The sequence below is a fragment of the Sarcophilus harrisii genome, chromosome 1, assembly GCF_902635505.1.
Source record: "Sarcophilus harrisii chromosome 1, mSarHar1.11, whole genome shotgun sequence".
Classification (NCBI taxonomy): domain Eukaryota; kingdom Metazoa; phylum Chordata; class Mammalia; order Dasyuromorphia; family Dasyuridae; genus Sarcophilus; species Sarcophilus harrisii.
Window position 1 is genome coordinate 525,878,646 of NC_045426.1, and position 144,179 is coordinate 526,022,824.

Below are 144,179 nucleotides of genomic sequence, written 5' to 3' on the forward strand. Positions count from 1 at the left end.
TCAATCTTCTCATTACTTCTTCGAATTGTAATTAACTGGAGCCATTTTGGAAATCTTCATTAGTGCCTTAGCACAGGTAAGTCAGGATTTAAGGTATAGATTGTATCACTCTTTCTATTTCATTTATTTCAGAGAAAACAGGCATCGATTCAGAAAACAGTAGGAAAAATGCATTAATTACACTGCAAAACTAAAGAGAAAATATTGGAGAGCACTTCTTTTTTCTCTTTTCTAGCTTAGAAGTTTGCTCCTTTAATTTATTTCTGCTTTTTAAATTTTAGTTCCAATTTTACTCATGACATCTGTAAGTTTTTTTGACTCTTCATTGTGTGGAACAAGGAGGAGTCAAAACAAGTACAATTGGAAAACTTAGAGGGCCTTAAGACTTTCTGTTGTTACTTATTCAGATATTCACAGAATGACACAGAACAACCTCTTGCATATTATATGTTCAGCACTATAAGAAACACACCATACATTTAACAGACCTATAACTGCACAAAAAGAAGTTGATTGGCATATTGATTAGAACTGGATTTATGAATCAGTAGCTACCACTGATTACCCCCACTGTGACTTTGGGTAACTCTAGCTAAATCTCAGTTTTCTCACCTATAAAATGAAGGTTGATTTCTAAATCTATGGTCTGTTGAAAAATATGGGCTATTGAAAGCCACTGGTTTGTATTTTCCTAAATTTAAAAAAATTGCATGTACATATAAACTCCTACATATAAAAATTTTTGTCTTTTTTTTAATCTTTTAAAAAAATCAACAATAGCTAACATTTATATAGTATCGACCATGTACCAGGCACTAGGCTGTCTTTTACAATTACTGACATTTCATTTGATCCTCACAAGAACCCTGGGAGGTGGATGCTATTATAAGCTTCATTTTACAGTTGAGGAAACTGAGGTAAACAGATTAAATAACTTTGCCCAGGGTCACACAGCTAATAAGTTTCTGAGGCTGGATTTGAACTTTAGTCTTCCTGACTCCAGGTCTAGCATTCTATCCACTGGATTACCTCCAGTATATAGTATGTCTTTGCTGAAAGCCTGGCCCCAAAGAAGACTAATGAAAGACCTTATTTTCCAGAAGTTAGAGATCTACTAGTGTGGAGCATCAAATATGTTTTCAGATTGTTTGGAGTTTTTTTTTGTTTTTCCTTTAAAAAATATTCTTTGTTATGTGGGATGGCCATTGGGAAAGGGAAGGATATAGAGGGAAATTTAAATGATATAAAAACAAGATCAATAAAATGTTTATTTTTTTTAAATAGTTCTTGTTGAATTGAACTAAACCCTCAAGGCATGTTTAAACAGTTCAATTAGATCAATGAAAGCACAACATATTGTATATAGTAACAGCAGTATTGTTTTAAGAACAACTTTGAATAACTAAGTCATTTTGACTATTACAATTATCCAAACTAAGTACAAAGGACATACAAAGAAGACACTATCTGCATCCAGAGGAAGAACTGATAAATAAGAGTATGTATTGAATGATTTTACATATATGATATATATGTATATAATTGCATACACACATGTATATGTTATATACACTCACATATATTTGTGAATAATGGTAGTCATCTCTAGGGTAAGTAGGAAAAAAGAAATTTACATGATAACTTTATTATATATTTAAAAGAAATAGCAAATTGTAGATAATAGATCTGCAATTTTATGGTCAATCATCTGTTTTAAAAATTTACACTATTATGGAAATGCTTGTTTTATTCCATAAATTAAAAACAAATAAAAACATAGTAAAAATCAAGACACATTACTCACTCAATAAAATGTGACACTCCATATACTTTAAAATTCCAAACCCAACTTCCCAAATTAGATTAGACTAGGAAGGGAGTAAGAAAGAAAATAAGAGACAGAGAGAGCAATCACTTTATTTGCTTAATGAAAACTCATCTCCATAAACTAGATGCTAGACATCCCACAGTAGGGGAGAGGACTGGGGTGGAAGGAACAATGAGCAGCTAGGTTATGATGGTCACTTGTACCATATAACTAACAAGTGCTGCATCTAAATGTGTACCATTTACACTTCAGCTGCCACTGTTCTGTGTACCATAGTTATCATAAATAGATCCTTATCCCTAAACCCCTTTCTTTGATGTCCCATACCTTCTCATTGTGAGCTGTTCAAAGCCCTTTTCTCCTGCTAGTACAGATTAGGAAACTCCCCTGTCCAGTATGACATGCTCTCAAATCTGAATAAATGGTCTTTTGTACTCTCATATACCTGAGTCCTTCAAAATTGCTTGTGAAGAATGTGCTACACAATCCTTTTGAAAATCACTTGGAGGACCTGTATACTTTGCTTCACAGCTTCCTGGAAGATATGATCCAGAATGTACTGTCTTACCAGTCACAGATCTATTCCATAGATCTTCAAGGGACTCTGGTCCTTTATGATGCTAACGTGTGTAATTTTTTTTTAAATAACTTTTTATTGACAGAACCCATGCCAGGGTAATTTTTTACAACATTATCCCTTACACTCACTTCTGTTCCAATTTTTCCCCTCCCTCCTTCCACCCCCTCCCCCAGATGGCAAGCAGTCCTATACATGTTAAATAGGTTACAGTATATCCTAGATACAATATATGTGTGCAGAACTGAACAGTCCTCTTGTTGCTCAGGGAGAATTGGATTTAGAAGGTATAAATAACCCAGGAAGAAAAACAAAAATGCAAACAATTTACATTCATTTCCCAGTGTTCTTTCTTTGGGTGTAGCTGCTTCTGTCCATCCTTGATCAATTGAAACTGAGTTAGATCTTCTCTTTGCTGAAGAAATCCACTTCCATCAGAATACATCCTCATACAGAATCGTTGTTGAGATATATAATGATCTCCTGGTTCTGCTCATTTCACTTAGCCTCAGTTCACGTAAATCTCGCCAATCCTCTCTGTATTCATCCTGCTGGTCATTTCTTACAGAACAATAATATTCTATAACATTCATATACCACAATTTACTCAACCATTCTCCAATTGATGGGCATCCATTCATTTTCCAGCTTCTAGCCACTACAAACAGGGCTGCCATAAACATTTTGGCATAATGTGTGTAATTTTGTTCAGTCCTTTCAGTCACGGTCTAATTCTTCATGACATCATTTGGGATTTTCTTGGCAAAGATCCTGAAGTGTTTTGCCATTTCCTTCTCCAGTTCATTTTACAGTTGAAGAAACTGAGATAAATAAAGACAATTTTTTTTATTCCCTAAATAAAAAATAAAATAAAAACATAATAAAATCAAGGCACATTACTCATTTTTATCATAAAATGTGACATTCCATTAAAATACCATATAGCTAGTAAGTATCTGAGATCAGATTTGAATTCAGGAAAAAGAGTTTTCTTGATTCCAGGTGCAGCATTTTATTCATGGCACCACCTAGCTGCCCCATGTTACAAATATTGAGGTTCCATATAAATGTCAGCTATTATTATGATAGATTAAGAATTAGAGGGGACCTCAAAGGACATGTAGTCCAGTCCCTTCAGCTGCAAAGATGAAAAACTGAGGACTAGCATTTAATGATTTGCAAAAGTTCACACAGCTAATATCAAAGATGAAATCTGAACCCAAGTCAACACTGTACCCATTATGCCAGGATCTTATGTCATTTCCCCTCTAATCATTTTCCACTGTTCTCAGAATAAAGTTTAAATTCCTCTGTCTGGCATTCAAGATCTTCTCAAAAACACATTTCTAACCTTATCTCTCATTCCTCCTTTAAGTTAAAACTGATTTGATCAGCCTGATCTACTGACCATTCTTTCATTTCTTTCTTCTGGCCATGAGCTCTGAGCTCATTGTTCATTTCACTGCTCTTGTCTGGAATTCCAGACCCAACTCAAGTCTAGCTTTCTGTAGTCATCTCACAGTTTATAATATTTCTTATCTATTCCACTCCATTTAATTAGGTCTTAATCATGTATTTCTTTTTAATATTATTGTCTTTTACATGCTATTATGTATAATTGTGCTTGTGTTTTTCCCTAATTAATACTATAAACTCTGAGGGAATTGAAGGGATTAGGAAAGCAAGTAGAATTGAGTGAATCACACAGACATCATATTGTGACAACTCTGAAGCTAGCTTAGTTTCTTTTCAATTGTGGGTCTAGTGCAACTTCTATCATGTGAAAGAAAAATTTTAATCAATTGTGTGAATTAGGAGTGAGAAAAAAACACTTTATTGCATTGTTTGAACCTAGTTCTTCATGGCTGGAAAACTGGATCACCTTTCCCTACTACTTAGAGATCCTTGCCTAAGGACCTATGTTTTGCTGCTCAGAAATCTAGTCAGACACAAATACATACACAAGTACAACTAAGTCCTTAGCCTAAAAGCTTAAATAGAAAGAAATAGAATTAGAAATCACTTCTCTTCCATTTTAAAGTATTATCAAGATATTAATGGAGATTGGATACAAAGTACAAGTCAATAGGAGGTACAGATGATACATTGTATAGTACGTAAAAAATCCTCCTGTGATATATACCCAGGCTATAGGGAATCCAGGGAAGTTGTAATCAGAAAAGAACAGGTAAAGCTGTTTCATTGGGCCACCATTTCATTGGGCCACCAGTGTAAAATTAGTATTTGGTGACCATATTTAAGAACTTCTGTTGAAATCTTCCTCTAATGTTTTAGAAACAATGGAGAAGTATCCTGGAGAGACATCCTATCTCACATTACTTCCCTAAACACAAGTTCTAAATGAAAAGACTTTTTATATGAAGTTCATGACTGACTATCTTCTGTAGATCAACCTAAATTCAGAGTCTGATCACTAGGCTTCTCACAAGAGTACTCTAGCTGGATCTTAAAGGAAGAGAGAGATTACAGTAGATAGATAGGGGAAAGGGTTGTCCATCCCTGGCACAGGAGCACCCAAAAAAGTATACTATGGATAAATTTAAACTTCATTATTAGTACTTAAATATTAGATCCCTTTCCAGTGACCAACAAATGGACATTATCTTATCAACATATGTGTGGCTGTCTCTGGATATATCCCTTATACATGGATATTTAGTTGGAGCTTGTCAAATGAGAGAGCATTTGGGTTATTTGTCTCAATTTTTACTTTTGTAAAGAAATTATTTTCTTTAGGAGTCGTCAGCTCTATTGTTGTAGAAGTGTATAGAAATTTAAGTCGGTGTAGGCTATGGTCAATCAACAATATGTTCTTAAAACTGCCCTATTGAAAGTCAGGGGCTCTCTCTGGGTACTCATATAATTTTTTTTTCATTTCAAGCCTGTACCAATAGTTGATTGGTACAAACATTTATTAAGTGCTTGCTATGTGTCAGGCGAAGTGCTGGACATGCAGATATAAATAAAAAGAAAGACAATTTTTGCCCTCAAGAAGCTTACAATCTAATGGGGAAAGACTACACATAAAAGGAAGGTGAAAATCAGAGAGGCAGGCCATAATAGAAAAGTCTTAAGAAGTTGAAAAGTAGTATTACTAGTGGGAAATGGGGAGAAGGCTATGATGAATCCCTTACCAGAAAACATTTTCTTTAATTGTTACTTGCTTTTGAAACTTTATTTAGCTACTGATTTTAATCTGCTTATAATCTGGAATTATTTCTCATAGGTAAAAAATAATTTAGTAGTCAGAACTATTTCTCACAAATGAGGAATAATTCGCCTCAAATGTATTCCAAGTTATGTAATTTTTTCTAATTAAAATTATAATTTTTTTTAAGTTGCCATTTAGCCAAAGCAAATGATAGCAAATAGATAGTTTAAGTGTTCCATCAGTATCCTCATGGTGTCAAGAGAAAATAATGAAGGATCCAGTAAGTTGGGAGATGGGTCCTCTGTGTGTAATTTTCAGACATAAATGGACAGGAGTTGCACAGAATTGTGCTCTGTATCATTAAGTGAGGAGAGGAAAATGGATACCTACATCTATGAAATCAAATCATATATCCATTTGAGTATGGGGAGAGTAACTACCTCACATGATTATTGAGAAGATCAGTTGTGATAAGATAGATAATGCATTTTGTAATCTTGGAGAAGTACATTATAAATGTCACCCCAAGATTATATCTGGAGATGGCCACCCCAGGGAATGTGCTCCCAAGTTTCTCTGACACCTTCCGGGTCTCAGCACTGAAATCACAAAGCATCCCCCTTATTGCCCACTTAGCAGGAAAGGTCCTCCTGACTCACTGGATCTCTCCAGATCTCTCCTGTATTCCTGTCTGCAGATCTTGTCAGTACTATGTAAGCCTCTCCCTGCAGTGGTATGAGAGGAAGTTGGTGATCTATCTCCATACATCGTATGGTGGTGACTAGGAGGACCTGGCAATTAAAATGGAAGGATAGAGTTCTGAATCTAGAATCAGTGAGTCAAACATTTCTTTTGTGCCTACTATGTGCTAAATGCTGAGGAAGCAAAAAGGCAAAAGATAGTCCTTTTTCTTGAGGAACTTATCGTTTAAAAAAAAAAAAAGCAGAATCAAGTGATTCTTGTTCAGTTGTTTCCATCACTTTCAACTCTTTGTGATCGCATCTGAAGTTCTCTTGGCAAAGAAACTGGAATGATTTGCTATTTCTCTAGCTCAGTGATGAGGAACTGAGGCAAATAGAGTGAAGTGACCTGCCCAGGATCACACAGTTTTTTGTTTTTTGTTTTTTTTTTTATTGAAGTATTTTATTTTCAAAACATAGAAGGATAATTTTTCAACATTGACCCTTGAAAAACCTTGTGCTCCAATTTGCAACCTTTTCCCCCCCATCCCTTTCCTAGATGACATACAATTCAGCAAAACATGATAAAAAATATATGTTAAATCCAATATAGGCATTCATATTTATACAATTATCTTACTGCACACACAAAAAAAAATCAGGTCAAAAAGTTTAAAAAAAAAAAAAAAAGGAGAGAAATGAAATAAAATTCAAGCAAACCACAACCAAAAGAGTGAAAATGCTATGTTGTGAAGATCACATAGCTTATAAGTGCTTGAGGCCATATTTGAACTGAAGAAGGCTTGACCTCAGTGCCATCATTCTATCCACTGTACCATCTAACTATCCTGAAAATCAAGACTACCTGAGTTCAAATCCAGCCTAAAACACTTTACTACCTGAATACTTAATCAATGCCTGCCTCAATTTTCTCAACTGTAAAATGGGAATAATAACAGCACCTACCTCAGTATTTTTTCAAGGATCAAATGAGATATTTGTGAAACATTTAGCATAGTACCTGGTACATAGTAAGCATTTTAATCGATACTTGTTGCCTTCCTTTCTGTACCCTAATGTACATGGCTGGCCTGGTGAACCTGAGTCTGGATTTCAGAAGTTTAGCCATCTCTTCAGTTTCTGTTTCTTCCCAGAGCATTAGTAACCAGATATCAGTCCCAAGATGGACATGTTCAGACTTGGAGATTTTTAAATTCAAGAAAGGTCTTTAGTACAAGTGGACCATTTCCTTATCTACCATAGCATTTGTTGGAGGAGGAGATGGCCATAGACACAGAATGAGCCCAAGTTCAGGCCTGGTTGGCCATAAGATATAGATATGGAAGGAATTGTTTAAAAAGTGTAGAGTGGGTATTGAAATATAAAATATTTAGTGATCTGCTTCCTGCCTTGGTATTATAAATATCAGCCTACTGGAAGAACATAATAGCAGTCATGTTATTGTTGTTTCTTTTAGTTTTATTAATGCATATTTGTATGTCTTGTGTTCTTAGCATTTCCTCCATATGGGGGAAATAAATATGTCTGATCTATGCTATACTTTGAATACCTCTTGAGGGTAGACCCTAGGTGCTAGAATTGAACAAAACTTAAGCTTTAGATAGTTTTCACCAAGGATCCTAAGTGAGAATGTAAAGAACCAAAGAAAAGAGACTAAAGAGCCTGCTCCCTCTTTTTGGATGTCAGACTCTCCAAAATTAGTACCAAATCCAAACATGCTCAAGTCCAGAGTAGAAGAGCCCTTTAGGGGAGAGGGAAAAGAATGCAGGCCCCAGTCAGCCTCTTGGACCCAGAAAAGATTCTTATTATTAAATATAAATTTTTTTCTCCTTCTGGATTTGGTTCAATATTTTAAGTAAAAATAAAGTATAGAGAGGGACAGAGGATAGAGGAAGGAGGGTGGGAAGGAAGGAAGAAACATTAAAACCTGACCATATATGGGATTTATTGAGGGGAGGAAACGTCCTCCCTTCTCAATATAGGACAGAAGCCAAAAGTCCATCTAGTAGCTGGTACAGCTCAAAGTTGGTACCAGTGGAAGCAGGGGAGGTTATAATCACATGAATATTGGTAGCAGTGATGTGATGATGCTGTCAGATTAGAAATGCCTTCAAGAAGTCAACATCTGCTCTCCTGGAGCAGAGAGAGATCATAATAAACTACTGAAAGACATAGAATTTCGATTTCCAAAGATTTGTTGAATAAGAAGCTTCATCAACCCTAAACCATAGATATATATACAGAAAGGAACTTCCAGCCACATAGATACACAGACACTCTCCACTATTATTATCCATGCTTTTGTGGATTCTTTATATATAGTCCACATATAATTACCATGAAGTAATATGGAAGGGAAGTACTCCACCAAAGTAATTGAAGGGGCTGCTCCTGTCTCTAAGGGTGAAATATTTTCTTGTATTCTCTCTGGGCCTTCTTTTCAACTTGGTCCACTTGTGCCTGGTACGTCTAAACCTGGCTAAGTTCCATGCATACTTCTTCCTTAAACAGTCCAGTTCATGGTAATGCTTGGGTCTCACTGGCACAAGCCAGTGTGTGCCTACTACAGTCTCTTAGCTGTTTTGGTTTTTTTGTGAACACTTTTATCTATTCCTGCTAATTTGGACATTTCCACACATTTTTCAGATTTACAACCACAAACATAACATTTTCACACAAACTGCACTGAAATTCCACTTTTCCTTCATGAGTCAATAACATAAAATCAGACTTTAATTTTCTTTTACAATTGCTCAAATAATTCATAAACATAAAATCAATTTTAGTTTGCTCTTATAATGCTGTCAGCTGTCATAGTTATTGAGCAAATCCGTTTCCAATGCAGAATATCCTCCATAATGATCATCTTCATTCTTTCAGATAGAACTGTGTGGTATGTGAGAGAATGCCCTTTTTTCATAGGGCTCAGAAATGTTACACACTAAGCTTTCTAGCTGAACAGACTTTATTTCTGAGTGCCATTTATACCAAGTCAGCCCAACATTTGGAAAATGTTTATCATCTCTCAAAAATTTCTTTTAAATTCTTTTCCATTTTAGGGAGCAATGCCAAGGAGGTAGACACTAGGGACAGGAATGGAGATTGGGAGTTGCTCCATCCTCCAGTTATTTATCTTATTTTCTGTCCTAATGTTTCATTGAAAGTGCAAGATCAATAGAGGGGCACTCTTTAAATTCCTTCCATATTGCTGATGTTTAGCCAGAGTATCTAGAAAATTGAGTGAATTTAAAGAAAATAAACCAAAGCTAGCATCCAGGAAGTGTTATCAGAAACCTATTACCATACCTCATTCTCAATAGGGGAGATAGCATACAATCATGTTCAAAGAAGCCGTATATAGCATAAATTGGAAATAACCAATGGCAGAAAGTTACTAGAATTAAAAGGAATTTCAAGAGGCTTCCTATAGAAGGGAGGTTTTTAGATACCAAGAGACCCAGAAGGCAGAAATCATTCCAGACATACAGAACAGTCAATGAGCAGGTTTAGAATTAGGATATGGTTTGTCTTCTTCAAAAAACACCAATTTGTTTCCAGTTGTCACTGGATTGCCAGGTATATAGGTAGGAAAGTGTAAGGTGTAAGAAGACTGGAAAGGTGAGAGGAGTGACAAGTTTTAATAATAATAGCTTTTTATTTTCAAAATACATGCAAAGATAGCTTTCAACATTCATCCCTGCAAAACCTTGTGTTGTAATTCCCCCCCCCCCTTCCCTTATTTCCTTCTCCAGACAGCAATCAATCCAATATATGTTAAATGTGCAATTCTTCTATATATAATTCTACATTTATCATGCTGCACAAGAAAAATCAGATCAAAGAGAGAAAAAATGAGAAAAAAAAAAACCCACAAGCAAACAACAAAAAAGGTGAAACTACGATGGCTCTCTCCATCACAAGTCTATTAGAATTGGCCAGAATCACCCCATTGGGGAAAATAAGGGTAGCAGGTTTTAAAGGGCTTTCAATATCAATCAAAAGATTTCATGTTTGCTTCTGGAGGTGTTAGGGGACCACTGAAGTTTATGTGTATGGGATGGAGAGGTAATATGGTCAGGTCTGTGCTTTAGGAAGATCACTTTGATAGTTTGTGAAAGCTGAACTGACAAGGCAGGCAGACTAAAGGGCTTTTGCAGTGGCCCAGACATCAGGTAATGAGGGTCTGCCCAAGGTTGGGGTGGTGTTGGATGAGAAAAAGGGGCATATTGAGAGTTGTTAGGAAAAGTTATACCTACTGGCCTGGCAATTGATTGAATGGGAGAAGAAAAGGAGGTGAGAGAGGGTGAGGAGTCAAGGACGGCACCTAGATTTGGAACTTGCCTAACTGAGAGGATGATAAAGATATGTTAGGAAGAGAAGATTTAGGGGGAAGATTTCACTTTTGACATTATCCCTAAGAACTTAAAAGCACTCTTATTAGATTGAATGTGTGAACTCAACTCTCTAAGTACCAATAAGTGAATGTTCAAAAAGATTCTTTCCCCTTTTTTTAATAGCCTGGTCAGTGTGACCTGAGAAGGTTCCTGAATCCAGTGCCATCTGATGACCTTCAGATCACTATCTCATCCCATTGTTGTTAGCATAGGACACATTGTTGTTCTTTTCTCAACTACAGGACTGACTGAATTTCTCTGAAGCATCTTTGTTTTCATAATAAGAATAGCTCCATCATGTGATTCTCATCTTCCTCTTGAGAGGGGGCATGAACCTTCGGGGTGCTTGCACAGCTATTAAATGGGACTAATTCAATGCTTCCTGCTTTCATTCTTGCTCCTTTTCCCTTTGCAGTTCAAGGTCACTGTTTCAGGGCTCAGACCAGCTTCCAAATGGATCCCAAACTAAAAAGAATGGTGAGTAGAAGGCATCTCCATTCTAACTGCTGATTAAGACCAGTGATTATTTGACACAAACTAGGGAAAAGAATAAATCTGCAGAGCTGACAAGATTGCAGTGGTGACATTTATCATATTTAAGGAAAACTGAAATTTTAGCTTCTTGTAGAAGAATACAGTAGTTCCCAGCAGCACAAATGAGTTTTGTCTGTGTATTAAATCAGTTTCTGAAATACCTCTCTGTAAAAATACCTTATTAACAGTTTTGCTTCCTATGTGTGCTTGAAAGGAATAAAATGGATTTTCTTCTAAAACTTTACAAAATTAAATCTTTTTAGAAGTGCAGAATTTCACCTAAGTAATCCAACTAGGTTGGAGTTTTTCCCTCTCATTTTCTTCTTATTGTAAAGGTTGAGGCTGGGATTAGTTTGTATAAGTGCTATGCTGTTAAATAGGATGTGGTTTGGATTCCTGCTCATCAAAGTTTTATTGGTTTTTATTAGTTATTTATTCTCAAGTGGCCATTGCTCAAATCAAGACAGGCTTCTCACTATGGTATGTACAAGATAGCTACTATGTGCTCAGCACTCCAGAACAGGGGCGAAAAATAACTAATCTGATGTTTTACCACTGTGAAGTAGATATATCACAATGGAAAGAAGTTATATACTACAGAGGAAGATGAGTGATATTGAAATACAAAGATAAGTGTCTAATTTAACTACTTCAAGCTCCCTTTCCCCAACTCTCTTCTTGATGTGTTCCTGGAGAATCTCAGGCGAATCAGGGAACCCCTTAGGAAATAATCTAAATTTAGAGGAAACAGCCATTCGTCCATATTTCTGATGAAAAATTAGAAGTAAAGAGTGGAGAACATAGGCATACTAAGACCTATAAATGGATACAGACCATAAACCATGTCAGAGAAGGCCTGATATAATAGTATCTGAACCTCAGTTAGCAGGATCAAGAAAGAACCACAGTGAACAATATTCTAAGGGGAGAGAGAGTGGAGAAACATCTAGTCTTGTGATCTAGTTCTTTATCTGGTGATAAACCTTAAAGGTCACTTGATCCTTTGCTAGTGCAGGTTGGGTGAGCAGACTGAGCATTGCTCAGGATGTGTCCTGATCAGAAGTTAGAGGTAAAAACTCATGAAATACCAAGTCCTTTGTTGGGTTAGGTCGGAAAAGTGAAGCTTGTGAATGAATACTTTGCTGAAGATGAGATTACAGTTATCTTTATTTTTTTTCTTTCTTTAAAATACCAGAGATACTATATTTCTCACTAGGCCACAAGAACTGAAAAAGTAGAACATGTGTCATTTGAGTTTCCAATTCAGAATTTAAGGCAGACTTATTTCTTTCTGCCCCACCTTTATTACTATCTTCTCAGCACAATCTAATATTTTTTTTTAACTGTCTTCGTCTCTTTAAAATAAAGCTGGAAATAGAGGGACCCGCATTTAAATACTTTGTTTTTATCCACCTGGTTTTCTTTTTGCAAAAAGCACATTATGTCTATCTCATGGCTTAAATGGAGTTTCTTCTGGAAAAGTTCAGAAATGGATGTCACAGTTTTGTTTCTTACTGAAATGCAGCAAGGAAGAAAAATGTTTCTAAAGCCTAGGTGACTAAAAGGGAAACATAGAGCATTAATCACTTGCAGATAGAAAATGAAAAGAAGGCAGATAAATGGTGCATTACATATAGCATTAGACCTGGAGTCAAGAATATCTGAGTTCAAATTCAGTCTCAGGCACTTACTAGCTATAGCGATGTATTCTGAGTAAGTCACTAAATGTCTATCTGCCCCAATTTCCTCATTTGTAAAATGGGGATAAAAATAACCCCTACCTCCCAGGATTGTTCTGAGAATAAAATGAGGTGATATTGGTTAAGTTCTTTCCAATCTTAAAACATTTTATAAATACTAGTTATTATGAGTATTTTTATTATTAAAAATAAAATTCAGACAAGATCTCTTTATATATATATTTTTTTACTTGTTTAATGCACATTTGTGATTCTTCCCTCTGATTTCCAATGCTTCTCTCATTCCACAGACCGCTCTGACAAGGTAGCAATTCCCAGGGAATATTTGCCTAACCCACTCACTTACTTGCTCCTTCAAATCCTCTTCTTTCTCCCACACTTCCCATCACAAAACCCAGAAATTACTCATGATTAATAAAAAATAAAAAAATAAAAATAAAAATAAAGGTTGGATTAAACTTACAAGATGCGAAGAGAAGATGAAAGAGAAGATAAGAAGATGATATTTTATTTTTGAACCAGACCTGTGATATCACTGATATAGGGAACTACCAGTTGGGAAACTTTTTTTTTTTTAAATCAATGCTGGCATTTGCTCAGCAATTTATAGTATTCTTGAACTTCCTGAGACAGTGAGAGATCAAAAGGTTAAGATCAAATCAAGTGGCAAAGCTTCAACTCAGGTTATCCTGATTCCTTGGACGGGTTTTTAGCTAGTAGTTTTATAGGCTAACACTCTTTAAGAGATATCAGAAGTAAATTCTTCTTGGAATGTAGATATTGTAATGTTGTACACATTAAAGTGATAGAAAATAGTCTTAAAATCATCAGTTGTCATTAAGAACACTTCAAGAACTCCTGCTCTAGATCAAAGGTTACTCAAAATAAATTTAAAAAAAAAATCACCTGTTATTCAGCTCTGCTATCTTATCTCTTTTGCCAAATCATTTTCATTGCCTTTTCTTAAGCCAAGGAAAACAATGAAATAGCATGATAAACTGAATCCAAGATTTGCTCAACACCTTTAATATGGTATATGGATCAAGGATCAAATTTCTGCCAGCTATTGTAACGTAACTTCTCAACTCTCATTCAGTCATTTCAGTTGTGTCTGATTTTTCAAACCCTATTTGGGATTTTTGGAGCAAAGATACTGGAGTACTTTTACATTTCTTTTTCCAGCTCATTTTACAGATGAGGAAACTGAGGTAAGGAGGGTTAAGTGACTTGCCCATGGTCATACAACTAAGTGTCTGAGGCCAAATTCCAACTCATGAAGGTGAGTCTTCCTGATTCCAGACTGGCACTTTACATACATACCTATCTTGCTGCCCTAGTTTCTAGTTCTAGTCTAGTTAAGAAAATATGAGGTCCTGATCTCCATCTCCATCTTAAATCCATTCTAGTTTTTCCATCACTAAATAGTTTATATAGCTAGCCTATATGAGACTATATATTTTCCCTTAGAAAATACACCTATGATAGAGGTAAGTTCCCAACAGGTAAACCCTGGTGCTGATACTATGCTCTTGTTGTTTCAAATGACTAATTTTATCATAAATCTGTCAGTTGAGAAGATAGCATGGTTTTTTCCCTATTCATTTATGCTTAAAAAAAATCAAAGCAAAAAATGTGTGAACACTCTCCCAGCCTACCCTGCTTTTTCTAGTAACCCATAAAGATTAAAAATCATCGCTTTACAGTAATGAACTGAACCAGCTACACCCAGGGAAAGAACTCTGGGAGATGACTATGAACCACTACATAGAATTCCCAATACCTCTATTTTTGTCCACCTGCAATTTTTATTTCCTTCACAAGCTAATTGTACACTAATTCAAAGTTTGACTTTTTTTATACAGCAAAATAACTGTGTGGAGATGTATACATATACTGTATATAACTTTTACTTTTAACATATTTAGCACGTATTGGTCAACCTGCCATCTGGAGGAAGATGTGGGGGGGAAGGAGGGGAAAAGTTGGAACAAAAGGATTTGCAACTGTCAATGCTGAAAAATTACCTAGGCATATATTTGTAAATAAAAAGTTATAATTACAAAAATAAAATAAAAAATAAAAATCATCGCTTTACATGTAGCTCATTCTATCTTTGTGTTCTAGTAGGTATTTAAAAACAACAATAATAACAACAACAACAACCTTTACAGTATTTCTTCTTCTCTAGGCTTTAACTGTGAGCCATTTTGATTAACATGGACTTTCTCATTTTGTGGTCAGTGCTTCATTTTGATTATCTCTCCATCCAGTCCTTTGCACAAAGGAGAAAATAGATTCTGCCCCAAAGATTTAGAAAACTCCAAAAGAGATATATATGCATATAGACCAGTCACATAAAATCCCCATGATACTATTTTTCCAATAAGAAAGAAATCATTTATCAGCTCAAAAGAGGGCTTTTCCCTTTCTATCATGTTGATTAATTATCTGCATCTGTGTATTGTTGGCACCTTTATAATCAGTTGTAGCTGGCTCCCAACTCTTCTAGCCTTCTTCAAAGAAATCATAGCCTTTCTCTGGGAAATATATTTTAAAATGTATTTATTTCTCCATATACTTGCATACAAATGTTGATGTTGATGTATTCATTTAAACATATATATATATATATATATATATATATATATATATATATACATGTGTATGTATGTATAAATACACAATTATCTCTTCATGTGTGTGTATGTATAAATACATAGTTATCTCTTCCACATCATGAGGGTTAATCATAATAAAAATTTTTGGCCTTCCCTTTCATACTAGAGAAGTCTGGTTTTTTTGTTTGTTTGTTTGTTTTTAATGGGATGTTTACAATGCCTTATAGTAAAATTTGGATTAAGTATTTAGTCATAGATTATATTTCAATAAATGGTCAATAATTACCTTTGAGGGAAAAAATTGAGCCAAAATCTAGATCCCAGCTTCTTATACTGGTTTGTGACCCCCTAGTGTTCTATAACTGAATTTATGATTTATTATCAATAAATGTTTGATTTGTAGACCTACTGACTTGAGATCATGTTAAAATTTCTTAGGCAAAAAGGTGGAAGAAGCTTAAGAAACCCTGATTTAGAAATCTGGAATTTGCAAAACTCTGCTAAGAAATCTTTGTTCCTAGGATCCCCAAAGAGGAAGCTTACTTCCCTTATGAGGAAAATCTTTTTTCAGGCAAATGTTTATATCATGTGTGGAAGTATGTTTCCTTCTCTACATATAGGAAAAGATTAAGAAGTTAGTGGTACTAAAGGAAGATTCATACTTTCTCTATTTTAGAGAAACCTAATGAATTAAATTGGAGCTTATTCTCATTGTAGGTTATTCATATGAACAAATAAATTATTCATGAAGTCAGTAATTTTCTTCCAGTTTCCTGACCAGTATCATGGATGTTGAGGCCAGAGGAACACAGAAAACATCAAAGATTTAAAGTGGTTCTGTGTGGGGCCTCCTTCCCCAAATTAACTAATCCGAGACATCTCAGGTACAAAGAGACAGCAGTTATTTAGTCCCTGCAGGGAGAGGCCCAAGCACACCCAGGAGACATCTCAGCTACCAACAGGTGCTTTTCAACCCCACCACCAGAAACAGGAGGGCTGGTTAAATAGCAAAAGACCCAAGCTTTTTCATTGGATAGACTAAAAGGAAGTAACCATCACTAACCAATGGTCACCAATGTTGTCTGCGTATCTGTGGGTCACTTCTTGTGACTTTCTGCAACCTGGGCCCAAGCCCTGATCTTCCGGCTCTGCAGACCTCTGGGGACAGGGATCACGGGACTTAGGCCTAGTCTCATAGACTTTGAGAAAGCTTCACTCGTCTGTCTCATTCAGTTTGAAAGAAAGTAAACCCTGACTTACATGAAGTACAGAAAACAAATCAAGGGAATTATATATTATACAAATATATACAATTATATAATTATATATATAATTATATTATATAATATATATAATATTATAATATTGTATATTATATTATATATATTATATATTACATATAATATATAAATATATAACATATAACAAAATATAACATAATAAAATATAACATAACATGTTAAATAGGTCACAGTATATCCTAGATACAATATATGGGTGCAGAACCAAACAGTTCTCTTGTTGCACAGGGAGAATTATATTCAGAAGGTAGAATAACCCGGGAAGAAAACAAAAATGCAAACAGTAGAGAGGGTTTTAAAAAATATTTTAATAGTGGAGAGTCTGGTTTGTCGATGCCTATCAGCCAGTCAGCAGGATGGGACTCTTGTCTCATAGCATCCAACGATGAGGAAGAGATTCCAGAGACTCTTATAGGGCTCCAGCAATCAGCAAAACAAAGGCAAGGGGGGGAAGATAGAGCACTGATGATGGGGAACTCCAGTAAGGACCAAGCTTTTCAGTTCTGACAGATTGGGGGTGAAGAAAGAAGAATCGTAAATTTTAATAAGTGAAGAAGTTAGAGACAGGACCAGGAGATGGGGGTGGGGGGGTGCCATCTAGGTATCTGACATAAGCCATCTGGAGTTTTGTGACTCTTTGAAATGCTGGTGGCCAGAGCTCCCAGCCCTAATTATCTTAGTCTTAATGGCCAGGAAGGGGGGGAGGGGGCTTGCCACCAGGGAAACTGAGGCATAACAAGAAAATTCAGAGAGCTAGGGATCCCCAACCATCCTATAGAGGCTTGGAGAAACTGAGTTGCTTAATTCAGTAATTAATGGCAGGATTGGGACTGGAATCCAGAACTCTTGATTTCCATTCAGGCACTGTTCCTTTATGTCAAGCTACCTCCCTTAAAAATCTGATCTTGACAACTTAAAATCATTATTTTGAATGTCAGTTATTGGGCTCAAGTTCTTAAATGTTGTTGTTAAAAGACCCCTACTTCTATAATTCTTGTTTTCTATGACATTTCCCCCCCTGTTTTTTCACTCCCTGTCAGCAGTATCCTATCACTGCTGTTGACATTTCTGTAACTTTCCTCCCTCTCATGCAACCTGCTGTCTTTTAAATCTCTTATGGACTTGGAACCTAGTAATCAAGCTTGTTGGAACAGTGTCTAATAATCAATAATTCTAAGTGGGGTATCTTCTAAGGAGTAAAGGGCAATGGCCCTTCTATCTTTATGAGGGCCTTTTTTTTTTTTTTTTTTTTTTTTTTTTGCTTCCAGGTTGTTAGTTTGAGTTCCTGCTGTTTGAATCTGCAGTAGTTGTGGTTTCTGGGCAAATGGCAAGTTCCTGACAATACACATTTAGGTCTAGAAGGGGTCTTGAAGATTGTCTATTCTGATCCTTCCTTCCCCTAACTGCTTTCTAATAATAGTGCTATTTCACAAGAAATTGTCAAAAGAATTGAGGAAAAAAGTAGGCAAGAAAGCCTGGGGGGAAAGGCAAAGAGACAAAGATGAAGAAAATAAAATGGAAGAATCAAAAATGATCTCCCTCCTTAATGGAAATTCAGTGCAAGCACTTTAGTTATACAGCAAAAATACAGTTAAAAGATAACATTAGCCCTACCTACCTTTAAGGAGTTTACAATCTACTAAGAAAAAAATGTAAGCATATACCTTATATCTACTCAAGTATGAGACAAAGTGGAATGTGATAAGCATGAAGAATAAAACCAGAATACTCCAGAGAAATCTGAAGAGGAAGAATACACTTTTAGCTAGAAGTGTCAATTCTTCATTCTTCCCTCTGGGCCTTTGTCCATGTTATTTTGCATATCTGGAATTCCCTCCACTACTCTCCTTCTCACCAAAATCTTTCTCATTCTTAAGTTGAATTGAATCTTGCCACCTCAGGATTCCCTCTCTTAGTAAACGAGCTCATACTGTCCTTTTCCTTATCTGAATTTCTCTAATCATAACCTATATCACTGTTTTGAACACTTCTGTCTCACTTTGTCATTTAATTTTTGTATGTCATGTCTTATTTTTCAACTAGGTTGCAAATTCCTCACTTGAACCCATGATAAAAATTATCCTTTTGTAGCTCCCAAAACACCTAGCAGAGTGTATGATAGTCCAGGAACTCATTGTAGGAGTTCAATATTTTAGGCTATCTGCATGTTACCATTATCTTAGCCTCACTATTTCGGGGGTTGAGAGAGAGAGAGACAGACAGACAGACATAAGGGAGTTTTGTTAAAGAACTGCGGCTTAATTTCAATGAATTTGGGATGGAAAATGCCATCCATATTCAGAGAAAGACCTATGGAAACTGAATGTGGATCAAAGCATATAATTTTCATCTTTTTTGTTTTTTCTTTCTCATGACTTTTATCTAATTGTTCTTATATGACATGATAAATATGGAAATAAATTTGAAAGAATTGCACATATTTAATCTATATCAGTTTGCTTGCTGTCTTGGGGAGAGGGAAGGTAAGGGAAAGAGAAAGAAAAATTTGGAACACAAAGTTTTACTAAAATGAATGTTTAAAACTATCTTTACATGTATTTGGGAAAATACTATTGAAAGAAAAAAAAAAAAAAAACAATTGTGGCTTATTAGCCATAGAACAAAGGCAATAATGGAGATTGTGGTAGGCAGTGCTATCTCTCTCTCTTTTGAGGCCCAATTTTTGTGAGATGACTTGATGAGCACCAATCTATCCCAAAGTTCTTTTCAACTGGTTTACAACGATGTGTGAAATTCCCACTGTTATTATCATAACTTATAACAATCACTGTTAAAAGGCAACGAGGTAGCATAGTGAATAGAGCAGCGGACCTGACATCAGAACACCTGAGTTGAAATATGGCCTCGGACATTTCTGATTATGACCTTGAACAAGTCAATTAGCTTCTGTGTGCCTCAGTTTCCTCAAGTGTAAAATGGAGACAATAATAATGTCTACCTTCTAGGGTTGTTGTGAGGATCAAATGAGATAATATTTGTAAAGCATTTAGCATAGTGTCTGACACATAGTAGGTGCTTAATAAATATTAATTGTTTTATTAATCACTAAATTAATCATTAAATTATTTTCGTTCTTTGGGTTGTGTCATTCTTTTTCTCCTGAAAAAAATGGTCACCTATTAATAGTCATATATTATGCTATATGTAGCTGACTACACATTAGGGTAGAATACCTATTGTCTAGCACTGAGCAAAATCTTGAGGGAAAGGAATCATGGGATCATAGATTTAAAGTTCTAAGAGCCCTTCCAAATCATGTAGGGGGAGTGACTATAAAATCAGGCTGAGGGGAGTGAGGAAGAGAAAAAAGACAGGGACAGAGTATCAAAGACAAATTTTTGCTTCACAATGTTTGCTAGGAGCTAGGAGCCTGTTGCCTGAATTAATATACTTCACTTCTTGCCAAAAGCAGTAATGGGAATAGCTCTTAAGAAGCAATCAGCTGAACTGCTATGCTTGCTGACAGTGCACCTGAATTTAGAATATGAGCACGTGGAAGCAGGTCCCATGGCTAGTCTCTGTTCCAGGCTGTTGTTGATACTCATGAAATGTAGCTAATGATTTCAAAAATTGACTTAGTGAGTTGAAATTCTTTAACTTAGCTTTGCCAAACTTTTGTAGCTTCCAAATGAGATACTCTTGTACTTGTTCTAATACTAGGAGAGATGCAATGGAAAGAGGCCAGGATTCAGATAGGGGAAGTGGATCTGAATTCCTACTTGGGGGTGGGAGGGAGAGAGAGGGATTCACCTAAGTTAGGAATTTAGGTGTAAAAATGGAATAATTGACTGGATTATCATCATTTCTTGTGGCACAATAATATCCCATAAATTCATATACCACAATTTGCTCAACCATTCCCTAATTGCATAAGATGTGTCTTAAGGGAGCCCTTTAGATTTTTTTCCAATCCATGCTGCACAAAACTATCAAAATAATCTTTGTAGGGCCCAAGCCTGAAAATGTCACTCTTTTCCTCAAAAAATTCAGTTGATACTCTACCAGATTTCAGATAAAATGCAAACTTCTCAATGTGGCATTTAAAACCTTTTGCAGTCAAATTCTAACCTATCTTACCAGATATTTGTTCTCTTTTACACATTCTTTGTTTAGAAAAAACTGAACATTCCATTTTCTAATTCTATGCCTTTAAACAGTCTGTTCCTCACTGTCCAAAGTGCACTCCCTCTTCACCTCTGCCTCAATAATACTTGGCTCTGATTAAAGTTCAATTCAGGTGCCATCTCTTCTGAGAAACTTCTTTTAATTTTCTCCCCTCTGCTATCTTCCTACTAGTCTCCCCATTCATCAGAAACAACTCTAAACTGGTATTTATCTACTGTATATGTCATTTTATGCCCTCATTAAAGAGTAAGGTCTTTAAGAGCAGGGACCAATTATATACTTCAACAACAATACTATATAATGATCAATTCTGATGGATATGGCCATTTCCAGCAATGAGACGAACCATATCAGTTCCATTTGTTCAATAATGAAGAAAACCAGCTACATCCAGTGAAAAAACTCTGGGAAATGAATATGAACCACAACATAGCATTTCCACTCCCTCTGTTTTTGTCTGCTTGCATTTTTTATTTCCTTCTCAGGCTATTTTTACCTTACGTCTAAGTCCAATTTCCTTGTGCAGCAAAATAACTGTATGGATATGTAAACCTATATTGTATTTAACATATACTACATATTTAACATGTATGGGTCTACCCACCATCTAGAGGAGGGAGTAGGGGGAAGGAGAGGAAAAGTCGGAACAGAAGGTTTTGCAAGGGTCAATGCTGAAAAATTACCCATGCATATATCTTGTAAATAAAAAGCTATAATTTAAAAAAAAAAAATTTAAAAAGGAAAAAAAAAAAGAGAGGGGACCATTTTTTTTTCTTTATATGGCAAGCACCTAGTACAGTGCCTTGAGCACAGTGTATGTTTCTTAAATATTTTTAGAATTAAATTTAATTGAGTAGAAATAGTTCATAGTCTTTCACTGGGCTCTCCCCATAGATCTTGATGGGACCTAATTCTTGCTTTTGCCTTGAACAATATAACTTTCATAAACTTAGGGATCACCTCCACACCACAATTAGACATGGAGCTGGACTTTTGTGGAGGGATTTACAAATAAGTGTACAATAAGTTTTTGATTTATTGGTGTATCCCCCTTCAATAGCATGATAAATTGAATCAGCATTCTTTGGTGAGGAAGAATAACAAGCACAGAATAGTTGTATGCAAACCTGAAATTATTTTAAAGAAACGCTAGGAAGTTCTTTCCAGCCAACAGACACTTATTAAGCTCTTATTATGTGCAGGGAATATAAATAAAATAAAAAAGAAAACCAGATTCTACTTTCAAGGTTAATTTCATGAGGAACACAACATATTAAAAAGGAGTTGAAAAGTGAAAGGTGGGGATGGGGAGTAGAGGAGGTGGAGAAAGGTACATAGTCCAGCAACATGGCTGAGAAATCCAGAGCATAGTCTAATGAAATAAAGAAAAGCTCATCCCTCCAATCAGGAGGGCCTAGAGCCAAACGTTACTTAGGAATTGGGACTTTGTGAATTCTAGGGAGGAAGTTAGCTTTCAAGAGAAAAGGCTTTCTAGGCATGATGGAGATATTCAGTGAGTGCAGCCTTGTGGGGGATAGGGAGGGATTTCAAACTAGATTCACTAGGATGGATACTAATGATGGCTTTCCTTCAGATGATTAGCACTAACTTTCTCACTCAACTCTAAAATTTTTCCAAATACTCCCATCTTTTTTCCTGTTTTACTAAGAGTTGAGCAAACAAACTGTATGCTGGAAACTTGGAAGGAGGAAGACCTGAGTTCAGCTCCTGTCAGGATACTCAACCCTGGGCAATTCACATAACCTCCCTCATTATGTTTCTTTATCTGTAAAATGGGGAGAATAATAATAAATAGCACCAATTTCACTTGGCTATTGTGAAGATCAAATGAAATAACATATATAAAGCACTTGGGCAACAAACCCACATAAACATATAAACTAGCTGTTATTTTACCACTATTACATGGTAGTAGGACTTTGAGAAAAGAATCAATTTTGCTTTATTTTGGACAGATTGGGAAACTTCCTCCTTTTCCTTGAATTTATTCTCCAATTCCTTCTTGAATTTGTCTTTTCTCAACTTTCAATTTACTATTCTTGCATGAGGGTTGGGGTCCAGGAAACTGAATCTTTCCTTTATTTCCTGTGCTGCTTATAAGAAGTAATCAATAGAAACTTTTAAGTTAGTCCTTGAAGGAAATAAAAAGTTTACCATAGGCAAGAGGCTATATTGTGTCACTAACTATATATGTATAGGTAAATAAATATACTACATAGAGAAACATCAGACATTAACTTTGTCTTCATTAGGAAATATTTTAGTTGGAAATGCTTCTTTTCTATATTCCCAGTTAGAAACTCCAAGCCAGGCTATTCTCAGTCTAGGTCCTCATTTCTCTGGATATCTGGTAAGTCTATACTCCCATTTTTATTCCATCCTACTTTTGTTCTCCAATCTAGGCTGAGTTTTCTCACTCAACACTGGCCTCTCCCAAAATACACACATCTGGCTTCCAATTTCTACTCTCAGTCCAGGTTGAGCAACATGACATTCTTACATGGGTTTCACTCCTTCCCTGAGACTTTTTTACTCTTTGCTGCTCTCCTCTATTATTTCCTGGGATCCCAAATACATCCATTGTCTGGGAGAAGTGTATGGCTCAGAATGGTGAGTAATCACCATTAATTTAAAAAAAAAAAAAAAAAAAAAGCTGGAGAGATTTCTAGGAGCAAAGCAAAAGTTTATTGTATATTCTCACGAGAAGAGCGGTCCCTCCAGTCCAGCAAGCAATCTAAAGAAGGAGGCACCTTTTGGGACAGGTTTTACACTTTAAATAGTCCCTAACACAAATACTCCTCCCACCACTGATCATCATCCTCATTGTCAGAGGAGTCTTACATTCTAAACTGGGGAACTACTCAAGAAACTTGGCCAATAAGTACATAGTTGCCTGTATTTGATTGAAGTAGGCAAAAAAAATGAGGTCATGGAAGGATAGCAGGAAGGGAATTTAGGTATGCCCTTGAGTCAATGCTCAAAGACCTTCAGTCCTACTCCAACTCTTAAGTAGATGAAGCCTTACTCGATTTTCACAACTGTCTTGAGAGATCTCACCTCATTCAGAAGCAACCTTTGATTACTTCTCCTCTATGGTTTTATTGGTTCGAATTTCTGATTTCATCAATATGAAAATATCCCAATCAAGCTGGTATGTTGTTTAGTCATTTCAGTCATGTGCAGTTCTTTGTGACCCATTTGGAAGGTGGGAGTGGAGGAAAATTTCTTGGCAAAGATAGTGGACTGGCTTGCCATTTCCTTTTCCAGCTCATTTTACAGCTGAGGAAAGTGAGGCAAAGTTAAGTAACTTGCTCAGGCTCACATAGCTAGTAAGTGTCTGAGGTCAAACTTGAACTCATGAAGATGAAACTTCCTGATTCAAACCAAGTGCTTTATTTATTTCATTCCCTAACTGCCTACAGTTAGGGCAGTCTACAACCAAGCCAAATTTTTCTACATTAGAGTCTACAAATATTTCTACATTAGAAATTCTCTTCAGCAATGCAAGTTATCAACTTATCTCTAACTGATAATAATTGCCTGGTTCACTAAAAGGCCAAGGTATTTGCCTGTAGTTTCACAGCTTTATCAATCAGAGGTAAGATATGGACCCAGTTCTTTCTGATTCCAAGACCAGCCTTCTATCTGTAAGGCCACACCTGATGATCAGTTCTAATTATTAAACAGCAGGGGAACAAGTGTTCAAAGAAAAACAGAAGCAATGACCATACCAGAGATTCCACACGCAAGTACAATGTGAGAGTGGTTGCAAGAGAGAGGAAATTCATTATAGACACTTATGTTTGTATCTCCTGTCTATTATTCTTATAATCTGATCACCTTTCCCAGCTTTCTACTATTCCTATTAATAGCCTCAATAATGAATATTCCTTAAACCACCAAATTATCCTGAGATCCCTTCCTGGGGAAAAGAGAAAAAGCACAATTAGTCATTTATTTTTTCATTGTTGTTCTTCATTCTCCTTTGTCTCCATTTTTTAACTAAAAGCTGCTGGCTTGTGTCCGGGTGACTGAAGGTCTCAGCAATGGTGCAAAGCTGGAGCTGTCTCTTTCTCTGGTGTTCCAGGGAGGGCTGGTTTCCTAATCAGACTCAAGTGAACAAAAAACACTAGAGGCTTTTCTGAAGTGACATTGTTCTCAACCTCATTGCCCGGGTACTAACTGTTAACAATGGGATCTTTCTCCTCAGAGCTCAGTTGGGCAGCCTGTTGGGTGACCCAGGCACCCATTGCCTCTGGTAGGATGGGAGCCTGGGGAGATATGAAACTTAAGATATTGAACATCTTTTCATAATTTTCAAAATCATGACATGATTGGAAGAAGCAGACCAGGCTTTCTTTATTCAATCCTCAGTCCTTTTGAGGGTTTCTTTTTAAATCCGTCCCCAGGTTGTCTGCCTCGCTCAGTTCTAAAGGTCAGGTTCTCTGCCCTTTGAGTTTCCAGGCCTAGTGCCCTGGATACTCATATCATTCTGTTAATCTTTCCAATCCGTTCCATGAGACCAGCTACCCCTTAATCGGGCTGATTGAAGAGAGGACTGACTTGGCAAAGATTCTTTTCTGACTCCTTAAATGAGACACTGCACCAGGTTTAGAGTTCCTTTAGATTAGGTTTACCTTGGGAATCAGGTGGGGAGGTGCTGTGGGGTGGGGCTTAGCTCTTCAAGCAGGTAGGCCCACCCTACCCGGTATAGTGCTTCCCGTGCTGTGCCCCGGGGGAAAACCAGATTCTTAAAACTGCTCAGGAGCCTGGAGAGCTTCAGAGAGCTTTCCTTAGCACCTGTCTGCAAAGACTGCATTGTTCTCCTTTGCACCTCTTTTATGTAATCTAGCTTAACGAGCTGTCTAGCTTGAGTGTAGGTGTTTTGTGTCATTAAAAGAATCCAATCAAGGCTGTTCTATAATCTTGTAATAAGGACACCAAGACCCCTTTAGGCTCTGCATTACAAGAAATACAAACCAACAAGGGGCACCGAGCAGCCTCTGTGACCGAAGCAAACAGGATCAAATCTGAGAAATATAGGTGAGTATAACTTTTAATCCAGGTGTGGAATGAACAGACTTCTCTTGACTGAGAAATATGGACTAACTATGGATAGAGACTGAAGACTGCAGGAAATACTCTTGGGAGGGGAGCAATTGAACCAGGAGGGGCAATGTTTAGAGCATGGGCTGTTGTGAAAAGCAGAGTGGGATTGGGGCTTTAAGAATGGATGGTCTGGCGATTTTGTGGAGATATTTTTGTTTATGCTGATAGTTTTCTGACATAATGTAGCAGTCATTGGTCAAAATATTATAAACCTAATCAAACCCTTAATACAACCAACCCTCAATTGGATATATTATGAGTCCTTCGGAGCAGCTAGGTAATGCAGTGGATAGTGAGCTAGGCCTGACGTCAGAAACACTCATCTTCCCAAGTTCAAATCCAGCCTCAGACACTTCCTAGTTGTGCAACTCTGGGCAAGTCCCTTAATGTTACTGTTTGCCTCAGTTTCCCCAACATTAAAATGAGCTGGAGAGGAAACAGCAAAACCGCTCCAATATCTTTGCCAAGAAAACCACCAATGGAGTCATGAAGAGTCAGACAGGACTAAATGATAGAACAGCAAAAAAAAAAAAAAAAATTGCTTAAATGCAAACAATCTTGGTGCTTTTGTTCTAGATTAACTTTCTATAGCTATTGTTTGAAGCAATTTTTATTGCTAACATTTTTATAATGCTAAGCACTTCAGAATTATTTTCCTATTTGGTCTTCACAACAACCCTGGGAAGTAGATGCTATTATTCCCTTTTCACAGTGAGAAAACTGAAGCAAACAGGTTAAGTGATTTGCCCAGAGCACTTGAGCAAATTACCTAATACTAACTTTTTCCTCCTTTTAACTCTCCTTTGCTGGTCATACTAGATATGAAGAGTGTTAGGCTCTTAATTAATTCAGTTCAAAATCCTGGGTTCAAAATCCAACTCTAATGCTCATTCATCAGTGAGACCTTGTGAGGCCAGTCATTCACTTCCTCACAGCTGTTAACCCCTGGGAGCAAGAATCTGAATCAGACTAGATGGCCTTTGTGATTCCCAGAAGCCTGGGAGTATAAGAATTTTTTTTTAATAGCTTTTTATTTACAAGATATATGCATGGGTAATTTTTCAGCATTGACAATTGCAAAACCTTTTGTTCCAATTTTTCTTCTCCTTCCCCCTCACCCCCTCCCCCAGATGGCAGGTTGACCAATACATTTTAAATATGCAATATAAGTATATATGTCCAAACAGTTATTTTGCTGTACAAAAAGAATCGGACTTTGAAATAGCATACTATTAGCCTGTGAAGGAAATCAAAAATGCAGGTGGACAAAAATAGAGGGATTGGGAATTCTATGTAATGGTTCAGTCATCTCCCAGAGTTCTTTCACTGGGTGTAGCTGGTTCAGTTCTTTACTGCTCTATTGGAACTGACTTGGTTCATCTCATTGTTGAAGATGGCCACGCCTGTCAGAATTGATCATCATATAGTATTGTTGTTGAAGTATATAAATGATCTTCTGGTCCTGCTCATTTCACTCAGCATCAGTTCATGTAAGTCTCTCCAGGCCTCTCTGAAATCATCCTGCTGGTCATTTCTTACCGAACAATAATATTCCATAATATTCATATACCACAATTTATTCAGTCATTCTCCAATTGATGGGCATCCACTCAGTTTCCAGTTTCTGGCCACTACAAAAAGGGCTGCCACAAACATTCTTGCACATACAGGTCCCTTTCCCTTCTTTAAAATCTCTTTGGGATGAACATAAGAATACTTAACTATGTGACCTTGGACAACCAATTTGACTCACTTTCACTACCTAGTTTACATGATTATTATGATTATTATGAATTATGATTATTATGATTATTATGAAAAAACATGTAAATCTTAACACATTACAAAAATGTGAGTAAATATTATAACTACACATATGCATGTGTGTGTGTGTGTGTGTGTATGTGTGTGTGTGTATACTATGTGAAGTTGTGCAAGTCATTTAATCCCTGGGCCACTTTCCTTATTTGGAAAATCTAGAAGACCTGGAAGAACTGATGTCTTCCTTATGTTGCTGGTGTGGTCCCTTTAAGATTCCTTTCTTTCTGATTCCCAACCCCTCCTAGCTGATGTAATTATCAATCAAGGACCTTTTGATTCACAAATCCTGGTCCCTTTGAATTCCAAAAGAAGATCCGACCTGTCCCAGCCCCACACAGGCCCCTCTAGCTAAATCTCCCTTTATAAAAGGGGCCAAGCTGGAACCCCTTCTTTGCAGAGGTCCCAAATATGCCAACCTTACGCCTGGCATGTCAATACTTTCTGTCCACTGGAACTCTGTGTCCCGTACCCTTCTTAGCTCTACCTTCACATATTTCCTTAACTATACTTTAACCTTACTTCCAAACCCCATAATAAACCTCTTTTATCAATGTAGCTTTTCAGGCCAATAAATGCTTTTATTGGAGACTCTTGCACTGCTACTAGACTTCATTTAATGCTGAATCCAATGGAGTTGTAGGGGAGCTCTATTTGACTCCCTGTACCCTGAACCTGCCACTAGAACTCAAACCCTAATTTCATATTAGGTACCCCATATCTATCCCTCATCACTTATTGGGGCAGTGTAGGGCAGGCAGTTTAGCTGAGTTGAGTTCAGCCTCAAAGCAAATGACTTAGCTTTGTGACAGTGGATAAGTGATTTAATCCCTGGGTCTCAATTTCTTTATCTGTAAAATCAGAGGGTTGGATTGGAAGATCACTAAAGTATTCCAGATCAACAATTTCATATCTTTAAGAAGTTAAACAATCTCAAGTAGCAGGAAGCTAGACAAGGAGAAACAGAAGAAATGCTTTGCCATCTGAATGGGCAGTATAATTGATAACTATTCCTTTTTATACAGGTTACATAGGCCCAGATCCTCAGATCACTTTTCAGGAGCTTCAAAAGCTTAATAATAACCATTCATTAGGTTCTTATTATGTGTCAGGCATTCTGGATGCAAATATGAAAAAAGGAAGCCCCTGCCCCAAGGAGTTTTTAATCTAATGGGGAAGACAAAATCCAAAAAGAGACTGAGAATGGGTCAGCTGGAGGTGGGGATGCTTGACTTGAAGACTTGGTGAAGTCAGAGAAGTCTCAGAGTAATAAGAAGTCTAAACTGAGGTTTATCCTTAAAAAGAGGTTTGGATTCGTTGTTCTTCCCTCCAATCATAGAGGCAGATTTGATGAATTGACACTAGAAACCCTCCAAACCCTCAGCAGTCTAATAACAAGGTAGCTAGGTGGCACAGTAGATTTAGAGTAGCAGACCCGGAGTCAGAAAACCTCATTTTCCTAAATTCAAATCTGACTTCAGGTACTTATTAACTGTGTCTCTGAGCAAGTCACCTAATCTTGCTTCAGTTTCTTTATCTATAAAACTAGCTAGAAGGAAATGGCTTCAGTATCTTTGCTAAGAAAACTGCAGATGGGGGTTGTGGGTGTGACTGAAAAACTGAACAAAAACTAAAAGATAACAAACTATTCAAAGACAACCTAAAGTAGATGATCCCACCTACTGTTGTAACAGCTAGTTGTCCTAAAATGGTTACCTTAATCCTATAGTTTTGTCTAAAAGAACTTCTTTCAAAAACTATTAAGGTATTTGGTCATCTTACCTTATCTCTTGCCCTGAGACAGGGAATATTTTCTTTTTCTTTTTTTAAATTTTTTTAATTGGAGCTTTTTATTTTTAAAACATTCAAGGATAATTTTTCAGCATTGACCCTTGAAAGACCTTGTGTTCCAATCCCCCTCTCTCCCCCCCCCCCCCCGCCCCCATCTCCTCCCCTAGATGACAAGTAATCCAGTATAGGAGCATTTTCTTATTCTCATAATAAATTTTCCCAGCTATCTTCCAAATATTTCCCTTCTCTCCTTTCAATTAACCCCCCCACACACACTCTATTCCTTGCTCTCTTAGGAAATGCTTTACTTATCTCTTTCCTTATATTTCTGCTTAATCAGTATCCAAGGCACAGCCAATCCCATAGGAGAGACACCATTCAATTATTGTCACCCACTGTCTTTGGACTTATACTTTCATCAATACCAAAACCAATATAAGTGAAATCACAAATCTTTAAAAATACAAACCCTAAGAGCGAGTTGTAAGAAGTGACCTCCACAGTGACCTGATACATTAAAAAAAACTAACCTCCTTGATTGAAAGTTATATTATAGACCCCATTCTCCATTCAGTCTACAGAATACTACTGATTGATTTGGCCACATTCTTTTTGCAGGTCTGAAAAGTTACAGAAAACAAATCTGGGGGATTTCAGAATCCTGGGATTCTGAAGTTGTGATAGAAATTTCTTTAACATGCTTAGTTTTCAATTTGGCCTATCTTAAACCCACTATTATTAGACCACCTCCCCCCCTCCATCTCATCCCCCCCACTCAAGTAAGTTTCTCACAAGGGTGCCATTCCTTTCAGTCAAGGAAATTACTTGGGAACAAATACCTGACACACGGGAAAATGATGATTGTTTTCCATATCCATAAACGTGCAGTTCTTTTATATTTGTCAAAATTTCTGGAGCTACTAGGATTAAATATCTGATTAGATCCGTAACCAAAAAAAAGAGAAAGTATCTTAATCTTCAGAGATAAGGATGAATCAAAAAATCATAGATTTAGAGATAGAAGAATCATTAAAGATTGTCTAAAGATCCAAGCTCCTAATTTTACAAGAAACTGAGGTCCATTGACAATTACCTAGAGATGAAGGAGCCCTACCAAATTCCTTCTATGACACAGACATGGTACTGATACCTAAACCAGGTAGGCTGAAAACAGAGAAAGAAAATTATAGACCAATCTCCCTAATGAATATTGATGCTAAAATCTTAAATAAGATATTAGCAAAAAGACTACAGAAAATCATCTCCAAGATAATACACTATGATCAAGTAGGATTTATACCAGGAATGCAGGGCTGGTTCAATATTAGGAAAACTATCAATATAATTGGCCATGTTAATAACCAAATTAACAAAAACCATATGATCATCTCAATAGATGCAGAAAAAGCATTTGATAAAATCCAACATCCATTCCTATTAAAAACACTTGAGAGTATAGGAATAAATGGACTTTTCCTTAAAATAATCAGCAGCATCTATTTAAAACCATCAGTAAGCATCATATGTAATGGAGACAAACTGCAACCATTCCCAATAAGATCTGGAGTGAAACAAGGTTGCCCACTATCACCGTTACTATTTAATATTGTATTAGAAACGCTAGCTATAGCAATAAGAGCTGAGAAAGAGATTAAAGGAATAAGAATAGGCAATGAGGAAGCCAAATTATCACTCTTTGCCGATGACATGATGGTATACTTAGAGAACCCCAGAGATTCTGCTAAAAAGTTATTAGAAATAATCCACAACTTTAGCAAAGTTGCTGGTTATAAAATAAACCCACATAAGTCATCAGCATTCTTATATATCACTAACAAAATCCAACAGTCAGAGTTACAAAGAGAAATTCCATTTAAAGTAACTACTGATAATATAAAATATTTAGGAATCTATCTGCCAAGGGAAAATCAGAAACTTTATGAGCAAAATTACAGACCACTTTTCACACAAATTAAGTCTGATCTAACCAATTGGAAAAATATTAAATGCTCTTGGATAGGGCGAGCAAATATAATAAAGATGACAATATTACCTAAACTAATCTATTTATTTAGCGCTATACCAATCAGACTCCCAAAAAACTATTTTAATGACCTAGAAAAAATAACAACAAAGTTCATATGGAAAAACAAAAGGTCAAGAATTTCAAGGGAATTAATGAAAAAAAAATCAAATGATGGTGGCTTAGCTGTACCAGATCTAAAATTATATTATAGAGCAGCAGTTACCAAAACTATTTGGTATTGGCTAAGGAATAGATTAGTTGATCAGTGGAATAGATTAGGTTCAAGGGATAAAACAGTCAACAAATATAGCAACCTAGTCTTTGACAAACCCAAAGATCCCAGCTTTTGGGATAAGAACTTACTGTTTGATAAAAATTGCTGGGAAAATTGGAAACTAATATGGCAGAAACTAGGCATTGATCCATACTTAACGCCGTACACCAAGATAAGGTCAAAATGGGTTCATGACCTAGGCATAAAGAATGAAATTATTAATAAATTAGAGGAACATAGGATAGTTTACCTCTCAGACCTGTGGAAGGGGAAGGTCTTTATGACCAAAGCAGAACTAGAGATCATTACTGATCACAAAATAGAAAATTTCGATTATACCAAACTGAAAAGTTTTTGTACAAACAAAACTAATGCAGACAAGATTAGAAGGGAAGCAATAAACTGGGAAAATATTTTTACAGTCAAAGGTTCTGATAAAGGCCTCATTTCCAAAATATATAGAGAATTAACTCTAATTTATAAAAAATCAAGCCATTCTCCAATTGAAAAATGGTCAAAGGATATGAACAGACAATTCTCAGATGAAGAAATTGAAACTATTTCTAGTCATATGAAAAGATGCTCCAAGTCATTATTAATCAGAGAAATGCAAATTAAGACAACTCTAAGATACCACTACACACCTGTCAGATTGGCTAAGATGACAGGAAAAAATAATGATGATTGTTGGAGGGGATGCGGGAAAACTGGGACATTGATGCATTGTTGGTGGAGTTGTGAACGAATCCAACCATTTTGGAGAGTAGTTTGGAACTATGCTCAAAAAGTTATCAAACTGTGCATACCCTTTGATCCAGCAGTGTTACTACTGGGATTATATCCCAAAGAGATTATAAAGAAGGGAAAGGGACCTGTATGTGCACGAATGTTTGTGGCAGCCCTTTTTGTAGTGGCTAGAAACTGGAAACTGAATGGATGTCCATCAGTTGGAGAATGGCTGAATAAATTGTGGTATATGAAAATTATGGAATATTACTGTTCTGTAAGAAATGACCAACAGGATGATTTCAGAAAGGCCTGGAGAGACTTACACGAACTGATGCTGAGTGAAATGAGCAGGACCAGGAGATCATTATATACTTCAACAACAATACTAGATGATGACCAGTTCTGATGGATCAGGCCATCCTCAGCAACGAGATCAACCAAATCATTTCTAATGGAGCAGTAATGAACTGAACTAGCTATACCCAGAAAAAGAACTCTGGGAGATGACTAAAAACCATTACATTGAATTCCCAATCCCTATATTTATGCACACCTGCATTTTTGATTTCCTTCACAAGCTAATTGTACAATAATTCAGAGTCTGATTCTTTTTGTACAGCAAAATAATGTTTTGGTCATGTATACTTATTGTGTATCTAAGTTATATTTTAATATATTTAACATCTACTGGTCATCCTGCCATTTAGGGGAGGGGGGGGGGTAAGAGGTGAAAAATTGGAACAAGAGGTTTGGCAGTTGTTAATGCTGTAAAGTTACCCATGTATATATCCTGTAAATAAAAGGCTATTAAATTAAAAAAAAAAAAAAAAAAAAAAGACAATTACCTAGAGTTTATTGCTGAGATAATAAGTGCCAGAGCTGGGATTTGAACTTAGGTGACCTAAAATTTAACTCTAAAGTTATACTAAGTTACTCAAAAACAAGGAGCTCATGAGATTTTAGGTCTTCCTGTCAGAAAAAAAGTCCCCTTCATTTCTTTAAAGAATTCATTTTTTAAAAACTTTCTTTTATTCATTTTTTGCTCATTTCTGGTGGTCTGAAATTTTTCCGTCATTTTTTAAGCCCTGAATAAGAGAAAAATCTGTATTTGTCATAGTATATGCTGAAGGTTCTCAGTAGAAAAGTGTCAATGTTTGTGATATAAACTATAAGAAATTAAAAATCTAAAGCTTGAAATATGAGCAGTTGCTGTGAATGGGAAAAAAAAGGTTTAGGGTAACATGAGAGGAGATTTCAGTTAAAAAAAAGTCAGTGTGTATAAAGCTTTAGGATGAGTGATCTTGACAAATAGAAACTGAATATAGAATGGAGTCTATTAATGTATCCTCCAAGGAGATTAGGTTTATTTTTAATGGTACTAGGTCACTGTGGGGGTCACTTCTTACAATTCGCTTTTATGGTTTGCATTTTAAGAGATTTGTGATTTCACTTATATTGGTTTCTGTACTGATGAAAGTAGAAGTCCAAAGACAGTGGGTGACAATAATTGAATGGTGTCTCTCCTATGGGACTGGCTGTGCCTTGGATATTGATAAGCAGAAATATAATAAGGAAAGATATAAGGGCAGAGGATAAGCAGAAAGAAGAAAGCTAGGAAAACCACAAAGACTATTGGTTGGAGTTCTAGGAAAACCCAGAGAGGGATGCAACTCAATCTGAATAGGCAGTAGAAATTGAGAGACTGGATGAGAACTGTCATTTCCTCAGGTCAATCAAACACTATATGTCAGGTATTGTGTTAAGCACTGGCAATACAAAGAAGGCAAAAAAAAGAAACAAAAACAGTCCCTTCCCTCAAGAAGCTCACAGTGAAATGTAGGAGACTTTATGCAGATAAATATATATATATATACACAAGATATATATAAGATAAATTGGAAAATAATAAATACAAGGAAGGCATTATAATTAAATTAAAAGGGATAGGGGAAAGACTCCTGAAAGTGATATTTAAGTTGGGACTTTAAGGAAGTTAAGGAAGCCTGGAGGAAGAAACGAGCATTCCAGGCTTGAGAGATATAATGTCAAAAAGCCTGAAGTAGAAAGATGGAATTTTTTATGCAGGGAACAGCCAGTGTGTTACTGAATTGCAGAGTATGTGGAGAAATATAAAGTGAAAGAAGAGTGGGAGGAGTTTAGGAAGGGGTTTGAATGACAAAAAATATTTTTATTAGATCTTAGAGATACTGAGTTTAGGAGAGGGTTTGAATGCCAAAAAAGAATTTTGTATTTTGTATTAGATCTTGGAAGTAATAAAAAGTAATGATAAAAATTTAGGAAGTGAATGCCAAAAAAGAATTTTGTATTAGATCTTGGAAGTAATAAGAATTTAGGAAGGGGTTTGAATGCCAAAAAAGAATTTTGTATTAGATCTTGGAGGTAAAAAGAAGCCCTTGGAGTTTATTTAGAAGAGGGCAACATGGTTGGATCTGTGCTTCACGTAGATCACTTTAACAATTGTGGAGGATGGGTTGGAATGGGAAGATATGTGTAATAGGGATGTTAACCAGCAGGCTATTGAAAAAGTCTGGGCATGGCGACTGAGATAGAAGCAGTATCAGAAGAGAGAAGAGGTTGTATTGAAGAGATATTATGAAGATAAAAATCAACTGATATTGTCAGCATATTGGATTTAGGGAGTAAGAAAGAGTGAGGAATTACAGATGACACTTAGGTCGTAAACCTAGGGGAAAGGGAAGATGGTGCCCTCAACAATAGTCGAGTAATTGTTAAGTTAGGAAGGAAAAAAAGTTAAAAGGGAAAGATAATGAGTTTCATTTTGGATATGTTGAATTTAAAATATCTATCCAGTTTGAGATATCTGAAAGGTAGTTTGAGATTTGAGATTGGAGGTCAGCAAAAAGGTTAAGGGAGGATGTGGTAGATTGTCAGTCAAGTTCAGTTCATGCACAAGTCAACACATCATGCTCATGATGTCATTATTCCTCTTCTAGAATGAAGAGAATCATTAGCATAGAAATGATAATAGAATTCATTGGACCTATCACCAAATGTAGTAGTAAAGAGGGAAAAGAGACCCATAACAGAGTGGGAAATCCATGATTAGCAGGCATGACCTAGATCAAGGTCCCGTAAAGGGGACTTCAAAGGAAGAAGGCAGAAAACCAGGAGAGAGTAATGTCGTGAAATCTAGAGAGGAAACAGTATCAACGAGAAAAGGGTGATCAAAAATGAAAAGGCTACATAAAGGTTAACAAGGATGACAGCTGAGAAAAAGCCATTAGATTTGTCAATTAAGGGATCATTGGTCTGATCTGATTAAAAAAAAAGAAGGCAGCAAGCAGAAAGTCAAATGAACATCGATTCAAGAATTTTAAACAGAATCCTATATAACAGAGTACAGTGATTTATCTAAGAACATTCATTTTGATCAAGTAGGATTTATACCAAGCATGACAGGATAATAAGTGAGGTGATGAAGTGATGAGGACGTGTACCAGAGTGGTGGCTGTGAAGAGAAAAAGGGGTTTATATGAGAGCTATTGCAAAGGTGAAATCAACAGGTCTTGGCAACAGCTTGAATATGGGACTTAAGAAATAGTGAAGAATCAAGGATGACTCTGAAGTTGCAAACCTGAAGGACTGGGAGAATGATGCTGCCCTCTACAGTATTAAAAATAGGACTGGTTTTAGGAAGAAAGATAATGACTTTTGTTTTGGAGATAGTGGTTGAAGATGTCTACTGGACATCCAGTTAAGATGTCTGAAAGCAGTTGGAGTTAGGAAAGGCAGCTCAACATTTCAGAATAGATGCAGAAAAAGCATTTGATAAAGTATAAAATTATTTTAAGCTAAAAAGCAAGAAAAAATATTGCAAGCATTTTCTTAAGCAACTTGGAAGCATGCAAATAATATGATTGAAATATGATTGAACTACTCTATCACTGGGCTTGCAACCCAAAAAAACTATTAATAACAAAAGAATCCTTATACATGCTAAAAAATTTTTATAGCAGCATTTTTAATATAGCTAAGAATTGAAACTGATATCCATCAATTAGAAAATGACTAAAAAAAGTTCTATTACTCTGATTTTAAAAATGATAGGTATAAAAAAAAAAGATAGGTGTGACAAATATAGAGAAGCATGGAAAGATCTTTTTTAACTAATGCACAGCCAAGGAAACAGCATGTTTCAGTGTTATTGTTCAGTTGTTTTTCAGTCACATCCAATTCTGTAATCCTATTTGAGATTTTCTTGCCAGAGATGCTGATGTGGTTTATCGTTTCCTATTCCAGCAATGGGTTCAATAATATAAATGGAAAGAACAATGACACACCAAAAAATCAAAAATAAATGTAACAAAATTATAAAGATCAAGTGGGACTTGGATGAAGAGATATGAGAACATGCTCCCAACCTACCCCTGGAGATGTTACACATTGCGTATATTTTTTGACTTTTTCAGCCAACATTTTTTTCCTCTCTAAAAAATATATTGTTTGTCACAGGAGATAACTTTCTGCAAGAGAGAGGAATGTATGGGAGGCTATGGTAATGGGAGGTATGAAACAGAATTATCAATAAAAACATAAACAACATAAAGAGATTATTGATGATTAGGAGAGAGTATTTTCAGAGAGCCAAACTATAAACAGTTTAAAAGAGAGGAAGAGGAGAAGTGACGGCATCTATGTAGATGGCAAAACTTAACATGCCACTATATAATGGTACATACTAATAAGGCTGCCAGCAATTACTACTCTTTCTTTTATTTCCCATATCACAAAAGTAATACAATCAAACTTTTAAAATAACAACCAAAACTAAAAATAAAAAGTAATATTTGACCAAAAAAGAAAATCTAAAGTATATTCAAATGAGAAATTTGTTCTTTTCTTGCCTGAAAGCACTAGATTTGGACTCAGAATACTACCTGTGTAACTTTACAAAATATTTCCAACTTTGCAGGCTTCAGTTTTCTTTTCTGTAAAATCAGGTGATCTTTAAGACAACTTTCAATTGTAAATCTTATGAAATAAGAAGTGAAATTGAAAATGATCAGTGCTCAGTAAAAAAATTTTTTTGTTTTGTTATGACATAATTAAGGGACTCTCAATAGTGCTTATTCTCAAATAGTATTTCAAATGTTCTAATTTGGATTTAAATTTTTCCCTTTAAAAATAATCTATGTTTTACTTAATTTTTAAGCTTTTATTCTATTGGTTTGAACTTCTAATACAGTAAATAAATAGAAAAAATATGAAAATTCAAAAAAATTAATTCAAATTGAGTCTGTTGTGAAAATGCCCCACTTATTATCTTCTCTTTCTTCAAGATTGTTGATCTTTAACCTGCTCAGCCACAGGAGATAAAGAACTTAAATTCCTCTTGATTCTTTTACAACTTGTTGGCTTTAGATCTTATTACTGATGGTTTAACTTGACCTAAACTGATCCCTTCTAGTATGTGAAATCAGTCCAGTCATTGTTCCTATTGAAGAAGGAAAAAAAAAAATACTCTATGAGCATGAGTGGATTGTTAGCACCACCTTCTGGCTGACGTCCTTACTCTCATGAATTTAAAATATCTTTTTTTGCCTTTATTTTGTTCTTATAAACTTATTGTTTAAACTTTCTATTTTATTCATACAGTGTACTGAAAAGAATATTTACTGGAAATTTTTTTTTTTGCTATTGGTTTTATTGCTATGTTCCCTCAAATAATAAATTACCTTGCTCTGCAAAAGTTTTAAAATTTCTGTTGTTTTCTAATAACAACCTAATGATCATTGTCTATTATATTGAGCTCATATCTTTGCTTCTCTATCTCTTCAAATAAAACTTTATATTTCAAGATTATATCCTGAATGCTTCCCTCCCTCCCCCCCCCCCCCCCCCCCCCTTAATGCTGGGCCCTCTGAGATTATCTTCAATTTATTTTATTGCATGTTGTGTCCCTATTAGACTGTGTGTTCCTTGGCAGCAGGGATTATTTTTACCTTCAGATCCCCAGTACTTAGTAGTATGAGTCTTGCACACAGTAGGTATTTAATAATGCCTGTTGACTAGAGAGATAACTAAGTAGCATTTTGATTATAGTGCAAGAGGGTATAAATTTGACTCACAATTTATATGCTTAACTAGATGTGTAATCCTGGGGGTGTCACCTAAACTCATATATCTATTTATAAAGCATTCTTTGCAGCTATTGCCTCACTTGTATCTTCCTGGAAAGGAGAGTTTCCTAGCCTCTCTAAGCAGCCATTCCATAATGCCCTAGGCACCCTCACCCAATCTGGCTTCTGACAGCTAGTATTCCTCTACCTTTTTCCTCTTACTCACAAATACCTGATACCTTGGGACAACTGTACCCTAAAACTGAACCTCTATAGGTGATGATAACCTACTTGAACTCATTCCTTAACGATTAACATTTCTATTCTATCAGCTTTCCCATCTCAGCAATTCGCCTGGCTGCCATTGTTCAAATCCCAGGAATAAGGTTCTTGATCCCCCACTGATCTCTCCCTTATGTTCATCTTGCTCACTTCCTCCCTTCCCCTCTCCTCTCTGCTGCCATGTCCTAATCTAAAGCTAGCTACCCCATTCATTGGGATCTCTGAAATGTCTGCCCCTTTTCCATTTTCACTCCCCCCATCTTTTGGCCATCATTGAAACTTGACTCCCTCTTACTGACAGTTTCCCTGACCATCTTTCTAGCATTGGTTGAATTTTCACTTATGCCTCCCCTAACCCATCTTCTGGGGATGATAAAAGAAGCAATCTGTGGTGGAGATGGGATGTAGTGGAATTATTTGTGCACATAGAGGGGTTTGCGTTGGCAAGGAGAAGGGGTATCATTTCACATGAGACAGGAGTTAAGGAAGAGATAGTTAGCAGAAGACATCTGAATGATGTGACATAGGAAGAAAGGGAAAAAAAGAGACCTCTTGGTAGATAGCTTTATTTTTTTTTCCATGAAATATGAGGCTCATTGATTGAGGTGGAGAGTTGGAAAGCTCTTTGTTCCCTGTTACCATTTCTAGATGGCAACCCTTACCACTGTCTATAATCTTTTTTCCTTTGACATTTACTCTATCCACATCTACCATCCAATCAAAATCTAGATAGTTGTTATCTACAGACCTCCGGACACTTTCTGTTGGAATCTTTTACAAAGTGTTAAGATATTGGAGTTAATTTAATCTTAGAAAGAGTTATTTTGGGCCAGAACTTGAACTAGGTACTAAGTACAACTGATGGAAACAATGCTTGTGTTCACACCTTTAGAGAGCTCATAAGTATCTAAGTACTCAATGGAGTTCACACGTGTAGGGCTTAGTCCGAATTCACAGCTCCCTTGAAGTTCTTAGGGCCAGAGAGTACTCTGGGAGATAACCCAGAATCCCTCTCCCTCCAGAAGGTGGAGTTAACCTTTGGGAGATCACATAAATATCGGGAATTTTTGAAGCTTGAACTTACTTCTTCTGGTGGAACTGACTGGAGGTACAGAGAGATCCATTGCATCTTCCAACTTGGAGCTGGCTGGAGGCTGAAGAAAGCAGAGGCAGAAGCCAAGGACAAAGCTGCAAGATCTCTTGGAGCCAAGCAGAGAGATGGGCCTCAACTAACCGGGCTAATTTGGAAGGAGAAATAAACGTTTGCACTTTTATCAGCTGGCTGCAATTTTGGAGTAATTATTTATTTCAACAGAGACTAAGGCTGCCTCCAGGAAAACCACCACAACTTCCTTTCTCAATGAGTTTTTTACCTGGTTTTTCTTTAATTCCCCAATTCCTACCCTCATACTTGGGGACTTAAGAGATAGATAGATAGACAGACATACAGATAGATGGATAGATAGATACTCTCTCAAACACCCTTAAACTCCCAGTTCTTCAACTTGCTCACTTTCCATGATCTATTCTTCCACCCTACTTCAGCTGTACATAGAGATTCTGGTCATATTCTTCATGTTATTATCATCTACTGGTATGCCATATTTATGAACTTAAAAGTTCTTTTATCTGATCATAATTTTTTGTCATTCTTTTTTTCTCTCTGCTTTACATCCCCTAACTTTATTCTTCATCCTGACTTTGCTTTTGCTCTTCAGCTCTCCCCCAGGTCACCAACCCCCTACTACCTATACCATCTTTCTTCCCCATCTTGACCTTCTGGTGAAGCAATTCAATTTTACATTGTCCTCTTTTTGCAAGTACTTTGTGCTCTCTACCTGTAGTTTATCCTATCCTGCTAAGCCTCAGCCTTGGATTTACTCCACTGTCTGCTACCCTCATTCCTATTCATGTATTACTGAACAAAGCCATAAAAAAATCATGAAACCTTACTGACCAAAGTCTACTTCAAAGTTATAGTTGTGTTTTCAACTGGGCCTTTAATCTGGCAAGGCAATCCTTTTGTACTTACTTCTCCAAATGATTCATTTTCCATTCATCACAACAGCTTTTTCTAGTCATTTCATCCCTTCTTAAGACTCCTCTAGGGATTTCCTTTTCCCATTCTCTCAGTTAAGAACTTTGCCTCATATTTCACTGGGGAAAAAAAAAATGAAGCTATACACCAATAAGTCTCTTTCCTTTCTTCCTATGTTACATCATCCAGATGTCTTGCTATCGCATCCTTAACTCCCATCTCATATGAAATGATATCCCTTCTCCTTACCAATGCAAACTCCTCTACATATCAAATGATTCCACTACATCCCATCTCCTCCATCAGATTATGTCTTCTTTCATCCCCAGACTCATTTATCTTCAGTCTCTCCCTGTCTATTGACTACTACCCTACTGCCTACAAATACATTCATACTTCTTTCTTCTTCAAATAAACTGCATTCAATATAAATATCCCTAATAGCTCTCACCCTATATTTCTCCTGATATTTTGTGATTAAATTCCTTGAGAAGTGTGCCTCCATTTCCTTTCCTCTCTCTTCTTAATGCCTTGACTTTGGTCTACCTCATTCAATTTAAACTGCCCTCTCCAAAGTTACCAATGATCTCTTAATTGCCAAATCTAATGACTTTTTTCTCAATTCTCATTCTCCTTGACCTCTCTGAAGCCTTTCATAGTGTCAGTCACCCTCTTCTCTTTGATGCTCTTTTCTCTGTAGGATTTTTTTTTTTAATTAAAGCTTTTTATTTTCAAAACATGCATAAATAATTTTCAACATTCACCCTTGAAAAACTTTGTGTTTCAAATTTTTTCCCTCCCTTCCCCCCACCCTCTCCTCTAGATAGCATGTAATCCAATATATGTTAAACATATACAATTCTTGCATAGTTCCATCTTTGTAGGTTTTGATAGCACTATTGAGGTTTCATTGTACAATCAAGCTCACCCTGTACAGGGCCACCAAAATTTTGGGGCTTCGAGGGTGATACCCCAAAAGCATATTGGGTATGCTGTTGTTGAAGGTTGTCTTAGGCTTGGGCTTCTTCCTAATAAAGGGGCAAAGATTTTATTACACTGCTAAGAGTGAGCCAAATTTATAAAGAGTTTTAGCAATTAACAAGGAGAAAGACAGGTTCAAGGAGAAAGTAAGAAAGAATTATGCCATTGACTGGTGGGCTAACTCTAAAAGGGATTTAGCACCCTAAAAAAGACTTGTGGTAGTAGGGATTGGGGCAGAGGAGAGTCTATAGTATGAGCAGGTCTTTTTAGAGGGGAAATATCACCTTGGGGGTTGATAAACTTGGCTTTATGGTTGTATATGGTAGCTGAGGTTATGATTTTGTCCATGTGAAGAATTTCTACTAAAGACTTTCACCTGGAGTGGAGCTATAATAAAAGTCCACTTGAAGAAAAAGTCTAATAAAAATTTAAAAATCTACAATGCTATCAGTGCTTCTCCCTGCTTGCCTCACGGAGTAGCTAGACTTGTTGATTGTAATTCTAGTTCTCTCCTCATGCTACTCCTTGCTACCAAAGCTCTGGGGATCTTATTCAGACCCCACCAGAACTCTCTCCTGATTGCTCCTCCATCTCCTTTGCTGGAACTTCATCCAGGTCATATCTACTAATTCTGGATGTCTTCCAAGGCTCTGCCTGACTCGTTTTCTCTGTGCTATTTCTCTTGGTGAAAATTTAATTATAATCTATATGCAAATGATTCTGACCTAATTTCTAGTCCTAGCTCTGATGACTTCCAGTCTTGCATCTCCAGTTGTCTATTGGCCATCTTGAAGCTGATATCCTGTAGAACTCAATGTGTCCAAAACAAAACTGATTATTCTTTCCCCAATACTCTCCCTACTTTCTAACTTTTAGTGCGAACGCTACCACTCTGCTCTGTCACTCAGTCTCAAAACCTTTGTCTTTCTTGACTTCTCACCCTTATTCCTACTCCATAGTGAAATAATTGCCAAGTCCTATTGATTCTACCTTCATAATATCTCTCATTTGTCATACATACTTCTTATTTCCTCTTACCCTGGTGTAAGATTCTTATCACCTCACTCCCAGATTATTGCAATAGCCTGTTAGTTGGTCTCCTTTGTCTTAAGTCTCGCCCTACTTCCAAATCACCATAGTTGATTTGACTATAACTATTAATATTTGGATTAATCTGGCAATAGTAGTGGAAATAACATTGAAGTTGATGTCTTATCTCAAGTGATTATTATAAGGATCAATTAAGATAATGTATTCAAATCACCACATAATAAAATATCAGCTATTATTATTTATGATGATACACAAACAAAAGTAGCAGAAAGGATTTAAGCACTAGCTATCCTCATTCCCAATCAAATGTTCTTTGCACTATAGTAATCTGCCTTTTCTATCCAGAGCAATAACACAGAAATGAAGCAGTTATTTCAGGTTGTCCTAATCACCCCTGGGCACAGTGGATAGAGCACTAGCCCTGAAGTCAGGAGAATCTGAGTTCAAAGCTGGCCTGAAATACTTAATATTTCCTAGCTGTGTGACTCTGGGCAAGTCACTTAACCACAATTGACTCAGAGGAAAAAAATACCATATTTTGGTTATTGGCAATGGAGTTCTTACGTTCAGTTCATTCTTTTTCAACATTTAAAAACTGTATATTTCTTTTTCCAAGTGCTTGGGTAAGTGAATTTATGGGTTACATCATCTAGTTTTACCTAAGCTACCCTCACAAAATGGATGAGTGGTTTAAAAACATACCGGAGTTGGGATAAAAATATTTATAAAAATTAATTATGAGCACAAATGGATAGAAAAAAAAAAGGACAGAATTGCCCCTTTCATTTCCAAGATTCCTAATTTTTTATCAGATGCATTAGAAGATGACAACAATGACAATCACACTTGATATAGTACTTAGCAAAATTTTTCTAATCTTATTGAAAAAGTTTTAAAAGCCTTTCCTTCCTTGGTAGAAAAAAAGACAAACAAACAAAAAACAACAACCAACCTCCTACATACCATTAGGGAAATACTTGTTCTTCCCAAATATTATTAAAGTAATTCATGCAAAACAATGAAGAAAAAGAAAACTAAAATACATTCCATTATTAGCATTTATTGTTGCAAGATGCAAAAAAAATATTGCTGAAGATTTGAAGGAAAATATTATAACAAATTACATGACAGAGGAGTCTTTCTTTTTATATGTAAATGAAAGAACAGATGAATAGTTTGTCAGTTGAATAAGGATGACAGTCTATATGTATGTTAAATCTTAGTAAAGTTTAATTTCTTTCTTTTTTTTTTTTTTTTTAAGGTATATTTCCTTGCTACACCAAATGGGATTATCTTGCATTTTCCATGTTGGAAACTGTTGGCTTAGGAATATTATTTTGGCCATTTTGTAGAGACTGCATTAGAAAGTGAGAAATAAGTCAGGGAGACCAATTAGAACTAGATGATAAAGATTGACTGAACCTCAGGGGAGGAAAGGATAGTGAAAGTAAGAAGGAAAGAGCATGTCTGCTATTCCTGCTGACAAGAGAGTAGCATGTAGCACTGGAGACAGTTATTAGGGATGCAATGACTTCTGCTTTCAAATCAGAAAATCAGTATCTGCTGAGGAGGCAAAACAGTCAGAAAACTGTTTGGCCAATCTGTCTCCCTAAAGTTTTGACCTAAATATATTCTGGGTCTTTTTACCCCATATCCTTACACTGATATGTTGGTATAGCTATGGGTCAGTTCCTCTTTCTTAACAGACTTATATCAGTTAGGCCATGAGTTCAATGTAAAATTGGTTAGCTCCAGCTTTGTACATAAATAAAGCTATTACCTTCCCAAATTTTTGTGATTTAAGGGCTCAATAAGGCTTCTCTCACACTGATTATTTCTTCCCCACCCCAGCTTGCAATTTCTCTCTATTAATATCAGTCCTTAAAAGTTGGATTTCCAACATTACAATCTAATGCATATGAAAATATCTTAGGACACATTTAGAACACATCATTGCCCCTAAAATTGCAAATGAAATAGAGAAGTGATAGTTGCATACCCAACTGCATATAAGTATAAACTCATTTGAAATATCTGAAAATTAAACCAAAGTGTCTAGTAACATAACCCTTACTTACCATGGTAATGACCCCCCCCCTTTTTTTTTTCTGTTTTGCTTTTAGAAATGATCTAGCCACATGATTCTTTAGCTCAGTCAATAAAGGCAGAGTTCTTTAACCAGTGTGCTATTAAGACTTAAAATAGTGAGAATACATTTCTCCAGTATCCCTAACACTAATGAATAAACTAAATTGATGCAATATTCACAACAGATACTTACATGTGATGTGTATGAGGGGGAGTGAGAGCAAGCGGAGAGGAAGGAAATTCATTAACTACTCAAAGGCTAATCTTTGAAAGCCCCTCAAAACTATTTAAAAAAAAAAAGCTATAAAGAGTACTGGGCTTGATGTCAGAAGACTACTCCTACTACTGTGACTAACTCTAAAGCTCTGTGGCCTGTTTGTAAAATCAAAACAAAATGAGTATTTTACAAAACACAAATGTTAAAAAAAACAAGTTTATCATGAACAGCAATAAGTATTTATCAAGTAACTATGGTGTGAAAAACACTATAATAGATATGGGGGGGGAACACACACAGACAAGGAAAATGTTAGAGTCTAGTGGCTTGTGGAACATTTTGTTATGACCAATTCATGCACTCAATCTTTGATCAGAGTAGTAGCTTTTCTTGGTCCTGAAGGTGAAAAATACATTGCACCTTCAATAGCCAACCATTTTGAAAAGGTGTTCCATAGGTCAGAAAGGGACTAAGTAAGAATGTGTCCGTGTATTAAGCCAAAGACTTCACCAGTGCCTGAAAAACAACTCAGAAAATATGATCTAATGACATCATTGAGAACATCATTATTATGATAGAATACCCTAGGTATATCCCTTATTTTCTTAGTATCCTTGGCTTAGACAGTAAGGTACAGAAATTTTCCATTTGCATAAGTGGAGGTATTTTCTTTAAAGGGAGTTTCTGTCACAGTCCTGGATGTAAATAAATAAGCAAATAAAGAAATAGATAGATAAACAGATAATATTGGATCTACAGAGAAGGTATAAAGTGGGCCTCCCTATAAAATTGTCCTTTTGTTTTTGCTTTACCTACTTATCACATTATTATTATTGTGATATATGAATAATGTTATTCATAATTTCATACCTCAGCATTCTAAGTGCTCTGCTTGAGGAAGAATGTAAGAAGGAAATACATTTTGCAGAATGAAACCTTCATATGGGCTGCAGCTGGTTTTTCAATGCTGCTTTTGAATTTCAACGATATTTAATAGATCTTGATTGAATGAATACTATACTGCAAGGATCCCTTCATGTTATAGGGAAAGAACACTTTTACAATATGAGGATCATGGGTCAAAACCTAATTTTAGGCACTTACTGTGTGTGTCCTATGGCAAATCACTCAACTCCCTGAGAGGATTGAGTTCCTTCTTTGTTTGTCCTTAGTTCTCAAAAAGGACCAGGACATTAGATAATTAATTCCATGATAAGCAAATAAATCGGATTTAGATGAAGATAGGCTGTGCAAACTTATCAACCTCACTTTCTTCTCCAAAGTCATCTAGGTCCAATAGTCAGATATAGATCAAAATAACTGGAGATGGCTAGAGGTAGCAGGAGATCTTGCCTTTGTTTTTTTTTTTTTTTTTTTTAATTAAAGCTTTTTCTTTTCAAAACATATGCATGTATAATTTTTCAACACTGATCCTTGCATAGTCTTGTGTTCCAGATTTTCCCCTCCTTCCCTCCATCCCCTCATCCAATATATATTATACATGTTAAATCCAATGTATGTAAACATATTTGTACAATTATCTTACTGCACAAGAAAGATCAGAAATCTTGGCTTTTTTAAGATAAAGGTCTTTCCCAGGTCTCAGTTTGACTGAGGAAATGCCCATCAGTTACCTAGTCAAAAAGCAAAAAAACAAAATCAACCTGAGATTTTTCCAAAGTAAGGTATTTATTTCAACACAGGGGATTTTCTTCATTAATCTACATGTCACAAATTTCAGGCATTCTCTCAAAGATCAAAGAGCTCCAAATCCCTCATTCTCCCAAAAGAAGATAGAAACCTGTACTGTCTAGTTAGTCCTAGTCCCAACATAGGAAGAAGCATGTTAGACAAATCATTTTTTAAAATTCATTAACATGTTTTTAAGTATTACAAAAGCTTTTTAGGAGACATGTCATGGCTTATGTTCCTGTTGAAAAACAAAACTGGCCTTATGGTTACTCCCAAACTCGATTAACAGATTATAAAAGGCTTGATGGCCTATTTAACATAGTTTTCCAAATTAAAAATCATACTCAAGCTCCTTTTTGTCCTGCTACTCTGAAATCAGTTAGGTGGATAGAAGGCTAGGCAAGCAGGGAAACTTGCATTTAAATGTGGCCTCAGACATAAACTCTGTGACTTTAAGAAAAACATTTAGTCTGCATCAGTTTCTCAGATAGTAAAATGGTGGTTATAGCACAGGGTTATTTTGAAGATTAAATGAAACAATATTTTAAAGTGCTAGGTACATAGTAAGTGCTGTATAGATACTAGTTGTAATAATATCATCATCATCCCTTACAGCTTTAGAATTATGGTTTTGTCATCAAGATAGATACTCTTACCTTTTAAATACATTGCAGTTTCCCCTGTTCCTCCATGTACAGACTTCATGAATTACTTTGATTGAAAAAAAAATCCCCCTTTAGTGAAAGAATATTTTGTTGTTGTTTGAAGCAATGAGGGTTAAGTGATTTGCCCAGAGTCACATAGCAAGAAAATGTTAATGACTGAGGCCAGCTTTGAATTCAGGTCCTTTTGGATTTAGGATTGGTACTCTACCCACTGTGCCATCTAGCTGCCCCTGGTTGTTTCAGGGTTTTTGGTGGTTTTGTTTTTATAAGTGAAAGAATGAAAGTACATTTCTAATTCTATGACCTTGCATTTTAGCACATTTTTTTTTTTTTTTAACTTGGGAGAAGGCTTTAATTATAGAAGGGATTAAGAGTAAATATTATTGACTTTATTTTAAACTGATATTTTTCCTCTCGAATTTGCAGGCCTCCTCCATCTTCACATTACTGCTCCTTCTTGAAGGAGGGTTATTCTCCTCGTCCTCCCCTTCTTCCTCTGGAATGTTAGAGAATATCTTTCAGTACATTGATCTTCATCAAAATGAATTTATTCAGGTAAGAATAAATATCTAAAAACAATTTAAGAATTTACTGAATATGATGGCATTATCGGAAACATGTCCCAAGTTGAGTTTTAAAGTCCAAATACATTATTCGCTGCTGCTGAAATATACCCAGTCTGATATGCCCCAGATAACAACAATGTTAACAGAGAAATCAGAAAGGCTGCAAAAAATCCAGGATAAATATCTATTTTCAAATTTCTCATTAAGGAAAGTACATAGAACAAAACAGGACTTGTTACACCAGTGAGCAATTGAATTCTCTCTTAGAAGTGGGTCAGCAAAAGCACAAGTAATTTTATTTCAAAAGATCATAAATGGAATGTAAGATGCAGAATATTAAGGCCAAGTCTCCAAGACCAATCTTTTTTTCCCCCTGAGAAAAATCACTTAAATAAAAATGTGGATTTAAAAAAAAATACCATAGCATAAATATCAGCTAAAAAGTATAGAAGACCATTTCATACCAAATCAGAAATTCAGAATCACTGAAGTTTCAATGCAAGACTACTGGATATATCACTGTAAAAAAGGCAGCCTGGCCTAGTAGTTATAGAGCTATCCTTAGAAATAGGAACATCTGAGTTCAAATCCTGCCTTCAACAGGTATTGACCATGTGGCCATTAGATAAGTGATTTTACCCCTTCGTACATTTGGCATCTGTCTAAAACACTAAATGACAGATTGTCTCTAAGAGTATATGTCTTGTTTCCCCACTAGAATTTCCTATACCAAAGAAATCAATTGATGGAATCTTTGCTGTTGCTGCAGCCCCAATAATCCTGTTAATTTCTCCCTCTCAAACTTCATTAGAACAAAAGGACCCTTTATCTTTTCCATGTAAGCATACACCAACATCAATGAAAACAAAATGCCTTAAAATCCCATCAGGGTACTTATTGTTTCCAACAAATCTAGTATACTGCATTCTTTTCCAAGATAACATAAGGGGAAGCAGTGGCCAAATACAATCAATATGACAATAAGATAAAGCTATATACAGCTTAACCCTTTGCCAGGAAAAGCCAAAATAGAGGCTAGCTGGTCTCATCAAAATCCTTTAAAATTCTAAACAGGGAACAAAGATTCACAATTCCCTGGAGAATCTATAATGATTCCAAAGGCCCTTCAGACCTGATTAATTCTTCATAATGTTACAAAAAGGAAAGTATTGTTGGTCCTCTAACCTTTTGATCTCACGAAATAATTATATTGTTCAAAAAAGGGGCAGTTCCTTATTAGAAACCCTCTGTATTACTGAAGTTCTTAATAAAAACCACAAATTTCATAGCAATAACTTTGAACAACTTTTTTTTTTGCGAAATCGAAAGACAGCTCCAAGAAGAACTTACAGTTTGTTAATTCCTCTCTTATCTTTCCATCACATGCTTTTAGACAAAGGGAAAAGAAGGTAATTTGGTAGTTTTAGACTTGAAATATTCCTGAATACTCAAGGAGCAGGTTTGTATAGGCATTGCTGCCCAATCTTCTTTCTCTTTCTTCTTACTAACTAGATCACTAATTTTCCTCATAGTTGCTTAAGGAGTGGGTGGCCATTGAGAGTGATTCTGTTCAACCCCTGCCTCACTTCAGACAAGAAATCTTCAAAATGATGGACATAGCTGCAGATAAGCTTCGGCACTTAGGAGCCTCTGTAGATTTAATAGAAATGGGACCTCAACAGGTAATGTGCTTTATCTTATTTCCATTAACCATTGAAATTCTCTGCTTTCCAATTGTCTAATTTCTGATGAATGTGCTGATGTGTCTCTTTAGTAATGACAGGATACTGGATAAACTTTTTCCTTCAATGTATTTCTCCTATTCCCAATTCCCTAGGCAAGGATTTAAAATCCTACTTAATACCACTTTATGCCTATCAAATTATCTAACACAAAACAAGAGGCAAATAACAAATGTTGAAGGGGATGTGGAAAAGCAGGGATACTACTAATTCACTGTTCATGAAGTTGTGAACTAATCCAACCATTCTGGAGAACAATTTGAAATTATGTGTAGAGGACTATCAAACTATACATGCACTACTAGGTCTGTATCCCAAAGAGACCAAAGAAAAAGGAAAAGGCCATATATCAATTATATATATGAACTCATGCAAAACATATTTCTATATTAGCCTTAAAAATACATCCAAACCCCCTCCCCCAAAATAATGTTAGTTTGTTGTTGTTGTTGTTGTTGTTTTTAATATGCTTCAGTCTGCATTCAGAGTTCATTAGTTCTCTGGATGTAGATGGCATTTTTCATGATGGATCTTTTGGATTTGTCTTGGATCATTACATTGATCAGAGTAGTTAAGTCTTTCACAGTTGATCATCTTTACAATATTGCTATTACCGTGTAAAATGTTCTAGTTCTGCTCACTTCACTTTAAATGAATTCATGTTCCTAGATGCTTCTGGAAGCATTCCCTTTATCATTTATTATAGCATGATAATATTCCATCACAATCATATCATCACAACTTTTTTTAGCCATTCCCCCACTTTATGGACATAGCCTCAATTTCTAACTCTTTCCCACCACTAAAATATTTTTGTATAAACAGATCCTGTTCCATTTTCTCCTATCTCTTTTGGGATATAAATCTAGTAGTAGTATTGCTAGATCAAAAGGTTTACAGTTTTGTAGCTCTTTGGGCCGAATTCTAAATTATTCTCCAGGGTGATTAGATTAGTTCACAACTTCATAAACAGTGTGTCAGTATCCTTGCTTTTCCACATCCCTTCCAGCATTTGTTACTTTACTTATCTGTTGTATTTAGTAATATGATAGGTGTGAAATGGTATCTCAGAGCTGTGTTTATTTGCATTTCACTAATCAGTAATGATTTAGAACATTTTTTCAGATGACTATTGATAGTTTTGATTTCTCCTAAAAACTGTTCATATCCTTAGACCATTTATCAACTGGGGAATGGCTTTTATTTTAGTAAATTTGCCTCAGTTCCCTACATGTTTAAGAAATAAGGCCTTTATCAGAGAAACTTATTATGAAATTTTTTCCCCCAGTTTCCTGAAAAACACTTTCTTAAAGTATATCACCCTTAAATATTGTTGCTAATCTATATAATCTCCTGGTTCTTCAAACTTTACTTTGAATGAATCTATGTATGTCTTCTTGGGTTTTTCTGAAAATATCCTACTAATAATTTCTTATATAGCATATGCCATAACTTTTTTAGTCATTCCCCAATTGATGGGGATCCTCTCAATTTCTAATTCCTTGCCATCACAAAAAGGATTGGTATAAATATTTTTATACAAATAGATCATTTACCTTTTTCCTTGATCTCTTTGAGATAGTGAAATTGCTGAGACAAAGAGTGGGCATAGTTCCAAGTTGCTCTCTAGAATGGTTGGATCAATTCATAACTCCATCAACAATGTATTAGTGTCCCAATTTTTCCACATACCCGCCAAATTTGTTATTTTCCTTTTCTATCATATTAGCTAATCTGATAGGTATGAAGTAGTACTTCAGAGTTGTTTTAATTTGCATTTCTTTAGTCAATAGGGACTTAGAACATTTTTTTAGATGACTAGTGATAACTATGATTTCTTCTGAAAACTGCCTGTTCATATCCTTTGAATAATTTAACAATTAAAGAATGACTTGTATTCTTATCAATTTGAGCAAGTTCTCTGTGTTTGACACTGTTATCAAAAAAACCTGCTATAAAAATTTTGTTCCAGTTTCCTGAAAAACATTTTATTTTTAATAAGATTTTCCCACAACTTTCCATGAAGAGAATAAGTCTTATAATATACATTTAAGAGGTAGCTAGGTGGTACAGTAGATAAAACACTGGCCCTGAAATCAGGAGGAGCTGAAATTCAAATCCAGCCTCAGACATTTAATGCATAATGTGACCCTGGGCAAAGTCACTTAACTCCAATTGCCTCACCAAAAACAAACCAAAAAAAAAAAAAAAACTGGGGGAAAAAAAAAAGAAAGTTAGAAAAACTAGCCAGGCATAACAGTATATTACTGTAATTTCAGCTACTATGAGGTGGCAGGACTCTTGAGCTTCTGAATTTTAAGTTTCATTGAACTATGCCAATCAGTGTCTGTCTAAATTCAGCATTAATATAGTAAACCTCTAGGATCAGGAAGAGAGGTGTTGAGGAGAGAGAGAAAGAGCGAAGTCTTGGATTTACTAAGGAAGGATGAATTATCCCAGGTCAGAAATGTAATAGAACAAAACTCCTATTCTTACTAGATATGGTTCTAGCCTGAGAAACCTGATCTCAGTATTAAAATGAAATAAAATAAATAGAAAAACCAAGATACAAAAAAATAACTGTTGACTACATAATGATTCAAATTACATGAGACTAATTGTATATTTCTGGGTTCTCTGGAAAATGGTTACCATTCCCCTCCCACCTTTTCTTTTTATAATTATGCTTCATTTTTTTATTTAACTTTTTTTAATTGAGTTCCAAATTCTCTCCCCCATAAATTGAAAAGGTAAGCTTTATGACATGATTTGTTTTAATACATTTACTTTTATTTCTGTAGCTACCTGATGGTCAGACCCTTCCAATACCTCCTATTCTTCTAGCTGAACTTGGTAATGATCCAAAGAAACCCACAGTGTGTTTTTATGGTCATTTGGATGTTCAGCCTGCCAAAAAAGAGGATGGATGGAATACAGACCCTTTCACCCTGGTAGAAGTTGATGGTCAGTACTTTGTTAATTTTTTGTTTCTTTGACATAATTATACTTCTAGAACTAATTAGTTGCTTATATAATTTAAAATATTATTCAATTTTGTTAACATTATCATTACAATCTCTCATTATCTTACTGGCTTCTTTCCGGTGGACTGGTCACTATTCCAAAATTATCTCCTTGGAAATATCTCAGAAATTTTGATGAGACTTTATGTAAGAGGGTAGAACAAGAGCCAGCTGTGCCTAAATCACCTCAAGGAATTAAAAATACTGTCTAATCTTCTCCATATTCCATCCAAAAAAGGGGGGGGGGGGGAGAGAAAAACAAAAACAAATTTGCAAAAATTGCTAGCATAGTAGGGGAAGCCTTTTATATAGCACTTTCCATACATTATATCAGCTGATATTGACAGTATGTAAGATTGATGTATATATGACTATTCCCATTTTAAAGACGAAGAAATAGACTGAGAAAGGTGGAGTGAACTGCTCAAAGTCATACATCCAGGTTACTCTTGAGAGCCATTCTTATTCTTTCTCTACTACATCATGCTGTCTCTGAAAGAAAGAATTATTATTATTATTATTATTACCAACACTGCTTATAGAGCCACAACACCTTCCTGTCCTGGAATTCTTAAGCTTGTACAAAATCTTCTATCTCCAGTTGTGTTGGAGATGTGTTGTCTCCTTTGGCATGACAAGTAGAGCCATTTGTAACTTTCTGTCTCTGACTTTTTGAGATGTCAGACATAAATTATTGAGGCCCTTCTTCAGCACTTCTTTTGTAACACATACATATATAATATAATAGAGTTGAAAAAGCAACTAACTAAAACAAACAAACCAGGAGCAAGTAACAATTTCAAAATAAAAAGTAAGATATAAAAGAAGTCAGTCACTTTGATTCACAGATACCAAAATTAAAAAAAAAAAAAATTAACTACTACAATCCAAAACTTAGAGAAAACCTTCCAGAGTAGAGAAGCTGAAGCAACACTGACTTAACAAGCAATACAGAGAATCCCAGATTGAAGAAATCCTAACTGAAATTCCCTAGGCATATAATTGTCAAACTACAAAAGCAAATTCCCCAAGAAATGAGAGAAAAAATCAGTTATATTTCTAAAATACAAATTAAAGCAATATCAGACTTTTAAAAAAATAGGACAAATGTTGAAGATACCCAAAAATATTTTAAAACAATAGTGTGTCCAGAGGGCCAAAGAAGAAGAATGTTATTTACCTTCTGACAGAAAAAGTGATCAACTCAAGATATAGAAAGAAACAGATTTTGACATGGACATGTTGGCTTGATTTTGCATATTTGTTACAAGGAATTTGTTTTTCTTTTTCTCTTTTCAGCTGGGGAGTATAAGACAGAGTAAATATGTGCTCATTATGGAAAAAATTCAAAAAAAGACTATTATCTAAAATCACAAACTCCAGAACATGACTATTTTTAAAAAGACTAGTCTTTTATCATGGAATATAGCAAATTATAAAATTTTTAAAATAGACAATTTAAAGGCAATAGATTATTCTATAAAAACATGAATTTCTATAATTGACATAATAGAAAATTAATCATTCAAATCAAACAAGGACAGCGAAAGAAATAAGATGCCATCAAAGAATTAGGTCACAAGCAATAACACATGGTCAAGATGATTCACAGGTCAATTCTTTCAAACTTTTCAGGAACAAATAATACCTATATTACATAGATCACATCATTTACAAATAAAGAGAATGCTAGGATATTTATCCAATACCTTTTATGAAGGAAATATAATGTTGACTTAAAAACTTGGTAAAGAGAACAGTAAAAAAAAATAAAAATCATAGCCCAATTTCCCTATTGAATATAGATATATAAATGCCAAATAAAATGTTAACATCAACATATCAATATAATTTTTAAGTTATACATCATGACAAATGTTTTATATAAGGGTTTATATAAGTCATGTAAGCCTGACTCATCATCAGAAAACCTGTCACATAATTGAACATATAAACAAAACCATTTAAAAATTTTTTTTCAATTTATGTCAATATTTGCTCATAACTAAAAATACTAAAACATATAGAAATGGAGGGATTTTTCCTCAAAATAATCAAAATATATGCCTTAATCCAAAAGTTGATATAGCATACAATGAAAATATAGAAGCATCCCCACCAAGAAAAAGGTTGTCCATTTTCAACACTTCTAATGGTATGTTTTGGAAATTCTAATCATGTCAGTAAGGCAAGAAAAAACTATTGGAAGTGAATTTTTTAAAATATCATTATTTGCAGGTAACTACCATACATAGGAAATGCAATTATCTCAATCAGAAAATTAAGGATAACAATACACAAACTCAGAAATGGCACAGAATTCAAAATCAACTTAGGAAAATCACTTGAATTTTTAATTGCCAGCACTAAAAATAAAGAAAACATCATAAATATGAAACCCAATTTAAAATAACAATAAAACTTAAACATATTTCAGAATCAACCAACTCAGAAATACATGACCTACAAAAAGACAATAATATAACTATAATATTAAAAATAAAGGAATACCTAAATAATTTGAGTTCGCTTTTCAAGAAAAGTAAAATTAATATGTTAAAAATGACCATAATCTCAAAATTCACTTACATGATTAATACAATATGAATCAAAAGAGCAAAATGTTTTATTTATAGAAATAGATGAAAATGTAATGAAACATATAGAAAAACAAATTGACAATAAGGTCAAAGGGAAGACTGGGGGGGAAATGGTAATAATGGTAATTATACATACTCCCAGACTTTAAATCATATAACCTATTTCTCAAAACTATCTGGGACTAGATTTAAAAAAAAAAAAAAAAAAGATCAATAGAATAGCTTACTGACACCACATATCTAACTAAATATTCACAAAATACTAAAGTTTCATAATCCTATAGAAGACAGAAACTAGGGAAATGGTTCATTATTAATAAATGGACTTGGAAAAACTGCTTGGCAATTTGGCAGAAAATGGATTTAGAAAATGGATAGGGGCATATTTCATGCTATATACAACACTGAATTATAGTTGGATAATAGACTTAAGCATAGAAAGAGAAACTATTAAAAAGACAGAAGAGACATTTATCAGAATTTTGAAGGGAAAATGATATTTCTATTAGTCAGAGGAACTTATTAAGGTAAAACAAATTTATTTAATTACAGTAAAACAAAAAAATTTCTGTACAACAAAAACAATACAAAGAAAAATAAAGTAACAGATTGGAAAAATACTTAAGGCTAATATTACACATAAAAACTTTATAGCTAAAATATATAAGAGCCTATTAAAATTTTCATAGGTTCAGTTCAAAATATACAAATGGTGAAAGGCTATAAAAAGGCAATTTTTAAAAGATGAAACATAAATTGTTAATAATCACTTGAAAAATGCTCAACTTTAATAATTAAAAAGAATACAAATTAAAATAACTTTGAGATAACACTTCAAACTGGCAAAAATAATTAAATCATTAAAACTAGTGCTAGTGGGGTTGTATAAAATTGTTGAAAGAATTTCAAACTAATAGAATCTTTAGAAAGTACTCTAGCAGTAAACAGTAAAAAGTAACAAAAACAATCATACCCTTTGATTCATTAATCTCAGTGTTCAGTATATGTATCCCTTTTTTAAAAAAAAATTATAGCTTTTTATTTACAAGTTATATACATGGGTAATTTTATAGCATTGACAATTACCAAACCTTTTGTTCCAATTTTTCCCCTCCTTCCTCCCACCCCCTCCCCCAGATGGCAGGTTGACCAATACATGTTAAATATGTTAAAGTATAAATTAAATACAATATTAGTATACAGCATATATATCCTAAGAGTATTATCACAAATAAAAAAAGCTATTATCTTAAAGATTTTCATAGTAGTGCAATTTGTAAATTACCAAAAGAAGGAAGAGTGGAAGGTAGAAAGAAAAGCAAACTAAACATCTAATAATATAAGAATAGTAAAATAAATTATATTATATTAATATAAAAGAATTTTATAATAAAAATTAGATTAAAAAGTATAAAGAAATATGCAAAGACCTTTTGAAAATAATGAAAAATGAAAATATTAGATCCAGAAAAATAGACAACTATAAAGCACAAAAGAGATCAGGAAAAATGGACAAGAATGAACACATTCTGGTGAAAATTGTATAAGGAGTTACTGAAAAGTGATGACATTGTATTCATTAAAATTCGCTTATTTAAATCCAAGTAGTTTCAAAGTAGGATTAACTTGCTGCAATGATATTTGATATTAAATGTATAATGGCATAGGAATTGTATTTGTGATTTCACTGTTATAAGGAACTCCCAGCTTATAGAACTCTCTCTACCAATTCAAGGCAGCACCTTCTCTGCAAATTAGGGTAATAATAGGGTAATAGCTATAGCAAGGTAGTAAATAGAGCAAGCTGGGCCTGGAATTAGGAAGACCTGAATTCAAATCCAGTATCAGCCACTTACTAGTTGTATGACCTTGGGCAAGTCACTTAACACTATTTGCTTCAGTTTCCTCTTGGCAAACCACTCTAGTATCTTTGCAAAGAAAATCCCAAATGGGATCATAAAGAGTTAGATGTGACTGAACAACCACTACAACAATAAAGCACTAAGACATTGTGACTTGCTCAGGCTCACACAGCTAGTGTGTATCAGAGACGGGACATGAACCCAGATCTTCCTGGATCCATAACCAAGACTCCATCCTCTAGGCCATGCTGCCTCTTGAATTTTATAATTCATTAAAAGAAGAAAGAAATTTCACTTTTTTCAAGAATTTACAAAAGATAATGTAGTTCCATCCTGCCCCTCTCCCAAAGGAATCTAGTTTTTGTTATTTATGTCTTCAATTGTCTAAAATGTTTTATTGATGACTTTAGTTTTTATTAGTTATTTTAGCAAATAAAATGGATAGAAATGCTATTTCACTTCCAGCCTATTCCTTTCCTTTCATCAAGTCATTAGGTTTATTACTACTGATTTTTTTTCACTTGTCAAAGATTCCATGAGCTCTTTTTCTTTTTAAAGGCTTCCAAGACTTGTCTTTTTTTCCCCTGAGGCAATTGGGGTTAAGTGACTTGCTCAGGGTCATACAACTAGGAAAGTATCTAAGGTCAGGTTTGAATTCAGGTTCTCCTAACTTCAGAGCTGGTGCTCTTTCCACTGCTCCACCTACCTGCCCTTCCATGAGTTCTTGAAGTGCTTGGATGGATTAACTCATTAGTAAGAGTACTTCTCAATTAAAGGTGAAAATGTTTTCCTGCTTAAAAATATCAAAGCAAAAATTAATATTTTATGAAGGCAAAAGAAAAAGACAGATTGTGATGAATCATTACATTTTTCATTCATTCTTCATCTAGTTGCAAATTTTAAAAAAGACAGATTACATGACATTCAGTGACAAATATGTAGATTTCTTCCAATAAGCAATGGTAAAGGGATCAACTTGTTAACAAGCCACTGAGATGCAGTCTTCACATTAGTCAACCATTCAAATAAATATGAAATTTGTGCTTATGAAATGTTTATATTTTGCAATTTCAAAACAAGATTTGTGCAAGGACAAAAATGCAAATATGCTATTAACGTAACTATTCATCATGTTAAATTTGTTTTGAACTTTTTAAACTTGACAGAACTTTAAAAAATTGTTCTGACCCTTTTTCCTTCTTTTCCCACTTAAAGGAAAACTTTATGGACGAGGAACATCAGACAACAAAGGACCTGTTTTAGCTTGGATTAATGCAGTGGTTGCCTTCAAAGCCCTAAACCAAGTATGTCACCAATGGTCTATGATATTGAATTTGAAAGGATAATTATGAATAGAAAATGGTCATTAACTTCATGAAAATAATACATTTAATCATAGTAGATAGCTGGAAAGCATCTCTGATTATGTAAAATTATGTTGAAGAAGATTTTTTTTTAAATTAAAGCTTTTTATTTTCAAAATATATACATGGGTAATTTTCAACATTCACCCTTACAAAATCTTGTGTTCTAAATTTTTTCCCTCCTTTCCCCCCATCTCCTCCCCTAGACGACAAGTAAACTAATTAATATATGCTAAAACATGTACAGTTCTTTGAAGAATTTTTTAAAAGTCACTCATAGGTGTGATACTTTTTAGGTAAGACTGTGTTTTATTAATCTTCAGATACATAGATATATAATATATATGTGTGTATGTGTGTATATATATTTGAATAAATAAGTGGAAATATGTTTCCACAGACAGATTTATAATTTCAAGCTAATGTGGAGCATTTTTCAGGATTACAATAGGTGGTAGCCATCATTTGAGGTCACATATTTGAGTCCACACATTTGAGTCACAAGATGACTTTTCATTTCCTTCTCCATATCATTTTAGAGATGAGGGACTAAGGCAAACAGGGTTAAGTGACTTGACTAGAGTCACACAGCTATGAAGTATCTGAAACCAGATTTGAACTCAGGAAAATGAGTTTTCCTAATTCCAGGTCTAATACTTTATTCACTGTGCTACCTAGCTGGCCAGGGCTAGGTGGTATTCAATATTTAAAGGACCTGAAATTTCATTGCTATGGATGTATCCTTGACTTGTAAGTAATTGATAATTTAACAGACAATCTTTGAGAAATTCTATGACTGAAAAATTAATCACCCTGCATATAACTTGATGATGAATCTCTCTGAACTTCCCTAGACTTGTCCTTGGATCATAGACCTGAAATGGGGCACTGGCAGTAAGTACTTACCTTTCCAGCTTGGTAAGGCATGTGAGAACCTGTTTTATAGTAGTATAGCTTTAGAAAACCTAAGGCCAGTATCTTCAAATCACAATAAGATAGTGAAATAGAGATATACAGGAAGACATTCCATTGTATTTGAATCTTAAAATGAAAAATAATAATAATTGCTATACTGGCCTCAGATAATAAAGATAGCTCTTCTGAATCAGATTATATCTATATTCACAGACTCTAAATACAGTTTTTGAATCTCATGTTGATTAGTAATTCACTCTAAGAAATTCACCATGTTTGCTTGGGTTTTTTTCTCATTTTTTTCCTTTGATTTGATTTTTCTTGCACAGCATGATGAATAGGGAAACATGTTTAGAAGAATTTCACTTGTGTAACCTATATCAAATTGCTTGTTGTCTGAAGGAGAAAGAAGGGAGGAAGGGAGAAAAATTTGGAATATAGGGTTTTACAAATGTGAATGTTAAACTATCTTTGCATAAATTATATTTGGAAAAATAAAATATAAACATAAAAAACAAATAATAAATTTAAAAAAGAGAAATTCAACAACATTCAGCTAAGTACTGAAGTAGAGACACGATTTAGATTAGAAAAGATCTTTGCCCTGAATTGCTTGCGGTCTGTAGGATCAGAGCATCATAGATTTAGGTCTGAAAGAAATCTTAGAGATTCCCTAATCCAGTGTTTCATTCATTAGTTTAAAAAAAAAAAAAAAAAAAAAAAAAAACAAGCCCAGATAGATTAAGGGCCTTGACAAAAATCAGGATTTGAACCCAAAACATTTGACTCCAAACCTAGCACCCTTCCACTCAACTATGCTTTTTTTCATAAAGGGATACACAGATAATGAGACACAAAATTATATCTTTATATTGTTTGTATATTGTTTTATATGTTAATAATACTGTTTGTGGTGATTGTGACCAGCAGAAATTGTCATTTAAAATCTTTAAATGACACTTAAATTTAACACTTGATGTTATATAACACTTATTTAATAGTAAACTGGTCAAGAATAGTCAATGCTTATAGGTATCTGCTGCTTCAGCTTATTTATATTTCTTTCTGAGGCCATTACTTACCTTTTTATTCACTTCAATTCACACATATATTAGTGGAAATATGAGTTGGAACCAAGGCAAGCTTAAGATAGGAGCTCAGGCAAGCTCTGGTTTCAATTTCTGCTTCTAATAGTTACAAACTATGTGACATGAGTCAGTTAGGTGATGTAATGGGTAGCATTTTGGGGTTGAGTCAGGAAGATATGATTTCAAATCTAGACATTTACTAGCTTGTGTGACCCGGGGCATGTAATTTAATGTCTGCCTCACTTTCCTCATCTGTAAAATGGAATAATAATAGCACCTATCTCCTAGAGTTGTTGTTAGGATCAAATGAGGTAATAATTGTAAAGCACTTATCACAGTGTCTAACATTTAACAAAAAATAAATTGTTTTTAATAATATTTTTTACTATTATATCTTTGATAACTTGCCAAAATTGTAAGTAATAGCAAAAATCCTGGGCTGCATTATTAGAAGGAGTTCCTTCCTAGAAGTTCCCTACTGTATTGAATTAAGTTGCAGATTTTTAAAAAATATAATGCAGACTAGAATTCTCTGGTATTAAAAATATGTGCACTTATAAAACATAATATTTTTAAATGTCCATTATTACACTCCACTCCACTTCTCTTCCTATCTTATTTATTTCTAAACCTAGTTCTGTTTGGAAGAAACACGAAATCACAAAATATCAGAACTGCAAAGAATTCTCCATCTAATTCAGATCCCTCATCTTACAGATGAGAAAACTGACTTCCATTGCTTTCATTCCAAAACAAACCCAACCTAAGCTGGTTCTAAAGTTCAGATAACACCCAAGAGTGTGGGTAGTTCCAGTTCTTGGCAGGGTTCCAGTGGAGTCCATATTTCGGGAACTCTTCCAGTGCTGATTAGAATACTCAGAGTCATCTTAAGTTAGCCAGAGAGGGACTATTCCCTGCCTGTATTGTCCTGTGTTCTGGGATTAGCCCCCATAGGTTCACTGTGGTCCAACATCCCCTAAGGTGAGCCTGAGAATTAGCACATAATTCTGTTTCCCATGGTCAGAACATACATACCCTTTGACTACAGGACCCTTAATCAATTCACAGTAAAGTTGGCAAGCATCCATGAACACTTATACCTGCAGACCTGGTCTGGTCTAGAATGTCTGGTGTTCTGTCCTTTTCAAATGACAGAATTATTGTTTTATATAAAACCTAAAAAGCACTACAAACATTTAAAAATATATGAACTTCCTCTATGCCAGCCCACATTATAAATCATAAAAGAAAAATGTAGAAGGCACCTCAGCTTTTTAGCAGTCTGACAATCTTTTTGTATGTACATTAAAAATGCTTTCATGTAAAAAGTCCTGTGAATTCTCACATCTCACAAACTTTGGTTGCCAAAAAAAACTTGGTGGATGCCAATGACTTCCCAGCAATTTTTTATTAACCAAGTGATGCTGTTGTGAACTCTTATATCATTAAGATTTCAGTACTCTCAAAAGATTTGCTAAAACACACAGAAATACAATGGGATATAGTTTCATAAATCATTATACCTATACTACCCTTAATTAACTAAATGAATAAAGTTAATTTATTTTCTGATACAGCCCTTGTTTTTCCTTTTTTAAAATTCACTAATGTAAAAGTTTCTTCTCATCATTAGTACTAATTAGTGTGATTCTGCTATACTAAGCTTACACTTAACCTTCTACTTCTTTTTTTACATTTGTATTAGTTCAATGCTTTCTGTTCTGGGAAAGAGTTTGGACCTTATGAAGCTTACAAAGACCTGAAGCTATAAGTTACAAAGATACCAAAAGATCAAAAGTGAAAAGGGCAAAAATGTGTTGTAAAAATTTAAAAGGCACTCTTCCACGCTCAAACATTAACTAGAGAAGAAATCAAGTTCCATTTTTTACACAAGATCAAAGTCCTTTGAGAAAATTAAAAAGAAGATTGAAATGATAGTTGAAAGTGACAGATACTTGAAACAGAAATTATAGCAAAGCTCAAATATTAGAAAATCTTCTGAAATAAGATGTGTTAGTTTATGATTCTGAGTATGGTAGCATTTTTGTTACTACTGTTGGTTTATTATAATAAAGAGATAAAGAGAAAAATAAAAACTGCAAGTCCAAGATTGAGTCAGGAAAGAAAGACTATATTGTCTTAAAGATAGACTGACCTTGGATTGAACTTTTCCTTTTAGAAAAGAGAATAAAATGTCAGTATTCTGAGAGAACACAGTGGACTTGTTTCTAGCCAGGAGATTTTTTTATGAATCTCTCCCCACTAACCTAAAAAAAAAAAACTGATATAATCTCCATCATGTTCCCTTCACACCCTACTCTCACGCTTCTCCTTATACCTAAATTCCCCTGATACCTTGTTCATTCCTACCTTTCCTTTTAAGCCCAGTTCCAATGCTACCTTCTCCATGATACACTTGGATAATCATAAGGGACCTTAGGTATCAGTTGAATCCACACCAAAGCAGTTCCCACTATAACATATCTGACAGGCAGTTAGATCTCAATAAACCACTTCGTTTTGCCACTTTTTTTTTTTGGCTGAGGCATTTGGGGTTAAGTGACTTGCCCAGGGTCACACAGCTAGGAAGTGTTAAGTGTCTGAGAGCAGATTTGAACTCAGGTCCTCCTGACTTCAAGCCTGGTGCTCTATCCACTGCACCACCTACCTGCCCCCTGTTTTTGCCACTTCTTAATGCATATATTATCACATGTTATTATCAAATGTATTATAGTAATCCTTGCTTGTGCCTTCTTTCCCAAATAGATTATGAGCCAGCTCCTTGAGACTGTCTTAGCTTGCAGTTTGTAACTTCCCCTGTTTCAACCACAGTGGTCTATATATAGATATGGAAGTGCTGAAGTGATAAATGAGTAAATGAATATTATCCTTCATCACCAATATTAGAGTATTGTAATGCACTATACATTATGATGTATGATGACTTCAAATGTCCTTGTACTCAAACAAATCTGCTATATAAACTTTAACATATTTAACATGTATTGGTTTACTTGCCATCTGGGGGAGAGGGTGAGGGGAAGGAGGGGAAAAATTAGAACAAAAGGTTTGACAATTGTCAGTGCTGAAAATTACCCATGCATAAGTTTTGTAAATAAAAAGCTATAATAATAAAATAATCTACTATATAAGATCAATCATATTTGTGAAAACAAGATAGTGAGAGCATATATATACATTTAATTTGAATTTCCCCAATTGATGGAAAGGTGGCCTCAGAATCAAGGATTCCAGTGCTACTCCTAACCAGTACTTGACAAATTACCCAAACCTGTCAGTGTTCTGAGTAGCTCTCTGAGATGAGAAGGGTCCAATGTATCTTGGTAAAGCAATATTTTCACCAGCACCTCCTTATAACAGTGAAGTCACTGGTCCAATCCCTAGGCTAATCTCTAGTCCTTTAATTAGGGGCAGCATGGCCATAGGGCAAAGAAAACCATCCTCTGAGTTAAGAGGTTCCAGGCTGGCATACAGTGGCTATAAGACCCTATAATACACACACACACACACACACAAGATATAAGCAATTTCTGATTTTTGAAAGATGAATAGATATAGAACTAGTTATTAAAATGTTTTGCTTTTTTAAATTTAGGATATCCCAGTGAATATTAAATTCATTATTGAAGGAATGGAAGAAGCAGGTTCAATTTCATTAGATGAGCTTGTCAGAAGAGAAAAAGACCGTTTCTTCTCCAGTGTTGACTACATTGTCATGTCAGACAACCTGTGGATTAGCAAGAAGCCGGCACTCACCTATGGAACCCGAGGAAACATTTACTTCACTGTGGAGGTACTGAGAAAACTGCCAGCAATTTGAGTGAGAAATATCTTATTGGGAAAAGATGAAAGGAAACCAAACTGATACTTTTACTCCAGAGTAAGAGTGGTTATAATATATCTCTGAAAGGCACACACACACATATATACATATCTGAAAGATCTAAAGTATCGGTTATTTTATCAATGGTGGTTGTAAAGATTTAGTTTCAACAAGCATTTATTAACTATCTATTATATTATATACACTATAGGAAACACCAGGCCTACATACAAAGACAAAAAGAAAATAGCTAGATGGAACTTCTACTAAAAGAAAACAAACACACATATATAACTAGAAAATATATGCAAAATGTGAAGTCACCAGGGTGAATAGATAACACTAGTTACCCAAATATAAAGAAAACATCTATTGCCCCAGACATCATTATTCCTAGGGATTCTTGCATATCCTAAATTCTGAATTTAACTAATTGAGAGAGCAAGAGTCTATTAAGGGCATCGTTTCCTAAGTGGTACTTAATAACTCACATTTCGATAGAAATCATCATTGACTGTGGCAGTAACAAGTTTTTTACTCTGAAGAAGAAAGTATTGTTTTACATTGTCAAGTACTGATTATAGATAAATAGAATTCTCATCTCATAAATTAAAATGCATGAAACATAATAAAACATAATCAGAATCCATTATTTTCTCTTTGAATTAAATTTTTTTTTCCTAGGTACTTTTTGACAAAATCAGGAACTTTCATTCAGAAAATGTATTGGCAGATGTCTCTAATTATCTTCTGGCATTTCACCAGAATACCAGGAAGTCCTGTTAGTGAGGTACAATAGATAGCAGGAGTTTCCATTGAAAAGAAAAGCCACTTCAGTAATTTAGAAAATAGTACCTTCCCTTGGTTGACTATCTCCAACTTATCCTGTATATATATATATTGTTTGCAGGCTTTTTCTCCTATGAGACTGTGTCTTGAAAGCAGGAACTAGGTTTTTGAGGGGTGGGGTTTGTGCCCTTAGTGCTTAGCATTGCCAGTAGTACATAGCAAGTGCTTAATAAATGCTTATCAACTTGACTATAACTTCTCTGTAAAAAGTTTATGACTTCAAGTGAAGAATATTGCACAATCTATCTGATAACACTCTAGTGATGATTTGTTTCTTTCTTGTTCCAGGGAAGATTTCTAAGGAATGGGGAAGTTAGAGAAGTTATTGGGAAGTGATAGTGTTATAAAAAATAAAAAGCATCAATAAAACTTTAAACACCATCCCCATCAAAAGATGGAATTATACTGGTCATCTGAGTCAGAGGAATGATTTAAGGTCCTTCCCCATTAAATAGGAATTTTTCCAGAATATTTTGATACTAAAGACATTAAAACTTTGTCATTTTATGACTTAATCATCAGCTTCTCTAGAGGTCCCCAGAGATCAGCCCCATTATTCCACTTTTTTTCATTAACCTGCTGAAGGATTGGCTAAGCTACTTTACCTCTCCAACCATTATTAGGCCAGTTTCTTCTTAACATTTTCTGGTTGATTACTCTAAAGGGGGATATACCTCTATCAACTAAATGATCTAAAAGTTCATTTCTCATGATATTCCAACATATAGAAATAGAAACATCCTTTGTGACTTCTTCCAAGAAAGCCTAAGAGAACAATTTGAAGACAAGATTTAGTCAAGGATATTATTGTTGTTTGTTCTTCGTATTTGAAGAGGATCATGACATCAGGGAGCCGAAGCCATAAAGTGCAAGTGAACTGGACTGAAGTGAAGGAGGGCTGTGCAAGGTCAACTGCCTTCAGAACTATCTGGGTCCATTGACTAGATATAGATCAAGACAACTGGAGAGGGCCCTGGGTGCAGTGGAAGACCATGACCTTTTTAAACTAAGGTCTTTAACAGGTCTCGGCTTGACTGAGGCTGTACCTATTCAGTAAAGTTGGGTGGCAACTGAACCAAGACTGGCCTCTTTCACATAAAAAAAAAAAAAAAAAAAAAAAAAAGATAAATAAATATCTCCAGGAGAGGAATATACTCCAGATTTCTAGCCAAAATAGAAATGATTGCTATTTACATTCATTCTGAGTCAATCAGGACCAACTGGGGCTTGGTCTGGAACCTATTGTTGGTCATTCAATAAATTACAGAGTGATTTGGATTTAAAATGTAGTCTTTAAGAAAGAAATTTATCTTGCAGCATATAAAATAAACTCATATAAATCATCAGCATATCTATATGTTACCAACAAAGCCTAACAGAAAGAGATTGAAAGGGAAATTTCAATTAAAATAATTGTAGACAAAATATTTGGGTGTCTATCTGCCCAGACTAACCCAAGAACTATATGAATACAATTACAAAATACTTTTCATACAAATAAAGTTAGATCTAAACATTTGGAAAAATATTAGCTGCTCATGGGTAGGTCAAGCTACTATAATAAAGATGACAATTCTATATAGAAAAAAAAAGAGAGAAGGAAAGAAGAAAGAGAGGGAGGAAGAAAGAGATGACGGGAGGGAGGGAGAGAAAGGAAGGAAGCAATGGAGGGAGTAAAGAAGGGAGAGAGGGAAGGAGAGAAGAAGGGGGGGGGAAGGAAAGAAGAAAGGGATTAGAATCAAGGATGGGCCAGGTACAGAATAGTCAAAACAAATATTCAAGTAATTTAGAATCATTGTTGGGTGGGGTTTGTCAGAGATAATAATTGTTTTAAGCTATTACTAAACTGTATATTCTATAACATCAAGGATTGTATTTCTCCAAGTAAAAAGAAGGTTCTTGCACAAGAGGATGAACTTTATGAAAGTGATATTTTAAGAAGATTAAAAAGGCAATGCTGTGAAGGGTGAATTAGAAAAAAGACCATTTAAAGGCTTTGAGATGATTTAGGCATGAAGTTAGGGATGGTGATGACTAGGAATAGAAAAGAAAGAATGGCTCTAAAAGACATTAAAAGAAAGAATCTCTAGGACTTCTATTCAAAAAAATCTATTAAACATTAACTATGTGTAAAGCATGAGGTGTTACAATAAAATTATTCTTGCTTCTACAAAGCTTACAACTAGTAGGGGGATATAACACATACTCAAATAACTATAATCCAAAATAATTTGTGATGGAAATGTAAAGTTTTAGGTGGTGTTCTGGCAGGGAAATGTTACTAACTAAAGAATTCAGGAAGATTTAAATTGGGCTTTAAGGAACGGAGGTAGAAATCAACAGGAGGGTAGTTTGGAAATGAAGAGCACTCCTGATATATGGAACAACATCAGCAAATACTCAGCAATGGAAAAATGTTAAGTATGTACAAAAGATGGCAAGTAATCCAATTTGACTGGAAGGTAGGCTACGTGGAGGAAAATAGTATGACATAGGCTATATGTTTAAAGGCAATCTGTTATGAGAGGTCCTTGATTGTCAAGCTACAGAACCTGACCTTCACAATTGGAAGCCTTTATGTGGTTTTGAGTACCAGTGACTATGCATATGAAAGATTACTATAACATCAGTGTAGATGATGATTTAGAAGTTTGAGAGCGTGGAGGTTGGACAACTAGATAGGAGGCTATTTCAGTAGTTCAGCCATGTAGTAATGTGAGGCTGGACTGGCATAATAGACAGAAGAAATAAGGAAGAAAAAGTAGATATGATATATGATGCAGTGGTAAAGTCATTGAACTAGATTTATTAACTGATTGGGTGTTAGAGGAGAGGCAGTGGAAGATCATTTCAAACATGGGGGACTGGGTGTCTACTGGTGCTACTAATAGAAAAATAAATTCAGAAGGAAGAACTGTCTCAAAACCAATGATTGGCAGTGATGGAATTCAGATATTCAAATCCAAATCCAGTGTTCTTTCCTCTATATTAATAATAGAGTCATGGAAATAAAAGTCAGATTATAGGGAATTGAGGAAAGAGGGAATGATGAAGAGATGGAGGCACTGGGTATAATTTATTTGCTATGTATGGCTGTAAAAAGAAAGAGATCAATAAGGTTTAAAAAAAAAAGTTACACAGCTTCAGAAAGCATGTTGTACAGGTATTGTTTCTTGAGCTCTGTCTTTTTTACATTGAAAGCTAGAGTTAAAAAAAAAAAAAGTAAAAGCAAAACAAAAAATTGTAAATCATTTGTCTCTTTTCTTTCAGGTGAAATGCAGGGATCAAGATTTTCATTCAGGAACTTTTGGGGGCATCCTCAATGAGCCAATGGCTGATTTGGTTTCCCTTCTTGGTAACACTTTATTTCATTTTATTTATCATTCATCATTTAGGCATAAATAAATCCCCTAAATTCTATATGATTTTAATCTTTGAGTACTGAATGACCCCACAACCTGCACAGTTTTGAAGGAAGGAAGAACAGATGAGAGACAAGGGAAGGCATTGACCTTAATCCTCCTACATATGGTCCCAGGCTAAATATTCACAATTATTTCACTCATAATTTAATTAAATTTTTCTTCCTTTTCTCCCTCTTCTGTTACCTTTGTCTTTCTTTTTTTTTCTTAAGGGAGAATTCAAAATATATAACAAATTACCAGGTCAAGAAAGAATATAAATATAAATATATATATTAGTAGAAGAAATTATATTCATGAATGTCCATCTTTTCTTTACTTCCTTGTAAATTATTCTTTTGTTCTCTGCTGTGTGCTTTTCTTTTTACTTTATTCTTTTTATCCTTTCATCCCCCCACTATCCCCAAGCAAGCCAATGTTAAGAAAAGATATATTTATGTATACATATGTATGTATGTATATATATATATATATATATATATACAATATATATACAGACACACATGGCCCACTCCCCCCACATACATATACACACATTTTTCCTATCCCTCCTGACTCTTTGCTTTAATTCTGTTCCTTAACTTGCCTTGCTATTAATTAACCTCCTCCCACACATGGATCCCCTCCCTTGTCTTCTTCCCTCACTCTTTGCTTCCCATCTGCCCATTCCTTAGTTCTTTATAGATTTTGGAGGGTGCTATATCCTTCATTAGGATTTGTATTCTTTAAAAGAAATTGGGAAACCACAGGTTAGATTTGGATGACAATAGAATGGACATTAGAAGATCCAAAATTCCAAAAGAATCATTGATTTAGAATAAAGGATTTTAAATTTAATCTATTCACAACCCCTCATTTTATGGCAAATTAGATACAGAAAGGTTAAGTGATTTGCTTAAGGATTTACAGATTATGCAGGTACCGAAGATTGAAGAGAGTGAAATTTCTTGATTTTCAAAAAAAAAAAGAATAGTCTGAAAACCATAAATCATCTCAATTCCTTGAAAAATTCTAGAACATATTATTTAAAACGTGGTTAAAGAACATTTAGAAAGTTAAAGCAGGCAAAGCTTCATCAAGAAGAGATGATGATAAAATTACTTTATTTTCTTTATTTGACAGGTGTACTAAGCTGGTACCTCAGAATACTACAGAGAGAGCTTGTCTAGGTTTTTTTTTTGTTTTTTTTGTTTTTTGCACAGCATTTGATAAAAGTATCTCATGCTACTGTTACAGAGAAGATGGAAAGGTACCAACTAGATGGTCATCATTTGGTTTGAGGGATTGAGAACTGGTTGAATGACTGGACTCAAGAGTTATTTTTCATGTTTCAAAGTCATATTGGCAGAGGGTTTCAAAGTCATATTGAGGCAGAGGTGCCTCAAGCACCTAAGCTTGGCCCTGGGCTATTAACATTGATTTGGATAAAGGCGCAGATAGCATTCTCATCAAATTTGCAGGTGACATAAAACTTGAAGGGATAGCTAATAATCAGGATCTAAAAGTATCTTGCCGGTTCAGCATTGGCCTGAAACTAAGATGATGACATTTAATAAAGATAGGGTCATACATTTGTATGTGCCTTACACTTGTGTTCAAACATTCAGTTTCACAAATAGAGAATGGGGGAGGTATCTGTGTATGGTTAAATAGCTGGTCTGAAAAAGATATGAAGGTCAATGGACTGCAAAATCAATATGAGTTAGCAGTGTGATATGGCAACCAAAAAGTCTGGGCTATATTCAGAAAAACACGGCTTCTAGGAATAAGGAGGTGATAGTCATTCTGTACTCTGACCTACTCAGACCACTTCTGGCATATTATATTCAATTCTGGGCACCATAGTATATGGCACAGTGGATAGAGTATTGGGCTTTAAGTCAGAAAGACTTCATTTGACATTTAAACCTTGTTATAAGCCTTATAACCTTGAGTAAGTCCTTTAATCTTAACTGCCACAGATCCTCATCTGTAAAATGAACTGTAGAAGAAAATGGCAAACCACTCCAGTTTCCTTGTCAAAAGAGCCCTAAATGGGGTCATGGAAGAGTCAAACATGATGGAAATGGCTGAACAACTATAGTTTAGGAAGCATATTGATCAGCTGGAAAGCATAGAAGAAGGCAATAGAGGTGGTTAAAAACTTGAATCCATAAGGATTGGATTAAAAAAAAAAACTGAGGATATTCAACTTAGAGAAAAGAAGACTAAGGGAAAAACAGAATATGGGATAACTATTTTTAAGTAATTCAAAGATCATCACGTGGAATATGGAAAAGGGATTAGCCTTGTTGTTTGGTTCCAAAGATCAGAACCAGGATTCATGAGTAGAAAAGGAAAGTGGAAATCTAAGTTTAATGTCAGGAAAAAAATTTCTAAAATTCAAAGCTCTCCAACAATAGAAGAGGGTGTCTCATGAAATGAGGGTTTCTCCACAGTCTGGATGACCACTAGTCAGATATGTTACAGTGAGAGGTCACTAGGTATTGGTTGAAGTAGGGGACTACAAAGGTCCCTTCCAACTCTTAGTATAATCTTTGAAGGAGAAGAATTAGGACTTAAATCCAGGTCCTGACTTCAATTCTAGCATTCTTTCCACTATAGCATATAGCAGCCTACTGTTAACTCCTCAGAATAAGCATTCCCAAGTTACTTGAATAATTTTGCCATTATAGTGATTCCAGAGACATAAGAAGTAGGATTTTCTAAAATTCTAGTCCCTGTTTCTGCAACCAAACTCAAACCATTATATCTAGCAAGCAGAAGCTATCACTACTACTGATCAGCTTTCTGTGAAAGGTTCTGCAATGGTGGTATGAAGGATGGTTTTCAGATTGGTTTTAGATAGCACCAAACTTTACAGAGATTCTAATGAGTTCTTTGCAATTCCCTATTCCAGAAATTAGTGGAAATTAATGTGTTTTTAAGAGCCTGGTATCAATATTTCTTTGTAGCCTCCTCTGAATGATTTACAAATTAATCTTTAATTGTGGTGCATCCTCTTACCCCAAATCCCACATGAAGAGAAGTTAATGTCATTTGAGATCCTAAAATGTGAGGGTTATACAAAGGATACAAAGGAAAAAGCATGACATAAACTGTTCTTTGTTACACAGGCAGTCATTGAAAGAGCAAGGTTTAAAACCCATATAAATCCCATATCCTTTTCTACACTGCATCCAATTATAAAAGGTCATATTGGGTCAAAAGACCTGAGTTCTAGGACTGGTTTCAGTACTTAATAGTTGTGTGATCCTGGGCAATTCATTTCCAGTCAATGTTCTCATCTATAAAATATATATGTATATGCATATATATCTGTGTATCTATATGCTCTCAAATAATGTATAAATACAAGCCATTATTATTTTTCTTATTATTTTATAGCAGCCCTTTAATTTTCTGAAATCTGACAAAATACCTGTACTTTTCAGTTTCACAGAGAAATATCATGAGTGATTTTCTTCCCAAGTATTTAGTTTCCAGCCGAATTCAGAAAATATGGAGTTCAACACTTTTTTTAAAAAGGGTTCATTTTCTGCTTTATCTGAACCAATTTTCCCTTCTCTAAGAACACTGCATCATCAAATCATTAGTAGTACATTTTCAATTTTTCCCTCAAGCATGATTGCAGCACATGATTTCTTTTTTAGAATGTGTGGCTTAAATCAAGCATAGAATTTCATTTAGTCCAGCAGATGCATAGTGCATTGCTAAAGAATGCCAGTTTGAGGTTCATGAATAGAATATAAAAAGCACATTGTTTTACTTTCTTTAATTTTCAGAACAAATCAAGTGAGAAATTCATAACAAATTGAATGATTTCTGAATGTTGCTGTTTGTAAAATTTGTGTATGCTTTGTACATATACTCACATATATGTGGCTACAACATTCTGAAATATAGTATTTATTAAGTCACAATCATAACTCTTTCTGCCCTGTGGGGAAGAGTGAGATGTTGTGGAGGAACCACTCACTACTGATTTAGGATTTACAGCTTGATGGCCAGTTTTACTTATTTCAAAATATGACAGAAAGGGCAACAGAAAGGAAAGCGATGTAGAATCAGGCTCTCTGATTCCACTATGATTTCTCCTTTATCAATCTGAGAGAAAGAAAGAGATGTAACTAGCAATTTTTTGAGGAAGTAAGAGAAGGAGGGAAGAGGTACAATACATGCCAGTTGCTGGTAGGAGTGAAGAAGGCCCTAGACTTTGAGGGATCTCATCTGAAGTCTTAGCATAGCTGGGAGGAAACATTAACCATCTGGTAGTTTCTTATCTCATCCAATATTTATTGTTAACTAGGTGGCAAATCCATTTATTTCTCAGTTGCTAAAAAAAAATCCTGTAGATATTATCAGTGCCCTCTCAAATTTAGTACCCTGGGACAAAGCACCAATTTGCTCAACCTTAGATATGATTCTGGCTATTTCTGCCATTTAATTTTTATGCCTCAATTTCCACATCTGCAAAAATGAAAGGGCCATATATACTAAGGTGACCTTTCTGCTCCCTTTCAACCTTTTAACTATGATGCTTCCCTTTTTATAGAGATATTCTATGCTCTGCACAGTCCTCCTGAGGCAATGTAGCAGAAGAGAGAATTGAGCAAGGATATTTTTATAAGTATCAAATATTGGACATTATTTAAGCTGTTAAAATTCCAAAGAAGACTATTAAGGATTAAGAATTACATTTATTATATGCAGTTTGAAAAGGCAGTACTATCAACCTACCATTCATTTCCTGAGGTTATGATCCTCTTGGATGTAACGGTTGCTGTAGAAATTATATCACGTACAGGGGATTATGTTTTCAAGTGGAAAATGAGCAGTGGGAGAAAATGAACTCTTAAGCATCCTGTTTTCATGCAAATTCACTCAATACTAAAGAACTAGGGCAGAGAACTACTGAAAATAGGATATGTAAAACAGAATGATTTTTGAATAGAATATATATCAATGTTTTCCCATTACCCATCCTTAGTGATGGTCTTTCAGTTAAAGCAGAATTTACTGAGAAATACTCAATAGCTCTTTCTAATCAAATTTCTCTGTGAGTTAATTAAAAGGAAAAGGAAAATGAGCAAATAATATTTCTCTTCTGGCAGGCTGTATTCAATGGCACTAGTCCTGAGCTTGCAGCTGGGAAGGTTTCTTTATACCCTGTGGGAACAGAATTAATGAGTGATTTTAAAATACAGTGTGAGGTCTGAGGCTGGAGCAATTTTGCTAGTGAAGTAGAGTGAGTGTATGAAGAGCCATTTCCTCTTACATCACATCCTAATTTGCTAAGGACAACTAAATTTATGTCCACCATTATAGCCATGTCTAACAATACCTGCTCAAGTCACAGGGAAAATATCCCAGCTCATTTCCATTTCATATACCCTTTACATCCTGCTGAGAGTACTTTTATTTTAGCTCCAGCTGTATTTTAATCTTCTGGTCATTCATTATTCCCAACCTCCTCCCTTCTTTTTTTTTTTTTTAAAGCCAAGTAAAGAGCTATATAGTTTTCATCATCAAGATATTGCCTACCAAGCCCAATGTGAAAAAGAAATTTTGCAAATAATCTGGGATATCTTTTTGTTGTTATTTTAATGAATGACAGTCATTTTTAATAATTCAGCCACAAAGATGGTTTTTCTCCCCTTTAACTTAAATTATCTGAATAGACCTTTGTTATTAATCAAATCATGCAATTGTTAGATCTTTATGTTGGTCTGTTTTGATAGGGACCGAGTGCTAGTAATATGTGGTTTTGTGATTTCTTTTCTGCATAAAAACTATTACAGACTAGGCCACATACATGCCTATTTGTGACTCCTTAGCTTGCTTAGGCAGTGACTTCAAAGCCATAAATAAATTTATTCACTCTATTCATGTAGCCTGGTCAGTTGTTGAGTGGAAATGGTTGAATCTATGATACTAGTTCGTGGGATTATAAAGTCAGAGCAGGAAGGGACCTTAGAGATAATCTGGCCCAATCTCACACCATCTACTCATTTTATAAATGAGATAACTGAGATTAAGAAAGAATAAATGATTTGTCCAAGGTCACTTGACATCATGTTATAGTCATAATTTCTTCTGAAATTAGAAAAGATAACTGCTAAGGTATCTTCCATCTCCAAATTTCTATGATCTAATTTCCTACTTCATAGTTATTAAAATTCTAAAGCATAGAGGTATTTTTTCCTTCCTCTAATATTTATTTAAATTTTTTAATATTATGTTTTCAACTATAAAGGGTCTTGACTTTATGAATATTCCATTAACTGACTAGACACAAATGAAAGTCTGAATTTCCCAATGAATTGATTAGAAAACTTCCATGATTTCCCTCTAAATTTACTATCTGGTGATATAATTTTTGGACAGACACTTTAAATTTTTATTGACATTTTATATATTATTTTGTTTGTATTCCTGTTCCTTACCCAGTAAGCCATCTTCCATAAAATAAATTTAAAATAAGAGAAAAAAAAATAGTTCAGTAAAATCAACCAATATACCTACCATTTCTGGCAGTATTTGTGATATTCCCCATTCCTAGTTCTCCATTTCTGAAAAGAAGGTAGGGAGATTGAAAACCTATTTGCTGAGTCTATACTGAAGTGAGTAAAAAGCTAAACTCCAAAAGATAAATAGCAAATTGTTTTTGTGTGTCTGTTAATCAGATTCATTTTTCCATCCCTATTAATTACATAAAATTTGAAATGAAGACCAAAGACCTGATTATGTTTATATACTGTGGATAAATACTTCACTAATTATCATTATACTGCATCAGATTTCTAAAAGGTAATTTAGTTTGAATGAAAGATTCTTGATCAAAGAACTAATACTTGAAAAAAATGATAGCTGCCAAGTGATATTTATAAGTTATGCATGATGTAGTTTGTGATAACGTAGCATGTTTGCATGGTTGTGTTTTTATCAGTTAACTTAATAATGATAATTTCAATTAAAAGGAATATGACTTAGATTGAGTCCATATAATAACTGGCCTATGCAAGAGTTAATCTTCTCATTTTCTTGGTTTTGACCAAATACACAGTACACACATATATGTGTGCATGTGTATATATGCATATGCATATAAATATATGCATCCATATATACATAGATATATAGATATAATGTTTTCCATGATTAAACATGTGTGACCTATAACAAATTGCTTATTGTCTCAAGGAGAGGGTAGAGGTGAGGGAAGGAGAAAGAATATTTGGAACTCAGTTTCTCAAATAAAATATTAAAAATTGTCTTTACATTTAACTGAGAGCAAAAATTTAATTTTTAAAATGTATATACCCATAATGCATATATATATGTGTGTGTATATGTCTGTCTATCCATCTATCTATTTGTCTGTGTATCTATCCATCTATCTTGCTATCTGATAGATTTAGCTATAGTGAACAGTAACCATTACAATGATTACTAAAATGATAGGTTAGGACATGCCCTGGAGCAGCTCTACAGCCCTAAACTTCTGATTGTCTTCAGGTATGGAAAGATTTCCTTCCTTATCTCTGGCTCTCAGAATCATAGCTTCCTTCAAGGGTTAGCTCAAGCATTACCTCTATAGGAGCCCTTTCCTAATCTTCCAGTGGTTAGTGTCCATCTTCTTCCAATTATTTCTATATGGCTATTAATTATCACTGCACATACTGTTTTGCCCAGGAGCATGTGAATTCCTTAAAGGTGGAGAACCTTTATTTTTATTTTTGTATCCCTAGTGTCCAGCATATTAGCTTGTATATGTTGTTGTTCAGTTGTATCTGGTTTTTCTTGACCCCCACGACCATAGCACATAAATACCATCCATGAGATTTTCTTGACAAAGATACTGGAGTAGTTTTGCCATTTCCTTCTCCAGTGGATCAAGGCAAAAAAAGGTTAAGTGACATAGCTAATGAGTGTGTGAGGCTGCATTTGACACAGCCCTAGTACCCTAAATTATCTAGCATATCTAGCCATCTCTTATATATGGTAGGCACTTAATTTATGATTGTTGAACTGAATTGAATTAAATTGATTTTCTTCTTGATACATTCTTTTGTAGGAAGCCTGGTAGATTCTTCAGGTCATATTCTGATCCCTGGAATCTATGATAATGTGGCTCCCCTTTCAGAAGAGGAAAAGAAGATGTATGAAACTATTGACTTAAACCTAGAAGAATATCAAAATAGTAGCCAAGTGGAAAAATTCCTATTTGACACTAAGGTACAGCCACAACTTGATTGATGGTCTGAAAAAGAGTTATGAAAAAGATGAATTCAATTCTTCCAGTGCCCAGTTTAGTCCCAGAGTTCAAATCTTTGCACCTTTGAAAGTTGAGCAATTAGTAATGCTTTCATGCCACAAGGGACTATTCTGTAATTCCTGCTTCCTGTAATGAAGACATTGGTTTCTTGGGAGCCTATTAGAGTTGTTAGGGTGCTTAAGCAAGAGTAGTGTCAGCACTAGGAAAAATTAGATTCTTCCTTTTGAAATATTCCATTTATAAGGTAAGGTGTTTGGGAGTTATGGCTTTTTTCTCTGGGTGCTGGAACAGATGGGGAGGAGTTCCAAACAGTATTTCTTCTTTCTGATCAGCTTAGAGGACTTAGGGCAAGAAGACAATTATTCCAAATTTAAAAAGAATTTTTTGAAGACTTCTCAACAAAGTTTGCTCTATTTCAGCAAACATCTATTAAATACTTGTACTATGTGCAGAACTTTAGAAATTTTTTATTTTATTTTTAAAAGGGGAGGCACCACAGTGTGATAGAAAGAGAACTAAATTTTGGAGTCACAGTATGTGTAGTCCATTTACATCCTGGCTCTCCTCTTATTACTTGGGTAATGTTGGGCAAGTCATTTAACCCCTCTATGATGTTTTTCTCATCTGTAAAAAGAGAGGTTGAACTAGATGAATTATAAAGCTCTTTTAGTTCAAGAGCTATGATCTTATTATATTGTATTATATATCTGGACAAGGATTTTATTTTATCTAAGCTTTATATCTGCTCCATTGCTTAACAGTAGTATTTAATGTTTGTTGAATGAATTCCTAGTTATTGGTGATATAGATTTAAATCTAGAACTTCCCCATCTCCAAGTAAAAACTTCAGAATTTTATGTGTAAAATATCCAGTTCTCCAACAGAGAAAATAACCTCTGTAATAAGGGTCTATTCAGATCCATTTTAGATATTTTCTGATACATTATGCCTGATGATGTCACTTACTAGGATTCAACATTAAGGAACCTTCATTCAGTCACTGAAAATTCCTTGGATCACATTGTTTCCATGTAGGAGGAAATCCTCATGCACCTGTGGCGCTACCCATCTCTTTCTATCCATGGGATTGAAGGAGCATTTGATGAACCAGGAGCTAAAACAGTCATACCTGCCCAAGTAACAGGAAAATTTTCAATCCGTTTAGTGCCTCATATGAATATTTCTGTTGTGGAGACACAGGTAACAAAGGATGGATTAGTTTACTGCTATTCTATTAATAGAAGTATAATGGGGGGAGGAGGTATGAAAGAGACGGAGAGACTTACTATAATGTAACTTAGGCAAATCATTTGACTATTCTGAGTCTCAGTTTCCTCATCTATAAAATTAGAGATATAGGCTAAAATGACTTTTAAAGTCTTTTCTAGCTCAAAATCTGTGTAATATACATGATCCTGTGTGATCCTGTAAATTCATCATTTTTTATTAAAGGGAAATATTAGAACTTCTGTAATTTACATCAGTATCCCTTATCAGACAGTAAACTCTTAGACTTTAGAATTGCATTTCATTTGTGAGGATGTCATGTTGTGAGCTGTCAATTGTAGGATCGCCATTGCTGGAAAGCTGGGAAAAACTTTTCATAAAGAGGATTTTTAATTGGGCAAAGCTGGCCCTATGCTTAGGCTTACTAGATGGTTTTGAAATAGCATTTTACCATCTCACTGGTATGTGAAATTCCATTATTGAAGGCTGTAGTTAGAAGGTAAATGTTATCTGGGAGAAGTTACAGCATTATTTTCTCATTCTAAATAAATGTTATCAGTTTAAGAGAAGGGCCTGAGGGAATAGGTCAAATTTTGATAGGGGAAAGAGAAGGGATGCATCAAAAATATAGTATGGTAGGGCAGAAGGTGCAATATTTTGCCTAGTACTTGGACCTTTGTTTAGACTGTTTCCCATCACAAAATATGTAGCAGAATAATGCCTTGTAGGTATCAGAAAAGGTTTCTTTTGCATATTTTTATGTTTTGGGATAAGGATTTTGAACTCTATAATTAAATAAAGCTCAGTGATTTTGGCTAAAGAGGTCAAGGCTACTTATGGACAAGTGTGTTCCCTACCTACATACTTGCAAAGTGCTATATTCTGATATAAAATTTAGTATAATTTAAGTTAAATTCTCTCAACATTGAAATAAAATCAAAACCTTTTTGACATGTCACAAAGGAATTTTACCCAGTTTCCATCATCTAAATAGCATTATGATCGATGGGATTAAAATTTTAAAAAAAGTGACATGGTATTATATCACATACAATTTATATAGCACTACAAATTTTGCAGGACAAAATGTGACATACATGATTTCGTGTGATTCCCACAAGATTAAAGTCTCAGCTTTAATCTACCCACTGAGGGAGGTGGACAGGGGAAGGAACTAGTAGTATGTGGTGTAGGTGCTATTATTATGCCCATTTTATAGATGAGGAAAATAAGAAAGAGGGAACCTAAGTAGGGTGACCAAAATGAGGGACAAAATGGAAAATTTTTTAAATTTCTAATGGAGATGTTGTCTTTCAGGTGAAAAAGCACCTTGAGGATATATTCTCTCAGCGTAATAGTTCCAACAAATTGAAAATCACTATGATACTGGGAGTCCATCCATGGATTGCTAATATTCATGATCTTCAGTATGTGGCTGCAAGAAGAGCAATTAAAACAGGTGGAACCTTTATGGATTTTTGACATCATGACATGGAACATGGCAAAGGACTTATACTCAGCAATAAAATAGACTTGTTTTTAAGTTGAGAAAGACATTTTCAAAAAATAGTGATATAAGCTAGTGGAGTCAAACTCAGATAAATTACTGGGATCCAAAACTGTACATAAGGATTCCTGCAGGCCACGTTTGAGAATATTGCAGGGAGTATGTTTGAAGTCTTTGACAAAAGTTGTCTTCTGAGTGTGAATATTATTTTGAATAACTATGGTGTTCTCCCAAGTTAATGGAGGTAGTTAGGTTGATTGCAGGATTAGTGATTCAGTAATAATTATCCAAGGATAATGAAGAATTGGAATTTTACATTAAGGGGATAAATCTCCCTGGTTTTCAAAAGAAAAAGAGAATTGCATCTGGAAACTATAAGACCAATGCCACTGACTCCTATTCCTGCCAAAATTATGGAAGGTACTATCAAAGGGATAATTGGTCAACATCTAGATTAGGAAGTGCTGATCATTAAGAATCAGGATGGCTTTATCAAAAATAAGTCTTGCCAGATTCATGCCATTAACTTTTTGACAGATTTATTACGTTAGTAGACCAGATCACAAGAGTGCTGCAGAAATAGCTTGCCTAATTTTTAACAGAATTTCAGCCAAGTCTTTCGTGTCGATCTTGTGGATGTAGAGACATGTAGTAATAAAATATTAGGTATATTTGAAACTGGTTTATTAGGGAAAAGTAATCCTTAATAATTCTAAGGACTGAAGGTTTAATGGGCTGCCTTAGGATGCTAGAGAGGATAGAGGATCATTAGAGAGCTGGTGAATAGTATCCTGCCCAAATACAGCTTTTGGTGAGGGAGCCTTTCAGAGTCTCGTTTTCAGCATCACATACGCAGAAAAAAGAAGGTTAAACACTTCAGAAGAATTGAAATGAGGAATGGAGATAGCTCCTTGGCTGTAGAGGGCTGGGCCTTCCAGGGGATAATTCTGCCTTCTCAGGACTATCTCCTTTCCTTGATGCTTTACTCTTCCTGGCTTCTCAACCTTTCCTTCAGAGGGAATCCTAGAGGATGGATCCTAGGTTTAAAATGAAGAGATCCCTTTGAATAGAGTAGGGGTACTTCAGAGGATAGGCTTCAACAGGAAAGGAGAAATGCCACTCAAAGCCTCAGCTTTAATCTACCCACTGAGGGAGGTGGGCAGGGGAAGGAACTAGTAGTATGTGTTTGAGGTAAGATTTGAATTTTGGATTTCTGGACTTCAAAAGTCTAGCACTATGCTAATAATCAAGAATAATTAATTAAAATATGAAGCTACTAGGTGTCCTGCTGCTAGAAAGGGGGCAGGCTCCCTATCTTTGCTATTGTAGTACCCCTAGATCTCTGTCTTCTCCCACAGGGTATGGCTTTCTGCCCAAACTCCCCCCACCCCACAGGGGTTTCTTGTCACTTGCATAACTTAAGGTACTTGCCTCAAGTGCAAGAATTCTGACTTAAAGGTTGGTCACTAAACTAGTTGTTTCTCAGTTCTGGGCAGAGAGATAGTTACCAAATCCTTTTTCTTTTGAACATTGAACATGTTATCTGTAGCTAGTCCCTTGCTTTGAACAATGTTAGTATAATGGATACCATTATGAGAAAAAATACTTCTTCCTCCCATTTAATCAAGAAGCAGTAATGTAATTTAGCTAAATGTGTGTGAGTTGATTACCAAAGGGTTTCTCTATCTCTGAAATGCCAAACCATGAAATGTTGATGCAAAGTGTCTTAGAAGATTGTTGATATAAATGGTTTGCATGTATATGTATGTAGAAATGGGGAGGGAAAAAGAGAGAGGAATCTAGAGTGCAGGGAATGCTCTTATATGTGTATTCTCATTTCTAGAACATCAATGTGCTCAGGTGGTTATTTTATTTGAAGCACTTTTTATTTTTCTGTGTTTCAGTGTTTGGAGTAGATCCTGATATGATAAGAGATGGATCAACTATTCCAATTGCTAAAACATTCCAGGATATTATCCAAAAGAGTGTGATGATGCTACCACTAGGAGCAGTTGATGATGGAGAACACTCTCAGAATGAGAAAATAAACAGGTAAATGGAAATATTTGGTGGGGTGAACCTCTTCATTGCCTGATTGTTGGGGATCTTTTCAGAGATGATCTTTATTCAACAAACATTTTTTAAAAATTTAATTTGATGTCTTGTTTTCATATCATCATTTTTAAATATCCCTTTCTGTTCTACTACTCAGTGAGCCATCACTTATAACAGATTTTTTAAAAGGATAAAAGCATCTCAGCAAAAACAACCAACACACAGGCCACATGTGATACTGTATACATGCTTATTCAAAGACGGGAGGTACATTTTTTAACCTTTTCTCCACTGCCAAAACTGATCAGTATAATTAGTGTTTTAGTTTCATTCATTCATTCATTTAGTAGACATTCATTTGTAAGTAGTCATACAGCATTATTCTCCTGGCCCTGCTTACTTTATTCTACTTAAGTTCTTTTAAGTCTTTCTCTGTTTTCTGAAATTTCATATTCATTGTTTCTTAAAGGTTCTATTACATTCATATCCCACAATTTGTCCAGCCCACTATTTTCAGTTCTTTGTTACCATAAAAGAGTTGCGATATTTTCACATATATACTTTTCTTTCTGTCTTTAATTTCCTTGCTCTATATGCTCTTCTATATGCTCTAGTAATGGGATCTCTGAGACAACATATGGATATTTTAATCACTTAAAAAAATCCTAATTCCAAGTTGCTTTCTAGTTCATTGTTTCAATACTGTGTGTTGTTGTTGCACAGTGGATAGAATGCCAGGCCTGGAATAAGGAAGACAAGTCAGTTCAAAGTTGATCTTAGACATCTATTAGCTGTGTGATCCTCACTAACCTGTGTTTGTCTGTTTCCTCAGAGGATAGGCTTCAACAGGAAAGGAGAAATGCCACTCAAAGCCTCAGCTTTAATCTACCCACTGAGGGAGGTGGGCAGGGGAAGGAACTAGTAGTATGTGTTTGAGGCAAGATTTGAATTTTGGATTTCTGGACTCCAAAAGTCTAGCCCTATGCTAATAATCAAGAATAATTAATTAAAATATGAAGCTACTAGGTTCCACCTTTTACGAAAAAGGTGGAAAAGGGAATTGCAAACCCACTGTGTATTGGTGTACTTACCTTCCAGAAATCCCTCCAGAATTGGCTATTTCAGGGGGTAGCTAGGTGGCACAATGGGTACAGAACCAGTCCTGAAGTCAGAAGGACCTGAGTTCAAATTTGACCTCAGGCACTTAACATGTCCTAGCTGTGTGACCCTGGGCAATTAACCCCAATTGCCTCAGCAAAAAATAAAACAAACACAGCATTGGTTATTTCCATCTTTTGACATCTCTGCCCTTAGAATGAGAGTTCAAGGCCAAGAGCTAAGTTGTTGCTTTTCTTTTTATCCCCACTGCTTGGTATAGGGGTAGGAGCTTAATAAATTGTATCTTTTGATCACTTATCCCTTGTGAAATGACTCTTGCTTTCATAGAGGTTAAACATACTTTTAAAAGAATTTCTCATACTTCATGACTTATTGCCAGATAATGTAACTATCCTAAGCTTACACTTGCACAGTGGAGTGGACAAAGGAAATGCTAAAATTTAGAAGCCTTGACATGTCGGTGGTTAGAAACTAAAAGAGACCATTTCTTTCAGGAAGACTTATAACGTCCTTGGTCATATGACAAGATAGGGCACATAGTTACTAATTTGTTGATCATGTTCTTTTCATAATTATACTATTGACACCTTGGATACAAAAAATGACTTTCCTCTTATGATCTCAAACACTAATATATAGCCATCAGCTTGATTTTAAAACCATAAGCTACCTTTACAAATACTGAATGTTTTTATTTTAATATGAGCAGAAATGAATTTTTCTTCATTTTTTTTTCTTCCATTAGGTACAACTATATAGAGGGATCCAAATTGTTTGCAGCATTTTTCCTGGAGATTGCTAAAATGCATTCATAACTTACTCAAGCTTCCAACCCCAAGACTACAAAACTGCCAGACCCTACTGGACAAGGTTGTTTAAATCGCTTCATTTAAAATATCTTGGGAAATTTGGACAAATAATAATAAAACATTCTGAAAGCAAAGATGTTAAAAAAATATGATGATACTTGTCATGTGGTCCTAAAGTCTAATTACCTTCAGCAATCTAATTCTTACCTCTATCTTGCTGTTACAAAAAGGATGCCAGTTAGGTCCATTTTAACCTTTTGAATAGGTTAAGAACAAGATAATTACTTTAATTAGATTCTCAGCTTGCAATCTGATCAGTACAAAATTAGCCTGGCCTTCTTAACCTGAACCACTTATGATGCCTAACAATACTAACAATTCTATCCCTCTGCAGTCAATCATTACCTAGCACTTACTATCCCCAAGATATCTTTTTATATTATTAATAAAAATGCTGGTCTCCACCACTGATTACACTGATTTCCCTATGGATTCATTTTCAGAAAAGTTACTATAGCATGGCAGAATATTAACCTCTTACCTCCATTTCATTTATTTCTGCTGTATAAAAAGTTCTGAACTGAAATGATCAATATTAATACCCCAACCATTTGAGAATTCCTACTTCAGTCTGAGTTTCTAGTTGAATGCTTTTCTCCACCCTCACTCTTCCATACTGCTATATTAACTTCAAGCTTCAGCTTCTTCCATTGAGTCTATCTACAAGACAGAATGACACTGACATTTGTGAAAAGTTGTATTCCTGATGTTATGCCTAAACTGTAGGTAAGCTTACTGGGAAGCAGCAGAGACCCCATGGAAATTTTTCTTTACTACCCACATCTAAATTGCTAAAGGCTTTCAGCTGCATCAGTTTTAGATTGAGAACTAATCAACCCTGACAACAGTAGCACATTTTGAAATTAGAGCTTTCAGCTAGTCCTGCATTCATTAATCATTCTGGCTAACCATCTAGTTTGGCTTGATTGGATTTGATGGTGTAAACAGAAAGAATGCAATTATTTTCACGACTTTATGTAAACAGAAATCAATTCAAACTTTAAAGTTATTGAAATCATGCTATTGGAGAGGAATTTAGATTTGTCCCCTCAAAATGCCTTCTTCATGATTTTGTTTCTGTAATGGTGACTTGCATATATATATAAAATGCTTGAACTAGAGATTTACCCTCAAAAGGATTTATGGTTTCATTGGTGTTGAAGTTTTCTCCAAAAATGTATGTTGCAATACATTTATCCCAGGCTGCCTAACATATAAATAAAGATTTTTTTTGTTCATATACTCTCATTAGTTTGCAAGAGAAATCCACCTGCTCAGTGCTTTGAGTATTCCTGATAGCTTGAGGATATCTTGCAAGTACATAATTGTTTTCATATGCTTATTTCCCCTTAGAATGGGAGTTCCCTGAAAGCAGGAGCTATTTTGGCTTTCTTTGTATTCCCAGAGCTTAGTATAGTGCACATTAGCAAATTGTTAACTTCATCTTGAAGTTTTGGACTTTATGTTATCTCTTTAAAAAAAGTTTTTCATTTGTAAACTTCATTTTCCATTAGAATCATAAAATCTCAGAGTTGAAAAAGGACCCCAAAGGGCCAACCTATACCTGAACAAGAATCTCTTATTTATAGCTCTGCCCTCCAAGAACAAGAGGAATAAGTATGTTTTCTTCTTCATGCCAGTCTTTCAAATCCTTGAGAAATTCTGTTTCCGCTAAGTCTATTCTCTATAAACTAAACATTCATGGTTTCTTCAACTTGGATTGATTTTGTAATGCCCGAGAAACTGAGGCAAAGCAGAGATTAAAGGTTTTCAATATTTTAATAGTGGACAGTTTGGAATGGCGACCACACTGGCCATAGCCAGGCAGCTGAATGGAACTCTTGTCCCAAAGCATCCAACTCTGAGTAATTCCAAAGACTTTTATAGGACTCCAGTGATCAGGAAAATAAAGGCAAGGTGGTAGAGGAGGGGAGGCAGTAGGGGAGCAGGGAGAGCAGAGCACTGGAGATTGGAAATTCCAAGAAAGAACCATAACTTTTTAATTCTGATAGTTTGGGGGACAGTAAGTCTGGATCCAGGAGATGCCCAAACATTTGAAATAAGCCATCTGGAGTTTTATGACTCTTTGGAATGCCAGAGTGATCAGAGCTCTGCAGCCCTAATTATCTCAGTCCTAATGGCCAGGAAGAGGGGGGGGGGAGGGGGTTGCCACCAGAGAAACTGAGGTAGAACACTTCAGGAAAACAGGCAGAATAATCTCAAAGCTTCTAAAATAGCAAACTAAAACTGATTTCATCCAATGTAAAGGGGATAATGATTGACCGTAATATTGCTGAATTAGTAGACTAATTGTGTCACTAATTAATCCCTGCTGAGACTGTGAGATCAGAAGACTATATTTTTCTTCATATCATATACACAGTGGCAAACTGGGGCATGTAGCCATATAATGGACATTTCTAGTTTAAATTGAGACTGTCCCAGAATATCTATGATGTATGGTCACAGACCATTAATGATCATTTAAAATAGATCCACACATGAAGCAGCTAGGTGACACAATAGATAGAGCAGCAGCCCTGAATTCAGGAGGACCTGAGTTCAAATCTGGCCTCAGACATGTAACACTTCCTAGTTGTGTGACCCTGGGCAAGTCACTTAATCCCAATTGACTCAGGAAAAAAATTATATATATATATATATATATATATTCACACATTAATGATGTGTAGTAGTATGGTACATTCTCAGTGCTTTATGTATATGAACTTTGACATTTGAGGACCTTCTTTGTGTAACTGATTAATCATTAGGATTGCCAAGGACTGAAAAATGTACATGCCACCAAAAACATGATGTAAAATATACATGCTAAAAATGTGACTGTTTAGAAGTTAACAAAAGTTATATTTATAAGCAATGTTCTTTAAGGAACAGAATTTTAATCACTTGACATTTAATAACTCAACTTTTTAATAAAATGCATCACTTAAGACTTCTGACTTTTCCCTCTGATTTTCTTTGGCTTGGCCAGTTATTTACAAAAGCTAATAGCAGCCTGAAAGTTAAAGTGTCAAGGTCTCCTCAATATTTAAAGCAAGGCTGGGTGGGTCTACATGGATTTCAATTGGTTTCTGTAAGATAGGAACTAGAAAGGAATTGGAGGAGCATATGGTTACATCTGTGACCCTAACTGGTCCTTATGAAGAAGAGGTGTAACCTTTGCTTTTCATTTTATTTTTGCTTGGCTCTACTTTATAGTTCTTAAGAGCTCAAGATTCAGTTCAAGTGCTATCTTCTATAAGAAGCCTTTTCTCCTCCACCAAATCACTAATTTTGTAAATATTCTGAATTTACCTAAATATATGCCAGGATCTCCATTGTTGCTAAACCAGGTTAAAATAAAATTGGGAAATATTTAAATAAAAATACAATGAAACATAGGTAGTATGACATTATAAAACTATATCCATATATGTCACATAAGGATTCTTGTTTGGATTAGTGTCTCTGTTTCTAATTTTAGTTTTACACACTAACATCTACAATATGCTGCATCAACCTTTTTTTCCTTAACCCAGTAAAAGTAAATTCCTCGAGGGTCTCTGCTTGCTGAAAAGCCCATGACACCCAAACTCTGACCCTGAGGGATACAGAGCCAAAAATGGAAGAATTCCTGTCCTCAAGTAGCCTAAAACTTATTAAAGGTAAAACAATATGTACATATCCACATATACATATATGTGTTAAATACAAAATAAATACATGATAGTTTTGGAAAGCAGAGTACCAGCAATTGTGAGCTGGTAAGATCAAAGAATAGTTTCATATAGTAGGTGGATCTTTTAGGTGTATCTCAAATTGAATCTAAGGAAGTAAATTCATTTCCAGCTCTCTACTAGGAATTATCTCATACTGCTTAGTCTTGTAATTTTTTATGTGCTTGTCTTTTCCTTCAGAGAAATGAATAAATGACAGTATTTATTACATACTTACTAGGTCCAAAACACAACAATTGACTCTCAGAGAAGACTGTCAAATCACTTTATTTCCCAAAGCACCTGGCATAGTATTGTGCCTAATTAAATGCTCAAGCAAATTTAAAAAAAAATATACTTCATTTATTATGACATACATTTTTTAAAAATTTGAGTTGCAAATTCTCTCTTCCCACTCCCACATATTGAGAAGGAAAACAATATCAATTATGGATGTGAAGTCACATAAAACATTGCCTTATTAACTACATTGCAAAAAAAAAAAAAAGGAAAAAGGAAATGAAAAAAGTATGCTTCAATATGCATTCATAGTTTATTAGTTGTGAACAACATTTCTAATCATAAGTTCTATGGATTGTCTTGATCTAAATTTTTCACAGATGATCATCAATACAACATTGCTGTTACTGTTGTACAACTAATATTCTGGTTCCGCTCATTCCACTTTGTATCAGTTTATATGTCTTCCCATGTTTTTCTGAAATTATTCACCTCATCATTATTTATAGCACAAGAGTATTTTATCACAATCATATGCCACAACTTGTTCTGTCATTCCATAATTGATGGTTATCTATTCAGTTTCTAATTCTTTGCCACCACACACACACACACACACACACACACACACAAAACCCTGCTATTGTTACAATTCTTGTAAGGTGCTAAGTCAGTTATCTAATTTAGCATGGTACTTAACAATTCTCTAGCTCACTAAAGTATTTAGTACTCATTGGAGTTCTACAAGATTCACAAGTCAGAGAGGAGTGGAGAAGATTCACAAGTCAGACGCCCACAATCCCACTCTCAGAGGAGGAGTCAACCTTTGAGTTCACACCTCTAAAAGAGCATATATAAAAGGACAAGACAACTGAGAGCACTTGGGGAGATTGAGAAACCAGGATTCAGTTGGGCAGAACTGAGGAAGACAGAGAAGTGGTGGCAGCTGTCCTGTGGAGAACACTGAAACCAAGATCCAGAAGGACTCCAAAAAGCTAGCAGAGCTCTAAGTGAAGGAAAGAGAAAATAAAGTTTCTGGACTTTAACAGCTAGTTGTATTTGAGGTGATTATTACACAGAACTGAAACTAAGGCTGCCTCCAGAAGCCCCCCAAGAAACCTGCTCCCAAACATTATATTTAAGCGAAGAGAACATCATGCTATAAATGTTTTTTGTACCTACTAGTAGTATTCTCTTTCTTAAAAGTCACATGTTGAGTTTATTACACATTTAGAAGGGAAAAAAAATACCATACTGTTTTTCTGTTTTGCTTTGTATGTGAAAGTTATCATTTTATTTGGTGTTTAAATTTAGAATAAAATTTTTTTTAAAAAAAAGATGAGTCTGTCACACAGACTAGGGAAAGACTGATGGACAGTCTGTGTGCTCCACTGGTATACATGTAATGTCAAAAGGCCTAGAAGAATTCTCAACCTGGAATCTATGAACAGAATTATGTGTGTGTTTGTATTTACATATTTTCATCAGAGTCTCTGATTTAATCAGTTTAGAGCACTTCTGGTATAGAAAGTCTCAACAATGCAGAGTAGCAACTCATCTCTTTCAATATGACTCAGTCTTTGAATCTAAGAAGTTAAATGATTTCTCCATTTTCTCACACCCAATACATGTTACAGTCAAGCAATATTTTTTAATGAATCAATTCAGTTCAATAAACACTAATTAGGTGTGTCCAGTATTAAATATTAGAATAATTGGAATATTGAATAAAAAGTTTTTGCCCACATGAAGCTTATAGTCTAGTACCCATGGATGCATGGAAAGAATGTATGAAATCATCAAGCACTTATTAAGTTCCTAATATATATGAAACCCTGAGTTAGGACTATAAGGACAAAGCCCCCCAAACATCCTTGTCCTTAAGGAAGTTTACATGAGGGTACAAGGTTAGGTGGGAATTGGAGGAAGAACATAACACAAAATGCAAGGTAATTTCTACATGAGGTTTCAGAAAAGGCCTAATGTAGGTGTCTTTTGAAGTGAAAAAAAAAAACAAAACCTAGAATTCTAAAGAGTAATGAACTCCAGGGAACCTATGCAAACATATCAAGAGCTGAGGAGAATGAGAGATGGAACTGCTATATTAGTATAAAAGAACATCCTATGTATAAAGGAAGGAAGCAAGCATTTCACTAAACACTTACTATGTGCCAGACTCTATGTTAAGAACTTTATCTCACATGATCCTCAAAACCCTGAAAAATAAGTACCATTATTCCCATTTTATATTTGAGGAAACTGAGGCTAGATGATTTGTCCAGGGTCAAGCAGCTGGATTTGAATTCAGGTCTTCCTGACTCCAGTCCCATGCTCTATCTACTGTACCTCCAAAAAGCTAGCAGAGCTCTAAGTGAAGGAAAGAGAAAATAAAGTTTCTGGACTTTAACAGCTGGCTGTATTTGGGAATGGGAAGTGTGTGATGGGAAGTAATGTAATAAGTCTGGAAAGGCAAGCTTGAGTCAAAATGTGAAGGGCTTTAAATGAAAAATTAGAAGGATTTGGATCTTTGAAGTCATTCAGGGCTATGAGAGTTTTTTGAGTAAAAGAATATTAGTTTTGTGTTTTAGGAATATCACTTTGGCATTTTGGAAGAAGGGACTGGATAGTTGAGAAGTACAGAAACAATTTAGGAGGTTATTGGTTATCATAATAGCTCAGAACAGAAGTAATTATGGACCTGAAGAAGAGCAGGGACCATGTCATTTGAGAGAAGGGGACTGAGATGAGAGACTGAATCAAAGAGGGAGAAATGACAACACTTGACAAATGACTGGATATGGAGGCAGAGGGTGAGGAAGAGTAGAGTTAGGGATGACACAAATTGTGAACCTGAGGGTTTAGAAGGATAGTGGTGCTCTTTTTTTTATTATTATTAAAGTTTTTATTTTTCAAAACATTATGTGTGGACAATTCTTCAACATTAGCCCTTGCAAAACCTTGTGTTCCAAATTTTCCCCTCCTTCCCCCACACCCGACCCTAGATGGCATAGTCCAATATATGTTAAACATGGTAGAAATGTTAAATCCAATATATGCATACGTACTTATACAATTATCGAGCTGCACAAGAAAAATCAAATCAAACCAGTAAAAAAAAGAGAGAGAGAGAGATAAACAAAATAAAATTCTTTTTTTTTTTTTAATAATTATAACTTTTTATTGACAGAACCCATGCCATGGTAATGTTTTACAACATTATCCTTTGCACTCACTTCTGTTCCGATTTTTCTCCTCCCTCCCTCCTTCCACTCCCTCCCCCAGATGGCAAGCAGTCCTATACATGTTAAATGTCACAGTATATCCTAGATACAATATATGTGTGCAGAACCGATTATGTCTCTTGTTGCACAGGAAGAATTGGATTCAGAAGGTAAAAATAACCCAGGAAGAAAAACAAAAATGCAAACAGTTTACATTCATTCCCCAGTGTTATTTCTTTGGGTGGAGCTGCTTCTGTCCATCATTGATCAATTCTTTGTCAAAGAAATCCACTTCCATCAGAAAACATCCTCATACAGTATCGTTGTTGAAGTATATAATGATCTCTTGGTCCTACTCATTTCACTTAGCATCAGTTCATGTAAGTCTCTCCAAGCCTCTCTGTATTCATCCTGCTGGTCATTTCTTGCAGAACAATAATATTCCATAACATTCATATACCACAATTTACCCAACCACTCTCCAATTGATGGGCATCCATTCATTTTCCAGTTTCTAGCCACTACAAAAAGGGCTGCCACAAACATTTTGGCAAATACAGGTCCCTTTCCCTTCTTTAGTATCTCTTTGGGGTATAAGCCCAGTAGTAGCACTGCTGGATCAAAGGATATGCACAGTTTGATAACTTTTTGGGCATAATTCCAGAGAAGCAAAATAAAATTCAAACAAAAAAACAACAAAAAGAATGAAAATGCTATGTTGTGGTCCACACTCAGTTCCTACAGGCCTCTCTCTGGATGTATATGGCTTTCTTCATCACTGTACAATTGGAAATGGTTTGAATCATCTCATTGTTGAAGAGAGCTATGTCAGGATAGTGGTGCTCTTGACAGGAATAAGAAAGCTGCATAGGTGGCTACTATGTGTATATGTAGGGATTACCTTTTTAATTTTTAAAAATTAAATACTACAGTATTTTATTTTTCCCCCAATTACATGTCAAGACAATTTCTAGCATTCATTTTTACAAGATTTTGAGTTCTAACTTTTTCTTACTTCTTCCTTCCTCTCTTCTGAAAATGGTAGGCAGTCTTCTATAGTTTATATCCTGTAAAATATATTTCCATATAAGTCACACTGTGAAAAAAGAAACACATCAAAAGAAAAAAAAACCCACCAGAAAGTATAAGGTTGGTAAAAAGCTGATCATCACACAATGTTGTTTGATGCTGTGTACAATGTTTTCCTGGTTCTGCTCATTTTATATTGCATAGTTTGTTTAAGTCTTTCCAGGTTTTTCTGAAGTTTTCCCATTTATCATTAATTATTGTGCAATAGTGTTCTATTACATTATATAGCACAGATTGTTCAGCCAGTCCCCAATTGATGGGCATCTCCTCAATTTCCAATTCTTTCTCTCCATGAAAAGGGCTTCTATGAATATTTTTGTACTTGTAGATCCTAACCCCTTTTTAATGATCTCTTTGGGATACAGATGTAGTAGTGGTATTGCTGGATCAAATGATATGTACTTTGGTTTTCCACTGGGCAAAGTTACAGGTTGTTCTTCAGAATGGTTAGATCACTAACAATGTTTTAATGGGACTACTTTGTTTAATGAATTAAACATAAGTGAAAAGGAAGATTCCTACTAAGATATGGTGAGGGTTGCTTCAACCACTTGCAAGGAATGGAATGAAAATAGAATTCTTAATAGCAACAAAAACCCTAGAATTGTATTTTACCTTGTTTCTACCTAGCTCAAAGCCTCTTTTTTTCTAAGTAGTATTAATATTTACCTTTCATGAATAGCTGCTTTCTTATTTAAAAAAACAAACAAACAAACAAACAAAACTCCCAGAATATAATTCATCTACTTTGTGACAAAGCCAAATTACTTTCAGATTATACCCATTAGTTTTCAATTTATTTAATGTTATCCAAATGTTCAGTTTCTATCATGTATTGTAACTGTACCCTAGGGCCATCCTCTCCCACTCCCCCATTTCCAACTTTGCTCATATAAGTTTTAGATTTCCTAGGAAATAAATTAAATACTGACAGTTTTTAGGCTTGTATTTGATACATTTTGAGTCTAAGTGGGCGGTTCTTTTTACCTTTTAGTGCCTAAGAGAACTGGCTAATTCCATAAATTACAGATATATTCAAGAGGCAATTTTTTCACTAGGTTGTTCTCAAACTATTGGAATCACAAATCCCAATAAATTAGGTTAAATTATATAACTGGACCTTTGATTAGCACTTATGAAAATAAAACTATTTAAAGTTGTTTTCTGTAACTCAGTGTGGTCTATGCTATCTGTGGCTTTCATTACACATTATACGCACAGCAAAGTTCAGCACATAGTTAGATCTAAACCAAGAGTAAATAATGTACCCTGATGAGATGACATTTAGAATAGTGTGTTCAATTCTGGGTACTGCAGGAATCTGTTCAGAGAAAAGTAATCAGAATGGCAGGAGGGGTGGAAATCATTCCCAGTGAGGACTGCTTGATAGAATTAGAGATGTTTAATCTGGAGAAGACTAAGGGGACAAATGGTGGCCATCTTCCAGAATGTAAAGGGATAATCTCTGGAAGAAAGGATTGCCTTAAATTGTTTGGTCCTAAAGGGCAGAATAAAGAATAATGGGTTAAAAAAAAAATCAAGTTTTCTCTATATAAAGGAAATAAAAAACCTTAATAATTAGAGCTAAAAGTAGAATAAGCTGCCTCATGAAGTAGTGAGTTTCAGACACCGTGAGAGCTTCAAATAAAGTCTGGATGAGCACTTACCTGTGAAGTATATTGGTTAGGGGCCTCTTGGTCTCTGAGATCCCTTTCATCTTTCCACATCTGTTTTTCTTCCATTTTTTTTCCCCTCTTCCCTGTTCATTTACTCTCTGAGAATGGAACTTGTATATAGAATAGAATTTCATATTCCTCAAGAAGATGGTTGTTTTTCTAAGGAAGAAAGATAACTCTCCCCCATAAAAAGAGTGACTGAAGATCTTTTTCTTTTTGGAAAATAAACTCCGGAGGGTGGAGATGGTGCAGGGTGTGTCCTGGAAGCACAGTTAGGGCTTCCCAAGGAGAGTAATGCAAAGACAGGAAGATGGGAGGACTTCCAAGGCAAAATGAAGAGTTCCTTATTTGCAGCATGATGTGGGAGAAAAGGGCTGGCAGGTGTAATCACTATAATTTCTTAACCGCTATGATAAGTAAATATACACTTCAGAGCTATTTTAGTTTGGGTAGAATTGAGGAGGAAAATTTTGTCATTGTGTGGAAAACAATTTGATTTTTTTTTTTTTTTTTTTTTTTGTTTTCTAGTGAAATTCCCTATTCAGAATAAAAAAAGATGTCAGAGAAAGTGTGCCTTTGATTATAATGGAAAATATGAAGTTCTAAATCATCTCACCTCCCACATTGAAATTCTCCAAGACAGGACTCAAAAGGAATTCAGTTTTAAAATTCTAGTGTGGGTGGATAAGTGTTCATAGCATATTCTTACTGTTATTGTAGATAGGAATTTAAATGTAATGACAGAAATTGTTAACTTCAAGGAAATAAGAGCTTGAAGTGACACTCTTAAAATAGGTTAGTCACCAAATATGACTTAGTACTTCCTTTATAATATTCTAAAGTATTATAATATAATGAGGAATGTCATTTAGAGTTTTTATTTACTAATTGTTCAACGAAAAGCGTGCTGAAATAACTGTACGGACATGTATACATATCTTGTATTTAATATATACTTTAACATATTTAACATGTATTGGTCAACCTGCCATCTGGGGGAGGGGGTAGGGAGGAGGGAAAAAATTGGAACAAAAGGTTTTTCAATGGTCAATACCATGCATATATTTTGTAAATATAAAGCTATTAAAAAAAAAAAAAAAAAAGAAAAGAAAAGAGTGCTGGACCCAGACACAGAAGCAATTTGGGTTTGAATTCTGCCTCTAATTTAAGCAATGAAGATTGAGAATGAGACAGAAGAATAAAAGAGCAATGTTACCAAAATGCAGAAAGAAGGTGGTCAGCAATGCCACATGTTGCAGACAAGTCAAGAATTGTAGAGAGCCAGAACTCGGGAGAAGTATACTTGAAATAAGATGTTAACTCAGTGGAACTGATGAGATAGTGGTTCTCTAGGATACATATACTTAGTACTTAGCATGGTGATGTAATGGTTCTCTAAGTTCACACATAATCAATATGCTGTAATGATGTAATTACAATAAGGTATATAAGGGTTAAGAAGGCCTGGAAGATAGACATTCTATCCTTGACCATCCTCGTGGTGGCTCTCCTGCCTCCTTCACTAAGGGGGAGACTGATCGAGACTGGCAGACTGGTGGAAGACACTGGGTCAGACTATGACAGACAGACTGTGTAAGAGACGGTAAAAACTTTGGACTCTATTCTTGTATCTTCTTGTGGTGGCTATCCTGCGGAGACCAAGGCCCTTCCAGAAAGCTAGTCCTAACATTACAAAGAATGATGATGATTGAGAAAAGGTTATCAAATTTGGCAATTAAGAGATCACTGATAACTCTGGAGAAAGCAATTTCAGTTAAGTGATTACCTGTTAAGTCATTTGAAAGGGGCTGAGAAGTGAAAAAATAGGAGGCAAGTACAGATAGCTTTTTCTATAGGTTTGCCAATGAAAGGGAAAAAAAGGACATACAACAGGAATTTGAAGGAATAGTAGGGTCTGAGGGTTTAAAGACTGACAGAGACTTGGGTGGTTTATAGGTAGTAAGGAAGAAACTAGTAAATGAGACATTAAAAATTAGAGTAGATTATTTGGGGTACAATCTGGGGAGATGATAGAATCAAGTGAAAATGTAAAGGAACTGTCTTGATACTTATCTTTTCACCTAAATAAGTATGGCTTGTTACAATTTGATTAGCTACATTCATAGAATCATCAAGTCATTATAAATCATAGACAGGGCTGGAAGGGACCCTTAGAGGCCATTTAGTCCAAACCCTTTATTTCACAAGAGAAAAATGAATCACAATGAGAATACTATGAGGGTAGATTTACTTTTTTACTCATGGATTGAAAAGTGGGGGCATTAGGCTGCTTTTTTGAAGTCTTTCTTGTCAGAGAGCTAACAGTTCTTACTTAGGCTTGATAATGACCTCCTGTTTGTCTAGTATATGCTTAGTCATCTTCTTCCCAACTAGAGTTCTTCCTTCTTGCTAATATTCATACTCAGGGTCTTCCCCTGCCTGATGTCACTATCATCAACAAACATTTAAGTGCCTACTAAAGCTAGGACTATGAAAAGAAAAACAGTCCCAGTCTTCAAGGAGTTTATAATTTAATGGAAGACAATATACAAAAAAGAAAAGGGGTAGAATGAGGAGGGGAGAAAAGGAAGTCAAAGATGTTTTAGAATAACAGCTTAGAATGTTATGGTCTCACATTCAATCTTCTAAAATAGTTAACAGAATTTAAGTAGATAAGCAAGATTCTCATAGTCCCAAGAAAGTAGCTTTTGTGGCTAAAGGAAGCTTGAAATCACTGAAACATGTTACAGTTTCCCAAATGTGACCCAGCTAAACATCCTCCTCAGAATAAAGGAATTCTTTCAATTTTTGACTAAAAGACCTTGGAGTATGATAAGGTCCCAGAACTTGTGTACTGTTTTGGGGGAAAACACTGAAAAGCATCTATAGGCATGAGTTTTATAAATTGTAAAGGGAAACAGGAAGTCGTCAATAATTTTATTATGTGTTGGTAGAGGGGAGTAGATATTTGGGATAAGCAACCAGATAACAAATTGTTTGCTTCTTTTGGTTATAAAAGATATTAATCTAGCTACAATTATTTATAAACCAGTTTTTCCACATTATATAAATAAAATTTCCTAAACCAAAGTTTGTGTAAGTTGGATTCCTTTAAAAATCACTCATAATTATAGAAGTTTTGAGTTATATGTTTTGGAATATTTCCAAGTTAGTATCCTCTTGACTATGCAGCTTTAGTTGCTAGGAGGTTCATCATTATCAGGAGATATAACCTCCTGGGGGAATCTCTAGGACAGGGGATACAAATTATATTATTCCTGCACTAATATTTTACCTCTTTGATGTACTGTCATGGGGTAAATGTATACATTATAAACTGGGGTACATAATTCTTTCAAAACAATAATGTCTTATATGTTCACTTTATACTTTAAGAGAGGTCTTTCAAATACATTTTTGAAAAATACTCTAAGTTGGGGCAGCTATTATTCTTCCTTATTTGCAGAAAAGAAAACAGATTCAGGGACAATAAGTGATTTGTCTTAGGTCAAATAAAGTGGCAGATATGAAATCAGAACTCAAGTTTTCTGGATGAGAACTAATTTTATGCTCTTGCCAAATGAACTCTGCTGGTTTTTAGGTTAATTTAATAACAAGATTTTGCATGCTACTCTTGTGGAAAAGATGAAGAAAGGTAGGTTAGAGATGATAGTACAATTAGATAGGTTCAACTATTTGAAAGATTAGAATCAAAGACTAATCATTAATGGTTTATGTCAAATGGGCAACAGGTCTCCAGTAGAGCTCCTCAGAGATCTGTTCTTGACCCTGTGCTTTTCAATATATTTTTTCAATATATTGAAATATATCAGGCTATTATTCATAGCCTGATAAAGGCCTATTTTTTTCAAATGACATAAGGCCAGGAGAGATAGCTAATAGAATTGAGGACAGAGTCAGCATACAAGAAAACCTTGATAGACTACAGCTTTGGAAAAAATCTATTAAGATGAAATTTAATAAAGATAAATATGAAGTTCAAAAACTCAGATGTAACTATGCAAGAACAAGAAGGGGAGTAATGTTTAGATAGCAATTGTGTGGAAAAAGATCTAGGAATCTAGACCCTCTGACCAAGTTGTCTAGCCCCAGAGGCATTTGCAATGCTAGAACATTGAAGGCTCAAGATCTTTTCCATCTCCAGTCCATTCTTCTTCATTGAATACAAGGCCCTTTTCTTCCATCTCAATTTGTTCCTTCTTTCAATGAGAAGGGCTTCCAGGGATCTGGCTTACATCTGATACCTATTAGAAAGTTGAATCTCAAGTCAGGATCTCAAACAGTCTAATCTTGTGTCCCTCTCAACAGATCTATTTCTCCAATACTGATGGACTTGTTACTTAATAGTTAGCATACTCCTACCTCCTTATACTCAGTTCATGTCATGATTTTGAACCACCAGATGAACAAGCACCTTCTTCTATACTTCTCTTCTATATTTCTATATCTTCTCTCCTATCCACCTCAAACCTACCCACTTAATGATTGTTGGGGATCTTTCTTCCCCTTCCATTGTGCTGTCTGGAACATCTGCTTCATAGTAAAGACTTTCTTTCATCTTAAACCTTTTTTTTTTTTTTCATTCCTTCCATCTTCCAGTTTTAGCTTAAATATGGCCCCTCCTAATAATTAAATAAGATATTTTTAAAGTGCTTCAGTGCAGTGTCTGGCCCATAGCAGGTACCTGTAATGTAACTTCTTTGCCCCTGACAATATTCTTTCCCTATGCCTTAAGACCTCTAACCGTTTTTCATCCTTATCGTAACCTGGATTTTTTCCTACCCATCTTTTCTTTGCCAGACCCAGGATATATCCCTGCACTGGATATACTCTCGGCTGTTCCCTATCTCAGCCCTGTAGTAAATAAAATAACTATATCATCCTCTGCTATCAAATCCCCTCTCCATCTTGTCCTATCACCAATAATGCTTTACCATAACTCTGGATTACACTCACCTTCCCTCTGAACAAAACTTGGAGAAATCCAATGTAAATTTATATAAATTCAGTTAAAGCCTCTCTACAGCAAGGCAATTATTTTAGTCATTCCTAATCAATTTGCTGTCATGTCTACAATGTCTGTTTCAAGCTTCATTTCTTCTCAGTCCTCCAAATCCATTGCTTCTCTCCTCTTTCAAGTCAGAACCTCAATTCATACTTCATCCCCCTAAAAAAAAAATTGCTGAAAATGATATCTTTGATCTCTGTATCTCATCTCACTCAGACATGCTCTTCTACTATTATATTCATTCCAGTCTCAGGTAGAGGCAGCCTTTCTCATGTTCAAAGCCAATCAAGGCCAACTCTTCTATAAAGTACCCTTAATCCCATCCCTTCCTGACTTCTTCAACAAATTACCTTGTTTATACTCCCCTCATCTTAAATCTCTCCTTATATACTGGTTATGTCTCTGTTATCTACACTTAAGAACTTGTTTGTCTTATCATTAAATCCTCACTTGATTTTATCATTCTTATTATCATCCTAATTCTCTTTTTTCCTTGAGAAAGCCATCTATATACTCCATGCCCCCATTTATTTCTCTTTTATTTAAAAAACAAACAAACTAAGAAAACCTCTTGGAAATTGGCTTCTTCTTTCTTCATTCAAGTGAAAGTGATGAGATACGAGAATTGAGGGTTAGAGCAATGGGATCTCCTTGGCCAGCTGCACAGGTTTCTCAAAAGAATTCGCAAATGCCAGTAAATATAGACACGAGGTTTGTGGCAAAGAAGGGATTTATTTGCACTAAGAAGACAGCTTGCTGAGAAGACAGTTTTCTTAGTGGGCAGGATCCTGTTAAGACTTCTGCAAAGATGGGTTGACAAACTCTGTTATTTCTGGCCAGTGGAGCTGGGAAACAGTTTGAGCCACTCAATAGAGGATATTGATTGTGCCCCAGGCCAAGATTTCCAGTTGAAGGAGATTACTTATCTTGGGAAGGGTGTTATCTGGGAAAGGTGTGCCCCTCCCAGGGTTTGAGACTAGGAACACCCTTCCCCCAAAGAGTCCTTTCCAACCCTTCTCCCCACAAAGATTAAAGGGGAAATAATTCACCTCAGGGCCCTCCCAAAGGTTAGAGGGAGCACAATTTACATTAAAAACAACCTAATGTTTGCAAAATAGATTTTTATATAAATTTTTTTCTTACATTGATCCTTAGGGTAGCTAAGTGGACATTGTGTGAGAATTCAGGAACTCATATTTTTGAGTTCAATTCTAGCCTCAGAAACTTATAAATTGTGTATTCCTGGCCAAGTCTCTTAACCCTATTTGCCTCAGTTTCCTCATCTGTAAAATGAACTGGAGAAGGAAATGGCAAACCACTCCAGTATCTTTGCCAAGAAAACCCCAATTAGGGTCATGAAGAATTACACAGGACTGAAAAACACTGAACAATTGAGAAGGGTACTGACAAGGCAGACTGTGTGTAGGAAAGGTCAATAAGTACAATGAAGATCCTTGAATCCAAATCACTAGATGAACTAAAGGAAGTAGGAATATTTAACCTGAAAGCGAGAAAAAAAAACTAAGAAGATACAGAAAAACTATTTCAAAATATTTGAAAAACTATTTGGTATTTTGTTTGTCCTCAGGGAGATGATATTCTTATGATAGCAACAAAACATTTAGGATGGCCAAGGAGTGGCACTTTGATTTGCAAAATCAAAGGAATGGGGAGAGGAATCTGGAAAGATGGCAGACATAGGTCAGAAAATTTGACAGAACATAGTCTCATAGTAGCAGAAGTAAACATTGGTGTGGATCTATCCTCTTCCCTTGTCATGAAAAAGCCCAACCAGCTATTATTAGATATAATCAATTTCTATTCTATCCTGTTTATATAGAGTGATTGTGAGGAAGGAATTCTTTATCATCTTCTGTAATGCCAGAGATTAGAGAGATTAGAGAGTATTTAATATTTATTTGAAAGGGAGAGATTTACTGGGACCAAATAGATCCATGGCTTAGTCCTAGGGCTGAATGATATTATTATTTTCAAGAATCCAGCAAACAAGTTCTCAATGATATATATATACACATGGCTTACATACAGGGGGTAGACAGAGGCAGGGGCGGAGTCAGAGTGCTAAGAGTGGGAATGGAACTTTGACAGAATGGGAGGCGGCACCGGAGATGGGGATGACATAATGGGAGGGAGGCACCCCAGAGATGGGGAGAGGCATCTTGATAAGACAGTATCTGATATTCTGATAGATTGAGATGGGGAGAGACATTCAGATATTCTAAAATATAAAATCTTTTATCCTTATCAAATATTCTGATGATTAAGAGGGAAGGGTAGTTTTGCAGGATTGAGCAGAACAATTAGAAGCTGAGGCAGAACAATTCAGGGAAACCGAGGCAGGACAATTTAGGGAAACTGAGTCAGGATAATAAAAGAGTACTGTGGCACAACACCTCTATGGTCCATCCCCTATCCTCTGGATATCTTTTTTTTTTTTTTTAATTGAAGCTTTTTATTTTATGCAAGGATAATTTTTCACTACTGACCTTTGTATAACCTTGTGTTTCAATTTCCCTCCCTTCTTTCCACCCTCTCCCTTAGATGACAAGTTAATCATAGTAACATATATATATGCATATATATATATATGTTTATACATATTTATACAATTATCTTTCTGCACAAGAAAAATCAGATCAACGAGAAAAAAAAATTGAAATAGAAAATAAAATTCAAAGAAACAGCAACAAGAGAAGTAAAAATGCTATGTTGTGATCCACACTCAGTTCTCTATGGTTGTAGATGGCTTTCATTGGATCTGGCCTGAATTGTATCATTGTCGAAAAGAGCCATGTCCATTAAAAGCAAACATCGTATAGTTTTGCTGTTACTATGTACAATGATCTCCTGGTTCTGCTCATTTCACTTAGTATCAGTTCATGTAAGTCTTTCCAGGCCTCTCTAAAATTATCCTACTGATTGTTTCTTCTTCTTTTTTTTTTTTAAATAACTTTTTATTGACAGATGATTGCTTCTTATAGAAAAATAATATTACATAACATTCATATATCATAATTTATTCAGCCATTCTCCAATTGATGGGCATCCACTCAGTTTCCAGTTTCTTGCCACTACAAACAGGGCTCCCACAAACATTTTTACACATGTTGGTCCCTTTCCCTCCTTTAAAATCTCTTTGGGATACAAGCGCAATAGAAACACTGCTGGATCAAAGGGTATACACAGTTTGATAGCCCTTTGGGCATAGTTTCAAATTGTTCTCCAGAATAGTTGAATCAGTTCACAACTCCATCAACAATGTATTAGTGTCTCAGTTTTCCCATCATTATCTTTTCCTTTCATCTTAGCCATTCTAAGAGGTGTGCTGTGGTATCTGAGAGTTGTCTCAATTTGCATTTCTCTGATCAATAATGATTTGGAGCACCTTTTCATATGACTAGAAATGGTTTCAATTTCTTCATCTGAAAATTGCCTATTTATATCCTTTGATCATTTATCAGTTGGAGAATGCCTTGAATTCTTATTAATTTAAGTCAATTCTCTATATATTTTAGCAGCTATTACACTGTAGGACTTCAGGTCTTGGAAAACTATATTCTATAAAGCAAAAGAGCTGGGGTTATAACCACAGGTAATTTAACCAACAAAGTTAAGTATAATCCTGAATGAGAAAAAAAAAGGATTTTTAATAAAATGAAAGACCCTAGTTTTTGTGTTAAAAACCCTAAAACTTAAGGGGAAATTTTGATATATAACTACTAGGAAAAATATAAGGCAAAAAATAAAAACTAATTATAGAGATCTTAATAAAGTTAAATTGCTTACTACATATATGTGAAAATATATTCTTATCATGGTCATTATTTGGGCAGTTTGGAAAAAAAAAAAAGGCTTGGACCAAACTGATTATGATGGAGTGATTCTAAAAAAATAAAATTGTAGGGAGAGAAAAAAGGAGTAATCATCTCATACAAATGAGGCATACCAAAAAAAAATTGATACAGAAGAAGCTAGTAGAGGAAAAGAATGAATAATTCTGGAATCTTGATCTTACTGGGACTTCAGGAATATGTCTATGTATGTGTAATCTAAAAGGGTATAAAAATCTAAATTCAGAAAGAAATAAGAAGATAAGTTGTTAAGGGAGGGACTTTTAGAGGTACTGATAGTCAAGGAATAGAAGGGCAAGGTAATAGGTATAAGGAAAGCAGAGGAATAAGGAGAAATAGATTAAACAGGTTGAGAAGGATAGGGAAGAAAAAATAGGGAAGAAAATACGCAAGTAATTTTAGCTTAGAATATGAATGGCACAAAATTACCCATTAAACTGAAATGGATAGCAGATGAAAAATTTTAATTTGACTATATGTTCCTTTCAGGAAACATTATAAAAATGAGAGATACATAAAAAGATAAAATAAAGGACAGAAGTAAAATGTATTATATAAAAAAGCATAGTAATCATGATCTCTGACAAAATTAAAATTAAAATAGATTTAATCAGAAGAGGAAAATACAGAAACTATACTGTGTATCAGCAATATTATTCAGTATTGTTTTAGACCATTTAAAATATCAAGCAGGATAAAATAACTAAATGTACCACTGCCAAAACAGACAAGGAACATTTTGAACATAAACATAAAACACTTTTTATACAATAAATTAAGATTTAAATAAATGAAATATTTATTATTCATGAGCAAATAAAGCAATATAATTTTAAAAATGACAATTTTACCTAATCAATCTATTTATTTATTCAATGTCATCACCATTAAATTACTCAAAAAATATTATTTTACTGAGTTAGAAAAAGTAATAACAAAGTTCATTTGGAAGAGCAAAAGATCAGCAACTTCAAAGAAACCAGGACAAAAAAATAGATTCAGCAGTATCAGATATTAAACTATATTACAAAAAGAGCATTGTTGACCTATAAAAAGAGATAATTTTAATTATTTTAAATTAAAATCTTCTTGTAGAAATAAAATCTATGTAGCCCAAGAATAGAAGCAATACAAAAAATTGGGGGGAAAAAACTTTCATAGGCAATTTTTTCAGATAGGATATGATTGAGAAGGAATACGTCTGTAGTGTGGGAAATTATGAGCTGGTTGATTTAGAAAACCATGGAAAGACCTATGAAGAAAGATGCTCTCCATCTTCAGAGAAACAATTGGCAGGTGAAAATAAACAGTTTGGTATTACACACACACAGACACAGACACACACACACACACACATATGAATGTATACATGTATATGTTACAGATATCTATGTATACGTACATCCAGGTTTAATTGTAGTCTTCTTTAGGGTGGGGGAGGAAGAGAGGGGAAATAATAGAATAAAAAGTGCACAACACAGAACTAAAGAAAACCAACAAGGAAGAAAAGTAAAGCTTGGCAGTTTTGAAAACAATATGTAGTATTTATTATATTGATTTTCTTGAAATGGAAATTTATTGTTTTATTCCAAATCCTATCTCATGGTTTGCTGTATATATTTTGCATTTTTTTTTTTTTTTAAAGAAAATTAAAGGGAGGGTAAGTAGTAGGTTCAAGTGGAATAAACTGACACACTTGTCCAGGAACAACTGGAAGAGTTTATTTGATTATGGTTTTAGTGCTGTAGGAGGTGATCTTCTTGTTTGTATATGCATCCCCAGTACTTAGCATAGTATTTGGTACAAAGTAAGAAAGTGATAAATTTATCTGTCTATCTACCCATCCTACCAAACAACTAAAGGGCTGTGAGAGAAGTCATTATTGACTTATACTTCCACTTATTTAAAAAAAAAATTACATTCTTATGCTCAAATGTTTACATCATACTCTGATCAATCACAAATTTTACTACTAGGACCGCACTTGAAGGACCACACTTTCTACTTTGGTAGCTAAGTGGATAAAGTGCTGGGCCTAGAGATAGGAAAATATTTTCCTGAATTCAAATCTGGCCTCAGACACTTACTAGCTAGGTGATTGAGCAAGTCACTTAACCTCCGTTTAATTCAGTTTCTTCATCTGTACAATGAGTTAAAGGAAATGGCAAAGCATTCCAGTATCTTTGCCAAGAACCGGACTGGAAGATATAAAAACAATTGATAGCCACAAAGCTTTACTCTAATGTAAATGCTTTCATGAACCCATCTTTTTTTTCTCTTACAACTGAGTAAAAAATCAAAACTTCTGTTTGCAACCTTAGATGACTGGAAGAAAAGTGGTTGTGTACATCTTAGACTATAAGCTCCTTGTAAGAAGGGATTGTATCATTTAGTATATTTGTATCTCACTGCTTATATAGAAATATATAGAAGAAAGTACTTAATAAATATTTGATTGATCAATGTGAGACTGGTGCTTACGAGAAGCTAGGGAAGAACATATAAATCTAAAAGCCATGATGGCAATAGAACCTGAGAAAGCTGAAAGAATTAGTGAGAGAGCAGAGGGTGAAAAAAAGAGAGAGATAAATACACTTACAGTGAGTATGACATATGATGGATCATTAATGGAAATAAGGAATGGAGAGGTCTTTGACCCTTAAAAACAGGGAGTGGCCAGAGAAAACCTGAATTTTAGAGTCCAAGTTAGAGGCAGACTGGGAGGAGCACTCACAGGATTATTTTACCTTTAAATGGGCCTTTTGCTTTTAGGTCTTTTGCTATTTTCTCCTACAAAAGTCTTCCTATATAGTAATTTCCTCCTCCCAATCCCATCCCCAATTACCTAATAGGACCTTAATTTATTTTTTAGGGTTAGCTTGCCATTGGAATAATCCCCAGTTAAATTTTAGGAATTTACTTCACCAATGGTAAACCCTGCTAAACTTTTTAAAGGAATTTAGCTTGCCTCAGGTTCATTAGGTACTTTCCACACAGCTAGGGAAGTCTTTCCACTTATTAAAATCCCATCTGGATTTAGCCTGCTATTGGCAGCAAAATAAAATCTTTGCCTCTTGATTTGGAGATGTTCTAAATTTAAAAATTCTTTTCAGAAAACCCACAACAAAGGCCCCAAATCCCACTATACTTTTGAGGTCCTATTACCAGCCCTTCCCCCCAAATATATGGTGGCCAAACCTCATCAGTTATATTGAGAACCATGAAAGCAGTGTTATGGGAATGAAGAGAAGAGGGAAAGAGTGATGAAGTACTAGAGATATCTTGAAGTATGAAGTTGAGGCCAATAATAGATATTCTAACTTTGGAGACAGCAGTTTTATTTGAATATCAGATTTCAGAGTGTAGAGAGCTGTGCAGAAGTAGGAGTTATAAAGGTATCAAGTATAGACAGATGGAGGTTTTTCAAGAAGTTTGTTTAGTCAAGGACTAAAGTTAGTAGGGATGATGAGATCTACTGGATTTTTTTTATCGGGATAACAGACCTGGGTATATTTAAATATTATTTCATGTATTTAAATATGTTAATAAAATGCATGTGTATTTATCTCAGTAAAATGAGGAATCTACTAAATCCCAAGGCAACAACATTCCATATTTGTCACTAGTCAAGGAGAAAAAGTCTTGGCTAATGCAGAATATAGAATTTTTTATGGAACAAAAGGTACTTTTCAAAATTATACAAAGTTGGAGGTAGCGCAGTGATGAAGTACATGGGGCAATGACCTGGAATCAGGAAGACTTGAATTTTAACCCAGTCTGATTTAGAATCACACTAAATATGTGAGCTTGGGCAAGTCACTTAACCTATTTGGTTTAAAAATTGGTAAAATGGAAGAAAAGGAACAGTTGTGAGGAAAAATGAATTTTGTATAGACTGCTTTATAGATCTGTTATATAAATGCTCATTATTATTTTCCAGACAGGTGTCTGAATTGGTTCATTTTAACAAAAGACATGTTATAAAAGGTGGTTGGGTTTTTGAACTAGCCCATAAATATATAGTGTATTTATTTTGTAACATAAATGAAACATAGAACTAATAACATTAATTAGTTTGAGTTGTGGGAATTCAGAGGAGGAAGGGACAAATAAATTTTGGAAGAAAGAAGAGGAACAAAAGTGCTTATCCTTTACTGGAGTAGGGTTCAGCAGTAAACTAAAATTTTTCAGGACAAATATGATCTTCATATCCTTTTAACATTTCTTTCATTTTTCTTAATTGTTGCCATAGATATTTTCATTTTTAAAAGGGGGTGACTAAATAAAACAAAATGAGAAATAGGGCAGTGTAACATATCAATGTAAAAAAATCCAAGGTCATATAGGAGAGGATTTGGGGTGTGTGTGTGTGTGTGTGTGTGTGTGTGTTATTTCCCAGAAGTATGGCTGGTTTTACCAAGCAGATTGCTCCTGAAATCAGCTTCTCTAAATATTCTATAGTTACCTAACCTTTCACATTCTCTAAACTCTAAATCTTTTTAAAGATGAAGTTTTTTGGCAGTGGCAATATGGAATCTGAGGCAGGGGAAACCTACAAATAAGCATCAATTTAAACTTGCGGATTGCCTTCATATCCTTTCTATGATTTTGTAATGAACAATATCTGATCAATGAAGGGATAAATATGGCATTTAGTTGCTAGAGGCCAACTAAACTTTTGTATGAAAATGAATGACTGAAATTCCACATAATTACAATTGTAACTATAATGAATATTTGAGGAATTTCTATAAAAATCATTGACTTGTAGAACTATGGCTCATTTCTATTTTTGATTGGAAAAAATTAGGTATATATCCTCTATTGGAAGTGATGAGAAAAATGTTTAGATTGTAAACATTTTAAATTTGTTGTGAGCCTTGATTTTCAGAAAACTTGGTGAGAATGTCAATATTATATATGGAAAATTTACACATTGTTCCCCAATGACTGAATCATCTGGTTATAAATCAATTTCCAGTATAAAAACTTGTAGTTACCACCTTCCTCAATAATTTTCTAATTCAACCAAAAAACACATATGTGTACCAAAAATATTTCTACATAGGTTAGAGGCTTTCCTTCCTGCTCTATATATTTTATAATAAAAAAAATCCTTCAGTAATAGAAATATTCTGAAACCATTAAAATGATTTGGGGACTTATTTCTACTACAATCATGAAAATTTTATAGCTGTTACTTCAAAGGCTAATTAGAAACTTTCTCAGTTTAGTGATTAGGATACTTAAGTTTCTAGAGGATATTATATACAGGGAATCAGTATGGTATAGTGAAATATCACTTTCTTTGGGAGCAGCTGGATCTGGTTATAATATTAATGTGGCCTTAAAAAAGTAACTTTACCTTCTGGTGAAGAGTATTTTCATCTTTAAAGTTAAGATTTGGACTAGGAGATCTCTAAAATTCCTTCTAATTCTAAATTCTAGAGTATTTTTACACGAGCAGGGTCATGTCGAAAATTTAAAAAGAATCCCTATTACAAATCGATAGTTTTCCTAATATATGGCAAAACCAGAAAATGAATTCGATTCCCTTGTTGAAAAGTGGAAGAGGAAATATTAAATTAATCTCCATAGAGGGTAAAAAGGGAACATCAATCCTTCAAGGACTTTCTGAATGCTATTTGTCCAGTGCAGTTCCAGATACTAAAAGCGAGGTTGGAGGGAGAGGATACAAACATAGTATGATTAGCTTTTAAAACCTACTTGAGTATGGAAGCCTAAGGCATGAAATAGAAAAGGTGAACTAGAATATAATAAAGTGTCAAATTGTATAAGGGATGAAAGTTGAAAAACCTACATACTGCAGTACAGGATAATCTATTTTTAAATTTTTTACATATTCCATTAGACTTTCTTTACATTGTTACTATGTAAGCAAATGTCTTTAGTTTGGAAGAATTCTTGAAAAACCATCTGACTCAGCTCCAGGTCAATTCATTTAAAAAAATATTTATTAATCACTTATTAGTATTGCCAGAAAGTCTAAACAAAGGAGATACAATTAAAGGGGAAAAGTCTCTGTAGAGTCTAATGGGGAAGAGAGGAGACAAGATACAAAAGGAGACACTAAGTGGGGAGGGGAGAGGAACAATACTACGGTAATCTTGTTGGAGTCAAAATCAGGCAAAGCAGACAGAAAATATTAAGTTTGGGGCCCAGTTAAAATACCTTAAGTGGTGTAGTGGATAGAGTGCTAGGACTGGAGACAAGATTTTAAATATAATCTCAGACTGCTAGTAAACTTTGTGTGTGACTGAGGCAAGTCATTTAATCCTGTTTGATTCACTTTACCTCATCTGTAAAATGAGCTGGAGAACAAAATGGTAAACCATTCTCTTTGCCAAGAAAACCCCAAATGTTAAGACATTACTGAAAATGATCGAACAATAAAGTCCATTTGCTGCCTCCTTTTAAAGGTACAGAAATTTGGTACTCCACCTTACAATTTAAGGGGAGAAAAGGATAAGGGAGGTGATGTCCATCATGGTCAGAATTAATAGCATTGTAGAATGATTATAATGCTGGAGAAACTGAGGCAAGATAAAGATTAGGGTTTTTAATATTTTAATAGTGAAGAATTTGGACTATCAGCCGAACAGGATCCATGTCTCACCCCACAGCCAGCTGAATGGGACTCTTGTCTCAGAGCATCCAGCAACCAGGGAGTAATTCCAGAGACTTTTATAGGGCTCTAGCTATCAGGGAAACAAAGGCAAGAAGGAGCAGTGCACTGAGTGGGTAGAAATTCCAGGAAAGGGGTATAATGTTTTAATTCTGACAGGTTGGGAGTCTAGTAGGAGACAAGAGTCTGAAGCAGGAGATAATCAAGCATTTGAGATAAAGCCATCTGGAGTTTTATGACTTTGGAATGTGAGAGTGGCCAGAGCTTCTAAGTCCTAATGGGGCAAGGGGTTTGCCACCAGGAAAACTGAGGTAGAATAATTCGGGTAAACTGAAGTATTACAGTTCAGGGAAACTGAGGCATTACATGATGAGTTTATCATAGGTTATCTCATTCCTAGTAGAAACTAGACTGGGCAGCTGATGAAAAGTACATTCAGGTGAGAGTCCAGTTTCAATTCTCCATAAAAGGAAGGCACTGAGATAAATTTGATATTCCACCCCTTTTTCAAGCAATTAAATCTTGTTATGGGGAAAGAAGACCAAATAGGTCAAGTGACTTGGATATCAAGTGAATATACAGTCAATCTTTTTCCTAATGCTGCATTTTCTACCAACACTTGTTCTGTTGTAGAACTGATAGGTTGCTTGGAATAGTCTAAAGAGCCATGATTTCATTTGGCTCAGCAAGCAATGCAATATTTTGGTAGGGGGATATACGCGGGGAAGTAGAATACCAGGCTTGGAATCAGGAAGACTCATTTTCCTGAGTTCAAACCTAGCCTCGGAGATACCAGTTCTGTGACTTTGGACATGTCCTGTTTGCTTCAATTCTCCCTGGCAACTGCACTTCCGGGATCCTCTTAGCACTTGAACACAAAGTCGTGGAAACTTCCCCTCCCCCCACTACCAAAAAGAAAAACTGGGGCACGTTTACGGACCATAGTTTTTTTAATTTCATACTGCTCCTTGGCAAAGTTTAAACAAAAAGCATTGGCAATTTTCCGCCGGGGGAAATACCAAGTTGACCGAATACGCCCCAGGCAGTTTCCCTCCCACGAGGAGCCTGCCCTAAAGGCGCGTCTTTGGACAGAGGACCAAATCCCTGCTCAAACCTGGACCGGGAGAAGCCGGCGTGGGGAAAGGGGAAGCAGCGGCAGCTCCGGGGCCGACAGAACGGACCCGGGAGGAAGGGAAACCGATGATAGCCCGCGATCTCACGGGCGCGTCGGACAAACACATCCGGGTCACCCGTCTTTGGCCGCCACCCCGCCCCGAGCACTGAGCGAGCGCCCGCCGCGCCCACCCGAGAGAACGAGCGAGCGAGCGAGCTGAGAGACCGCGCCGGGCCGGCCCGTGACCGGGGCCGTTCCGGCGAAGACCATGGACTTGATTGTTTTTCAGGCACCGTCCAAGGGCCGCCCGTGGGGGTCACGCTGAAGGGGCAGCGGGAGCAGCAGGGAAGGGGGTTTTCAGGGCTGGAGATGGATACGGGGAGCACAGAGCGGGAGGGGGGAAGCTGAGGCGAGGGGAAGAGGGGGAAAAAGCGGGAGAGGAACCGCCCCCGGCCAGGACCCGGATGCCCAGCGGCCCCGTCCCGCGATCTTACTAAGGGGCCAGAAGCGGGCAATCTCAGTCCCGCTCTCAGAGGCTCCCGTGCCCTGGCCAGATAAAACCTTAACTTGCGGCCTCATGCTTTTCTCAAGCTCCTCGCTTCCCTCTCTGATTGATTCCTTTGACTCGCCGTCTTCCCTTAGCTTAGGGGCGGGACTTCCGGTCCCGAAGTTGTGCGGTTTCCGGCGGGAACTAGAAGACCTGATCGTGGACAGGGTTCTGGGCCGCCGGCCGCTTGGGACAAGAAGGTGGAACCCGGTATTCTCTCAGTGACGTCGGCTTCGCCGGCTCAGCACCAGGTTTTACTTTCTTGTCCTGGGTATCCGGCCCTCCCTCACGGATCGGGTAGTCTAGCTCCCGCCGGAAGTCGTTCAACTGCGGGACGAGAAGTCCCGCCTCCTCCCCGAAGGGAAGACGGTGAGCCGGAGGAGTCAGTCAGAGGGGAGAACAGGAGCGATTCAGCCAGCAAACAGGTAAGTTATTATCTGGCTAGGGCGGGGGGTTGGGGGCGGGGACCGTCCGGCGTCTGGGCTGAGCCCCAGCGGCGGCGTGGGGATCGCGGGCAGGGGCAGCTCGCCGCCAGGGTCTCCGCTGGGGCCTTTCGCTCTCTCTTCCTTCCCCCCTCCCTCTCTCTCTTCATCCTTCCCCCTTCCCCCTCCCTCTCCCCCCTCTCCATCTCTCCCTCCTCCTTTCCATCTTACCCTCTCTTTTTTTTTTCTGCTCTTCTCTTTTCCTCTCGCTTCTCTTTCCTTCTTCGTTCTTTCTCCATCCTCCGCCCTTTTTTCTGGATATTACCCATTCTCCTGAGCCTTCTTCCACCTTCCTCTCCCACTTCACATCACAGTTTTATGGGGATTATTCTCTTTCCCTTCCTTCTAACCTTAACCACCTACACGTACCTTCTGTGCAGGCGCAGGTTCCTGGGTTGCAGTGTCTGTCTGCACACAGTTTGGGGAGGGGGGAAGCTTAGTGTGGGACACCATTCCTTCCTCCATCCACAGGTACTCAGCCGCCTCTGCACCTCAGAGACTATGAAGTCTCATTATTGACCCCTGTTCTCCTCAGAATAAAGAATTCTATATAAGCCTAGGAATTAAAAGTTAACACAAAGGCCTTCAGCAACTGTTTTTTTTTATTAGGCAGCAGCACACTTTACCCGCTGTCAGCTCTACCACCTGGGCCTTTTTGTGTAAGTGATACAGATGTTGGTGAATGGTTAGTTATTTCCTACTGCGGCAGGACTGATGACTAGGAACATCACCACAGGAACTGTTATAGCTGCATGGTGAACATGCTTACATGTCTCCATCCCTCATTAAGCCGACTGGGAGATCTGGGGGCCACCTCAGAACATTCTAGCTGTTGCTGTTTTATATGGATCCAGCTGATTTCCACTTTCACACATTTTTTAAGCTTCTGTTTTGTCATCCTTTTATCATGTAATGCACTTTGGAATATCGGGTCTCTAGTCAGTTTCTGTTTGTCACTGCCCATTTTCCTGGAGGTAGGGTAATGCTATCAGATGAATCAGTGGAAACCATTAGCTTTTAGGCTCTGTCATCTTCAAGGTAGTATAGTTTTGGTGGACAGAACTATTAACTCCATGACCAAGTAAGAAGGAAAAGGACAATAAGAAGTACTAATTTAATGCACTGTATGATTTTTACAGTGTGAATTTTGTGTTCACATGTAAGTCTGATATAATTTTTGTTGCTGTCTTAACTTAACAGTTAACTTGGCTATCTCAAGTCAGAGTGGTTCATTTTCTTTTGATCCATTTTCCTGTTGCTCCATAGTGCTGCATGTGTATATGTCATATGTGCCTTTGAGGAAAAACTATCAGATCCTTCACAAATGTTGGCACCAAGTTCTCTGTTCAAATATTTTCCTCTGAATCAATTTAAATAAAAGTTATATAGATTGAGAGAGCTAGGAGAAAGTATTGGTTGAGTAATCCTAGAAAGGATTAGAGTGGCAAGAGGATAGTTCAGGTTGATGTTGCCAGGAGTGTTAGGTAGCCTATACCCGTTTCTTTCTATTCTTGGCTGCCAAGTTTTGGGTTCCATCTAGATGCACTTCCTTTTATTTCTTTTGGTAGCATTAGGGAATCAAGTGAAATGATGTTTTGATATGGAATAAATAGTAGGGGATTTTAGAGAAAGTAGTGAGAGGGAAAAGAAGACAACAATAAGGAGAATTCCCTCTGTATTTGGATGCTTTCTCCCAAACTTAGAAAAGTCTATTACTTGGCTTAACTTAGTCTTTCCTAGCAACTGTCTTACCTGTCTTGTATTGATCACTAATTGTGTTTTCTGCTTAGGCTCTTAACAGTTGAGTGTTCCTGATAGTGGCAGAGGCAATATTCTCTATGCAGAGAACATTGACAATAACTTCTGTCTTTTAATTGATGATATGATTACTGTTGTTGATGGGAAGTCATAGGTGGATGCAGGGTGGTTAATCTCTTGGGGCTCTCACTGGATATAATCTCTGGCTACCATAGGAATTGAGTCCTGGGGAAAGGATCCCCACAAGCAGAATTTAATAGTAAATATAGTTTTGATGGTAACAGACTTTAAGGAGAGAGGTCAGTACTTTAGAGGGTAAAGCCTTATACTAGCCATTGAAAAAACTCAATTTTTACTCATACTTTTCTTATTTTTACTCTGCTCCCTTTTGGAAAGACTGGAGGAGACAATGATTTCATAATAACTTAGTTGCTTCCTACTACATAGCCTCTTTTTTCTTTACTGAAAAAAGTATACTTTAAAAAATGTTTTCCAGTTCATCAAAAGACTTTATCCTCACAGTTCTAAGGGTATTATATGAGTATTATTATTCCTTATTTTTGTAGATGAGATAAGTACAGAGTAATTAAGTGATTTGCTGAAAGTCATATAGCCTAATAAGTGCTCTAAAACATTTCGTTTCTCTAGTGGAATGTAATGCCCTCAAAGAGGGCACAGGTTACACACACACACACACACAACGTTTTGTCTTTGTTACAGCACATATATATTAGTTTTGGATTTGCATCCCCACTGCTTAGTATATACCTGAATATAGGTGATTAATGTTGACTTTATTGTTGAACTACTAAGTATCAGATCTTGGGATTTGAATCCAGAACTTTAGGCAGTACATCATATTTTTTTCCATATTTATTATGCCATGTTGTCTCATATTCATTGCCCTATGTGTTAAACCATGTTATCTCTATTCTGCCAATGTTATGATGTCAGAGTTATGAAATCATTTCTTAAGAGAATCGTTTCTTGTTTACTGTCAAGGTCCCTGGGTTTGGTCAGAGCTTTTGTATCAGACTGGGTTTAAGTTAGTCCATTTGTCTCAGTAGAGAATGGTTTGTTTGAGTTGGGGTTGGTCTATCAGAATTAAGCTTGAATTGGAAGTGGTCTTTTAGCCTATATCTGTCAGTCATTTTGAGTTGAGATGATCAGACTTGAACTAAGATCAATTTTGACAAGTTGAGGTTTCACCTTCATTAGACTGGCTCAGGATCTGTTGTTTTATTTGGACCTTTTAATCTATGATGGTCTAGGTCCATAGTGACCTGAATAGCTGTTTTCTTTTTCTTTCTTCTTAGTCCCTTGATTTAACTTTTTAGTTCTCTTTTTGGACCTAGTAAAGTCACAACTAGACTGATGGGAACTGGAATGGGTTGATGAATGTTGGATTGGGCACACCAGAGAAGTTGTGAGAATAGGGTGCCCACTAATCAGTATTTTTCTTGATGTCTGTATATGTATGTATATCTACATACACACACACACACACACACACACATATACACACATACACAATGCATACACTGTGGGATGCATGTGGCAGTTAGGTAGGACAGAGGATACAATGTTAAGTCTGCAGGAAGACTAGTTTAAATCTTGCCTCAGACATTAGCTGTTTGACCCTGGTCAAATCACTTAACTCTTTATCTAAATTTCTTCATCCGTAAAATGAGTGGAGAGGGAAATAGTAAAACACTAATGTCTTTTGCAAAGAAAACCCTCAAAGGGGTCACTGAGATACATACAAAGAAGGTACAAGGTAATCTTAGAAAAGAAGGCAGTAGCTGGTGTGTGGGGGTGGGGGTGGACTAGAACTTGGAAAGAATAGACAATAGCACTTGATCTGAGTCTTGGGGAAATTTCGCCAGGGCAATTCTAAGGGTCAGATTGAAGAAAAAGAGCAATCCAAGCCTGCAGGGCTTGCAAAGAAAATGAAAGAAGAGATCCAATTGCCATGTGTGAGGAATACCAGTTTTACAGAATGTGTGTGGAAGTGAGAAATGTTTAAAAATATTGGAAAAATAGGAAGGAATAGGTTGCAAAGTACTTAAATGCTAAACAAAGGAATTTATATTTAAGCCTAGAAGTAATCAGGAGCTTTATTTATTAGAGTGGGGTGATGATGGATTTAGATCTATGTGTTAGGAAAAATCACTTTGGTTGCTTGCTGAAAGATGATAGGAGAAGGGAAGGACATGAGCTGAGAGACCAATTAGGAAGCTTTGTAGTAGTCTAGGGAAAAGGGCTTGAACCTGCTTGGCGACTGTGTGAAGGCTACATATTTGAGAGATAAAGAGTGTGGAGATAGAAAGGTCAGGGTTTGGAAACTGATTGATATATGTGGAATAAGGAAAAGGAAGAGTAAAGTATAATACTGAAATTGTCAACCTAAATCATGGGTTTTTTCAGGAATAAAAGATCAACAACAACTATAGGGAAGTTTGGAGAGGGATTGAGTTTTTAGGAAATGAGGTAAAGTCAAGCCACAATCTTTTATTGAGATTCAGCCTGTGTTGAGGAAGGAAAAACATGAGTGCTAAATTCTAATGATCAGAACTGGGAGCAACAACCAGTTTCCATTACTTAGGTCAAGAAACTATGGAAATTACTATCAGATTGTAGTGGGAGTCTTTTAGAGCAGTAATGTCAAATTATAGGCTGTATATGGACTTAGAAAATCACAAATTCATATTATTTTTCTATTGCATTTTGTTGATTTTGTTAATCATTTCTCAAATTTTTAAAAAATGTTTTTTAATAATGTTTTCTGTTATGTTATCATAGTTATCTCAAATATCCCTTCTCTGCCCCTTCCAAAGAACTATCTTATATGACATATTTTAGAGAGAACCCAACCCTCCAACAGTGTAACTGATATTTTGAAAAAGTCTGAAAACATGTGCAATGTGTAACACTTATGGACCTCCCATCTCCATGATGGTATGTGTTGGAGGTATCCTCGAGCATCTTTTCATTCAAGTCCTGCTTGATCTTTTATAATTTTGTTACATTTAATTTTGATTTTTTGATGTGTTATTCTTTTCATTTACATTGTTATAGTTACTGTGTCTGTTATCTTGGCTTTGCTTTCTTTATTCTGTCTTACTGCTTACAGACTTCCATATTTCTTTGTATTCATCACACTCATCACTTAGAGCACTGTGACATTTTATTACATTCATGTACCACAACTTGTTTAGTTATTCCCCACTTAATATATGTCTAGTTTGTTTTTAGTTCTCAACTATCACAGTTGCTGTTATAATCCTAATTATATTTTAATCTTATTTGCAGCATTTGGATGTTTTGTGACTTTGAGTTTGACACGTCTGTTTTAGAGTATGCTGTCAGTGGATAAAGATACCCATTGGTTTAATAATTGGAGAGAAGTCTTCTGCTTTTCAAGCCTATTTTCCTAATGCAAAACCAATGAGCCTCTGCTGGCACTGATAGAAATGGAGTATATAGGACATAAAACTTAAAAAAAAATTCCTAGTCTCATAAGTTTGTACAACTTTTGGAAGAAAGGTTATAATTTATCTTTCAAGGGAGTATATGTTAGATGGGTTTTAACTTTATAATGGGCTGTTGGGATAGTTATTTTTCTCCATTGAGAATAAGTGAACCTGAAGTCAAAAATGACTAGAAAGAAACCTTTCCATACTTGATGTTCAATATAATAAAATCTTTTTTTTTTTTTTAAAGGATCCACGATTTCATTAGTGTGGGTAGTTTTTTTTGTTAATGAATAGCAAAACCTTTGTGTGACTTAGATTTTCATTACTTTGGTGGCTGTAAACATCTCTGCAAACACTCTTATAATGGCACTTAAGAATTTTGATAGACTGATCCCAGGACTATAGAAACATTGACCTTCTTTTAGCCTAAACAAGAAGTCTTTTGGGTAGGAAAGATCTGTCCTAGTTTCAATTCTTTGAGAATAGCTTTCAAAAGGCATCATCTCTCTTATGTTATTCTGAATTGGAGAGAGAACACTCCCCCCTCCCCCCCCTAACCTTTCTTCCAAAAGTTGTTAAATTAGGGGAAAAAAAAAACCAATAGTATAACTGATATGTTGAAAAAATCTGAAAACATGTGCAAGTTGTAACACTCCAACCTCCAGGTTGGTGTGTGTTGGGAGTATCCTCAAGCATCTCTTAAATAAATGATAAATTTGCAGGTATGCTAGTACTGTGGTAATAAAGACAAGCTTTCAGAGAGCTTACATTTGACTGGGGGATATAATATGTATGTATAGAAGTGAAGAAAATATAAATATGTGTGTACACAGAGTAATATTGAAGGGTTAGGAGGAACAATTAACAGGGAGAGCCTTTTCAAGGGGACTCTTATGCTGTACTTTAAAGGGATTCCAAAATTTAAAGGGGAAGAGGGAGAACATCTTAGGCAATGCAGTGCAGTATATAAAGGCATGAAGACAGTATCCTGTATATAGAGAAGATAAGTTGGTACCACGTTGTGAAAGCTTTTAAATGCCAAACAGGCATTTGTATTCTTTTTTCTAAAGATAATAAGGAGACCTGACTCTTTATTAGGAGAGTATGTGGTGAGACTTGTAGTGAAAGCTTGTTGGATTGGATGCCATAAGATAATTTCTTTTTATTTCTTATGTTTATTTCAAAGAAGAACAAAAAGGAAAACAAAATAAAACAATATTGTCATGCTCAGCAGAATATCAGGGAGGATTCATGTCCATCTTTGTTTCCATGTAGGTTATTCTTTTGTTCTCTACTTCGCACTTTTAAAATTCATTCTACTATGTTAATAGTTTTTTATTTACAAATATATGCAGGGGTAATTTTTCAGCATTGACAGTTGCAAATCCTTTTGTTCCAACTTTTTCCTTCCTCCAGATGGCAGGTTGACCAATACATGTTAAATATGTTAAAGTATAAGTTAAATACAATATATGTATACATGTCCAAACAGTTATTTTGCTGTATACAAAGAGTCGGATTTTGAAATAGTATACAATTAGCCTGTGAAGGATATCAAAAATGCAGGTGGATAAAAATAGAGGGATTGGGATTTCTATGTAGTGGTGCGTAGTCATATCCTAGAGTTCTTTCCCTGGTTGTAGCTGATTCAGTTCATTACTGCTCTATTGGAACTGATTTGGTTCATCTCATTGCTGGAGATGGCCACGTCCATCAGAATTGATTTTAAATTAATTTTTTCCCTTTCATTCCCCACCTCCCCAAACAGGCTATAGTTAAGCACAGATATATTTAATAAACACACACACATACACACATCTACAAAACCACACACATATCTATATGTACTCAGACATAAATATACACATGCATTTACCCGTATATAAAGATGCCTTTAAAATTCTAATAAATTCTACTCCTAATCTTTGTAGTATTTGTGTATATCACATTCTCTCCTATGCTCACTAACTCTTCTGCTTTAATTCTATTCCTTAGTATCACTTAACCTCCCGCTGCCCTTGGATCCTTCCCTTATCTTCTTCCCCCCACCTTTTGATTTTCTTCTACCCAAACTTCCCCCCTTATTTCTTTAGAGATTTTGGAGGATATTCATGCTATATAAGTATTGTTGCCTATTTAACCCATTCCTGATGTGAATAGATTTTCAGAACTAGGAGTCCTCCTGCCCCCTCTAATCCACTGTGTTTGTTCTACTTGTACACATCATTTGTATAAATCTTTTGAGCTACCCAATATCTGAAGTCAGTCTTAAATATGTGGTATGCTTTCATGTAAAAAACATAATTTGTCCATGTTAAATTCTTTGAAATGATATTTTAAATTTTGTATTGAGTTTGGGTTTGGTTGAAAGAAAGTCCTGAAAATATGCCAATGAATGGCAATTTTTTTTTTCATTCAATATTACGGATAATTTTGCTGGATATGATATTTTGGACTGTAGGCCTAGTTCTTTTGATTGCCGGGCATATTCCAGGACCTGTTATCTTTTATCGTGGCTGCTGATAAATTCTGTACAATTCTAATTGTAGCTCCAGCACATTTGAATTTTTTTTTCTTGCAAAATTTTCTCTTTGATCTGGGAGTTTCAAAATTTGGCAATAATATTCCTATGTTTTCTATAAAAGATTTCTTTAAGGTGGTGATAAGTGGATTTTTTCTATTTCTACTTTCTCCTCATATTATATTACTCCAGAACAATTTTCTTGGATCATTTCTTGCATTATTGTATCAAAAGTTCTTTCTTGGGTCATAGTTTTCAGGTAGTCCAGTTCTTATATTTTCTCTTCTTGATCTCTTCTCCACACGTATTGTTTTTCTTATATTTCACATTGTTTTATTTATTTTTTTCATTCTTTATATTGTTTTATTATTTCTTGGCCACTTACAATTTCACTAGCTTCCTCTTGCCCAATTCAAGGAGTTAGTTTTGTCTTTGAGACTTTGCATCTCATCTCTTTTCCTGATTTACTTTTTTTTTTTTTTTTTTTTTTTTGCTGAGGCAATTGGGGTTAAGTGACTTCCCCAAGATCACACAACTAGGAAGTGTTATTTATCTGAGGTCAAATTTGGACTTGGGTCTTCTTGACTTCAGGGCTAGATCTCTATTCACTGCGCCACCTAGCTGCCCCTCTAGTTGAATTTTTTTTTCATAATCTTTTTTTTTGTTGTTGTTTTTGTTTTGTTTTTCCTCACTTTCATTTGATTTTTAAATTCTTTTTTGAGTTCTATAAATTTCCTCTGGGCAGAGAGCCATTTCACTTTATTCTTTGGGCTAGAAGAAGCTTTTGTTTTTTACTCCTTAAAAAATTAACCCTAGTCTTTGCTATTCCTATAGTAAATTTCTGTGGTTGGGTTTTTTCTTCTTTGCTGGTTCATTTTTTTTTTTTTTTTTTAATGGGAAGTATTAGTGCAAGTACGCTCAATTGTGGGGTGGGGGAAGATGGTGCTTTTAGCTTCACTTTTGTTCTCCCCTCTGATCTGAAACCTCAAATCAGCCTCCTCTTGTAAGTGCCTGCAGCCAGCACATTCTCTGTCCCACTTCACTCACAAGTGGGCAGGGCAGATTGTCTGTAGCACAGCTAGCCCTGGTGTTCCTAATTAGTGGAGGTTCCCTCAGGCATCCGGGACTCAGACCTGGAAGTCCACATACAATCCTGGAGGTGAAAGTTTTTGTGGTTCCTGCTGAGGCTGCAGCCAAACTTAGGTTGCCCCAGGGGTCCCTTGTTTGTATTTCTGGGGAGCTAGCCTGGAGGTGTTAGCTCCTCACACTGGTTAATACTTGATCTGGGATCATTCTTCAGATCTTCTTGGGTTGTACTTGGAGGACCCTTTTTTTGCTCCAGTTGCAAATTTTGTTATGTTTGTGTAGGAAATCTGGAGAGCTTGAAATTTACTAGATCTACTCCATCTTTCCAAATCCTCCTTCAACATTATTTGTTACAAGATTTGATACTGGGTTACTACTTGATAGAAGTTTAGTTTCCTCAACTATTTTTGATTTGATTTGATTTGATTTTTTTAAAGTCCTCTACTCTGTGAGAGAATTTGCAAGCATGGAGTCATGAACAGCCAGTTGTGAGACTGGACGTAACTTTCTGTTTTGACAGGCTTCCTCTATTCCTCTACTTAATTTTTATTTTAATGTTTATTTTTAGTTCCACATTTCACTTTCTCCATTACCTCCCCCACCTTGAGAAGGCAAGAAATGATTTGCTCTATGCATATGAAGTCATGTAAAACATTTTCACTTTGTCTTGTGCTGGGTGGGTGGGTGGGACCCAAGAATTTAAAAATATGTTCCAGTCTGCCCTTTGAGTTCATCAGTTTTCTATATATTACCTTCTGAAGATGTATAGCATTTTGTATCAAGAGTCCTTTGGAGTTAGGTCATTATTTTGATCAGTTACTAAGTCTTTCATAGTTGATTATCTTTACAGTATTGTTCTTACTATATAAGATTGTTATCCTAATCTGCTCATTTCACTTTGTATCAGTTCATCTAAATCTTCCCAGATTTTTCTGAAATCTTTCATCATTTTTTACAAGCACAATATTTCATCATATTCATATGTTATAATTTGTTCAGCTATTCAGTTGATGGGTCTTCCTACAATTTCCAGTTCTTTTCTGCCACAAAAAGAACTGCTTTATTTTTGTGCATATGGATCCTTTTTCTTTTACTTTGAACTTCTTGGGACATAGACTTGGTAGTTGTATCACTGGCTCAAAGAGTGTATGCACACTTTTTAGCCCTCTGGGTCTAGTTCTAAATTTTATTCTAGAATGACTGAACTAGTTCACAGATTTATTGTAGTGCATTTATGTATCTATTTTCTCAAATTCCCTCCAGTTTTTGTCATTTTGTCATCTTAGCCAATCTGATAGCTATGAGATGGTGCCTCAGAAGTGTTTTAATTTGTATTTTTCAAATTACTAATGATTTAGGACATTTTTATATGACTATTAATAGCTTTGATTTTTCTGAAAATTTCATATTCTTAGACCATTTATTAATTGGTGATTTACTTCTATTTTTGTAAGTTTGGTTTGGTCCTGTGTATATTTGAAAAAAAAAAAGGCTCTCGTCAGGGAAACTTGCAATAACATTTACCCTCTTCTCCAAATTTTCTGCCTTTTTTCCCCCTAATATTGGCCACATTGATTTTGTTTGTGTAAAAACTTCTTATTTTTATGAAATTAAAATGACATATTTTACTTCTAGTGAACTTCTCTATCTTTGATCATGAATGCTTTCCTCATTAGTTCATATTCCTCTATTTTAGACAACAGAATCTCATGATGTACTTGCAGGTGGGGCAAGTCATTTAAGTCTAGAAGTGGATTAATGACTGGATCTGAAGAGAAATGATTAATGTAGTAGTGGTGTTGATCTGAATAGTGATCAGATTGAGTGCTAAAAGTTCTGTCCTTGGCTATATTCTTTTTAATAAATTGTCAATAAAGTCAACAAAATAAAGACATAGATAGTATACTTAACAAATTTTGGGATGACTTTTGAATTTGGGAGGCAAAACTAATAAACTGGATGACTGAAGGAGGATCCAACAATATTTCCACAAGCTTATTGAAAGATACAATATAATACAATATAAAGTCTAGCACTTGGTTAAGAAATTAGTCATAGAAGTATAGGATAGAGGAGATTTGGTCAAGAAACAGTTCATGTCAAAAATACCTAGGTATTCTGATAAATTATAAGTTCAATGCAAATCAAGGTCTTAGATTGCTTTGATAGGATTTTTTTTTTAAGAATTATAACTTTTTATTGACAGAACCCATGCCAGGGTAATTTTTTACAACATTATCCCTTGCACTCACTTCTGTTCTGATTTTTCCCCTCCCTCCCTCCACCAGATGGCAAGCAGTCCTATACATGTTAAATAATGTCACAGTATATCCTAGATACAATATATGTGTGCAGAACCGAACAGTTCTCTTTTTGCACAGGGAGAATTGGATTCAGAAGGTAAAAATAACCGGGAAGAAAAACAAAAATGCAAACAGTGTTCTTTCTATGGTTGTAGCTGCTTCTGTCCATCATTGATCAATTGAAACTGAGTTAGATCTTATCTTTGTCAAAGAAATCCACTTCCATCAGAATACATCCTCATACAGTATCGTTGTTGAAGTATATAATGATCTCCTGGTTCTGCTCATTTCACTCAGAATCAGTTCATGTAAGTCATGCCAATCCTTTCTGTATTCATCCTGCTGGTCATTTCTTACAGAACAATAATATTCCATAACATTCATATACTACAATTTACTCAACCATTCTCCAATTGATGGGCATCCATTCATTTTCCAGCTTCTAGCCACTACAAACAGGGCTGCCACAAACATTTTGGTACATACAGGTCCCTTTCCTTTCTTTAGTATCTCTTTGGGGTATAAGCCCAATAGAAATACTGCTGGATCAACTGCTGGTCGTTTCTTGTAGAACAATAATATTCCTTTCTTTAGTATCTCTTTGGGGTATAAGCCCAGTAGTAGCACTGCTGCATCAAAGGGTATGCACAGTTTGTTAACTTTTTGAGCATAATTCCAGATTGCTCTCCAGAATGGTTGGATTCATTCAAAACTCCACCAACAATGCATCAGTGTCCCAGTTTTCCTGCATCCCCTCTAACATTCATCATTATTTTTTCCTGCCATCTTAGCCAATCTGACAGGTGTGTAATGGTATCTTAGCGTTGTCTTAATTTTCATTTCTCTGATAAATAGTGATTTGGAGCATCTTTTCATATGAGAGGAAATAGTTTCAATTTCATCGTCTGAAAAATTGTCTGTTCATATCCTTTGACCATACTGGAGAATGGCTTGATTTCTTATAAATTAGAGTCAATTCTCTATATATTTTGGAAATGAGGCCTTTATCAGAACCTTTAACTGTAAAGATGTTTTCACAGTTTGTTGCAGAACCTTTAACTGTAAAGATGTTTTCACAGTTTGTTGCTTCCCTTCTAATCTTGTTTGCATTAGTTTTGTTTGTACAAAGGCTTTTTAATTTGATGTAATCAAAATTTTCTATTTTGTGATTAATAATGGTCTCTAGTAATCTAATAATGGTCTCTTTGGTCACAAATTTCTTCCTTCTCCACAAGTCTGAGAGATAAACTATCCTATGTTCTTCTAATTTATTTATAATCTCGTTCTTTATGCCTAAATCATGGACCCATTTTCATCTTATCTTGGTATATGGTGTTAAGTGTGGGTCCATGGCTTTGATAGGATTTTAGTATTTTGACAGACTGAGATAATTGTCATATTCTGTTCTGATTAGACTGTTTTTATATCAGATATGTTCACTTCTGGGAAACCATGTTTTAGAGGACACATTGATAGGTTGGAGCATGTTCAGAAAAAGACAAATAGGATGCCAGGGGGCCATCCTATGATTAAGAGGCTTTTTTTTTGTATCCCACAAAAGAGATGTTTGACCTGAAGTAGGAAAGGTGAGATTGAGAAAGATTGAGAGATGTGGTGGTAGAAAGGGCAAGACTTGGAACTTTGGATATGTGGGATGAGGCAAAATGGGAGGAGTCGAGTACATTGATTTCAAAGTTATGGGGGCGGGGGAGGTGATTTCAAAGTTATGGGGGCGGGGGAGGGGGGTGGTGGTGATGACTTTGATGTTAAATTTGGAACAAGGATGGATTTGGCAGGGGAATCAACTCACAATTACTCACCAGCATTTGTGTACTGGACAAAGTACCCAAGGAAACATTAGAAAATGGGAAGACTTTGAGGAATGTTACAAGTCTTCAAATGGTTAAAACAGTATCATATTGAAGAGAGAGAGGATCATGGATAGTTGAACTAGAGAGAACTTTTAAGATCATCACATCCAACCTTGTCATTCTACAGATAAGAAATCTGCCTTCTGTTCAAGACTAAATGAGCTGCTTAGGGTTACTTAGTAATTGTTTGAGGGGATATTCTGACTCATTCCCTAATTCCACATTCAGTTGTTTTGTTTTTTAAATTCAGCATAATGGAAAGTTCTTAATAATTGGAGCTAAACAAAAATGGAAAGGCACATCTCAAGGAATAGTAAATTTTCTGGAAGTGTTTAAGTGGTGTGACTAGGTGACTACTTGACAGGAATATGAAAGATGAAACATCTGATGACCTTTGAAGTCCCTCTCCCTTATGCTTTTTTTCTATAATAAGAGTGCTGCAGATAAAGGAGCTCTGGATTTGACTCCAGCTTTTGCTGTTTTTTAGCCTATTTGAGATTAGGCAAGTTACTTAAACTTCCTGGGCTTCAGTTTCTTCATAAATGGATTGGGAAGGATGATCCCTGAACTCACTAATTTATGGTTCTTTGATGCTCTGATTTGGGGATAATAGTGGAGAAAGGTAGTCATGTTGAATGAACATACAGTAGATGCTGCTTAAGTGTCAGGTCCTGGGCCGAGTGCTGGGTATGCAAAAAAGTATGAAAATTGTCCCTCAAAAACCTCACAAAATCATGGATAGAAAGAATGTTTTCATTTTGACCTTGTGAAAGCTCTTTAGGGTGCTAGTTGGGGAAGGAGTGGGGAGAAAGTAAAAATAGAAATGAAAAAACAATTCAGATTTTAGCTCCCTTCCCAACAGCTCCTCCTGGTTCTAGTGCAGGAGGCTGTTAGTTTCCTACATTGTAGAAGCAAAATTTTTCCCATTACATTCTTTTTTCCCTTTGGTCTTTACCCCTTCCTCCCATCTCTTTTCCCTTTTGTCTCTGAAGTTTCCAAACATAGTTACTGAATGGAATTTAGTGTTTTGATATTAAAATAGCATCCCAGTTAACTGGTGACCAGATTTCCAGTAATCTTAATCTTGAACAAAGTTGAGATTTAGGACTCAAAAAAATGGTCTCTGGACCATGGGGATAGTTTTTGAAAGTTCTATGCATTCAGGGTTGTGCTTTTTACTTAGAAGAGATTCTCAGGCTTTCATTGAATTTAGTAATTTTAAATTTACATAGAGTTATAATAGCTGTGGTGATCTGAGTTCTTAGATAATATGTAGAAGAACAAAAATGCAGATTTTGACTCAACATAGAGAAAAACTTCCTAACAGTTGCTTAAAAATGAAGTGGGTTACTTTGGGGTAAAGTTGACTAAAACATAGGGAAGTTTTATCACTTAGAGACTGAGTTAGAAGGTCTCTTCTGTTACACTGATATCACATGTGATTACTGAGAGCAAAAGCAGGAGAAGATATAGAAAAGATACTGCATTTTCATAGCTCAGCCTGATAGTGGATAATTATACTTAATGATGACTGGGTTTTCAAAAAAGGTCAAATAGATTCAGTAGATACAGTTTCAGAAAGTGGGCCACGTGATGAGCAAGAATTCCTCTTCAGTTTGCTATTTTCAATTGTATTCACAATTCTTCCTTACCCCATTTGAGGTTGTTTTAGCAAAGATACTGGAATGGTTTGCCATTTTTTTTCTCCAGCTCATTTTATAGATGGGAAATTGAAGAAAACAAGGTTTATGTGAGGTTCCCAGATTATTTGAGGCCAGATTTGAATTTAGGGAGATTAGTCTTCTATACTCCAGGTTTGGCATTCTGTCCATTGCACCACTTAGCTGTCCCCCAGTACTCCTAAAACAGGACTTCTGATTTGAAACTAAGTAATCTTTCTACTGTACTTTGCTTCTTCTTCTTTTAGAAATTGATGAAAGTTAAAACATTGAGGAAACTTTTAATTAGTGTGTGACATAAGTAAGTGCACAGTCTTCCAATCCAGGGTGCAGATATATCAGGAACAGTGGGAAGAGTGCTGTATTGGAAATTGTGTGATCAAAACCTAAATCTCTGTGTTTCATTACCCTATTGTAGGACCTGAGCAATGTTTTTGGGCCTTAGTTTTCATAAGCCGTGAAAAAAAGAGGAGTCATACTCTTCAGGACCCTTTTAGTTTTTCAAGGCTATGATCTTATATGAGATTTTGTGATAGAATTATTAATGCAAATCTTAAATCAATATTAGATAACTTGCCTTTGTTACTGTTTGGTTTTGACTAAAATTGCAAGAAACAAGAGGGATTTAAATAAGACTGCAAGTGTGATTCCCTTCCTTACCCCTTTCCCCCATTTGTGACAATCTTAATAGATAAAAATAATTCTTCTGTGCATTTGTACAAATTGTTCCTTATGTCTAGAATGTATTTCTTACTCATTTCTGTCTCTTAAAACCCATCCTTTTATTCGAGTTTTTTTTTTTTTTTTATTATTTTATCTTATCCTAACCATCTTTTCTCTGAATTTAGATCAGTCACCACCTCCTGTGAATAGATAGTTTTCTCATTGTTAGGCATTGTAAAAATGTTAACTAGTGCTTTCCACACTTGATGAATGAAATGAATCTTTGTTATAATTCTGAGGCACTGCAAGATTTTTAAATCTCAGCTGAATTATCATGGATTAGCTCATGTTCGACAGCTTTCTGGTGCATTATGCTGGTCTTAATTTTTTTGAGAAATAATGTTTCAGTATGATATACATATGGTAAACAGTCATGAAAAGGCATATTTTACTATCTAGAGCAACTCATTTCCCCAGCATGGTGGATAACAATATTATTTGCATAATAGAATATGTGGTCTGTGGCTAAAAGCTCAAACAGGTTAATGTCTATAAGCACTAAGGAACGATTAGTATATTTAATTATAAAATCATTTTTTTTAGTCATTGTAACAAATGTAGCATTTTACAATTTAAAAATTGCTTCTACATTCTCATTTGATTTTTCAGGGTATCACTATTTTATAGAGGCCCAGGTATTTTGGCTTTTCTCATAACTTCCTTTGTATTGTCAAAAATAGTAATTTGTTAGGTTAACCTAAGTAAAAACCTGTACCAAATTAAAATTTATTAATATTGAATAAGCCAGTGTACCTCTAATGGAAGACCAAAATTTACACATATATCTGAGAAAGGACAAAATACAAATTCCTCATCTTGCTTTTTGAGATTCTTCAGTGTTTTTCCAACATACTTTCCCATTCTTTAGGCTATTTTTTCCCCCATGTATTGTTTCAGCCAAATTGGAGTATTAGTATTTCCTTGAACTTTACATCCTATTTCTTCTGTGCATTTGTACAAATTGTTCCTTATGTCTAGAATGTATTTCTTACTCATTTCTATCTCTTAAAACCCATCCTTTTAATCAAGTTTTTTTTAAATTTTATTTTATCTTATCCTAACCATCTTTTCTCTGAATTTAGATCAATCACCACCTCCTGTGAAGTCTTATCCTGATACTCCCAGTTGTTTAATGATGTCTCTCAAAATACTTTTTATTTATTAAATGTGCATATATGCTGTATCCTGTTCTCACATTTCCAGAAGAATGTAAGCTCTTAGAGAGCAGGGACTAAATTTTTTTTCGTCTTTTTTTCTCCAGTGCCTTGTACAAAGTAAACAAAATAAATCTTTGAATTGAATGGTCCCTGTTTTCATGGAGCCTGTGGTTACTTGCTAGGGAAAGAGAGGTGGTGTTGAGACATATGCACAAAAATGCAAGAATATACAGTAATTGTTTGCTAATTAGAATATAGCAACATATGCATAAATAATTTTAAAGAATCACATAAGGGCTCAGAATAGATTAAGAGATTAATTATGTATTTCAGGCTCAATATATCTTCACCTTATTCAGTTGTGAAGCTATAAGAGGAAACCAATTAACTCAAAAAAATGAAAGCAATTTAGTTTACCTCATCACATACTTAGGATACCATCAAATGCCTCCTTACTTATTAAGTCCTAGTAATTATTAATAGTCTGTTGTCATTGTAGTCTTCACTTTTCAGGCAATAATCAATCCTCTGGATTTGTTGGGTATTCCAGCAAAGACTTGAATTCATTGAAAATATGGATTCTTCTAAAAATGTAGCAGAAAACGTGGTGCCAATATGTCACCAGTTTTGGCAGATCAAGTCCCATATCAGACTGTTCAGTTATAAAGATTATTTCTCCAAGGTTAACTTCAAATTCATCAATTAGAGAAAAAAGAAGGCAGTGAAATTGGAAAAAGGCAGATATTTTGAGCTATTTTAATATCAAAACACTAAATTCCATTCAGTAACTATGTTTGGAAACTTCAGAGACAAAGAAATTTGACAACTTTCAAATCACTCAAAATTTAGCTGATGCTGTAGGTCAGTTGACCAGGGAATGAAGGAGAAAAAGCTATCTTTGTAAAGAAACAGACATAATTATTTCTTTTTTTTTTTTTTTTTAAATAACAAAGCTTTTTATTTTTAAAATACATGCACAGGTAGTTTTCAACATTCACCTTTGCAAAAACCTTGTGTTCCAAAATTTTTTTCCCCTCCTTTCTTCTTCCCTTCCTCCCCTAGACAGCATAGGTTAAATATGTACATTTCTTTTATATATATTTCCATATTTATCATGCTGCACAAGAAAAATTAGATGAAAAAGGAAAAAAAAAGCAAGCAAATAACAAAAGTGATGAAAATACTATATTGTAATCCATATTTAGTCATTCAGTCCCCACAGTGCTTCTGGCTGCAGATGGTTCTCTGCACCACAAGTCTATTGGATCTGGCCTGAATCGCTTCATTGTTGAAGAGAACTAAGTCCATTAAAGTTGATCATCACATAATCTTGTTGCTGTGTACAATGTCCTCTTGATTTTACTTGTGGTGTTCTCTTCTTTTTTATAATATAATGGTTCTCTCTGAGAGCAGTTTTCTTGGGGAGGTTTTCTGGAGGCAGCCTTAGTTTCCATTTAGAGTAATAATCATGCCAAATGCAGCCAGGTGTTAAAGTAGTTCTTTATTGTTTCTTCCAAAATAGCCCAGTTAGCTTTCTTTGGTTCCGAGAACTCTTGTTGCTAGCTTCAGCCTCTCTTTGAATCTTGGTTCTGCCCAACTGCAGATTAGTTTCTCAGCCTCCTGAAATGAACTCTCATTCTGTCAATCTTCCGAAGTGACTTCTGGCTTTAACTCAGCTCCAACTCGTGCCTTCTTTTGAACTGACTGACTGACTGAAGCTCTAAGAGCTTCTTATATGAAGGTGTGAACCCAAAGGTTGACTCCTCCTCTGAGAGAGTGGGATTATGGGAGGTATGAATTTGGATATCTCATACTGAACCCTGAAATCTCCCAAACTGTGAATTAATGTGTGAGCTAATGTGTGAACTCTCAAAGGTGTTAACTTAAGCATTGTTTCTGTCAATACTAGTGACTTACACCTTGTAAAGATTTGCTCTGATGTGTGAACCAATAAGCATTGTATCAATTCCATTGAGTTAACACTAGGATTCTAACATTTACTCACTTCACTTAGCATCATGTAGGTCTCTGCAAGCTTTTCTGAAATCATCCTCCTGATCATTTCTTACAGAACAATAATAATCCATTACATTGATATATCATAACTTTTTCAGTCATTTCTCAACTGGTGGGCTCCACTCAGAAACATCCATTATTAGCTAAGATTAGACCTGCTATGACTGTCAAAAATTGGCAAATATATATTTTGATGTTTTTTATCAGGACAGATATACAATTTTTTTTCCTTTTTTTTTTTTTTTTTTTTTTTTTTTTGGGCTGAGGCAATTTTGGTTAAGTGACTTGCCCAGGGTCACACAGCTAGAAAATGTAAGTGAGACCAGATTTGAACTCACATCCTCTTGCATTCAGGGCTGGTGCTCTATCCACTGCGCCACCTAGCTGCCCCTACTCATTCTCTTAAGTGGTTTCCCCTGTAATCTTTTTCCCCCTTTGTGTTCCATACAATTACTAAAGAATATTAAATTATTTAAGTATATAATTTTGTATATTAATGGCCATCTAGTCCAACCTTTAAAGAATCCCCTATATAATATACTTGCCAAGTATAGCCTCTGTTTTAAAACTTCTAGTAAGGTGGAAGTCTTTCTTCTCAGAGACAGGGATAGCTCTTTTTTTTTTTTTCCCCTCATCTTTCCATATAAGTCATGTTTGAAGAGAAAAACAGAACAAGAGGGAAAAATCATGAGAAAGAAAAAAAAAATGAAAATAGTATGTTTTGATCAACATTCAACCTCCATAGTTCTCCCTCTGGATGTGAATAGCATTTTTCATCCAAGTTTATTGGAATTGGCTTGGATCATTTCACTGTTGAGAAGAGCTTAGTCTGTCATAGTTAATTATCACACTATCTTGCTGTTTTTGTGTACAGTGTTTCCCTGGTTCTTCTCACTTCACTCAGCATCAGTTCATGTAAATTTTTCCAGGCTTTTGAAATCTGCTTGCTCATAATTTCTTAAAGAATAATAATATTCTATTTCATATACCATAACTTATTCAGCCATTTTCCCAATTGATGGACATCCATTCAATTTCCAATTCTTTGCTGCCTATCGTTCTAATTTTTATGTTTTTTTTTTGAACATCATGTCTAATTGTGTCTTTAAAATACCAACCCATTCTTTTTTTTATTTTTTATTATAGCTTTTTATTTACAAGATATATGCATAGGTAATTTTTCAGCATTGACGATTGCAAATCCTTTTGTTCCAACTTTTTCCCTCCTTCCCCCCCCCCCCTTCCCCCAGATGACAGGTTGACCAATTCATGTTAAATACAGTATACACACACACACACACACATATCCAAACAGTTATTTTTCAGCCCATTCTTAGACAAAAGAAGTCTAAAAGTCTTTTCCATTTAATAGTCCTTCAAATATTTGAAGACAGCCATGTTATTCCACATTTTTTTTCTTAGATTGTATTTAGACATCCCCAGTTATTTCTAATAATTTCATGTCTTATGACATGGATTTAAAGACATTTTGCCACCCTGGTTATTCTCCTTTGCTTGCTCTTTAGCTTATCAGTTAGTCTTAAACTGTGGGACCCAGAATCAAATTTGATATTTCAGATATGATCTGACCAGGGCAAAGTATAAGAATTTTCATTTCCCTCTTAGAAGTTATGAGGCCTAAGAAAACAGTTAGATTGAGTTTGCCATGTGGGAAAATTTCTTCCGCGGGAAATTGGCTAAACTTTTGTCTCCACCTGTACTTGTGAGATCAGTTTTTATTTGCTCCTATCATCATCTTATTTTTAAGCATAACTTCTACCCTGGTGAGAGAAATTTGGATCTTGATTCATCTACCTATTGTATTAAATATTATATCCTAGATTACCTCTTACATTGCCAAAAAAACTGAGGCTATTCAACTTGACTATGATTTTCTTCCATTCTTTTTATTTCAAAACCTCTGGATATCATCTCCTAATTCCTTTTTCTTGGTCTCAGATCCAGGGGAGATGACTCTATACCCTCAGAGTCAATCCCTCTAAAATGTTTATTTGATTCCATCGCCTGGCATCTTTTCTTTCTATTGTGTGCACCTGCAATTAGTCCCTGTCCTGAATCTTAAACCTTCCCCTAGCAATAGATTTGTTTTCTACTCATCCAAATATGCTTGTCTCCTCCATCCTTTGTAAGACTTCATTAGACTTTTATCATGCCCCAAGCTAATGCCCTATATCCCTCCTCCCTTTCTGAGCTAAATTCCTTGCAAAAGGTATTTACACTCTTTTTACTTTCTCTTTATCCACTTTTTAGTCCTTTGGAATCTAGCATCTGATCTTAACATATAACTAAAAGTGCTTTTTTGGCTTGCTCTAAAATCCTAACATATATGCTGCATTTGATGCTTTTGAATATTCTTTCTTCCTGGATACTCTTTTCTTTGTGGTTTTTCATAACAGAACTCTCTTCTGGTTCATCTTTCCTACTTGTCTCTGCTCTGTTTGTTAGCTTATCAAGCATATTATTCCTCCCCATCTGTTGGGCTTCTTCAAGGTTCTATTAGTAGGCTTTTTTCCTCTTTCTTGTTAACTTCAACTCTGAGATCTATGTAAATAGCCTTTTTATTTCTCCTCAGCTTCAGTCTGAGATAACCAAATATTTACTGGATATTTCAAGCAGAATGTTCCAGAGATTTAATATAAATTCAATAATTCTAAAGTTGAACTCTTTTCTCCATAGGCTTTCATTCCCTCAAAATAACTTTTTGTCAAAGGTACCCTTAGTCTTAAAATATTCTAGGATTGTTATCTTGGCAATCTTGTCTTACAATCCTCATTCTTCCTTAACTCATGTATCTAACTGATTGTTAAATCTTGTCTTTTCTGCATTTCTGTTTCTTCCTTCTGCTTTAGTTTAGACCTATAGCATCTCTTACTTAGATTATTGGAAACTAGCTTCTTAATTGGTCTCCCTGCCTCAAATCTCTTATAATTCTTAAATTGTCTTTCCTGGATCTTTTTTTTTTTTTCTAGGTCACTTGTTTTTCCAATGAGGTATTTTTCATTTTCTTTTTCTATTTTTTTCATTTTTGGGGTTTTGTTTAACTGATTCTTGTCTCATTGAGTCATTCACTTCTCTTTGTGCAGTTCTAATTTTTTAGTAAATTATTTTCTTCAGCTAGTTTTTTTTTTTTTTAACATTCTTTTGCATTTGGCCAATTGTATTTTTAAAGAAGTTGTAGAATTCATTGGATTTTTTTCCCCCCATTTCAGCAATTCTATTTTTAAAGGAATTTTCTTTAGTCACTTTCTTTTTTCTTTCCAAACTCTGCTGTAAACCTCTCATTTCCTTTCCTCATTTTTCTTCTTTCTTTTAAGACCTTTTTGAATTTTTCCAGGAGAACCTTTTTTGAGTTGAAGACAAGTTCATATTTCCCCTTTGAGTCTTTATCTGGAGGAGTTTTGCCTTTAGTGTCCTCAGGGTTTAAGTTTTGTTCTTTCCTGTCTCCATTATAGCTATCTATGGTCGAGGCTCTTTTTGCTGTTTTGCTCATTTTTAAAGGTTCAGATCTGTTCCTAGAGCACAGGAGAGATTGTCCTGAGCTTCCTCTACAGCGCAACAGGATCTGCAAGTGCTGCCTGCAGTGGAGCTGGTGGTGCTGTAGACTTCCGTTCTATGCTACGTAGACCTAAGTTATGGTTGAGGTTCAGGGACTCCCTATTTGCCTTCTGTAGTTGGATTGGAGGTCTCACAGCTAATCTGCTCACCCTGGCCTTCTGAACCAGGACAGAGTAGCCAATACTGCTGTGTTCTGGCTAAGAGTCTCCCATTAGACTTCCTGTATGGACCCTCTCCTCTCTGGGCCTTCCTGTGCTGAGCCTGTACTGGACCATGTCCTCCCCTACCCAATTGAGACAGGCCTATCCTGAAGTCTTTTCAAGATGTCTTTTGCTGGAAACTTGTTACACTCCAAATATTTGTGGATTTTGTTACTCCAAAATCCATTCAGAGCCTTGATGATTCTGAGGGAAGCCAGGGAGAACTCAAGCAAAGTCTGTCTACTCTCTGCCATCTTTGACTCTGCCCCTCTAATCTGTTACTGTTTTCCAAGTTCACAGACACCTTAAAAAAATACCTTAAAATTTATCTGTGGACCTGAGATTAAACCCCCCCAGTCTAGGGTTCATAACACACAAAACCATTCCAGCTGACATTTCTGAGACTGGGTTTTTTCTGACTGTGCTTAAGCATTGCCTTTGTTTCTCTGATATCTTTCTTAGTATAATCTAGTCAGATTAGAATGTCATAGAGGACATTAGAATGTCATAGGTGACTAGAATGTCATCTAGTTTCAAACCATTCATTTTGCAGATGTAGAAATTTAGGAATACAAGCATTACTTCAACAGGCCAAACATGTAGTGAGTGGTAGAGTGAGAATTTCAACCCAGGTTATCTAACTTTAATTTGGCCTTTTTTTTCCCCTGAAGGTGATCTTTTAGATCACCAAGGATGGAGACTTCCACAGTAGTCTGTTCCAATGTATATTACCTTAACAGGCAGAAAATTCTGCATTATGTCTTGACAAAGACTCTTTTAAAAATATTAAGCCTGTTTCTTCTGAAGTATGTGCAAATTGAAAATAATTGGTCTGCATGAAACAGGTGTGATTGGGGTGGGGGTGGGGATGTTTTTGTTGTTGTTTTGGCAGAGAGAGCAGTGGTGTTGGTGGTTCTTTGGAGGAGCACGAGATGTCTTATCTCCTAGTTTACTCCTGAATGATATTTCTCAGAAGTAAATTATCAGAGAAGTAAATTAACAGATGGAGGAAACAACTTAATCTTTTAGGGATTAGGAAAAATGTGCTTGAGTGACAGTTGGGGATGAGAAAAGCAAGCAGGAAATTAAAAAACAAAGTAAGAGAAGGGTGTGGAAAACTCAGAGGAGAGATACTTCAATGCTTTAGGGAATTGTGATTTCTTTGGTATTCATTCATATCAAAAGATGATAAAAGTTTGTAGACTTTATGGAAACCTCATGGCTATTTGTTAATGACACTTGCTTCAAGAAGATGATCAGGAGAGTCTGGGTATGAAGTCCCAAATAATATAAAATTAAATTGACTTTATTCTACTGGACACTTAATAACTGGTTATAGTCAAACCATCAACTTGTTGGAGAAGAATTTTAAAATACAAATTTAGACAAATTTTAGACTAAAATAGGATGATATGACAATTCAGTTGTGGTAGCTACACCCTGACCTATTTAAACAAACTGTTGCTGTTGGAAAATGAAAAATGCATATAATAGCAGAGATCATCCTTACTCTGATGAGGAGCTTAGAAATCTCCAAAGTCAAACTCTTTGCCAAATGGAAGCATATAGTAGCCTACGACACATTAATGTATAATACTAATTCATTTGTAAAATCTTGTAGAGGATGGTGAAAGATCATGAGTATTTTAATGCCTCTTGAAAAAAATAAAAAAACAATGGAATGAAAATATGTTTATTGAAAGATTCACAAGAGATCAAGTTTAGCCAGCAAAACTTGAGCTTTTAAGGATGAAACTGGAAATTTGTCAGATTTCTGTAACAAACTATTTTCTCATTTAATGAGCTATCCCATTGGGACTATAACATTACAGTCCGTGATAGTAATAGAAATGTCACCAAAAAATTTCACCAAAAACACCAAAATGTCAGAAATGGGAACAGATAGGCTAGACCAAATATAAATTGGGAAGGCATGTGCTGCAGGAATAATTCTTAAGATATCTGAAAGAGAGAGAGGGATACCAAATATTTAGGGGGAAAAATGATTATCTTATTGGCCAAAAATGTGACAGAAAATATCAATAACTACTGCTTCACCTGTTTACTTTTCCATCCCTGTAAAATCTTCATGAGAATACCTCTCCATATGTATCAATGGCATAATTGTTGATGACATGACGAAAGGATGATTTTGGTAAATGCTATCTTAAGCCAGATCACATTTTTGTAATCCTGTAATTAATCAAAAGAATGTATGAGATCCTGTGGATGCCTTAGGGATCTGTTCCATTAGAGGAGACACATGCTTCAGAGAACATAGATCCTTAATGTATTCTATCACAACCTTTTATGATTTAGAAGGTGGTCTTTGACTGTGGTTAAATAATTCATCATCTGATGGTGACTTCTTTCGATTTAAAGAAGCTGATCCTGGATGACAGAGCTTCAGTCATCTGACCCATACTTTTAAGTTTTTCCAGTTTTATAGGAACTGACAAGATGTTCTATTGATGCACATAGCCTTTGAGAGGTCAAGGTCACTGCTTTGCTATGGTAGCCATCTTGTTTTCTTAGTAGCAGATTAGAAATGCCTTACAGGGAATTTAGTTCATCTGTAAGTATTGTCTATTAATGTGGTGGGATATCAGATATGATGTAGTTTAATTAAATGATTATTCAAAAAAGAACATATATAATGATTAGTCAAAAAAGAGACATACATACTATATGATGCCAGGCAGGTCACTTAACCCTATTTGTCTTAGTTCCTCATCTGTAAAATAAACTGGAGAAGGAAATGATAAACCAGTCTAATATTTTTGCTAAGAAAACGCCAAAGAGGATCACAGGGAATCAGACACAACTGAAAAATAACCAAATAACAGTATTAATAGAATTATGAATGAGAAATACATATATATTTATTTTGTATGGTTTTTTAATGCTTTTTTTGTTGAGAAAAAGTACATTTTTTTCCAATTAAATTGTATTGTACTGGAAGTCCTTATTTCACCATAGTATTACAAATGTTCTGAAATAACAAGGAAAATTAAAATACAGAAAAAATCATACAAGAGAATATTTGTTGTGGAATAAAAGAATAATAAAATTTACCTTTTAAATATTCTGAGTTTTGAGATTCAAACACCAGCATCAGTAATTCATTTAAAATTTTCTAGGAAATCATACTCCAGTTAAGAAATTGATGACTTGGGAGGGTGCATAATGTTGTTATAGTTCCCAGGTTTTGAGTGATTTCTCACTGGCTAATATAAATTTTAAGTTTCATATCTTAAGAAGAAGTATAAAGTACTGTTCTTCTTAAGATATGAAACTTAAAATTTGAATACTTCTCCTATGCCATTTCATCTTTAGTAGTTTATATTTTGCCGATTCCAAATCTCCATGTTGGATCTTAATGTTTTTGAATGTGTTTGATGTTCTTATATGTCTTTTATTTCTTTTTCCTTGCTGTGCTTTTTTCTCTCTGTTTCTTAAACAAATAGTTGATATGATAATCAGAACCCTAATAAGCAAAAGGCATTGTTTAACACAGTTGGGGTAGTACTAATCCAGTCACCAAATGCAACCATAACACAGCATGCCTTTCAATTATTAAATATAATATAAACTTTGCATTTTAAATCTAGAACAATAAACTATTTCTTTCAAAGTGTGTGATTCAGTTGTGTGATTTCTGGTGATGTTGAATCATGAATCAGAATTTGTCTATAATTATTGGATCAATTATTACAGAATAAGGAAGAGCATTTATAAAAGTGCATCTTAATTTAAAAAATAATTATAAGGCCATTAGAATGAAAGCTATGATAACTACGTGCTCTCAAAAACAGCTTAGAAAATTGGATCATGAAAGAAAAATAGAGGAGACATTTAGAAATATCAAATGGATTTGATTAGAATCTGTTGAACCCCAAATCCAGTTGCATCATGACTGTGACAGTTCTAATTATAAAATATTTTCTATTTTATCTTCAGCTTTATTATTGTAACCTGGAAGGTTATGTTACTGCAATCTATGATACTTGGATCCAAATAATTTTCGATGTGTTGGCCAAGTCAGGCCCCAGAAAAATTGTAAATTAGGTAGTTTATTTTTGGCAATTTCCTATCACTATTCCTTTTCTTTTAATTGTGCTGACCCTCAATTATGTGTTCTACCTTTGCTCATGTGAATATGAACTAATTAATACTAATGATTTCTTAAGAACCACACAGTTCCATAGAAATAATTTGATCCAATGTGCTTATTTAAAAATAAACAAGTTAGTCTCATTCACACTTATATAGTACTATCAGCCTTGCAAAACGCTTACTTCAAAACACCTCTGTGAGGTAGGTATTGAAGTACATTACCTTCTTTTTAGGGATGAAAAAGCTGAATCCCATAGAAGTTCAGTGACTCCAAGATAATAGTATAGTAAATTATTGGAGCTGGAAATACCTTAGAAGACTCATTTTAGAAATGAGATGCTGAGACCCAGACAAGTTAATTGATTTGTGTTGATGTCATATGATTAAATCTCAGAACCTCATTTGAAATCAGATCTTCCCACTCCAAATCTAGGACTCCTTCCATTATATCATCTTTCTGTCCTTTTCTGGCTGTTAAATTAGCTGCCTCGGATGAGAGAGGATGATGTTTAGTTCTTGTGACTATATTCCAGGAGGACTATTGTTAAGTTGAAACAAGTCCAGAGGAGAAAGACTGGGGCGGTGATCAGACTTGAAAACATGTTATATGACAGTTGATTGAAGTAGCTAGGGATATTTAGCTTGGAAAAGAGAATATTAAATAAGCCATTATAGCTTTCTTCAAATTTGAACATTTATTTTGTAAGAGGTTAAATTTATTTTGCTTCCTCTCAGTAGGCTATATAGAGATAGATTTTAGTTCAACATGAGGAAAAGTTTGTAATAATTAGACATATTCCAAAATGCAATGGACTACTCTTGGAAAGATTGAGTTCACTATTGTTGGAAATCTTCGTGACCTTGAATGGCTGAATTGGGATGTAGAAGAAACCAATTTCTCTGTCATTTTTAGCCCAATAGGACCTGGATCTAACCTAGATTCCTTTCATGCATCTCTAATAAATTGGACTTGCAGTTTTTAAAACATAACATTCCATTTTTTCTGGAATGAATACCCATCTCTGCCTCTTAGAATCCCTGGTTTTCTTCAAAGTTCAACTCAAATGCTACCCCTACAGAAGAGGAGGCCTTTCCTAATTTTCTCAGTTGTTAGTGTCTCCCTCCAAAAATTACTTTGTAGTCATTTTTCAAGTAGGATTTCCAAATTTCTTAGTGCAGTTTCAAAGTATTAAGTCTAAACTCATTTAAGGTTAAAAATAGTATTAAGATTTTTGTGACACCCAGTATATTTTGTTTCTACTGATATATTTAAATATTGTCTCCTCTGATAACATATTAGCTTTTTGAGGGCAGCAACAATATAATTTTTGTTTTTATGTTCTCTTATTGGAGCATGGTACCTGGGATATATGGTAAGCACTTAGTAAATACTCTTTGATTAATTGGGTATATATTGGATGACTTTGTCAGTTCAGCCCAGCTCTGCATTTCATATACTCTGAGTTTCATACTACCCTGCTCCCAATCATCAGTTTTTTGAGCACTGTTGAAGCTATAGCCCCTTCATATACTGCCTCTAGATGATTGCTATGCTCTGAGATTTATACCCAGAGAGAATAAATAAGAATGAATAAATAGCATATCACCTCTGAAAGGTTACTAGCCTCTGAGGTAAGACTCTCAAACAGAAATCAAGTGCTAATCATTATTGCCCAGATAATCACATCTGATCATTTTGTTAATCTACTCAAAATCTTAGTGATTCTTTTACCTAATAAAAAATAAAAAAATGTTTTAGCCACATATTCATGGCTTTTTGCTATTAGTTTCCATTTTATCTTTCTAGCCTTATTGCATAACACTACACTTTGGTTATGGTGTAAGGTGGAGTAATATTAATAAGATTGCCAGCTTCTCTATGGATACCAAACTCTTTCTACTTAAAATTTGATATGGAGGATGGGGGGAGGCAGTAAGAGAGGGAGTGAGAACAACAGAGACAAAATGAGAATTGTAAAAGTACATTGGAACTGTTAGGGAGATTTCTAACTCAAAACATCTACAGATTCATAAAAATGACATCTATAGATTGAAAAAATAATTAACAGCAACTTTAAAAATATAACTCTAAAGACTCACTTGTTCATAAGCATTTATTAAGTGCTTGCTTATTATGTTCCAGGTGGTGTGCTAAGTGCTGAAGATAACAAAGAAAGGCAAAACACAATTTATTCTCTCAGAATTTACAGTCTAATGGGGGAGATAACTTGCAAACAAGGATACAAACAAGATAACCTACAGGATCACTTGGATATAGTCAGAGGGAGGGCACTGACCAAGAGTAGGGAGGGTTGGGGAAAGGCTTTTTGTAGAGTGTGGGATTCTATCTGAAAACTGAAGGAAGCCAGGCCAGTCAGGAGAAGGAAGAAATGAGGAGAGAGCATTCCAGGCTTGTGGGATCACCAGTAGAAACACATGAAATTGGGACATGAGTGTATCACAGGAACAGCAAAGAGGCCAATCTCCTTTGATTGTGGTGGGCTAAGGAGTATGAAAACCAGAAAGGTAGGATGAGGACAGATGATGAAAGGATTTGATCCTGGAGGTGAGAGGGAGCCACTGAAGTTTACTAAATGGGAGGTAATATGGTCATATCTGTGCTTTGACAGATGAGCATGGGATGGACCTGAGAGAGACTTTAGACAAAGTGAATCATTAGCAGGTTATTGCGGTAATTGAGGCATAAAGTAATGAGGGCCTGTACCAGAGTGGTGGTAGTGGCAGCGCAGACGGGGATGTATACAAAAGGATTCTACAAAGGTAGAACCAACAGATTGGATATAGGGGCTAAAGGGAGGAGTTGAGGATATGTAATATTAGGGTTAAACATAAACTCAACACTTGGTTTCAAAAATAAGCAACAATATATGGGAAAGGCATGGGGGAATAGTGATTTGTGTAAAAAATTTCTGAACAGCTTAATGAATCATTAGGATACCATGGCATTCAAGCAAACTAATGTGGTCTTCTGCTACTTTAAGAGAAGAATGTTATACAGGAATAACCTGAGTGATAAGCTCCATTGGCTAGATGGGTCTGTAGAATGATGGAGGTGAATCAGGATGTTCCGAGTTCAGATTTATACTCAGACACTGGGTGATCCTGAACAAATCATTTTAAGGCCTCGTTTTCCTCATTCTGTCATTTTCCATGATCTGGAGAAAGAAATGACAAAACCACTTCAGTATCTCTAAGAAAACCGCAAATGTGCCACAGAGAGTTGGATATGAGTAAAAAATTACTAAAATACAATGGTGATGCAAAGTTAAAGAGTGAGAAACACACATATGCTTATTTTTATGGCCTTTGAGTGCTTTTTTATTGATTAAAAATGACTGAAATGACTAAACAGTTCCACTGTTCTCTTTTGTTGAAATTGTGTTTGAAGTATTATCTTTAGTTTGGATGCTACATTTGAAGAAGAACATTTTTAAGTTTCTAGTAAAGCAGTTAGTATGGAGAAGGACCTTAAGTTTGTTTCACATGAAAACTGATTGAAAAAAGTGGATCCTTTTGTCCTGGAATAAGAGATAGGAAAAATGATAACTTTTTTTTGCAATATTTGAAATGGGTGGGTATATCAGATAGAGTTCTTATATTTGAGACCAGGAAGATCTGAATTCAACTCTAATTTCAGACTTCCACTACAGCTGTGTGACCCTAAATAAGTCCTTAATCAGTTTTCCTCAATTTCTTCATCCATAAAATGGGAATAAAAAAGCAATGTCTCCCAGCGTTGTTGTGAAGATAAAATGAGGTAAAACTTATAAATTGCTACATAAAACTTAAAGCACTCTATAGGTATTGTGGTGCTGATATTGAAGAACAGATTAATATTTTCTTATTGATACTAGAGAACCTAATTAAGAGCACTGGGGAAAAGTTGCAAAATGTAGCTTGATGTTTAGAGAAACTTCCTCACAATTAGAACTATCCAAATATGAAATAGTCTGACTTTGAAAGTAGCAGGTTTAGGCAGGCAGGTGGCGCAGTGAATAGAACAACAGCTCTGAAGTCAGGAGAATCTGAGTTCAAATTTGGTTTCAGTCACTTAACACTTTGTAGCTGTGCCACCCTGGGCAAGTCAATTAACCCCAATTGCCTCAGCAAAAAAAAGAAAGTAGTTGCTTTCCCTTCACCAGGCAGAGGCTTATGCTTTGGTCTGTTATGTTTTAGAGAGGGTTCTTTTTCATGTGTGTGTTGAAACAGATGGCCACTATGGTCTTTCCCAATTCCAAAATTATGAGAACTTGTAATTTGGCTTCATTATATGCACATTAAATCAATAACTTTATTCTAATTTCTTCCTATTTTATCCACAAAATTTTAATTGGAATAAACATTGCCCCATGAAGATTACTAGCTAAAGTACCATAGGGAAATGTATTATGATTAGATTTTTCTATGGAATAAGGAGTAACTTTCCTACATAAGAAGATTCTTATTAGATTGATTAATCCCAGATGGGGATTGAGAAGTGGCAGGAAACATCATATTTAAGAATTCACATGCTGTATTGTCCATGGAACTATGCAAAGATCAATAAACAGTAACACATGGATTTAATGAAATAATGAGCATTAATTAATAAAATAATTTAAAATTCAAAATATTTTTTTCTTGAAATCAGAATTTGCTATTCAATAAAGTGGAACATGGAAAATAACTAGGATATGACTTGTAATATTATGACTATTACTATTTATAATTGATATGATACTGCAGAGTTTTCAAAGTACTTTCTGTAAGACAGGCATACATGAATATGCTTGTCTACATTCTAAATACAGGTAAGGAAAATGAGGATTATAAAGTTCATGTGAATTGCCCATAGTTATGCAACCATTAAGTGTCAAATATGAAAATTGAAACCAGGTCTTCATTACTCTTCAATATCCAGTGTATTATCCTCTACAGCATAGAGTAGATTAATCAGTCAAGATGCTCCAGTTATTGGCACCAGTTTATTAAGCACCAGTTACTGGGATAGGTGCTGGGCATACAAAGATTAAAATGAACATCTTTTCTCTTAAGGAATTTACATTCTTTCTGAGGAAATCTGCATCAATAACTAACTACATATAAAAGATATACATATTTATATAATATGGATGAATATAAATTTGTAAGGAAACAAAATAGAAAATGAACTAGTGACAGTTGGGAAAGCATATTTAAAAGCACTAATTACACTTGAAACTACTATGATGAATTTTTTTTCCCAGATGTATCATGTTTCCTTGCCTTTTCTTCCTACTCTTATTCCCATTTTTGTACTTCTTTCCCTTTTAATCAGAAAAGATTGAGGTTGGGTGAAAGTTTAGTTCAGTATTCTTTGTTAGTGGCACCACAGGATGTTTTCTCTGAGACCACAGTATTTTCCTTAACACAATGACTTCAAAATTTTAAGTAAGTATATTAGGATCCCTTTATTTCATTGATTTATCAATCATGAGTTAATCTAAATATTTAAGCTTAATATTTTCAAAGTTATGTACACAGCCATTTGATCATAATATTTTCTGGTTAAATTTATATTTCTGTTTATTTGACCTAATCTTATTTCCTTTAAATTTAATGAGCCGTTCCTTAGTTATGTTGGATTTGGTAAAAAAGTCAACATGATTCATAATATCATTATCATTACAGAATGACATTTGTGCAACTTTTTGTATTTGAAATTTCTTTTTCATTTACATGTAAAAACAATTTTAAACATTAGTTTTTAAACATTTTAAGTTCCAAAATCTCTCCCTTCTCTCCCCTCCCCCACTATGGGAATAAAAAGATTGTGATTAACTTGCCTAAAATTTTGAAGTCACTGTGTTAAAATGAAAATACTAGGATGTCTCAGG

The 144,179-nt window shown here is 35.3% G+C and overlaps 2 protein-coding genes across 4 annotated transcripts in view; both read left to right on the top strand.

Annotated features, from left to right (window-relative positions):
• Window positions 1-11,013: 11,013 nt before the first annotated feature.
• Window positions 11,014-85,432, top strand: CNDP1 (carnosine dipeptidase 1). 2 transcript variants are annotated; one of them, XM_023496280.2, is made up of 12 exons: window positions 11,014-11,149; window positions 48,283-48,411; window positions 49,955-50,104; window positions 52,966-53,128; window positions 58,865-58,953; window positions 64,633-64,830; window positions 68,980-69,064; window positions 77,209-77,369; window positions 78,445-78,609; window positions 79,954-80,095; window positions 82,048-82,195; window positions 84,063-85,432. In XM_023496280.2, the coding sequence occupies exons 1-12, from the start codon at window positions 11,048-11,050 to the stop codon at window positions 84,130-84,132; spliced, it is 1,602 nt and encodes a 533-aa protein (XP_023352048.2). In that variant the 5' UTR covers window positions 11,014-11,047; the 3' UTR covers window positions 84,133-85,432. The 2 variants fall into 2 exon arrangements, with proteins under 2 accessions (XP_023352048.2, XP_031802570.1); XM_031946710.1 differs by lacking the exon at window positions 11,014-11,149 and adding an exon at window positions 25,764-26,035.
• A 25,933-nt stretch (window positions 85,433-111,365) lies between these two features.
• ZNF407 (zinc finger protein 407) overlaps window positions 111,366-144,179 on the top strand; it is a 620,467-nt gene continuing 587,653 nt past the window's right edge. The window contains exon 1 of one of the 2 annotated variants that reach the window (XM_031946711.1): window positions 111,366-111,764. The gene's annotated coding sequence lies outside the window, so the exon portion shown is untranslated. Of the gene's footprint in view, window positions 111,765-112,024; window positions 112,481-144,179 lie in introns of those variants that run through there. The other variant, XM_031946712.1, reaches the window with a different exon arrangement.

What these genes read in the sequence shown, in the direction of transcription:
- CNDP1 (XM_023496280.2), top strand. Translation starts at nt 11,048, where the DNA reads ATGCTTCCTGCTTTCATTCTTGCTCCTTTTCCCTTTGCAGTTCAAGGT. An exon ending in ATCCCAAACTAAAAAGAATG is followed by an intron (nt 11,150 to 48,282) that starts GTGAGTAGAAGG and finishes TCGAATTTGCAG; the next exon opens with GCCTCCTCCATCTTCACATT. An exon ending in ACATTTACTTCACTGTGGAG is followed by an intron (nt 64,831 to 68,979) that starts GTACTGAGAAAA and finishes CTTTTCTTTCAG; the next exon opens with GTGAAATGCAGGGATCAAGA.